This window comes from Python bivittatus, unplaced genomic scaffold, assembly GCF_059951505.1.
Source record: "Python bivittatus isolate LINGU-HERP-01145 unplaced genomic scaffold, Pbiv_v1 ctg000410_np1212, whole genome shotgun sequence".
Classification (NCBI taxonomy): domain Eukaryota; kingdom Metazoa; phylum Chordata; class Lepidosauria; order Squamata; family Pythonidae; genus Python; species Python bivittatus.
In genome coordinates, this window is record NW_028277067.1 from 2,233,552 (window position 1) to 2,351,108 (window position 117,557).

General features: G+C 39.3%; 3 protein-coding genes across 4 annotated transcripts; 1 reads left to right on the forward strand and 2 right to left on the reverse strand.

Annotated features, from left to right (window-relative positions):
- Nucleotides 1-11,173: 11,173 nt before the first annotated feature.
- DCAKD (dephospho-CoA kinase domain containing) lies at nt 11,174-23,045 on the reverse strand. Its single transcript, XM_007437035.4, has 5 exons — nt 22,913-23,045; nt 21,332-21,449; nt 19,788-19,991; nt 14,052-14,139; nt 11,174-12,113 (listed from the first exon to the last, which is right to left on the reverse strand). Exons 2-5 carry the CDS (start codon nt 21,441-21,443, stop codon nt 11,831-11,833), a joined length of 687 nt encoding a protein of 228 aa, XP_007437097.1. The 5' UTR covers nt 21,444-21,449; nt 22,913-23,045; the 3' UTR covers nt 11,174-11,830.
- A 3,145-nt stretch (nt 23,046-26,190) lies between these two features.
- Nucleotides 26,191-53,273, forward strand: NMT1 (N-myristoyltransferase 1). Of its 2 annotated transcripts, XM_007437034.4 has the most exons (12): nt 26,192-26,343; nt 38,394-38,502; nt 38,958-39,102; nt 39,520-39,638; nt 40,466-40,557; nt 42,231-42,347; nt 42,857-43,027; nt 43,926-44,034; nt 45,348-45,518; nt 46,578-46,745; nt 46,997-47,134; nt 49,023-53,273. In XM_007437034.4, exons 1-12 carry the CDS (start codon nt 26,237-26,239, stop codon nt 49,041-49,043), a joined length of 1,467 nt encoding a protein of 488 aa, XP_007437096.1. In that variant the 5' UTR covers nt 26,192-26,236; the 3' UTR covers nt 49,044-53,273. The 2 variants fall into 2 exon arrangements, with proteins under 2 accessions (XP_025028178.1, XP_007437096.1); XM_025172410.2 differs by lacking the exon at nt 45,348-45,518 and having other exon boundaries at nt 26,191-26,343.
- Nucleotides 53,274-55,707: 2,434 nt separating this feature from the next.
- On the reverse strand, nt 55,708-113,951 carry PLCD3 (phospholipase C delta 3). The gene is made up of 16 exons (XM_088143358.1): nt 113,689-113,951; nt 86,202-86,363; nt 80,223-80,451; nt 79,203-79,332; nt 76,414-76,645; nt 71,551-71,752; nt 70,208-70,352; nt 66,010-66,162; nt 65,263-65,379; nt 63,714-63,749; nt 62,444-62,603; nt 60,958-61,074; nt 59,741-59,919; nt 58,431-58,566; nt 57,275-57,424; nt 55,708-56,700 (listed from the first exon to the last, which is right to left on the reverse strand). Exons 1-16 carry the CDS (start codon nt 113,813-113,815, stop codon nt 56,612-56,614), a joined length of 2,364 nt encoding a protein of 787 aa, XP_087999484.1. The 5' UTR covers nt 113,816-113,951; the 3' UTR covers nt 55,708-56,611.
- Between the last annotated feature and the right edge of the window lie 3,606 nt (nt 113,952-117,557).

Sequence of the window (117,557 nt, forward strand, 5' to 3'; positions counted from 1 at the left end):
ACATAGTTTACAAGATCTTAAATATGAGCTAACTAATTACTCAAGTTTAGATCATTTCCTCATTGGTGATTTGAAGGGCCATCCAACTATCGCTATGCCAATGTAACACTAATGGATGGATTTTATATCACCACAGCGATGGCTGGGTGATGCTCTAAGACACTATAAATCAGTGTTGAAGAAATGGCTTTTGTTCAGATCCTTTCTAATCAAAGTAATCTGCCTGCAAGTGAACTGTAGTAATTTCATCAGACAGGGCAGATCTAAGCTTCTCTGTTTCTTCTGCAATTCATTAAATCTGAGGTCTGGAACTACTCAGGTTTAGTACAAGTTCTAATCAACTCCTTTCCTAGCAAATTCAGAAACACAGCAAGAAAGGTAGAATAGGCATACTAAACCTGGGAGTCCACAATTCCAGACAAACACCAAATGCAGCAAAGTGATACAGAAAATGCTACCTCTTTGCTGCCATCTGTAGTCATCTGGGGTTTTGCAGCCCAGATGACAACTATGAGATAAGCCTCATTTTGACCAGCTTGGTCTTTAAGGAAGACATGTTGACTAGGATTATGAACGCTGAAGTTTGAAGAAGGTGATATCAAACAGAATGAAGGCAAAATTGGGAAGTCCGATCTCAAAGCAAGTAGAACAAGGAGTCAAGCTAGTTTTGAGATCTAGATTCTGACTACACAAACTTTGGGGAGCTGCTTGCAACAAGACAAAATACTGTAATTTCAGGATGACAAGAGGAACAGGAAACCTCTTTCTGTAGAAATTTCCCCTTATTTTAAAATGAATAAATTACTCAGGTCCTGTTGCATTGCAGTCACGAACTAACCAAAGTGATAAATGCACAAGGACACAAGACCTATTTTTCTCCAACTTTGAAAGCCTGGGGAGAGAGGGAAAGTTCCTGGCAGACACTGGTCTGCACGCAAAGAATTAGCAAAGAAGGACTTTTCTTCATTGAAAATCTCATCTTAGCTTGGGTGATAGATTGCTGAGCCTGATGAAAAACGTGCTTGCAAAGAGAGCATCAGATCAGGGATGGGGATGGGGGACTTGTATGCTATAAGATGCTGATACCTGAGCCCAAAGGGATGCGATAGCCAGGGGAGAAAGTGACACTTGTCAAATCAACGAGTAATTGATCCGAAGTGCCAATTTGCAGCAACTAAATATTTGGTTTGTGTTTTCAGGATGTTCTCAAACAAACTTCAATTAAGGAAGCAAGAGGAGGCAGGAAGAGACAAGGGACCACTGCTAACACTGCCACATATTCTTAGATCCAGAGACAGCCGATCGATCTGGAAGGATTTTAAAGAGATGCTCCAGCGTTCCCATTGCTGTCACTCCAGTGAACAAGAGCCCAGTGTTTAGCATTCCAAAAGAGGTCAATCTTTGGTTAAGAAACATTCACCCAGTCTCTAAACGCACCCACTTCCACTTAATCCCTACAGGGTTCATCAGAGCAAAACAAGGAAAGTTCCATCTGTATTTTTCAAACTGAATTCTCACCAGGCTCTGATATGGTAGAGGACCCAATATGGCCCTCATTCTGCATGCAGTCCCAAGTCTGGTGTTTGTGCACCCTCTAGATCAGTGTTTCTCAACCTTGGCAACTTTGAGATGTCTGGACTTCAACTCCCAGAATTCCCTAGCCAGCATGCATCTTAAAGACATCTTAAAGTTGCTAAGGTTGAGAAACACTACTCTAGATCACCACAGAATTTGGGTGGCAAACCACCAGGGGCATCTGCAGGGAGGTCAAAAAGTAAAGAGGACAGCCACATCCATGCAATCAAAGCCCCACAACCATGTTAAAAAGGGTGGGACTTTGATCACATAGTTTGAGTTAAGGAGGTACTGACAGTGTACCCTGCCCACCCCAAACTACTTTGCCACATCCTGTTGCCTCCTGTTTAATTCACATGTGTCTTTTCCTGGGTTCACAAGTTAACCATGTGAGCCCAGGAAAAGTTGCAGCTTCTTTTAGGAAATGTCAACAGGTGAAGCGCACATGTCCATACCTACTCCAAGGCACTTTTCACTTTTCAGTCTGAAGCTCTACACCCTTGCTTTACCACGACAGCCGATTTTATCACAAATTTTTGTCATCTCATTCAGTGTCTGCATGGCAAAAATCAATTCATTTGTTATAAATGTATTCTGAATCTGGTATGTGAAAAAGGAAAGATGTATCATGCACTACTGCAGTTTGCATTTATTAGAAGAACCAATGACTCCTGAGTCCTAAAAGCATATAGTTCAAAACTGGAATGGATTCAGTGCAGAGCAGATAATGGCATCATCCCCCGCCACCGAACTATTTTGGCACAAGCATCCAGTGAGTTTTAATTCCTTCCCCACAAGCACAAATGCAGTAACAACAAATATAACATTTTCCTCCCTTCCAATAGAAAAGAATATATGTAGCTCAGGGATGAACTGTGGAATCCTTGGTGCTCTCTGAGCTTGGTTGTTTGCTTGCAGACGTTTCATTATCCGACTAGGTAACACCATCAGTGCTAGTGAGTGTGGGATTGCACCCACACTCATTAGCACGGATGATATTACCTAATTGGGTAATGAAACGTCTGCAAGCAAACAACCAAGCTCAGAGAGCACCAAGGATTCCACATTTTCCTCCCTTTTCACAGCTCCCGAATCTGCTGCCTGAAACAGCCACTAATTCAGTCTAATGGCTTGCTTGAATGCCATGGACATTTCCAGAGGAATGTTTGACACCACTTTGGGATTGGCTCCAGATCCAACTCTCATAACTTTGGGGAGCTGAGCCAATTTGTTTCAGATTCTGCTCTGATTGGAAACCTCAGCAAACCTGTTTCTGGGCAACCTTTTCCTTTAGACTGCAGTTTCTAAGAAGTTTCTGCTGTGGCTGTGCAGTGCTATTTGGATCCATTTCCCATTAGAAATTATTCTTGCCTCCATGAAACCATACTAAAATGTTTTGGGGGGAAAAACACTTCTTTGAGCATGAGTTTGACAGTGGAACCAATTATCCAAAAAGGTGGTGGGCTTCCTGCCACTGCATGTGTTCATGTGGAAATTTGACAGCCATCTGTCTGGGATGTTTTAATGTGGATTCCAGCACTAAGCAGGGAGTTCCCTGGGTGACCTAAATGGTCCTCCCAATTCATAATTCTAGGAGGCTAAGTTAGCTATCACATAGCAGCTGCAGCTGTCTTGCCCATCTGAGAGGTGGAACTTGTCTCTTCATTTATGCATTGTTTAAAAGTTACTTGTCCCATAGTCACAGCTCCTGGGAAAAGTGTGCTGCTGCAAAACAGCTGGGATAATATCATACCAATCAACACAAAGCTGGGATCCCACGTAACACTAAGCCATAAACCAAATATCTAAACCACAATAACTAACTTAATACATTTCACCAAGCCAAAACCAAACAAATCCCATCATACCTTAGCCTTAATTTCTTCATAACAAGAAGAAAGATCTATTTCTGATCTCCTAATAGCGGTCTCAATATCACAGACAATCAAGGTCCCAAGAGCAATGATAGATCAAAATATTGTGCAAGAAATGCTCATATCCATCTTAGGCTACTAAAAGGAAGTTTTGTACAATCTGAATTACTCAACCAAGCCAGGTAGCCCCCATCTGGAAATCAGTTCCTTTACCAAACTGCAATATGGCACGGATCAGCACTGAGAATGCCTTTGAAAGTCCTTGAAGCAACTATCACCAAACCTAAGCTAAATTGCTGCAAGAAGACAATAGTTTCGTTTGCCAACAAACCAAGCAGAAAATAACAGGGAGGGGAGAACCAAGTAGACAGGCAAACAATAGCTTTCAAGCAGACTTCCACCCTTTAGCAACTTGATTAAGTGGTTCTTAGTCGGATGCTTCAGATGAAAATATTAGGGAAATGCTAATATTGAAGGGAATGCTCCAAATGAGATCATTATTACTATATCTGCCCCCATAAACCCTTTCCTTAATGCACCTCCCTACATTGCTTTTCATTGATCCTGATATTAACCTGGAGAGCAAGACTGGTCCATAATTGATGGAGCCAAAGTCTCTTGTCTAATTATAAATAATGCTCGTAATGATGAGAACTTCGAGCATTGCTCAGTCAATTGTACTTCATGTCACAGTGCTGAAAAGAGATTTGGTAATGGGGGGAAATGATACACATGTGTGTGAGAGTGAAAAGTCATAATGAAACCTCCTTCTGCTGTTAATCAAAAAGGCATGGAAAAAAATGCAGGGGAGGGTAATTCCAGGGGCCATTGCATAATTCGCTGGGTGCTGTGAAAAAGAAAGGGAATCTCCTTGCACAGGAAAGCCCATGAATAATAAGGAGGCTTTCAAAAGTCAGAGAATGAGAAAAATAACTAGAGCCACGATGCATCTTACCCACTGATGGGGTGCCAATTTGATACTAGCACCTTAAAATGTAGCACTCCTTTGCTGCATGTTGTTTGCACTTCTAATGAACAGCCAAAAGTTCCAACTCATCTGGCTGAAAATCTTCTATTAAACCTCACTGGTTGGGTTCACACACTGAGCTAAGCCATGGTTTGGCTTAATCATGTTTTTAAACAAGCCGCAATGGGCTCAAACCTTCTCACATTGCACCAAGCCATAATCTGTATTGTTTGGTTTGGGCTTAGAATGTTTTGTGAAACTAGCCATTGTGATTTGGGAATTATGGTTTCAGGCTTTGCATGTTGCATAAACCTAATTAATATTACTTTAATCAATAAATCATGGATCAGTGAGCTACTGCTTAATATGTTGCATGAATGCAAACAATGTGTTTTACAAACAAACAATGAGAACACAGCATTGCTAAGTTCAAAGGAATTTCTTTCAAGTAATTATCCATTAAGATGGTAGCCATGCTGCCCCTTTTCATAATGAGGACTGCCTTTTGTCATGGCTAGAAGATTTAGGCTGCAAAAATCCAGATGCCCAGTAGATGGTAGCTAAGGGATAGAGAAAACACATTCTTTGCTCCAATTTAATGTTATGCAGATTTTTGCAACCCAGATCTGATAGCCCTATCATGCCCAGTAAACTTAATCAGAAGGTTTTTTATTACTGGGTTCTTTGCTTGCTTGCTTTTGAATATTGTTTTATGATGAAATTTATAATACTTCAGAGTATACATAATAGAAAAACTGTATCCTACGTGCATAATTAGGGATTTTCTTTGCAACCCATCATAAGTTCCAGCACTTCAAAATCAACCACGATACCGCTGAGGAACGAAATGCTACACCTTACCAAGATCATAAATGTTTTTGTCACATCCAAGGGAGCTTTCATATGCCATCAACGATCAGTCTGCTGTGTTATTCTCATGCACTGTTTTACAACTCTTTGATGCCAGGCCATCTTTTTTAGTGAATCCTGCAATACGCTCTTTCTTCACAAAACTATTCTGGGAGGAATTGTTTGAAAATGTTGCAACTGCTCCGGAGCTTATGACGTGGTGTAAATATTTTGTCATCACACAACTCCAAGATGTAAAATCAGCTGTTTGCAAAACAAAGGAAGCAATTAATTGTACACTATCTAGAGAATTTGGTTCTGGAGTGACCTAGTAAATTCATTAAACTAAACTATCTAAATAATTTTATTATAAATCTGAAAAATCGCTCCTGCTCAACAGACGCCATACTTCCTACGCTTCTATAAAATGCTATTTACTGTGTTGCTAAAAGTTATACAACAGATGTATATACTGTATGTAGTAGACACAGCTCAATATTGTATCTCAATTTTGTTAAATGGCCCTGTTCCCTGCAAGGATTCCTACAGTCTCCTACATTTAATGGCAGATAAAAATCAAGAACAAAAGGGCAAGGCCACTCTTAGATTTCTTAATAAAATATCCAGAACTCAAGGACTATGACAATAATAAACTTGACTGTATCCCAGCAAGATACATTGTCAGTTTGTCCAAACTTGGCCACTTTAAGATGAGTGGACTTGGCTGGGGAATTCTGGGAGTGGACATGGCTGGCTGGGGAATTCTGGGAGTTGAAGTCCACTCATCGTAAAGTGGCCAAGTTTGGACAACACTGCATTATGTTGATAGCAAATTCTTTATCCTATTGAGATCTATTGGAAGTGCAGGGGAGCTTCTTTTATGGTCCAGCATACAATATTTTACTGTTTGGAACATCATTTTAAACCAGCGGAGCACAACCTGAGCCACTGGATCCATATGAAGCCCCCAAAAGCCTTGGGTGGGGCCTCTTGGTACCTCTAAAAGTTACCAAGTTGTAATTTTAATGGGGCAGAAGGAACAAATTATAGTACTAAACACCTGACTGGAGAGTAATTGTAAATGTTAATACTACCATGAATCTAAAGATTCAGCAGCATATAAATGTAACAAACATATATATAAATGACATTAACCATTTTTGTCCTGGTTCTATCCTCTACTTTTTGAATTGTGGCCTTGGCCTCCTAACTTTGGGGAACCTGTTCTATCAGTATGATTTTTTTTCTTTCACTGTTGCCTACTTTGGACCTCTCCTAGAAAACTTGTTCTTATATCTAGACATACTATAGGTGAAAAGTCTCATCCTGGTACCCTCTGGATGTATTAGCAATGCAGCCCACAGAAAACTCTTTGGCCATGCTGGTTGAGAAATCTGGAAGCTATAGTTTCAAACTTCTGCAATGTACCAGATTGGGGAAGTTCGGGATAAAGGAAAAACCCTGCCCATCCCTAAATTGGTCCTCAATTATAGATCTGTTTGACAATTGTCACCTTCATTTCCATGACTTCCATGGCTTTAATATCTATTATCAGACATATTTTGGGAGATACGGAATTTTGAAAATGACATATATTATTTCTTGCAACTCAGGCTCATTGGGGGACTTTTGGGAGAACAATTTGCCAGCCAATAGTAGGGGTTTTTTTATCTAAAGGGAAGAAGTCATCTAGCTGGTAGACTACTATCTTTCATGGTTAGTCCTTGGAGGAATCTGGCTGGAAAATCTTGGGTCTGAACCAGACAATTGCTATGTTACAGCTGAAGCATAAAAATAGTTTTTTATCCTAAATATATTATAATTACCTTTGTAAATCTTACCAAATAATCCAAGTCTGACTATGGTTTACAAAGAATTCTGCTATGTACAGAGAGAGAGGATCATGTCTACTCCATCATTTTATTAATAGATCGTGAGTTCTTCGTACACATTCCAGGATGTGCAAATTATAATATTTCTAGTAGTCCATAGAAAAATATACACAAATAGGTACAATTCAGTACCACCATCATCAAAAAAATGGAAAACAGTGGATTTCCTTTGCACAAAGTCTTCATATGTCTGACAAACCTTTTGTATACAAATGGGAGATTCAGCTACTCTGAAACCAGCAAAGCTAGAGTTTTATTCTCTTCTGTACTTTTCTTTATCTTGCTGTATCCATGCTTTGGAATTACATTTTAATGATTATTTTACTTTTTAATGATTATATAAGAGGGTTATTAATTACATAAATAAAACACTTGACTACTGTGTCCTGGGAAAATACCCTTTCTGGGGTGGGGGTGGAGAATTCTCATCTCAGATCAAAAAATTTAAAAGCTTTTACAGCAATCAGGAGGCCTCACTGGGTGACTGCTGTTTAAAAGGTCTGTTTCCTGATCCAGATGGTCATTCAATAGCTTTCCCCAATGTGGCATCTCCTAGAATTTGCATTTTATCCAAGTTGGCTGGGAATTCCAAGAGCTACAGTGCAATGCCTCTGAAGAACACCAAGTTAGAGAAGCTTGAAATGTTTTCATGAGCCCATCTACTCCATGCAATTCCTCCCTAATTGCTTCTCTCCTTCACTTCTGTGTCCCTTTCCTATTTCCCACCTTCTTCAATATTTTATGCATTTCAACTTCTCAGACTCTTCTCAGTTTGGCCTTTAATGTAAACAGCTGCATTATGAAAGTAGCAGCAGTCCAGTGGATTAGTTACTGATGGCAAAAGCAAGAATTAAGCCAAGAGGGAGAGGTAGCAAAGCCAATTAATGTCAAATGACTTAACCTAATTTTTACCCACCATTTTCCTTATTTGGTCACTTCCCCAAAGCAAAGGTCAAGCTAAAGTGCTGACTACAGGGCTTCTCTGCTTCATTTATCCAGAGAAAATTTATAATATAGAGATCACAGTCTTTTTTACATGTTCTATGGGAGAACACAGGTTCTATAGATTGGTTATGCAGAAATACAAAATATAAAATAGTTCTGCTCTTGGAACAGTCTACCCAGCTAGAGTGAAATTAGGCCACCACTGCCCTCTCCTGGATATGCAAAATGCTGCCTGCCTGTACTTTCACATGTGTTCCACTGCTTTATTATTAAAGCCTGTAGCTAAATAGTTGGCTGATTAGTTCAAAATAATAATGTGGAATTCTGTGTGCCATACAATGCCTTCTAGCTATCTTAGATGGGCCACAATGCCGCACTAACTGTAAAAGCTACAATTCTCAGAATTTCCTTTTTCAGGACAAAGGCCTTATCAGTCTAGTACAATATCATCCATCCTGATGATTTCCCCATGTGTTGGATTTTTTTTTTTTAATCTGCACTCAATCGTTACCAAGTCTGCAGTGACTGCTTTTTTTGGACGAGTCCTTTTTTTTTGCAGTTTTCAAGGCAAGGTGTTTCGGAAGTGGTTTGCCAGAGCCTCCTTCCTAGAGCAGAGCCCAGCTGGTGAGCGCAGGAGGCGGGGTTTCTGTTGCTTCGCGCCTTTTTCAGGTGAGCACGGCTTCCGCACTACCAGCAACTGCTCCCGACTCCTTTTTGCAAGGCGCCGCCAGCATTTTTCCTCCCACCGGAGTGACAATACCCATTTATCTACTCACGTTAGTTTTCAAACTGTTGGGTTGACCGAAACTAGGGGAGGAAGCAGGAGCTCACTCTGCTACGCGAAGGCTTGGCTCGAACCGCTGAAGTGTCAATCATTTCTGGCTGGCAACTTTCAGCGTCATTAAGCCGCTGCGCCACCGCGTCCCATGTGTTGGATTACAACTCCTATAAGCCAGTGTGAAGTCCAACACATCAGGAAGGCTCCAATGTGAAGATGGAGGTTTACAATCTTATGCTCCCTGGGTCTGCACTCTCCAACCCTGCAATCAGAGCACCCACAGGGTAGGTTACATGGGAATGGTTAAACAAAAATTAAGATAGTGGATGCAACCCTGCAACCAAAGCCCCATTCCCTTACACGTTGCACATGCATTGCATGTAAAGAGGGACAGGGCTTCAATCATACAGTTGCATCCACTATCTTAATTTTTTTGTTACCCCTTATAGCAAAGTCAGGGTTTCCCTTGACTTGGAGTCAATAATAAAACAACTCCCCCACTTTATTCTTCTTTCCCATCTAGCCCTAAGCATTTAATATCTAAGTTTAAACCACGTGTGGAACATTTAAGAACCACATGCAACCCCAACACCCCACTGGGGCCTCCGTATAGAGCTGAAATATTTGGAACCATTTTTTCAGTCAAGGTTGGGGACACTTTAAACTTCATTTTGTCATATAACACCCTCATGCCCCAAGTGAAAATAAACAGGGTAGTATCTTAAGTCTTGCTTTGCTCTTTAACCACCCCCAAATGAAAAAAAAGGAAACATGGTCTGTATAACATGAACCCCATGGCGGAATTTAGGCCCCACTCACTCCAAGGATGCCCCTCTCCAGTCATGTCACTTATGGCTTCCAGACTGGGTAGAAAAAGGAAGCGCCCATTTTAAGCACAATTTCCTCCGTCGTCTTCTTGCAAGAGTTCCCAGTCTCTTTTGCTCTTTTCCTCATTTTTCTGCTTTCCTTCGTACAGGTTCCCTCTTTCTCAATCCGTGATTCATTCTCCATCTTTTCCTAGGTCTCCTTGTTGTCTGCCCTTTAGCTTCCCTGTGTCTTAGGAAATCCTCCAAACCCTGTGCAAGATTTTTGTCCCAACTGCTACCCACCCCTTCCCTCAGCATTTACATTGACGGGGATGCAGAAAATGAGTGCTACAAATAGCATACGCCTGAAGCACCCATTTGAAAATGCTGTGTGGTCAAAAGAAGGGACATACCAGTATGTAAACATTCCATACATATACTCTTGAGGAAACCAGAATTGTTCTTGGCTCCTGCCAACATGGCAAACTCAGGTTGTTATTTGTGGGAAAAAAATGTGACCACGCCAATGCATTCTCCCTAGTCCAGCATTTTGAGTCCTGTGTGCAGCGCTCTTCAAATCTCACATTTCCCAGCTTTAAAAGAGAGTCCGGTTACCTGACCATTTCATATTTATGGATGCAGCTGTGAAACTCCACTTGTATCAAAGAGGAATAACTGGGAGCGTGTAAGAGAGTAAGCCCGAATTTACAAATGAATTTACTACATTTATTGCTTTCAAGAATATGAGTCAAGCATTTCTCTACACTAATACCTGTTTTCACAGAGCCATACAGTCCTGAAATACAAGTGACTGCCTTTGAATTTATTGAGCATATTGCCTGCAAGCCATTATTAATTTCCTGATGCTATCTGGATACTGTTTACAGTTCTGGAATGAGGACATTCTAGACTAGTTTGCCCTAGAATGCAAAACTGGACTTGCTGGGAGCTGAGCCCAACTACAACTTTACTCTCTTCCACTATTTATATACATTTCCACTGGGCTATTACAAAATAACGAATTTCTTACTGTGACCTATAATTTCTTTATACATCAGCAACAGCTAGCAACTTTACATGAGCAACAATCTGATTGCAGCCAGTTACTTGGCCATCATTGTTGGCTTTTTCACCCAATGCGCAGTTACAAGAGTATCTTAGGTATGTTCCAAGGTTCTCTAACTATATGTGCAGGATTATATGAGTATGTATCAGCCTGGTTTTTGTTTTAAAAGTACACTCTGGAAATTTCTCTGCATTTATTTTATTTATTTATTTATCATATTTATATAGCCACCCATCTCATACAAGGTGACTCTAGGCAGCTAATACTTATGGAAATCTTGCTGCTCTGTCACAAAACCTTTGCAGACACGCCACATGATAAAGATTCTCTAACTACAGGAAGTTTAAAAAATACCTGAACTGCATTACATTTCCTTATATCCATCTTATAATGTTAAATAAAAGGACTGTATTGTCAGATATGCTGGTTATATAACACTGGGTTACATTAGTCTTTTTAATAAAATGACATTAAACAATATGAAGCAGCACAATGTCCTACTGAAAGTCTACAGGTTTGATTCCTCATTTCCTTGTAGGTGGTGTTTTGGTACCATGTGCTTCTCACCCATTCTGGTAGAATTAGTATTTTATGCTGACTACATCCTTGAAGAAGCCACCAAAGTAAACATTTCTAAGAGATGGTCAGTAGATGTCATCCATCTGAAGGATAAGGTTCCCCCCCCCCCAAAAAAAGCACTGTTGTAGCTATTCTCATGCCAAAAATTAATATGAGAAGAGCACTTTGATACTTCGCTTGTTCAATTCATTTAGCTCCCCAATCACTGCCTCTCAACCTAGCAGGCCAAAAGTTCTGCCTCCACTTACTAATCCAAGTCCCCACCCAAATTCCATCTTCACTCATAATCAATCTTTTGTGCAAGCACTTTGAAAGAGGGGGAAAAAGGCAAAGAATCACTTCAGATTCAGCCTCTTTCCACTGAGATTTTTAGAGAAAAAAATCAGAAAGGCTTTAACGAGACTGTTGCTTGAATTTTTGAGTGTTTTGCATTCAGATAGCAAAGCCAATTAAAGGTCTAGATTTCCTCTGTCCTCTTTGATAAAGAAAGGACACTCTCTCACACAAGCTTCTGTATCAGAAAGTACACCAAGCCTCCAACTCCTGCTGTTGCTGCAACAGCCAATAAGCGCACTATAAGGAAGTCCAAGGAGTCCTCCAAAGCTGCATGCAATTCCAGGACCTGTCTCTTGGTGGCCTCAGCGTCTCCTGAGTTGTCAATGACATGGTCAGCCAGCTTGACCTTCTGAGCAAGGGGCATCTGGGCAGCAATGCGTGCTTCTGCCTCTGTCTGAGTCAGCCCATTCCTGTGCATCAGGCGAGACAGCTGAGCTTGTGGGTCACTGACAGAAGAAAGGAAAAGGAATTCCGTTAAAATCAAACTCTCTTCAAAGTGTATCTATAATAGGCATCCATGACGTAGACCAGGATCACTGGGAGAAGAAAAGATTTCACCTTGTTTCTCTCCCTCCAGTGATTTCACTGCAGGCAAGACAAATGCTTCCTCAATGTTATTAGTGAACAGGAAGCAACAACCCTGATTAGGTTTGTCACTGTCAATGGTAGTAGCAGTGAAAGCTTTAACTATGACTCTCCCCACTTCCCAGCGGTAACAGCTGATCACCAGAAGAAATTAACCATTGTTCCTTGGGCCATTGGACTGCCCACCAGTGATCTAAATAAACAGTTTCCAATATTCTCTATCTTGCCCTCACTTCACTATGACCAAGATTTACATCTCTCCAAGCTATAACGTGATTGGCTTGATTTTGGCTTGGTGTGATGTAACCTACCTACTGTGTTTTGTTAACCATGGTTTATAACTTAGCATGTCACACAAATCCAGTCACACAAGACATGGAAGACAGGTTTCTTTGACAGATGAAAGCTCCTTTGCGAAGGCTCCAGCTGAGTTCTCTGTTATGAAAGAAATTAATGGTGCTCCTTCTCCCACCCTCTTTCCCAAAGAAATCCCCAAACACCATGGTTTATTTTCTCCCATGTAACTGAATGTTTTGCACTAGTGAAAAGTATAAAGTATTGCAATCAGAGGCATAACTGTTATGGGAATAACTTTGGCTTCCATTTACATCTAAGATAAGTTAAGAACTATTTCCAGGAAATGAACTACATATGCTTGCATTTACACACTGTATGCAATATTCTTAAGCAATCATTCGGGCGCAGAGAAAGAGAAGGAGCTGATAGTGGAAGGGCAACAATGTGTATGACAAGCATAATAGGAAGAAAGAATTAAGGCGTTACTCCCAACACCCATGAGTCTCAAATGTCTTGGTCCTTGGTCTCATAATGCACATAAAAGCCAGTATATGCAGGTACAAAGGCAGTGACTACTAAGAGAATGTACCACTCAGAAAGTGTGATGCTTCAGTCACCTGGTCCTACTCAGTTTCAATGCACCATTCTCTTGAAGGCTGAACTTTCAGAAAGCTCAGCACATCCACGAGATGCAGGATAGCAGTATGAGACATACTGCCTCTCTCCAAACACAGCTGAAGTAATTTTGTCAATGGGCTTCCCTGTGCTTCGCCTCCTTGGATATCAGGAGGTGGTCTTGCAGAAAGAAGCTGAACTACATTACAGCAGATATGTGCCTTCCCTGAGACTATCTGTAGCGTGATGGGGCTTACCAGAAGGAAGAACATTATACAACTTGTTGACACTGGGATGTAGCAATAATAGTAGTAGCAATACTAATAGCTAGAAGGGGAAGAAGAATACACATTCCTTCCAAACCACCTACAGGAATACACAGAATGATCCAAGTGGCCACTAGAACGTATACATTCATTATGAGTAGCTGCACACACAAAGTAGTAGCTGCAGTATGCATCTAGTATGCTACACTGAAAGACACTGCCTTTGTAAATAGACTGAGATTCTAATGCCAGATCCAAAAGCCTCACAGATAAAGGCTTGTCATTCAGAAAACTACTGAAATGCAGAAAACTGGATGAAGAGAGCTCAAGTCATATGGCTTTATTCTAAAAGTTGCAGTTCTGTGGGAGGGACCCCAAACCACTCCACTCCATTTCAATGGCCCTTCAACTCATAAGGACAATTCCATTACCTTTAGCCTTTTCAGCTCTAACTTGGGTTAAATATTCTTTTAATGGTTACCTGAAAATACCTTTTATTCCTACCTCCATTTGGGGAAAACAATACATTACATAGCCCATTCTCCGTCTTTCATTCCATCTAAATGATCAGCACTAATAGTCTTTAACATTATACAATATTTCACCCAGTACTCTCCTTACCAATACACAACAACTGTGTGCTTCATAAACTTGCTCAGCATTTTGGTTTCGAAGAGGAGAGGGATATCCAGAATCACATATCGGTAGCCTGGAAAAATACAGTGAAAGTTTTACTAGAAACATTTTTTTTCAAATGGCAGTAAACTTTGTATAATGTTGCAAATATGTACAGATAGTCCTCGGGTTATGACCACTTGTTCAAAGTTATGACAGCGTTCAACAAGGGGGACTTACAACCAGTCTGCAAAATTGCGGCTGTTCCAGTATCCCCATGGTCACATGATCACAATTCAGGCACTTGGCAATTGGCTCACGATTATGACAGTTGCAGTGTCCCACGGTCACGTGATTGCCATTTGCGACCTTCCCTGCTGGCTTCCCACAAGCAAAGTCAAAGGGAAAGCTGTCAGGAGGTTGCAAGTCACTCCTGATGTTGCCGCTTTTTCTCACAAGGAGCCCCTAGGCAGCATGGGGATCTCATACTCTGTAGCACTCGACCACCTATACTCCATATCACCCTCCACAGCACCCACCCATCCACCCATAGTCCGTAGTGCCCTCTGGCCTGCTTGCCTGGGACATAGTTTCAGTGCCTCTTCCCATGTCACAGTCACATGAGGTCCTCACTTAACAATCCACACAGTCCTTGCTTAACAACGGCAATGGGGACTGCCTGGTTTGCTGTCACTAAGTGATGTGGTCATGAGATGTTTCACTTTATGAACACATAGCTTAGCAATGGAAATTCCAGTCCCAATTGCCATCGTAATCCGAGGACTACCTGTATTTGGCTACAATGCAATCAGTGACTAAATAATATCAATTAGACTTTGTGGACAACCCTTTAATATGACAATCATTCAAATTTATGCTCCAACCACCAAAGCAGAATAAGAAGAGGTTGATGGGTTTTATGATCAAGTTCAATTTGACATCAACAGAACATGCAAGCAAGATGTGCTGCTTGTGACTGAAGAGTGGAATGCCAAAGCTGGAAACATGAAAGAGGAATATATAGTTGGATTATATGGATTAGGAAACCAAAATGAAGCAGGAAATCGACATACTAATTTCTGCCAGTCCAATGATTTCTTCATAGCTAATACTGCCTTCAAACAACCAAAACACCACTCTACATGGACATCACCAGATGGAGTATATAGAAATCAAATTGATTATATTGCTACTCAAAGGAGGTGGAGGAACTCAATTATAGCATCAAAGACATTGTCAGGTGCTAAATGTGGAAGAGATCACAAACTGTTCATATGCAAGTTCCAAGTTAAGCTAAAGAATATGAATATATACCTACCATTTTCAAAGAGAACATCAGGAATCACTCTTAAGTCCTAAAACTCACTGATAGAGAACCAGAAGAATTATGGAATGAAATTAAAGAAGTTGTTAAGGATGAGTGTGAAAAGAGCCTGTCAGAAATTAAGAAACTAGAGAAAGCAAACTAGATGACAGAACAAACCATGGAAATTGCTGAGAAGAGAAGCCAAAGCCAAGAAAGACAAAAATCTTAGAAAGAAACTTAACAAAGAGTTTCAGAGAGCTGTTAGAATACAAGAAGCAGTATTACAACAACATCTGTAAAGACAATGAAGATGGAAACAGAGATGGAAAAACAAGGAAATCTTTCAAAAGATCTCTGAACTCAGAAGGACGTTCCAACCTACAATTTGTATGCTAAGGATGCCAATGAACAGATAGTAACCGATTCAAAAGAGATCAAAGGAAGATGGAAGGAATATACTGAAATACTATACAGTAGAGATGTCAACATCCAAGATACCCTAGAAGATATTCCCTACTTATAGGAACCTCTAATACAAGATGAACTTAGATCAGCACTCCAATCATTACCACAGAAATATGGCATGCAACAGAAGAAGAATCAGTAAAGGTTCTAACCAAGCTATGACAGCAAATCTGGAGAACGACACAGTGGCCAACAGATTGGAAGAGGTCAGTCTACCTTCCAATGCCAAAAAAAGGAGACTTAACAGAGTGTGCAAACTATTGTACAATACCGTTAATTTCACATATTAGCAAAATAATGCTTAGGATCATCCAACATCCAACATCATCCATTTTCCAAATGGAAAAAGAGATGCCAGATGTTCAAGCTGGTTTTAGAAAAGGCCGAGGAACATGAGACATTATTGCTGATGCATGCTGGATAATCGGGAAAGCCAACAAATACCAAAAAGAAGTCACTATGTGCTTCATTGATTATAGAAAGGCCTTCAGTTGTGTTGATCATGTCAAGCTGTAGAATGTGCTCTGAAAAATGGGAATCCCAGAACACCTCACTGTCCTCATGAGAAATTTATATACAGGTGAGGAAGCCACAGTATGGCGAGAACATGGCAAAACAGACTGGCTCCAGATTGGTTAAGGAGTGTGACAAGGCTATATACTATCCCCTTATTTATTCAGCCTATATGCTGAATGTATATATAGGAAAGCTGGATTGGAAGAAGATGACTATGATTTTAAAACTAGAGGAAGAAACATCAATAACCTGCACTATGCTGATGACACTAATCTGATAGCCGAAAATGCAAAGGATCTGTAAGCTCTAGTAATAAAAGTCAAGGAGCACAGTGAAAAAATGGGACTAAAATTAAATATAAAGACCAAAATAATGACAACAGGTAAAACAACCAGCCTTAGAAATGACAATGAAGATATCAAATTGGTGGATAGCTTCTGCCTTTTAGGTTTAACCATCAACAACGAAGGAACAAGCAGTCAAGAAATATGCTGCAGGCTAGCACTGTGCAGATCAGCCATGAAGGTCTTGGAAAAGATATTCAAATGCTGTGATGTATCTATACCTACAAAGATCAGAATTGTGCAAGCCAAGGTATTTCCTTTGACACTCTATGGAAGCAAAAGTTGAACTTTGAAGAAACATAATAGGAAGAGTATTGATGCTTTTGAATTTTGATGTTGGAGAAGACTCTTGAGAATACCATGGACAGCCAAGAAACCAAACAAATGGATCATCGAACAAATCAACCCAGAGTTCTCACTCAAGGCACAAATGACCAGGCTCAAATTATCCTACTTCGGATATATTATGCAGAGACCTAGCTCTCTGAAGAAGTCTCTGATACTGGGAAGGGTGAAAGGAAAGAAAAGAAGAGGACAACCAGCAGCAAAGTGGATTGGCCCAATGGTGATGAGTGCACTGTTGGAAGACCTGAAAGACCAAGTTAGGGACAGATCATCATGGAGAAAATCTATCTATGTGGTCACTAAGAGTCGGCAATGACTTGGTGGCACATAATCAATCAATCAATTCAAGAAGAAAAAATAAAAACTCCTGCAAATAAAATGGGTTTTCAAACTTGGACTGAGTCAGTTTTCCTGAATTCTTAGTACAGAAGATGGCATGCCAGTCTCTGCAAGAAATACCCTTACACATTTCAAAAGTGTAGTTCTGTTTATACAGACTGGTATGAAATACAGTGAAACCTCAAGTTAATGGAACTTAACTTGGGAAGGGATATCTATTAAAGCCAAATGTCAATTTTTCCAAAGATGGAAAAAGAGAAAAATATAAGGGGCAAGGGAGAAAGAGAGAGAGGACCATGATTCTTGAAAGGGGATGGAGGGAAAAGGAGCCCAATAGCATGCACTGGAGAATGCATGGAGAAGGTTTGGCTTTTGGAAAGTTGCAAGGAGATGAAGAGTGTGCACATATCAAGGAGATGCTTGGCTCAGAATGATTTATTTCTCTTCAACAAGGCAGAAGCAGGGCAGGAGGGGACAGGGAGGGCAGTAGGCAAATGAGCAGAAATAGTGCCCAAAGATCCCAATGATGATGGGTGAGGAATGAGAAGCTGCCTTTGGAAATTGGAACAGAAGAGACAGAGGGTGCAAGCATGGTGAGGAGATGTGAAGGGGACACTCAGCTTGGGGTCTCTTCTATGTTCTAGTGGGTGGAAGCAAGGCAGGAGGGAAAGGGAGAGCAACAACAGAGCAGAAACCAGTGTCCAAGGGTCCTGGCGCAACTAATGAGGAACTTTTGGGAAAGTGTCTCAGAAAAGATGGAGAGTTTGCATGTGCTGAGGAGATGTGAAGAACCCTCTTTGCTTGGGATCTCTTTTCTCCCTCCTTATTCAAGAGGAAGAAGGCGGGCAGCAATGCAGAGCTAGACAAAAGAAAGCATGCTCATGCATAGACAGAACTAACAACTGCCCAGACAGACTTTTGAAACAGTGGGCTTGTCTGTTATTTGGGGGGTGAAGTTCACATTCAAATTTGGTCGATTTTTCATTGCATTAGAAACCTGTTAAACAGGGGTTCTACTAAGTCAAGATTTCACTGAACATCCTGCAGCAGCTCCTCCCTCACTCTCCACTTCCCAAAGTTCACCACTATATTTCCCACCTTAATATAGCAGATGTGGTTGGCCTGGATTTAGTCCTGGACTCCTCTTTCCACAGGATGAAAAAATATGATAGCCTATGTAAATATTCTTGTTTTCTCTAGCTACTGAAGCCTCTAATGCATCTAAACATAGCTTCCTCATCTGCTGACACTGCTTTAACTCAGAGTTTTTTTAATATGTTTCACACACACTGTGCCTTTATGTGATATTTCAGATACATAAACAAAACTATTATAGTCTCATGCCAACCTGTTTTGCCCTCTAATAGCTATACAGGCTACACATTTTAACAGAGCCCACTGCTGCCTCTAAAGTCCTTCCCTAACATCCCTTCCCTTACCCTCAAATCTGCATCCCAGAAGGCCTTTGGGTTCATCCTTGTTCCCACTTATAGCTATACTTAATACGAGCAACTGTATTTGCTGATGCTTCCGGGTGACCTTTCTGTTTTCTAGTAAGCTTTGTTGACATCTACAGATTTGGGGGGTTAGACCTATCTATTTCTTTCCTTAAGAAATTCTTTATAAAGCACTATAGACTCTGATTACTACTGCTTTGAACAAGGAGGCCTGAATTACTCCAAAGAATTTTCATAAATGAATTTACTCAGTAAAAAAAATTAGGGGTTTTGAAAAATGGAAGTCTGAAGACAGTGAATTTGCTTCCCTTTTCTCACATGCTTCCATTTCATAATTTTATAGGCCTTAGAAACTGTAGGGCACAGGCTCACTATTTCCCCATTTCCCTATCTGCCCTTAATACACTTCAGCTCCTTTTTGTACAGACACCCCCTTTTCTGTCCCAATACCCCAAAGCAGCCAGTGATATTATTGGGTACTGGATCAGACAGGTTTGATGGCTTTATTTTTCACAGTTATCAAAAAGTAAATGGGAAAATATAAAGACATTGCAGAAATCCCAGCAGTCAAGCCATTATTTTATCTTATCAAGTTCAAAGGGTGCTTTTAGAAGAGCACCAGGGAGAACGGGGGTACTGGAGAAATGCCTGAGCATTTCAGGAGCCATGACACTATGCACAATGCTACCCAAAGATTCTTTTGTGTGTGCTCTTTAAAACCACATTAAGGGACTAAAAATGCAAAGGGCAAGTATAAAGAAGAGAGAATTGTCAAGATGTAAGCAGTAAAAGGGTGATTGCAAACAATATGTCACAAAGGGAGCCAGCAAAGGTGCCTTTCCAGCCCTTCCTTCTCTTGCCATATAAAAAGAAAATGAACACATGGCCAACAGAGATGTTATCATTTTTCTCAGCATGATGGATGCCCCAAGGATTCTACAAAGTAAAATCAACCTCTCCAGCAGCTTACCCAACACAAAGTATTTCAAGATCTGTTTTAACATCTCCTTCTGGATCTCAGGATGAGTGATGGAGTTTAGCAGCTTACGTTTTTCTGGCTGGGAAAAAATTATACTTCCTAGAGCTTCACGGTTGATCTCACCATTCTCCAAGAGAATTTCTGGACCAAAGGAATGCACAATACGTTGATATGCCTGGAAGCATGGCTGGACCACTGAGGAAAAGGAAACATTATAGCAAGAAGAGCTATAATTCCAAAAAATTTTCACCAAAAATTCCTTAAAGATTCAGTATTCAGCTGGTTCACATATTTTGCAAAGGCTTTCAGCTGACAAGAAGGGAGGCAAGGAAAAAATATGACTTCATTTATTTATTAAATCAATTTATATGGCCTCTTATCTCATGAATGTGACTTCATGCTTAGAAACAGACAAACCTCTCTCCCAAATGTCACATTAGTCCTCCTGCACCTCCAGCAACAATTCACCGACCAACGTAATTTGCACAAAAAATTGCACAAAAAATGGTCTGATGGGACTGGACAATCATAAATCTAAATTGGCCTTTTTTTCCTTGCAGAAATACTTATCCAAGGCAATATGGCTGTATTCTTCTCATCATCAACCATTTGGAGTTGAGTGGCCAGAGATGCATTTCTTGCTATCAAGGCTACATCTGAAATCTAGCTTTGAAAAGTCTCTAATGCCAACACATATCACAATATCTTGTGGCAATGAATTCTGTAGATTAAGACTCATGGTATGTAGCATTTTTTCTTTTTTATATTAGATTCTCAAACGATTACAAATACTATCATAAATCATACATATAACTGAAGAGCTGTGGGATGGGCAAGTGGAAATAAGAAAATAAACACAGAGGAATAATTTCTGATAGTTTTTTCCTGATGCCTCAACTATGGTCACACAAAATAAGTCCCCCCCATCTTTCCCCAGCCCCCAAAGGACCTTAAAGGATCCTGAAGGCTAAACTTTACCCTAATTAAGGAGTTAAACAAGTGAAATTCCCAGCATGATTTTGTTCTTCAAACAGTGGTATGTCTGGCAGTAGGCATTAACTGAGTAAGGGCCTTGTTAACAGGGAAAGGGTTTTTATAACCCTTAACCTCCACAAGCAATTCTCCATCATTAATTTTCTCCCCTTCCCACAGCAATAAACAGAGAGGGTAATTTTCATACCTATATATTACTTGTCCATGGTTAGCATGTGTTTTGTGTGTGTGTGTGTGTGTGTGTGTGTGTAAATAAATAAAACACATGGTTAGAAAATTTCCAGATGAAATTCAATACAGGGGCAAAAATATACCAACTACCCCCACAGACCTGATGAAAACCAGAGGCTTTTTTAAGAGGAAAATGTAACGTGTACATTAGCTCCAAAGCATGTGAAATGTCATATTTAAAAGCAAGCAACATGAAACCATTCCCAATAATCTCTCCATTTGAGATTCTGTAGGATTGCTAGATAGTGGTTCTCTGGTAAATCACAGTCAATCTGCAAGCAAAAAACTCAGGCTGGTTATAGAAAACTCACCTTGACGAGCTATAACATCAGCATCAATAACAACACAGCCCAATTCCTGCAACAGAGCTGCTACTGTACTTTTCCCTGATGCAATGCCACCTGACAATCCCACCAAAAACATCTTGCCCTGGAAAAGAAAGAGAAAACTAAATCTGAGATAATTTGTAAACTTTTTAAAAACAGAAGAAAAACATGAGTTTAGAGATATATTCATTCTCATTCTTACCTAATTTGACATCTACCCTTCTATCTTACATTCAAATACAAAGCCAGCACAAAAAGCACTTTTAAAGGTCTGAATTCCTATTATTAAAAAAATTACAAACCATTGGCCAAAAAATTGCTTTGAAACTTTTAAATCCATTTGTGAAATATAGTTCCGCTCACTTATCTTCCTTTGGGAGCTTCCTTGGTCCTTAAAATTACTTTGGCATCCAAAGAAATGTCTTGTGATAAACATCTCAGAACTCCTATCTCTCTTCTTTTTTCCTTCTTTGAACTACACAGCCCTCCTGCCTGTAAACTTTATTAAGTTGCATAAGAAAAAGATTTTTCTTTTGCCAAGTTTCACCCACCCACAGAAGCAATGGGATGTCACCCATCCACAGTGAAAGCTGGACCGCACACTTTAGAAATGCTGTTCTATTCCCCAAGCTGTTAACTGCTTTGTAATGGAAATCACAGACATTTTACAGTTCTCCCCATAAAATAGCTGGTGGCTTTTCCCCACCTTTTTTTTTTTCCAGAGAAACAAACTATTTGTTCAGAGCTCCTAAATCAGATCAGAGTACTCAGGTGCAGCAAAAATGTCATTTGTCTTCTTCAATACCATTAAGATAATTGCAAATTAATTTTATTATTCCCAAATCATTACTGCATCTATTAAGCATGGAAAATAAATCTGAAGTCCTTCAAGTTTGGTTGTGAAACAGTTTCTCAACTTGAGTACCACGAAGAGTTTCTGGAAGCACTACTCAAAATATGCTAATAATGTCCCCACCTCAGGGACGTCGTATTTCAAATTACAGTATTACTATGAATATTATGTTTTGCTTCAAGGTTTGGATTTGTTAAATAAACCACTTCTACCCCACCCCACCCCACCCCCACCCCCACCTCCCTCCCCCGCGCTCCTTTTAGAGGAATATTCCCTACGGATGGTACCGCTTAGCAAAACTTGGCTGACTTTTCGCCTGGGAATTAAATCGAAAGGATACCCCGGAAGAAGGCAATGGCAAACCATTCCCATACTATGTCCAATAATACAAACGTGCACGGGCTTCTGTATCTTTATCCCGATCTATTACTGGCGTTCTTCAGTCAAATAATACTGAAAGACCCAGCAATACTTTCCTCAAATGCAACAAAGGAACCCAAACGCAATCTTATGGGAACTCATACCACTTGCACCTTAACTTCTGTAAAAAGAAGGGGCGGGCTGGGTTTAAATTCGCTACGCAATCTGATATCCCTTTCATATAAACGGAGATTTGAGAGGGCTGGCTGCTACGGTTGCTCAACACCGACCGGGCGAGAGAGGAGAGAAACGAAACTCTGCCCATGTTCAGAATAATCTTGCCCATGCCTCACCAGAACCTGGAAGAAAACTTATTCTCCCATGCAAGAGAAGAAGGAATACTGTGGCAGCCCTTCCAGCCCGCGTTCGATGCCCTGAAGTCTCATTCGAGCACTTCCCCTATTTCGAAACGCTGCTACGGCTTTCCTCTTGGGCTTCACGCACGTCTCACTTTTCGGATTCCTTATTGGCTGAAAGACATGACGCTAGGAATTCATCCAATCCCTGCTACTCAAATTGGGCTTGACTTCTCCAGGCGTGAAGCCAAGCAAAGAAAAGACATGAAGAGCTGCCGGGGATACCGAGGTTGAGATATGCTTTCTGATATCAAAATTGCTTTAAGGAGGATTATATTTACAAGAGATAGAAACTGAGTTTCTTATTGAGTCAATAGAAGCACTGCTTGGTTACTGGTGGAAGTAATTCCTCTTCCCAATTAGATTGGCCAGTTCTAGAAATAATTATGAGAGAAGACTGGGGGTCAGAGTACTTGTCGAGCAGCCTTTTAGAAGTTTGGGATTAACATTTTCAGAATTCCTAACCTGCACGGTCAACACATCTCCAAGGAGCTTGTTGGAAAAGGCTTTCCTTGAGGTGCAACCGAATAATTTCAGATCGGTTCTGAAGCAGAGTCCAGTACAAAATCTGTCTTGTCCTTTGGTGTATACAATAAAGTCTATTCAGGGGAAAAGACACTTCGTTTGGCAATTGAGTTGAAACTAAAAAACAAGCAAAACCAGTTGTTTTCTCATAGATTGAAAATATGTTGTTAGATTTTAACTCTGATTGGAATGACCCTGACTTAAATACCTGCTAAGTCATTAAACTCATAGTGACTTTTGACCAGCCAAATCTTAGGGAACTACTGAGATGGTAACATTTGAGAGGATAACCATGTATAATTCCCTAAGCTCTATGAAGAGAGTTAGAAAAACACAATTAATTCACTGGCATATTCAGTTTAAAAATAGATAAGAGATCTGGAAAACTTCTGAAAGCCTTGGAGAATTTCAGCCAGTCAGATGATACACAGCACTGAGTTAAAAAGGGGCCAAAGGTGTTGTGTAATGTAATGTAAGTCACGATCATATATTCATAACTGATATTTTGTTTGCACTTGCCAAATTACTCATAAAACAAAACTGATTTCAGAAAGGACATGTTTAAGATTATTAAAAATAATTTTTTTCACTACAAAATGAGTAGGCAATCACGAGGGTGCAGTTCTGTGCCCATCTACAGGTAATTTGTCCTTTGAGTCAAGCTTGGGATACATAACAGGGATACATCCATACAGTTTTCTTGGCAATGTTACGGAAGTAGTTTGCCTCTCCTTCTTCCAGGATAATTTTTGGACTTCCTAGGTTTCCCATCTAAGGAATAATAAGCTCAACCTTACTCAGATTCTGAATGAAGATCAGCTTGTCCATGTGCTGCCACCTGTTGAGGTGAAATGCTCATACATCTGGGAATAAACCCCATTTATAATTGCGGACCATCCTTCTGAGTAAATATATTTAAGATTGCACTATTAGAATGAATCAGATTTATAAGCAATATAAAGACATTGATGTATTCATTTTTAAAAACCTTGACTGATTGATCCAGGAAAAATAATTATATGCAATTCCCTGTATAAATTTCCTCAAACTCACATCTTCTAGATGCATTGGTTACAACTCCCTGGTGCAATCTTTTGCTGATAAACACATGTACTGGGAATTACATAAATTGTAATCCATCACTTTTGGAAGACAATAGCATAATTTGTGCATTTTATGTACAGGAGATATCCTCTGTTAGTAAGGACAATGTAGACTGCCCTCTTTTCGATTCATATTCGTATATATTAGGAACAAAAACGTATGTTTATGCGCAACTGTGGTGTCTACGGCTTAGCTGTGATTGAGTATACAAGGAACTTTATCCATAGTTGGCCTATTCCCTAATCCCAAATAGCTGAGAATGTTTTATCAAACCCAGATTATTTTTGTGGAGTTGGAAATGAACTACATGTGCCCAGAAACATCAGAATCACTTTTACTTTTCTACAAGAATATGAGGAATGAGCCCAGGCATAAAAGCAATTTCTGAGTTGAAACTACTGTATGCCTTTTCCACAGTTTAAATTAATTGGGCACAGTTGTCAAGACAAATTTTCATTAGAGCCCATTTACTTGGAAAGTGGTTGTTATCAGTGATGCTCAGTGTAAAATTTATACCTGCCATCTATTCAGATATAAGTCCCACTGACTCAGTGAACTTCCTTCTAGGAAAATTATAAGACTGTAGCCTAAATCCCAAAATAACAGAGGGGAAAAAAATATTTATTAGAACCAAGCAGATGAACACAAAGGTTCAAATGTGGCTTCAGTTCTGCTGAGTATTTTGGCTTTTAGATTTTTTCCCCTGTTGATCAGTAATAACATAACAATCCTGATGGATCAGACCAAAACCCATCTTAATCCAACATTTTGTTTCTCGCAGTGGCCAACCCGATGGCTCTGCAGTGCTCTGACGCACTGGATAAAAAACGACCAATTTCAGGAGAAAAATGGCAGGAAAGGTATGATGGGGTATATCACCTGCAGTTCAAATAATTTGACCAAATCTAACGAAATACAGTAATTACAGTAAAACAGTCAAGTAAATACAACAGAGAGCTAACAAGCCAAAAAACAATATAGACAGATAAATTTTAATCTGTCCCTGAAAAGACTGTTCCATATCTAAAGAGTTCCAAACTTAGAACATCTCTATATGGAAGAAAGTTTGCCCCTAGAGGCCCAATCTGCCCCCTTCTGCTGAGTTTTAGGAAAGCAGTTAAGTTGGTTCTGTTCTGCCCAGCATTTAGGAAATGGTGTTTGTGTGGTTTTATGTTGAGTTTCTGAGTGTTGATTTTAATGTTACATTGATTATTTGCCTGGTTTAATTAGTAGGTTTAATTAACTAAAATTAGTTAATTTTAAGGGACAATTTTTAATGTGTTTTCTTTGCTATAAACTGCTCAAAGTTTTGGGTTACAATTTTTTTTATAATAAACAATAAACTAAGTAAGACTCCCGTCTTTCCTGTCATTTAGAGTAACTGCTAGCAAGGTAGCTAGAGGAGAGCCTTAACTGCAGATCTTAAAAGAAGGTTAGCTTAGTATTGGGAACCTTTCTTCCACAAAGGCTCATGGGTATTTTAGTCCCACGCCCTCTATTGCTTAAATAAGGGGTTTCTTAATTATACCGTTGCCTACAAATCCCACGGCGCACTGCAGTTGAGCGTCCAATCGCGATTTGGCTTTGGGCACTGCGCAAGCGCGGCAGCCGACGAGGCTTCCCTTTACCAAGATGGCGGACGACAGTGAGACAGCGGTGAAGGGGACGGCAGGCGAGGAGAATGACCACCAACATTGCAGCGATTGTGAGAACGAGGACGAGCACAGTTACAACCAAAGGCAAGCGGGTGCTGGCTCTCACGGACCAAAATGTCCCCCGAGGGGAGCCGCCGTAGTTCTATTGGAGAAGGGAGGGAGGAAAGGGAGAACGTGGACGAGGCCTTGCCCACTTTCCTTTGCGTAGCACTTGATTGGGTGGGGGGCTAGATGTTGTGTGCTGAATGGTTGGTTGCTTTGCCTGTTCTCAAAGAAGCGCCAATGGTTACCTAGCACAGTTGCCGACAGCAGCATGACTGGAAAAACTCAGCAGTTGTCGGGCCTGACGCGTGTCCCAGGACCGTAAGGGGAGCTTAGTTTAGGACTGAGATATTTGGTGAATTGGGCTAAAAGAGCGTATTGGGTATGGCCAGGGAAGGCTCGTGGTGCTTTCTTTCTTTATGGAGGCAAAAAGTTCCATCTTGTCAGCTCAGACTTTACCCATTTAGTTCAGTTTTATCTGCTTTGGCAGTGACTCTTCAGAGTCTCATACAGACATGTTTCCCTGTTCATCTCTTACTACATGCTTTTAGCCGGTCATGCCAAGAGCTACCAAGAGGATTGTGACCAGAGCTGCCTGGATTATAAGTTTCCTTGTCCTGGCTCAGCTTCAGAGCAGTCAAGTGCAAAATGAAAAGAAAACCCAAACTATTGTATCTAAGTATTGGAAAATTAAGCTTCTATTTTAATAAGGACAAAAACACACTGCATTGGGGGTCTCTGACACTAGGTGAGTGTGTTGATGTGATGACACAGAATATTCACAGGATGGCTGCCGGAGTGTTTATAGAAGAAGAGGAAGTTGTCCATTTCCCTACAATTAAAACCTCAAACAGATCCTAGAAACAATAATTTTCAAGGCATGAACGTTAAGACAGGAATTTCAGTGAGTAGAGACCAAGAGCATAATATATACAGAGTCAAGCTAGTGGAAAGAATGGGACAAAGCAAATGATGGATTGGTTGGGGTACACAAAATGCCAAGCTAAAATGTATTTGGCTAAATATATTTTTTGAATCCAGCTGGAATTATTAATTTATATCACAATAGGTTTCATGAGCCCAGACAATTGTGCTAATTCAGTAACCCATGGTTAAATCAGCCATTTATTAGCATGTTGTGCAAGCCTAGCCACTGAACATAAGTGATCTTATAGTGTTAAAGGGTACTGTATGCCCATAAACTTTATGAATTGCATAGGATGTAGAAGGCTGAGATAGTTGGCAACCCTGCATAGAACTGTTTGCTTTGCAATGTAACATTCTTCTCATCTAATACATAAACAAGGTCAAACTGCCTTGCAAGTAGCAATCTTCATGACATAAAGATCCACATTCTTTACAGTACTATGTAACATCCTCCCTGTATCTAAAGGAAGCTTTGAAATGTATTTCAGATGTCCTCTGGTTGTACTGGTTTATTGAAGGATAGAGATAATAAATTTATTCAGGCTTTCCTATGTTTAGCAAAGAAGAGTCACACTGTTACACAGTAACAAGAAGGGGTAATGTGCAGGGTATCTGTGTCTTTGATAAGTTAATGTCTAAGTGTTGTGATCTCTCCCAGACAAGCAGGCACCCCCACTTCCAAAGATGTCACCCTCTACTTTCTTATCTTGTTGATTGTATACCAATTACTCAATCAGCCTGTGCTTCTTGCCAAACTGGCTTTTTATTCTAGAGTTCTGTTACTATAACATATGTAAATAAATAGATTTTACCATTATGTTTTACTGCTTTGCATCATAATATTTTATTATCTGGAAGGAGCTCCTACATCTTTAACAATTTTATGACTATCCAGAAATCAGCTATGGCACTTCCTGCCCCTACCTACTCTTGCACGGAAGTGCAGTTATGACAGGAGCTGCATTGTTGAATATTTGCCTATCATATTGCTGTTAGAGTGGGGAGAGGAAGAGACAAATATATTAACTCCCGGTCCATTCTCAAAAGATACTTATGAATATGTGGTCTGTTGAAATTAATCTACTACTTCTGAGATTCAGTCATCTTAGAAAATGATATTGTTTCTCTCATCACAAAGAAAATAGTGGTAATATATCCTCTGTGGTGGTATGCTTGACACCTTTGTTTGGACAAAAGTACAGAATTCTTTTCAGCTGGCAAGTCAGTTTTATTACTGCTAGACTCTGAATTAATAATTAAGTCTTGGTGATGTGTGTAATATATACTTTCCCTTGCAGAATGTGGCCTGGATATTTTTTTGTAATCTGGGACATGTAGAAGCAACACACCCACTCTTTGTTTATGGCACATTAAGAACCAGGCTAAAAGGAATAGAGTTTATAGGTGGCTTATTTTATCATATAGATTGGCTAAAACTGATTTTAAAAATCTGATTCCATCATGGAACTCAAGGCAGTGTTTAACATTACGCTGACCCAGATGTGCTTAGCTTCAGTACAGCAATGGCATAATGTGATTTTGGGGGATTCAAAGGAACCAAATCAGCACAAGTACTATGATTCTACTCTTCCTCTCTGGCTATATAATCTTGTATTACATATATTCATTAAAAAAACCTTGTTATTCCAGTTCTACCTGAAAAGTTACATAAAGCAACTCAGAAATCAGTAAAATATAGGCAATAATAAAACAAACAGCAATTAAAAATGGATTATTTTCCATGTGAAATGGAAGAGGAAAACAGGATATCATATTCATGATGTTTTATCTCAGATTTCCTGATGAATCTTGTACATCCTTATAGTTGTTAATTACCATTTGGGCAAGATGAAACTTTGTGACATTTCAAAAAGCAGTTAGTTACGGTGGAGCAAAATCCTTCAGCATCAGTTTTCTGGAATCTGCTTCCTAGATGCAGGCAGAACCACTACGTCTCTTAACTTAGATTAGACTCCATCCAGAACAATACAAGTGCTTGATGGTGTTAAAAGTTATTGAGAGTTCAAGACAAATCAGCAATAAATGTGTGTGCCTAGTAACCATAATCTCCTAATTGGCCTTGAAAGAATGTATACAAAGACAGTGAGCAAAAGCTTCCTCTTGTTAGTTTTTTGCATTGGAGTAGGAGGAGCAAAAGTGAAACAGAAAACAGCAATCTCTGTAAGGGTGAATAGTTCAGTGTGTTAGTCCATGTGTTTATATTCTTAGACTTAACCACTGAAGTCACTTACAGGAGGTTGTGGTCAAAAGAAGTATAAATAAAATTTGTAAAGCATACTTTAGCACAAGTTACTTCATATTATTTAGAAACTATCTGAACTACTATTTGGAAAACTAATTAGTGAACTTCTAATTAGGTATATGGATAATTTATATGCACTATAATTGATATAAATTATAGTTGCTTTGAGATAAATAAGTTCACCCTGCCAGAAGTTGACTAAATGGCTTCTCAGTCAGACTAGCTATATAGAGGATTTCATTACTGTATACAATGCAGTGCATTAATCAGTTTTTATGACGGTTTGAGAGTGGGGAATCTCCATTCAGATTTTGCTTTTTGCATTCAGCAAGAATTCTCAGGAGCATCAGAAAAACAAGTATGAGTATTATATTCACAGCTTTTATGTATGGCTTTAACATAGGGGCAGATACAGTTTAGCATTTTTTGAAATATGTGTGTATTCCTCAGCCATTTAGGAAAACAATTTGCCTCCTCTAGTTATATTTTGCTAATTGATTTAGTCTTACACCAAAGACTGTGTAAAAGTTAAGTTTGGAAAGATAATAAGCAACCATCAGCTAGTTTTCAAGACAAGAACTTCTACACATAGCCAGGTTAAGATTAATCAAGGGCACAGTGTGATCTAAACAAAGAGTAGAACTGATTAAAGTAGTATTAAGGGAAACATCAAATAGCTCTGACCACCCTTTTTTCAGAGATAACGTTCTTTCAGCAGAAAAATGTTTACTTTCATAATGCACATTATTTAGATTATGAAACTAAGGTCAGTGGACATTTTTTATTACACTGATCATTATCAGATGCTCTTGGAATCTTTTCTAGAAGAAAATTCAATTAAGAATTTCCTTCAAATGAATCATTAAGTTGGACCTCAGAGAAGCTCATTCCTTATGTACAAGTACCCAAGTATTACAAGTGGTGTAGTAGTCAAGATGCTGGCCTGGAATAGTCAGCCTTCAGCACAGAGACTCACCAGGTGACTTAATGGAACCTACAGAGGCCAGATGTGTCTCTTAATGCAACCTACTTTACGGGTTGTTGTGGAAAAACAAAATTGGATGATGGATGTGTGGAAGAAGCTTTTTTAAAAAGTCATTAATATAAACCTCCAATAATGCTGGGACAAAGAACTTGATGTACGTCTCAGTGAGATAACAATCTAGACTGGGAACTTTTTCTGTATTCATAGGTTTAATAATATCTATTATTTATTGAAGAGAGAAATATTAAGTAGGCAGGTGATTGTGAATAAACTTAAAAAGAGCTATATTAAAAATGTTTTCTCAATTACATTTGCTTCAGTATTATACAATCAAGATTAAAAATGAAAAAAATGTTGATTTATTGAGTCAGAATATTGTATAATTAATCCAGGTGCCCTTAATAGTAGAGATAATAAGAGATTATTGCAATTTTTTCAACCAATAGGCTAATAATTTATTAGGTCTTCTCATCTCTCTCCCATGTTTTATATGATTCAATTAATATTCTTACTAATTGAGGAAATTAAGTTTTGAAATCTTTTAATGTTACTGGAGTAGGTCTTGGGTATATGCTTGAAAGCCCATTAACCTTTTTCCCCCTGAATTTTCATTTAACTTTCTGATTTTCTTTTTTCCATGAAACATAAGCAGAAGTATGACTGCATGCATATTCCTTAAATGTGTCCCAAACAACTAATACGTTTATAAAATGTCGATAAGAAAGAAAACTCTTCTTGCATCTGTTTTATAAAAAATGGATCCTTCAATAAAGTTATGTATTTTTCCTTTTATTATACTGTTATAAATTGTGATACAATATATTGTTTTAATACAATGATATTTGTTCACTATTAATTAAAATTATTAACATGTTATTGTTTAGATGACTTGGAGTATTGGAAATAAAAAAGGGAAAGTTATTTTATCAATATTAATTACAATTTAGGATATCTATATTACAAGCATGAAATTATTTCGCTTTTTCATGCAAAATTCAGTATAACATTAGAAAGAAAGAAATTGGTGCAGATAACATCGATAATAAAGTTGTATTTAAGTATTATCTAGAAAGTATGGGGCAACCCCTGCTTGTACTATGTTACCAAAATACTGTACCAGAAAGTAATCTCATGAAGAACAAGTCTGATGTGAAGCTGAAAAAAAAAGTGTATTCTTGTTGAAAAGGGTTTAACCCCCCCCCCCATTTCTCGATTAAGCTTTTGCCTATAAACTTGCAGTACTTTCCATGGATGAAAATTAGATTTAGATGAAATAATGCTGTGATCTAATGAGGGATCTAAAACTTGATTAAAATCTCCATAATTATCTGATTCACAGCCCAGCTAAAAAGATGTTTAAAACACATGTAATATAATTGGAAAATATTTAGCAGGACTATAATAATAAATTCAGTACATTTATTCAAACTTTGGTTTAAAAATATTTTTCTAGATCACTTATTTCTTGATCTATTCCAAATTTTGAACATTTGTTAGAATTACTATACCACTAGCAGTATTTGAATTTCTGCTCATTCTTTTGGAAGAATATGAGTTGTAAAAAGCAAAACAAAAACACACCTTCAAGTTTAGGTTGCCCAGTTTGGGAAGTGTCTCCATCCTTTTTATTCCATAAAACTAAAAGAGACATCATATGCTGTAGGATTGAAAGTCAAAGAAAAAAATGACATATGCAGAGGCTGTTATATTTTGGGTTAAGGAAAAAATGATTTGGATCTTTTGGGGTAAGGGAAAAAATATTTGGAGTTTGTGAGTTAAAGAAAAATGATTTGGAGCTAGCCAGTTTTGAAAAACTAATCTAAAATAAAATAAAATACATAAAATTTAAAACTAAAAGAACCCTTAAGTCCCCACTCCAAAATCTACTGCTCTGACTTCTGGATGCACTGTGCAAAAATCACAGTGCAGGAATTCCCTCCAAGTCAAACCAGCCTATTCCACTCTAAAAAACTGAAAAATTTGGGGGGGGCCCCCCAAATCCCCCAATCCTACTGTTCTTTTAACTCAGATCATCTTGTAACAATCTCTTAGCAGCAGCTGGTTCAAAAAACTTTTTTACATGTGTATCAAGAGATAAATTAAACATTGCAGGAAAAAGAAAACAGATTTGAACCTGTTTGGTTTAGCTTGCAAACAAACTTTACTGAATAGCTTTTCCTTCTGAATTATTGTGGAGGAAGATCTGGAAAAAAAAATGTCATCTTTGTTTCCTATTCAAGGGCTCCTGTTAGCTGTGAAAATGTTGAGTATAGTCATATCATTAACCACAGGAATCTCAGAACAATGGGACTAGGTTTTTGAGCTGAATGAAAATGAAAGCAGATGATAAGCAACATGAATTTCAAGTTTATATTCTGGCTGCAATGATAAAATCATATAAAGAAATAGGGAGGTCTTGCTCATCATTTTAGAGAATATTTAGAAAATGTAAATGATTTCTGCAGCGAAGATCTTATAAGGAGGTCACTTCATCCTGAAGATCTTTGTTTTCTTTCAAAGCTAACCACATCTGTTGCAAGTTATTTATGAGAGTTTTCCTGCTAAGTCATTCTTATTTCATGTGACTTAATCACCAGAATCAGCTATCCCATTTTTCATCACATCTCTCACTTGGATCTTGAATTTTTGATTGAAATGATCCAGAATGGTTTTTATCTGCGTAAATCCAGTAATTCTGAACATTTAAGTGTATAAAGAGAGAGCATTCAAGGTAGTCAAAAGCTCAGTTTAGGTTTTTTTTTTCTTTTGGGTGCAGACTAATTCAGCTGAAGCTTCCTCTGGTCTGTTGTCAGCATAGCAAGCTGTTCTTTCCTGCTGTGTGGCTTAACATTAAACTGGTTTCCTGGCTCAGCAGATCTGAGGTGGTGCTTCATGAAAATCTTCTGTATTAATAGGGCTGAGTCAACTCTCATATTGACTCATGTTCCATCTTGTACTCTTTTAGTGCAACTTGGCTTGTATAATCCAAAATAATGGTCTCCTTTATAGAAAGAAAAATCTAGAACTGTGGGAATCCAAGTGGACTACTGAACAGATTTAATGTTCCTGAAAGGGAACCATTTCTAGAATATGAGTTAGAGATTATTCCATCTTAATGAAAACAGTTTTATAGGTAGTCCTCACTTAACAACCATATTTGGGACCTGCAACCCTGTTGCTAAGCAATGCAGCCATCAAACAAGACATCATATGACTGCAACAGACTTATGATCTCACTTCTGCAGTCGTTAAGCGAATCACCCACAGTCATTGAGCGTGACATCATGTGACTGCAACTTGCAATTTTATTGCTGGCTTCTCCATTGACTGTCGAAAGCCAGCTGTGAAGCACACAAATGGCAATCACATGACTGAGGGACACTGCAAGAGTTGTAAATGCCTGCTGATTGCAAAGTGCTTGAATCTCAATCACATGACCGCAGGGACCTGCAACAGTTGTAAGTGTGAGGACTGGTCGTAAAGTTACTTTTTAGTGTCGTAACTATGAACAGTTGCTAAACAGGGCAGTCATTAAGCAAGGATTACTGTTACTAATCAAATTAGTGAACAGTATTAATGAAGAAAAAGTGTGTGTGGGCATGTATCTTCATTATATATGCAAAACAATATTTTATTGAAATGTTTACAATATTCCCTATATTATAAATTGTAGTTTGGAGAAAACTTGTTTGCCTCAGTCCATTGAGAGATGATTAACAGTCCAATCTCAAAAAATTGCCTAGTATGTGGGTTTATGAGTTCTTTTCATGAACTGTATTGTTTAGAGACCCTGAGTTGCAGTATGTTATGGTTTTTGCCTCTACTGCATGTGTATTGACTTGTTTCAGTCTTTTGGAGCCATTGATACATGCAGTCGGTGGGGCATTTTGCTTGCTTTTGCTCTCAGCGTGTAGCAACCTCATTTTGAGGTTTAATAGGTTCCCATTGACAGAGCTGTATTTTTTCCACTTAGGGCTGCTTTTGCCTCATCTTTCTGACCTAGAATGTAAGACTTACACTACACTGCAACTGTATTTTTCTAATGTTTTTTTTGGTTCTATTGGGAAAAGACTAATCGTGTTTTTTTGTTTTCTACTTAAATACCCCAGGTGTGTTCAGTGGTTGAGTTTATGCAGTAATAAGCCGTAACTGGGTGTATTTTCCCTCTTTAGTGGACACTAGAAAGTATATGTTCATGTATAGTTTTCCTTTGCTATATTAAGAAACATAATATTTATATTGCCATTTTGATAGGTGATCTTGCTCCAGAATAAAAAACCAAAAACCAAAACAAAACCCACAACGACTGCACAGGATTTTTGAGAATGGAACACTGTGAAGCATATTTTAGCAATTATGTCAGTTATGTGGAGAGCATTTTATTCTTTTCTATGGAACTATGGTTAATCTGTGCTACAGAGTTTTATATTGTTTCATCATAGCTTAGTTCTCTTTGTTGGTTTGATTTCACCACAGTACATCATCCACAGCATACTGAGATTCCTTTTCACCTTAGTATTTTGCCCAGACTTGTTTTGCTATCCCTTTGGGTTTAGGAAAGGTTATTTGCTCGAAGTATAGTAGCTGATTAACTGTGTATTTACCAAGTAGAATTTATGCTGGCATCTACATTTGAGATAACATGATTCAACAGACAATATGAGATATTAGAACAAAGGTGAGGAGCAGTATTTTTAAATTTCAGGAAGTTCAATTTAAGCTTTGTGTTGGAAGGAATGTTCTAATCACCAGTGAAGCAAGTTATTTGAGAAGCTCTGGATAGCCTTCTTTAAGGTTTTTATAGCAGAAGCTAGTGATAATAATGTTCTTTTACATCAAGAATGAACCACATTACAGACTTCCCCCTGAGAAACAGCAGCCTGTCTCACTTCACAATATGCTAGCATAAGCAGTGATAAGAGATTATGAGAATTGTAGGCCAAAACAACTGAGGGCACCAGGTTGGCAACTCCTGCCATGTGCAGCTACAAACAAGATTTTCATGCAGAGCGGTCACAGGGCCTGATCAGTGCCCTATGAAAATCGTGAACTCCAGAACAAGGATTGGCCAGAATACTGTTGGTTGATCCCAAGTGATTTCCAGCAAGGAATTCCAACTCTTAATTATTTTGAAACAGCAACAACATTGATCACTTATTCTACCTAAACTAAGCCATTGAAATTGAGAAACCATGGAGTCAATTTGGAACATTTCTGTGGGCAAGCTCCAATTCTGGTACAGAAAAATAATTTCTGAACTGAATGTTCATACCATTGCGCTTGGCTCCAGTGTTGAGGGTTGTGATAAAAAAAAAAAATCCTTGCAAAATTCCTTGGCAGTCACATTTATATGATTTTTTTTTAACTAGAAAGGAAGAAATGTTCAGAAAAACTGACAGAGATACTTTTATTAAGGTGGTTGGAACAATTTTGAAGTGGAGTTTCATGAGACATATCAGGCATTCCTCAGGTGGAGTAGAAAGTATACTGTAGTACTTGTCTACCATGATTGCTATTCTGCAGTGTTGCAGAAGACCATGTACCTTTGGAAAACGATTCACAATAGTTCATAATTTAAAAGCATAGTTCAAAGGACAGACAAAAGCTTGTGTTAGATATGATGCCTTCAAACTCTTTTTGTAACATCTCTCTCCCCTCATTATGCCATTGAATACAGGTCATATCACCAAAACATCCCGTGTTGCCTTGGCAACCAAAGTTTTATTTAAAAAGTGAAATTTCCAGCACAAAAAGATTGCCCACTCTGTGCAAGATTATTATTTTATTGCTTTATAAATTATTATCTGCTATATTGTTATTAAAGCAATAATTATTAAGATTATTACTATACAAATAGTTGGGTTTTTTATCTTAATGCTAAGCAGAATAATGCTAAGTTCGGCAGTAACAGTGTGCTCTATGTTGATTGTACAGAACTGTAGATTGCTGTATTTTGAAGTTTTTTACATTATTGTCATGGCTTCTGACTCAAAAAATTAATGAAGTATCATTAAGAAAGGAAAATGTGCTAAGGCAGAGTAGCAGCCAAGCAAGTAGCTCTACATTCCTCATGAAAGCAAGTCATATCACATGCTGTGATCAACCTTTTTCATTTCCTCACAAACCCAGAACACAAATTACAACCTTCTTGCACATCAAAGGAAGCTCTACTAATTGTATAAAACATGCAGATTAATTCCATTCATTCCACCTTCCTTATGGGACAAGGAGCCAATCCATCAATTTCCTTTGATCTCTCCTAGTCTTTTCTCACAAGACTTTGACTATGTGTGTCCATAAACACAATATCTATGTATTACACAGAGATAGAAATAATAGGATTGTGAGTGGTGGTATGGTACACATGTATGGGTGAGTTCATGATATATTTGATACTTTATGGAAACTGCCTTAAGAATCCATAGTTGAGGGTAGAGCACTAACTACACTATTTTTTCCTAAAATATTAATGTGATAAAATAAGAACTTACATGCTTTGTGTTTAAGCAGCTCTGCCCTCAACTATGGATTGGTATCATGATTCCTAAAAGCAATGATAGAGACTATGATTGGTCTAATTAAGAGCAAGGGAGATACAGTGGAGAATATGTAACATGTTATCTTAAGAAGCATTTTTTGGTTGTTACATGCAGCCTTTCAGACCAATACAAACTGATATTCTGATTAGAAAGCCAATGAAGTGTAGTTGGTATTTGCATTAGCATGTTAGTAAGCCATTTAAGGATATTATGGATAGTATGACAATTGAAAGGATGTATAGCTGGCTTAACAACCTTTGGAGAATACTTACCTAAGGTTTGTCTTCAACTGGAATAGGACATCACAGGATTCACTCTTGAGCATTGCATGTGGAGGTGGAGGGAATGCTGCTCAGACTTGTAGATGACCTAAACTTGAATGGGATAGCTACATTTAGAAAGATCTTGATAAATTAGAAAAAAGGGCTGAAAATAACAGATATTTACTTAGGAAACAGAAATAAAATGCATAAGCATGGTGTGGGGAGTGGGGGAGTTGGCTTGGCAAGAGAATGAATGAAAATGTTCTTGGAATAGAGTTGATTGCAAACTGACTGTGACTCAACAGTATAAAATGGCTGCAAAAAGGCAAATGGAATTTTAGGCCATATTAAGTATAGTTAATATGCTTAACTTGAATGTATAGTTTCTAAACCATAGAAGTAATACTTCCACGTTATTCTGCATTGGCTGAACTCCCTTCTGAATATTTTGTCCAATCCTAGCAATCACAGGATTCAGACAAACTGAAACACATTCAGGAAAGGGCAATGAGGATGATCATGGAACTAGAAAGAATGAAAAAACATTGACGGATGTGGGAATGCTTGCTTCGGTTAAGAAGAGAAGACTGGGACTTGCAATATAATGAACATCAAAAGGATGTCCAGTTCTGTTCCCTGTCATCCCAGAGGGCAGGACATTGAACAAAGAATTTATGTTATGAGAAGGAAAATTCCAGTTGAGTATTAGGAAAACGTCCCTATCAGTAAGAACAGTTTTACAGTGGAAGCAGTTACCCAGAAAGGGCTGGGCTGCCATTCACAGAGGCTGAACAGCCATGTGCCTTGGGTGCTTTAATCTGGATTCCTGCAAGGAGCAGGTTTAAGACTTGGTGACCTAAATGGCTCCTTCAAGTTCTGATTCTGTGTTTGAAAAAGTACTAGGATAATATCGGAAAAAAATAATACATGAAAGCCAGCATGGTTTAGTTCTTAGCAATGGTTTCTCTGAGGAGCTTGAATCTCCCCCAAGATGTGCAGTGAACAACTTAAGAAAACGAACTCTTGAATCTTCTCCTCTCCCCCTGCAATCTCAAAATCCTGTTCTTAGCAATGAATCTTTTAAGTTTGCTCCTTATGTTCCCTTTGTTCTTCAGTGGCTTAAGCCCAGCAGATGACAGCGTGGGTAAAAAGAAGAAAAAGAAACAGAAGCGGAAGAAAGAAAAGGGGGAACAATTTGATCTGGTCCAAGATCAATCAGCAAAGGTAAAAAGCCTTTTTCAATAGGTTAGTATGTTGAACTCCTCCAAGCCTCCATGCACACACATGCACATAGTGGAGCTTAATGCATATTGCAGTATTTATTTTGGGGTCTATATGCAACTAGAAGTGCTAAGAATCCAAGCTGAAGTTGCTTCTTTTGGCTGGAGTGGTCCTTTATCTGTCTTGCCATGGCCTACCAACAGTGATATAAGTTAGCACCTCTTTCCAGAGGGTTCTTGGGAGACTATGTGATTGAATGTGCTACATTTCTTGCTCTTCTGTTCAACACAGGTAGATGTGGAAAGGGAGAACATATACATTTTATGTAGTCTTTAGGGGAGAAAAGAAGCAGGATATCGTCTCCCCCCCAAAAAAGTTTAAACTTCCTTAAAGGAGGAAAGGACAAATAATTGGGGCTGATGGGTCTATTAATTTTTCTGCATTTGGTTCACATGCAGGTGAATTCATTGCCAGCAGAAAGGATGCAGGAGATTCAAAAAGCCATCGAGCTCTTCTCTGTAGGACAAGGGCCTGCCAAGACCATGGAAGAAGCCACCAAACGCAGCTATCAGTTCTGGGATACACAGCCAGTGCCCAAGTTAGGTGTGTAGGAAAAGAGTATCTTTTTCTTTTTCCCTTCTTTCTGTTTTAAAGAAAAATGAAGCATATGTAAACTGTGCATCTCATGCCTTTCATTGCCACCTGGACACTGCGTACTACATTGAGAGACAGGAGAGGAATCATTAAACGAGAAGGGATACTGATCCAAGACAGGAACTGATTAGAAGTAGGCTGAAAACAAGAATGAAATATGAGCTAGTGGGGACAAGGCTGTCTGTTTTAGCCACAATACTATAGGAATTAGAAGCATGGCAATTGGAGTTGCCCAGGCTAAATGTAACAAAGCAGTTTGTGAGTCTGGAAGCAAGGACTGACTAGGCAAGGCTAGGAATGTTCCTTGGACAGTGAATTCTCACGCACGGAGGCAGCTTGCTCTCATTCTTCTTTCCCTTCTCTCAGGTGAGGTAGTAAACACCCATGGACCTGTTGAGCCAGACAAGGACAACATCCGTCAGGAGCCCTATACCTTGCCTCAGGGCTTTATGTGGGATGCCCTGGACTTGGGGGATCGAGGTGTGGTGAGTAGGGATGAGGCAGAACTAACCATCCTAAAAGTTTCTTTTCAAAAGTATCTCCTCTCCCCACCCCTCTTTCTGCTATTATCGTGTTTCATCACTTCCTCTAGCATCAGCTTCAGAGTCCTGGTTTTTTTAATTGAACTCTCCAGCACTTTATTCATGATCCTATATTCCTTTTCTCCTTGTCTGCACTAGACATAAGCAGTTGACATTACTGCTTCTGCACCCGCTCTCTCCTTTGTTTTGCTTAGCTATAATTCCTTCCCCAAACACCTTCAGAATTCTTCCTAAAAACCAGTTTCTTTTGTAGAGTTTGTGAGAGCATATTTTGCAGAGTTGTTTTGCAATTTCATCTCATAATGTTTAGATTGGCTTGCTTGCTTGATTCTGCTGTATCTTGCTATCTCTGTCCTTCTCTTCATATTGTACTCATTTGTGCCACAGTTTATCTCGCAGTTTCATGTGTTGAGAATGTGAAATATCTCCTTACCTTAGAGCCAATGTTGATTTATCTTTTTACAGTTTAAAAACTGGTCCTTTCAGGACTGGTTTAAAACTTCATGCAAAAACTGTGCTGTAAACCCTTAGGTTTTATTGCTCCTCTAATAGGAATTGAGTCTGATAATAATGATTTGCTAAAACCCATTGACAGAAGCAAAATTGTATTTTCCCACAACCATATCTACCCCCACCTTAGTGTGTTGGTTGTTTTTCCCACAGTGAAGCTCTAATAATCAGCAGATGACCTGTTGGAAGTTACTGTTCTTTTAATAGAGAAAACTTTGCTTCCTTAAGCAGATTATGTTTCTCCTTTTTGCTTTCTTTAGCTGAAGGAACTGTATACTCTCCTGAATGAAAACTATGTGGAAGATGATGACAACATGTTTAGGTTTGATTATTCCCCTGAATTTCTCCTGTGGTGAGTTATAGTTTTTCCTGAATATCTCAGAGGTGTCTGTCATTTTTCTTTCTTCTTGTACAGGAGCCCATTAAAGTACTTTCTTTTAACAAATACAACACAGAACTTTTCTCCAAGTGCTGGGGAATGGATTCACTGGGTTCATCTTGACATGCTTGGATTGCTGCTCCCTACTCCTTAAAATCCTTTTTTGTGAAAAAACTGAAAGCCATTTTTGTAGGAGATAGGATGATCTTTCTTATCTGCATTAGGCAAGCCTCTTTTTACCTTCCTGAACAGTTAGCATATAAGAGGGAATTCTGCACTTACAGATTCACGGGCTGCAATGCTACTTCTAGTGAAGTAATTTAGTTCAATGTGCTACACATGCATAATTTGAAAGGAAAACATTGGAAAAATAAGGAACAGACAATTCATAGTATTTCAAATAAAGATCTGAAAACCATGATGGGATCCTGCCTTGGGAATCCTTGCATACAGTGTACGAGGGGCTAAGTTTCTTCTAAGTAAACATTTGACAGCTCACTCATTTCCTTCTTTTGCATGACAAAGAGCCCAGTGAGAAGAACTGGTCAAATTAATTTCTTAGCTAGGAATAGATTTCCCTTCCTCTTTAATTTAAATTGACTTGGTGGGAAAAGACGTTTCAAGGTTTAAGTGATAGCATCAGATCCTGCCAATAAGCTGGTCCTTCTTTAGACAGGGATATCCTAAGCTTATTATTGTCAGTACATGTAATTCAGAGTTGGTCAGAAGTAAAATAAAAGTAATTGTAAGCTTTTTTATTGCTCAAAGAGATACTTCTCTCAGACAGGGTAACCCATATTGGCAGCTTTTTTAGGACTCTATGGATCTCTTGCCTGCTATGGATACATGAGCTCGGGTGGGTCTCATTGAATTGGAAAGACATTGAATCAAAATAGCTATTGAAGAAGATCTTATGTTAGTACAGCATTTTCTGTCTCATCTGGGCATTCTTGGCATTTAATAATTTGGGATTTTCTCCAGCCAAGTTGAATGAACTAGTGAAGGAGAAGTAAAACAGCTTGTCCTTCTTACTCCAGTTCACTCAACTTTATTATTGGCTGTGGAGGAAGAAAAGTCCTTTTCTCAGCTGCAGCCTGTACAGCAAGCTAGGAAAGCAAGGGGGACTCTCCCGCCTTTCTTTCACCAGCCTCCTCGGCTTTCATGTTAGGCCCTTGAGCAAGAGGCTGCCCTGTCCTTCGTCACTGTGGAAACTGAGTTGGTTTCCCCTGAAGAAAAAGCAGTCTTCTGTTTGTCTTTTGCGAGTGCCATGCCATGCAATTTTAGTCATTTTATACGCTTGCTTTTAATTCATGCAAGGAATCCTTTGAATGAAAGGCAGGCAAGCGAAACGCTTTGCTGACAGGGAAGTTTGTAATGTGGTTTTTTAAATACCTAAATGTTCTCTTTCTTATGAGATTCACACTCATTAAATTTCATCCATCCATCCATCAATTTATATAGCCGCCCATCTCACACAAGCTGACTCTGGGCAGCATACAACAATTAATTGTAACAATTTGTCTCTCTTATGCTGGCATACATGGCTCCATCCTCTGGCCACTGCAAATGGCTTATGTTAAATGGTGACACACTGTAGGCCCTTGAATCAAAACATTTTATTTTACAAGATTGTGGATTTTCTCCAGGGCTTTGCGTCCTCCAGGCTGGCTTCCTCAATGGCACTGTGGCGTCAGGGTCATCTCAAGCAAAAAGTTGGTTGGCTTCATCAGTGCTATTCCAGCTGCTATCCACATATATGAAACGTAAGTCAAGTCACACTTTTCTGTTTAAGCCCTAAAGAGCTTGCTTTCCCCAACTTGCTTTCTTTTCTTTTTTTTTCTTTTTGGTACATGAGAGTTAATTTGAGCTTGGAGCTGAACAAAAAGCATAAACTCACATTGTATTCTTTCAAATCAGGAGCTCTGTGCGTATGTGGAGTGCTTTTTCAATTTCTTGTTGCAAGTTGCTATGTGGAATAAATAAGCAGGACTTTGTGGAAGGTTTGAATCCCAACTCTTCTCATTTTAAAAATCCTGTAAATGTTTGGTGACATAAACATCCTGAGGGGGAGAACGTAACTTCATTGTAGAGAGAGAAAGCACGTTTTAGTTTCTTAGGTGGAGAGAAGAAAAAGATATAGCCTTAGCAAATACAGAAATGAGAGTTAAAGCCTGGGCAGGCAAGCATCTTTTCTGCACTCCTCTGGTTTGCTTTCCAAACTGTGACAGACAGCAGTGAGCGGCAACAGCTGGTTTCCCCTTTTCCATTAAAGGGAAAAGAAGATGGTAGAAATAAACTTCCTTTGTGTGCACAAGAAACTGCGTTCCAAGAGGGTGGCACCTGTTCTGATCCGGGAGATCACCCGACGGGTCCACTTGGAAGGGATTTTCCAGGCAGTGTACACAGCTGGTGTAGTTCTACCAAAGCCTGTTGGGACATGCAGGTAGGTAACAGTTACTAGGGTTTCTTTCCTTTTCTTCTTTAGTTCCCTGTGTGTTTATTTTTGTTCAGTCTTAATAACCTTCTGCCACTTAAAAAAACCCCATCTGTTAGATGAACCCTTTACTTTAAACATGAGTGGAAAACTCGTCCTCAGACATGAAAAGGGAATTACTGAGCAAGAGATGACACTATTGAGCTGATGAATCCTTAAATACTGCAAGCAAACTGGAGTTGCACAACACTTTTTTTTTTTGAGAACTGAAGTAGAAAGTGGAGGTTCATGGCCTGGCAGGTTAACTAGTTATCTTAGCTGTGAGAACAGAGCAGAATGTATTTGGAAGCAATACAGAACAAATAAAACTGCAGTGATTCTCAGTTGCACGCCAGTTAATGAGGGTGAGGGTTAAAGTTTGCTTTGAAAAATTAAACACCAATTTTGGGCCTCGCTCAGTGAGTTAGGCATAGAGGTTCAGTCTTAATTCTCCCATCTTTACCAGTATGGACAGACAGATTCATCCTGAGAAAGAGAGGGGGGTACCAGGATTTCTGATACTGTATGTTTTGCAGTGATTGACACAGATACATGCTAGATGTATCAATATTGCTGAGAAAGTAGGTTTCACTTCTAAAGTCCTGAGTGAGTGGACAAAGAGAAATATGTGATGCTGGGAGGAAACATACTTTAGACTGACATGGGTAATGGCAAGGGTAATGACTGCTCATTGTCCTTGGAGATCATTGAGAAAATGTGTATTTTCCCTTCTGAACGTAAGAGTAAAATATATTTCCAATACTGAATTAAGCCTTGTTGATAGGTTTCAAATTACTAAGACCTCGCTTGAGGAAGAATAGCATATGAATGGGAGGAGTAACCTGGGGTGTTGCTTTTTTTTAAACAGGTATTGGCATCGGTCACTGAATCCACGCAAGCTGATTGAAGTCAAATTTTCCCACCTCAGTAGGAACATGACTATGCAACGCACCATGAAGCTTTATCGGCTTCCCGAGGTGTGTGATTATGGAGAGGGATGCCACCTCAGAGGGTCCTTTTTATAACAAAAGCTCAGGCAGGGATCAAGAAGTGTTCCATCTTGCTCTTTCTAAGTAAAGAGTCTCACTCAAGATTTTTAAAAAATCTAATTGTGGGGGATATTTCATGAGTATATTTATGCTGCACTTTCAGTGTTGAAAAACGTTTTGGCCCCATGTATTTCATGTCAGGATAGGCTTGTGCTTGTGTTCTCCTGCCTTGCTACATGTTCCGCACTCCACTTCTTCAGAAGTGTTCTCTATATCTCCATCAGATGTGACTAGATAATTTTAGTTACTCCCAGTGCAGAATCTTCTCAGATGTTACTGTTTAGTTCATGTCTGGATAAAATATTCTGTGCTTGAGGAGTCTGATTTTTACAAAAACTTAGGCATTTAGCTTCCTGGAACACAGGGAGCTCTCTTCCATTCCAGAAAATTTGCTTCTGCTTCTAATTCATGAAGAAAATGGCTGTCAGATGTTTTGGGAATGCTGATCAAGAAACAATATAAGGAGTGATGTGGAAATTATTCCCCCTCAAACTAACACTGGTGGTCATCTTTAGAATTTTTTTTCCTGTGTTAGATTGGACAGTAGCTTGGAATGGAAGGGGAAATGTTTTTTGTCCTCTTCTGCGGTATCTGGATCATTACCTTTGGAGACAACATTCACTCTGCTAATGATTGTACTGTGGTGTGAATTGTGCAACTTGGTTAGTTCCCACCTTAGACAGGTATTTAGATTTAAATGTTCTTTGACGTCCTCCTGATTCTTTGCTTCTAAAATCAATCAAGACATTGTAGGAGGAGACCCATGTTAATCTATGGTGGCCAAAAATCAGGAGGAACCTGGTAGCACCTTTTCTGACTAACAAATTTTATTAAAAGGCATAAGTTTTCATGACCTGTAGCTCATTTCATCAGATGCATAGAGTGGCTCAGCTGCAGCTTACTTTTGAAAGAAAATGTTAAGCAGAACAGGAAAGAGTTTTAGAATAGCTTACCAGCATAGTATTGAAGTTCAGTGGTAATTGTGGATTGAGTTCTGCTAATTCAATGTTGTCGCCTTGACAGGCAGCATATTTTTACTGTTTTTTGTAGAGTTGTCAGAGACTGACTGAACATAGGATCTTTTGCATGCAAAGCCGATGTAACATTGAGGAATAGTTTTTCATTGAGGGTCTTCCAAATGCAGTTTGAAAACTGGTTGGAACACTTGCCTTCATCCTCAACCAAGTGAATTAATTAATACATAGAGCGTTTCTAAGTGAATTAATGATCTCTCTTTCTAGGCTACAAAGACACCGGGGCTACGGCAAATGGAGCACAAAGATATCCCTGCTGTGCACAAACTTCTGGCAGAATATTTGAAACAATTCCATTTGTCCCCTATCATGAATCAGGAAGAAGTAGAGCATTGGTTTTTGCCCCAGCCCAACATCATTGACACATTTGTAGTTGAGGTGAGGGCCCTTTTTGTCACTCCACTCAGTCAGTTTCATAGTGAAAGGCAGGGAGAAGGCACTGTTCTCTGCATAGTCTGGTTCACCATCCTTTTGAGATACACCAGCAGAATGGTGTGTGGGTGTAAATAAATAAATAAATAAATAAATATATGTATATATATAAAAATAAATGGAAGGTTAGTTTATATTCTGGATGGTTGTCTTAATTCATTACTTCAATGCAGAATTTGGAAACATAACACATAACTGAAGCAAAGCCGAGTCCTTTCACAGTCTTGTGCACACGTGATATTGTGCATGGAAAGAGAATTCAATCCTTCTCTTAGTGTTCAAATACAGAAACAGTCCTGAAAATGCAAAACAGTCTTCCCTAACCTAACACTCTTCATATATGTGTTAGACAGCAACTTCCATAATGCCCAGCCAGTATGGCCAACAGACTGAGCACTATGAGAGTTGAAGACCAATTGATTTGGAAGACCTACATTTGGGGCAGGCTACTCCAAGAATTCAGAGTGTTACATAAATGGTGCTCTTGTGTGCTGCTATACTTAAAAGTTCAGATTTAAAGCAACTTTAGTAGAAACCTGCAGATACAAGTGAAATAAATGGTGGAATTCTGAGGCTATCAATTATATTTTACCATTTCAGAATCTGAATGCCATTTTTAAGGCTCTCTGATCCTAGAGAAATGTATTATTAAAAAATCCTAGCACTTGAGAGAAAAATTGTAATCCAGTCCTTTTCTTACTGTGCTAGCTTTTTGCTTGGGGGATGGGGGAGAGAAAGAGAACAGAATATTCAAATATTGCATTTTCACCACCTGCAGTCTGAAGTGGTACATAGAGCTCTTCTGCCTAATTTTCTATTCATTTTGTTTCATATCTTAAGCCAGAATTACATACAGAAAGGGAGGAAATGCCATACAAATTTCTTCGCTCTGCTAAACTATAGGGAACAGGCGTAATAGCTGGTGATGGTGCTAACATTACAATTGCTTTCCTCTAACTGAAGGCTGAAAAAAAGAATTAATTTTAAATGCAATTGTTTCACCAGAATACTGATGGGAAGGTGACAGATTTCCTGAGTTTCTACACACTGCCCTCCACCATTATGAACCATCCTACACACAAGAGTTTGAAGGCAGCCTATTCTTTCTACAATGTCCACACCAAAACACCCCTTCTTGACCTCATGAACGATGCCCTCATAATGGCCAAATTGGTGAGTTTCTCTTGTGGTTTGCTTCTAAATGCTGTAGCATTTAGGGAAAAAAAGTGTTAATGCAAGCAATTGCTCTGCCCTAGAGAGATGAAGAATAATGCAGTATGCTCAATACTTGATCTTTTTAATTGACATTAGCTCTGCTACAATTGAGCAAAACTTGTTTCTTCTTAATGCTGTGGAGCTACAAAGTGCTTCTATATACACACATATATACCCACCAAGTTTTCTTTAACCACCTCTTTTTACAGAAGGGCTTTGATGTTTTCAATGCACTGGATCTTATGGAAAACAAGACCTTCCTGGAGAAGCTGAAGTTTGGGATTGGTGATGGAAACTTGCAGTATTACTTCTACAATTGGAAATGCCCCAGCATGGGACCAGAAAAGGTAGGTCAAATCATGCCTCTTGGAAGAGTCTGCATAGGGTTAGACAAATGGCTTGAGAAGCTGTGCATAAGCCTTCCAAATTGTTATGCAGATTGAGACACCCCAGTGCAGGTATGTCTGCTACTGGAGAGAAGGGGCAGTGACAGCTGCAATGTAATCCCAAGGAGCTCAGTTTGCTGACCTGCTCTAATTACTCCAAAGGGAACAAAGGGCCAGGGGGGGTCTTACATTTGCTGGAAATACAGTAGTAAAGGAAGATGATGTCGAAAGCCAGCAGTTGTGTGGGAAATGCAAAGTATAAAAGTGAGTGACTAAAGCAGAGGCAGGAGAGGGCACTATCCCAACTGTTCTCTTGTTGCTGAGAATATGGTGGTAGTGGAAGTTCCTGTTGAAAGCAGGTGAATGAACACGAGCAAAAGGTGCAAATAGTGAAAGCGAGGGCAAAAAAGGAGGAGCAGGAAAACCCGCTTCATGTCTTCCATTGCAGGTGGAGGTGAGTATATTAGCTCTGCTCTCTTTTTCTATGCCACGTCCATATAGAGAGCCACCTCTATTGGTACAAGAGCTCTGAGAAAGCAGATCTCAGGTGGAGTCAGTGTGGATAAGAGATCTTCATGCCAGATGCTGGCTAGAAGGCCACAAGAGGAGAACGGGGTCAGCGCAGTGAATGAACACGACTGGAAGTGCTAAGCATCCTTGCCTGGCAGTGAGGGTCATGGATCTTGGGACTTGCTAGAGAATAAGCATGCATGGATTTCTTTGTGCTTGCATTCTGAGCACAAAAGCCCCCCACCCCCAGGAAGAAAGAGGCAGAAGAAAAAACAGCTCAAGAGACCAAAGATCTTTTCCCCAGTTTCCACCCAAATGTGTGCTGAGTAAGTTGCTTAAACAGAGCTATCCCCAGCATAGCAGCAGCCTTTGCATGTTACATGGGAGTAAGAGCCATAGAAATCAGTTAAATTACTACAGAGTAAACCTGCTTAAGTTTATGCTTGCTGAGCCCAATCCCACAAACAATTTCTCTTTCCCTGCATAAATGTGTATGAGTAAGAGAGAGAATGTTGTGTGGGAAAATGGTTTGTGTGTATATGCAGACTGGAGGATCAGTGGGAAGCCTTAGTTTACAGGCATTTAATGTGAATAATTCAATATGAATTTTTTTTTTTTATCCTGCCCCTGTCCTTTTTTGGTACAGCCTCACCAGTTCATATATAACATTCATGTACAAATTAGGGCTTTGCATTGATCTGGATTCAAAGAGGGAAAGGTGATTTGGAGAGTGCGTGAGCACTCACATTTCACCACTTGCCCGTTCCTGAAAGGACCCACTTTTCATAGGAAAAGTTATAGTTAATTTAAGGAACTGCCAACCAGTGCAACATGCATGCCCCAATCCAATCCTCCTTTGGATCTAGATCACTGACTAGAGATGTACACATGTGAATTTGGTTATCACGTGCACACATTTGCTGGGAGGAAAAACCTCCAGCAATGGCTTTAGTGAGGCTTAGGATGCCTTAATTGGCAGGGTGAGCAGGATTTCTGTGCCTGTTTTTTTACTCTGATCTTTCTTTAGGAAGGAGGGTACATCTCAAATTCAGAACTGACTTCCTCTGGAGTAAATCTGGAAAAACCTGCCAGCCTCCTTCCCCTCCCCTCCTCAGTTTCTAGCTGTTATGCTGAAATGAAATCTTAAAAAATAAAATCTGAAAAAGTATTAAAGGCCAGCACTGATTAGCGAGCCTCTGTTCAACACTCAAGAGACAACATGTTTTGAGTATTCAGCAGGAAGGGGCTCACCAGTCAGGTGAGTAGTGCATAGACCTGCTGAATTAAAAGTCCAAAAATACTTCCTAACCTTTCCCTTCATCTTGAATGTTTTCCATAGGTTGGCTTGGTGCTGCAATAGCCAGTTTTCTCTGAAGAAGGGCAGGCGGAGGCTGAAGTCTGGGGCCAATTGCCAGCATGGAACTACCAGTCCTCATGGTTCAGAGTTCCATGGAAGTGACTTTGTCCTGGGGAGGAACCGGTGCCCACTGCACTGGCCACGTGACCTGACATTTCTGATGATGGTATCATGTGCCACTGAGCACACCAGTGTGTCTCTGCCAGCTCTTGGCCCTTCCCCTCCCCCTGCCCCTCATACAACATGATCAAGGGAATGTAACTGCTGAGAACTAGCTCGCAATTGGCATATATTGGAGTTAACGGGTGAATAATAATAAAAATTATATTATATATTCTATATTTTAACAATGATTACTATTCATCTGAAGTGGAAACTGGGGTGGAACCATCAGGCAGTATAGCTTTTTAATCTTAGAATTATTGTTCAAAGAAATATTAATTGCCTGGTGGTTTATTATGATGATTTTTGCAAGAAGACCAAAAATTTGGTTCTTTGGATTTTCATCAGAAAAGTATAATACATTGTATTCCATCACACAAGTATATCCCCCCTTTTTGTGATGCAAAAGAGAATCTGAGCTGCAGTATGTGATTGGCCTAGATAAGGGTAGTTTTAAGGCCAGTTTTCAGTTTTTACACAGCACTATGGCCTATTTCACTCCGAACCCCTGTTGAGATAACTTTCTTTTAAAAACCAAAGGGCTATTTTAATGATGGATGATCTTTACTTCATGGTGGAGTAGGGTATGAATCCCAGCCATTGTTCCCTGGATGTGCACTAATAAAACTATAGTACAGTGTTTGAATTACCAAATGTACAGCTTGTGGCTTTTCGCTTATAAAATCCATACCTGTTTCTGTGGGTGCAGTTCTCCAGTTTCCTCCAAAAAATGTAATTATTGGAGGGAATGCAATATCATGAATGTTTCTAGCAATACTATCCAACACATCTATTGTTCTAAACTTTAGTTCTCTGACTTGCAATCAACTTACATTGTCTAGCTTTGAAAAGAACTGTTTGTGCTTTCCTTTCAATTCCATTGAATTTCCAATGAAAATCAGCTGATAAAATGAGAAGCTCTGCTGGCAATTTTGCTAGTGCTTGCATAAAACTCAGAAAATACCAGGCAAGCTAGAATGAAAATGGCAATCTATAATCAAAATGTATTCAATGTATTATATAGGATGTAAAACCTTTGTTGCTGGGATAAATGTTAGTTAGGCTGTAATCTTCTTTTTGAAATTGAAAAAGAGGTTCCTCTGTTTAGGGTCCCAGATTGGGGAAGGGGCCCAATTTAACTGTCCAGTTAAAACAACCCAAAAATGTTTGACTGATGGGGGTGAGTTCAGAAGCAAGCATGCTTAGGAAGATATACTTGGGTCTTTGTCAAGACTGGCTTTTGGATATAGTCTTAGCTTAGTTCGTATTAGTGAACTTGGATCTAGACCTTAGTACATGTAAAGAACTGGAGGCCTCCAAGTGTCACTGCACTACAGTTCCCTGCAGTCCCAGGCAGCAGGACCAACGGTGAGGAATGCTAAGACTTGCAGTTCAGTAACATCTGAAGGTCCTCTCCATTGCATTATTTCAGACTGTTGTGCCGCAATATGACAGCAAAAACTAAAAATTCTTCCGATATTTGATTAGTATGTCACTAAGAAGATTCTCATATTTTTGTTATCACCATCATCTTCTTCTCATCTCATTTTCTTCTCATCTCATTTTCTCAATGAAAGGATTGGATCATACAGTGTAAATCAAGATAAATTTAGCTTATCAAGATAAGTTTATTGGCATAATAAAGAGAACATGTCTGTGAGTATAGATTTTTCATGTCAGGGAAAATATGATAAAAGAGCACATTTCTAGCTATGTGACTTTTAGTCAACATCATCTATGTGATGGTTAGAACACAAAGGGCAATATAGCATAGAGTGCCTAATCCTAGAGTTTATATACTGCCCTGTGCTTGTTTTGGAGAAAAAAGGCATTTTGGAAAGTTAAAACAAATCTTGTGGAAAAATTTCTTTCTTTTTTTTTCAGAAAACTGCACATTTCTTGTGTCATTCCTTTCAATTAGTGAAAGAGATCTACATTGAAGAAAAATCCTTCTATTTGCACAGTTGGTTTAATGCTTGCAGTGGCAGGACTAGAAACAATGAAACTTCAATATGATCTCTCTGTCTTTGCTAACTTTGTCCAAGTTGCCTTTAATGTAGTATCGAAAATTCACTGTTAACCTTTTTGGGATGTAATTTTTCCCATATATGATGGGGTAGAAAAAAATGCCCTTGCTTTCATTTGAAATGAAAAATGCTTCTCATCTAGGCTTTGGAAGCTTCATTCTAATATTTGCTTATATTGCAGAAGTGCTGCTGAATCCAGATTCTGTACACACTTTAGAAAACGAAAATCTAGCATTTTTGTTTGGTATTTTAGTTTCATTTTCATTTCAGTTACAGTTTTGGTTGTGTACCATGTTGATAACTTTGGAGTCCCAGTCTCTTGTGCATGTTGTGGCCTCTTTGTAGCATTTGTTGAATATGAGAAATGTGAAACATCCCTTTTTAACCCCCTCCTATGCTTCATGAGGGGGATCTTGAGAACTTAATTTTCATTAAAGATCCAATTATTATCCATCTTTAAAATTTGCAAAATTAATGCATAAGCAAATGCCATAAAAAGTGTCTTCAACTAGCTTGTATTCTAAAAATAGAAGTAGCAAGTATAGCAATAATTGATTGTTAGGACAGGGCATAAATACAGGACAAGAAATAATGTGCTAGCTAAATATTAGTGCAAGTACAATCCCAGTGTATATGTTCTTATATGGATAGGATGCACATGAGATCTCTCCAATATGCTCAAGCATGAATTGGCATGAATTAATTGCCACGGAAAAACAGCAGACTATCATTCTTCCTTAGCATCATTCTATCCACATGCCTAAAAGTGCTTCCACACTTATTGTTCACTTTTTCAGATCCTGTATTGTAATCAGTGGTATTTTGCTTAGACCTTCTTCCAGCCAGCCTCTGCTGAATAGTTAAGGTTGTGTCAAGTATAACTGAATGATTCAATAATTTCAGTGATTTAGGAGAGTGACATTCTCATAAGTTACCATTTGCATCGTTGCATGACACATTTTTGGGATGGCCCTCCTGTGTCTTATAACTTGCAATTGAAAGTGACTTATGTGAAGAGTAGGGGGTCTATTGAGAATAGATAATTCTTATTCCTGTGAGGTGGTAAGAAGGCTATCTTCAAGAGAATGCTGTTTATTTGAGAAACAGGATGGAATAAAATTTGAACATTTTTATATAAGGAAGCAGGTTTTCCTAAAGTATATTGACTGACAGGGTTATGTAATTTAACTGATGTGTTAGTCTGTAAGAACCACAAGAACCATTGGGTTGAGCAAGCTCTTAGTTTAATGCTTGACTTCCTCCTTAACTAGCCAGGTATGGAGGATTACGCAGTAGAATCTTAAGTGCAATGTGTAGTTACTTTAATTTGTGACAAAATGCCACACCCATCTCAGATTGATACATCTTCCCTCTTCATTAAGAAATGACTATAAAATTACTTTTCTAAAGGACAGACATCATAGCAATCGGGGAAAAAAACACTATCATTCATCTGCTGGAAACTGTTAACATTTTTCCCTCTAGAATTTAGGTTTGCTTCTCAGTTTCTGTTAGGCAAAAAAACCCAGGCCTTTGGTCCAAGTGTTGCTGATATTGCCTTGGCATAAAGTTTTTAGAAACTGTTGCATGAATTTTGTGGCCAGAAGTTGACTTATGACTTCTCTGACTTAGGTACTTGCACATGAAAATGGGAGTGACTTTCTCCCTAAAATACATTTCAGCTATACTTGCATTACAAAGTACTTAGCATTTTTCATATATGTTTTACCATATGGGAAAAAAGCTTTTAGGTCTGCACAGCCCAAGGAAATCTGGATTTTAAGAGGAAATCTACACTTAACAGCTTATCTGACTTAAAAAACAAAACCTCATGGCTGCAGAAGAATAAGGAAAAAAACAAGTTTATCCCAATCAGTATTGCCCAGATATCACATATATTCAGGGAACTGATCACTCAGAATTCTGTTCCTAGTAGCAATAACAGCTTTACTCTTTTTTGTTGTTTGTGTGTTCCATGGAACTTGGATACTTCTCTGACACTAGATCATTTGTTAAAATAAAACATTTTATTCTACTTATTCAATACATTGCAAACAACAGTCTCTTTAATATATAGACAGTTACTGAATCAAATTCTAGAAGGTGCTTAAACCCCATTTTTCCCTTGGAGAGGAGAGAGGGGTAGAAAGATGAACACATGTCAGTGCTTCTTAGAAACTTCTGTGTATGGAGATGCCAAATCTGGATTTGTAAACTGCATTCAGTTGAAGTAGGCTCCAGCAAAAAAGTGCTAAACTCAAAAGTGAACTGAAAATTGTCTAGTGGTAAATATCACAGAACATACAGAATTAAATATATAATGGGCTTCATCATGTCATATACTTTCAACTGTCTAAATCCATTTCTGAGAATTAGCCCTTTAATCACTTTGTCACAATCTATTGTGGAAGAAATTCTAGAAATGTCCTGAGAAACATACTCTTTATTAATTTCTACACTTACGATCCATTTTCCTCTGAAAAGCTCAAGAAACATGGATTGTTTACTTTTTCTCCACCCACATTTGAATCTTTCTTGTCTCCAAGGAAGGTAAGCTGAGATAGAGTGTTTGGCCAAGTTACACAGTCAGTGTTACAGTGAAGTTGGGATTTGACTCAAGGCCAATCCCCAACTGCTGCTTGGATAGGAAGCCAATTTAGAACAATTTTTGAAAACTGGAATAATAGTACAGGCTATGTGTAGCTGCCATTCAGACCCCCCTGCCCTATGTCATCCTGTAATGCTGCCAAGCAAAGAGACTGAAATGCATATTGCATGATCAAACATTACCACTGGTTGGTTATCTTTCCTTCCCTCTGTTCCATAAGGTAAGGACAAGCCAGTTTTTTATTTTAACAGATATTATTGGAGAAAAATGTGGAAACTTGAGCTTCACACTTCTGATAGCAGCCCAAAGTACACCCATAAAGGAAATTTGAACCTGTCTGCCTAATAATAGGCCTGGGCCAGTTGGGACTGAGAACCCAGAATTTCTAGCCCAAGTTAAAAAGAGAACCCCTATCTCCCTATGGAAGTACAGATCCAAAGTGCTGCAGTAAATTCTCCTGTCTAGAAGCAGCAACTGTAACCTACAAGAGAGAAAAAGGCTGCTGCTTCATGAGGTGGGCCTAGTTGTAACTAGGAATATGGGTAGGAAGCACAAAATAGCCATAGCTTGGAAAACTGCCTAGAAAAATCTGAAGGGAGATGAGTCCAAAGAAGAATCCTCTGAGCCAGAAGTGAAAGAGGAGCAGCAGCATGAGAAACAGCCAGACCTCTGGATAGTATCTGATGGCTTTGGCAAAAGCTTGGGGGTGGTCAGTGAGAATAATTATTAAAGGATTTTACCTTGAAGCCTCATTGGAAATGTTTGTAAGTAGTGCTAAAATCATTACATACCCTTCTTTCTATGTAACTTGTAGCTCAAACTCAACTCTCAGATTCAGTTGGCTTCTTTTTGTACGCTTGGGAAATACTTGCCCCCTATTTGTGTTAAGACTGAATGGTCAAAAAATAAGAATTAGACTGTATGATAAAAGCAGCTACTAAATGTTCAGAACTTGCTTAGTCACTAAAATACAAATGGTGAACCAGCTCTTTCAAGAAACTATTGCAAGTTAAAAATAGGCCATATTACAAGATGCCCTATTCAAAATGCTTTGAAAAAACACAGCAAACGAGTCCTTACTGCTTCTTTTTATGGTATCTTAATATCTGCTGTGAAGCCATGGTCCATAGCCCAAGCAAAGGGTACATACTGTATATTTCCAATGGATTTATTTTCCATCTAATCCCAGCTACAGTAAGTGATGAAAATTAAAAAGCTCAATTAAGGTTATACCCTTGTAACTGCTTGCTAAATTATTATATGCTGTATTGTTATAACCTGCCTTTCCTCTAGCAACTCAAAGCAGCACATGTGGGGGGTCTTCCCACACTTTACAATCATGTGAAAGGTAGTGTTGAGAGGCAGTGATTAACTCAATGGCTCCCAGTAGGAGTAGGATCATGTAGGATTGTAGCGTAAAGTCCTTTGAGATGCATTGTGAGTGATAGTTTAACTAGCAATAGCCAAAACAGCCACTAGCTGCCAACAGCTGCTTTTAATTTGTACTGAAAGATTAAATGCTGTAAAGCTATATATTGTTGTTTCAAATTGACTAGGAGAAACACTATAGCAAAAATAATCCAATTTCATCCTTACAGTCTAGTGATTTTTTTACAGCTCACAATGAAAAGTTCTACAGGAAGAATAACACAGTGTTTGGAATCTAGTTTCTAAAAGTACATTTCTACCACAAATGGTCTGAGAATGTGTAAGAGTACACATATTTTCCTCATACCAATCTATCTGATACATCTAAATTATCTAAAAATAATTACTAGGGTTTACCCGGAAAAAATAAATAAATACATATGCTTTGAAAAACTAGTTAATACTAATTTTGCAAAGCTCCTTCAGGAGAATTAGTATTCAAATTTCATTAAAATTGTTTCGGAGCTGTCAGGAGAAGCTAACTGAGTACCCAAAGTGGGGTGCAAGACTGTCATATGTATGATACTCCTGGGCTTGTGATTAAAATCTACAATCCTCTGTCTTAAAGTTTCCATCTATTGTTCATTATCTGAAACATGATCTTTGAAACTGTTTAAATTATGTGCTAGACAAAATAGCTTGATTGTTTCCTAAATAAATAAAGATCCAGTTTCGTGCCCAGTCACCATACCAGCCTGTCAAAGTGCATATATTCAATCAGATTCTAAATCAGTTTTGCTACAATTGGGCTAGCTCAAATTCTTCAGTTCAATTTGTGGGTCGTGTTTCCATGTTCTTAGGCCCTTACTACAAAGTCACACCACCTTCACTCACTAGTCTTGGTCATAAGTCCATCTGTCCCCTTTTCACATTCTTTCTTAGATTTCGGTGGATGTATCCAAGTGTGCAAAATAATACATCTTTTCATTGGACTTCTTGTGTAGTGACTATCAAACAAATAGAACAAGAAGATTCCTATTCCCAGTGTGTTCCTTTTGCAGGCCTCTGCAAAGAAGAGAATGACGTGGAACATTTATCAAACTTAAAATCCTGGCTAGGAAAGCATTCTAGGAGTCTGTACATTACTTAGCTTTTAGCTTCAACTGCACAAAGAATCTTAACATTTGACCCTTATGCAACAACTTGAATATTCATCAGGCTCCTGTCTCAGCCTGGATCTTCTGGCTATGACATTCTGGTTCTTCTGTATGACTCCAACCTTATCTGATGTAGCAGCAGGTGGCACCCAGAATTAGCACAGCTACTCATCCATTCTTCTGAGGGCTGACTGGAAATTCTCATTAATCCACTTTCACATTTTCCAAACTCAACCTTTATTACAGCTTTCACATCTTCCTGCATCTGATGTGTACAAAAAGTGTAGCTGGAGATAGGGATGTACCATCCCTGGAAAGCAGGTGGATATGCCGGTAGCCTGAGGAAAAAGTGACAGGAAGGTCTACTCTGAGAAAGGGTGGATGGGTTTCCACAGTGCTCACTAACCAGCATGTATTTCTTCTACATGGCCTTTTCTGTTATATAAGCTCATGGATTGTTTTACCATCACCCAGCCCATAGCTACTTCTGAGATAATATAGATCACACAATGATCTAAATAAACCTACAATCTGATGACCTCTGCAAGTCATACCCCAGGTGTTGCAATTTGCAAATTCTGCAGCCTGTAGTCCTAAAACATGAAAGGCAATTGCTGGAACAGTTTAAAATTAAACATCCCTTTGAGACATCTGGATGTGTGCCATTATTTAAGTTCACTTCAGGAACTTACTCTACAGGAAAATTTCTGCTTTCTATGTGGAGCCCCTCGAGGCTGGTAGCACTTTAGGGTGGTGGATCTATTGAACAGGTGCAGAAATCTACAGAATCAGAACTAAGATAAAACACTGTTCAGAATTCCTGTTATTTCTAGGCAGACTAGCACCAGGCTGTTCTAGAGACTGTGCAACAGCCCACTTGAGCTCTCTTGATTCTGGGAGAGAAACACTCACCTTCCCTGAGGCTGGGCAATGGCAGTGTAAACTGTCCTACAAAATCGTTGGAGGAAGTTGTGTCATAATCCTCTACTACAAAGCGCACCAGCGCCAGGTCTGGAACCTGTACCTGAAACATCAACGTCTCATCCCAGCATGGATTGAATCCTGCAGGGGTTAAAATCCAAGAAGTAGAAATTCAGGAGAAAAATATTGTGGAGATACTTTGTTAAAGCAAGATTCCAATGTAACCTTTATTGGCTAAGAATTTCTTTAGCGAATTTTCAGAAAGTTGTTTTTCAGACTTTTGATTTTGACCTTTTTTCTCTGCTATACAGCCTTATTTACAAGTTTACAAGTTCAAATACAATTTGTTTTTGACAAAATGAATATGTTTGCATTCAACAGATTACTTGATTTTTATAAATGCAAATACTACATTGGTTGGATATAAGGTGTTGCCTTATCCTGTACCTGATTATAGGTTCACCTGGAACTACCTTCACCCAATTCTGTTGAAAGGAAATCAGGTTGGAAAAGGATAAACCAAATGAACCGATAGTCTGAAAGATCATCTACTCAGCTTTGTTATGCCAGTACAACGATGCTCTATCTACTCCTTGCTGAGGATGTGTCTTCACAATACTATCATATTGTCAGCCCACTACTACAACAATCTGAAGACAGCTTTAAGTTTTCCTGTGTAGAAGTGGTGTTTTCCATGTTAGGTCAGCGCAAGATATTCCATGCAGATAACCTAGGGTGCCCAGAGGAGGCATGATAGGAGGAAAGCATGGCAAAAGCATCTGTATGGATGAGCCCAGACTCAGAATAAGCCAATTTCTTATATCAATTTATAACAGTGGTTGTAAGTCATTTCACTGATTGAAGTCCAATGTAAAAAGCATCTCCAGAGGACTTCCTCAGACTTACTACTTGTGTTTCCTTTTTACGTGGAAATATTAAAAACCAACCCTGGATTTTCTTCAGATTGTAGCTCAGTCCTCCCTCTAGTCCAATAGCATGGTTCATCAAGATGCTTGTGAACTAAGCATCCAGAATTCATGATATTGGTCATGCTGGGTGGATCCAGTACAACCAATAATATTTGGAGGCCCATAGGTTCTCTACCCCTGCTTCTCCTTATTCCCTTCATTCCTAGGCTATGCCTCACCATTATTTAACCGGTATTCAGTTTGTTTCTTGCAGCAATCTGCAGGAATTCCATGAATCTCAATCCGTACAAAAGGGTCGACAATGGAAGAACTCTTCTCTTTATTTAGCTTGGGAAGTTGCTGAGCTGTAATCACCTGAAAGGAAAAAAAAAAAAAAGATAATCATTTCTGCATCCTCTTGCCACTCTTAAAAACCAGAAAACAACATACACAAAATACAGTTGAAATACTGGCTGAATATTAATTAGCACCATACTGAAATCAGAATTAATTTCCATCAATTGAATTATGGCTAGAATGGCCAAATGCAAACAAACAGAAAAAGGATAGGGCTTCTACACTTTTAATTGTTCAGTAGAAAAGAGAACTTTGGTAGAAGGGGCTTGCAAAACTACATATCTGCCCAAGTGCCCTCTTCAATACAGCTATTGAAAGTGCAGAAGCCCCATCCTCTTTTGAACTTGACACCCCTAATCAGAGCTATTTACACACTGCTATCATCAAATTAAAATTTTGCACCCAGGTATTAATGTCTTCCAAGAAAAATAAAGTTCCAGCGTCTTTGAAAATGATGCAAAGCTTACAAATTTCTGTAATTTAATATATAAATCTGGGCTGTGTTATATAATATATTCTGTCAGAAACATTGAAGTCTGACACCAACCACTGCAAAACTTACTTAGCCCCCTTTCCAGCATCTGAGATTTCAGTGGGTATTGGTTATACCAATTTGAACATAACTTTGCACCCAATAGAGCTAGAAGCCCAGGCTACTTGCAGCTCCCAGTGTGTAGCTATTCTGTCTTTTTCTTCTTAGCCAACTTTTGGAGGGAAGAAAAAACTCAGAATTAAGAGGGCTTTCAGCCAAACTGCCTCACAGAGTTGTGAGGTACAATGAGGGAAGCAGAGAGCCATGCATGCTGCTTTATGTTCCTGAAGGCAGGTCTATATACTAATTTAAAAAATAGGATAAATAAAGTAGAGGATAATTGTTGTAAGTAAAAGGTGGTATCATCTGGATGCTCTCGTCCAAAATTCTATTAACAAAGTAGGGCAACTTTACAATAAAAGGATCTTCTGGAAGCACTTTTATGCTTTGCTTTTCTTTTAAACAAAAAGGTCTGCATGTTTCAGGTTCTGCAGAACCTGGAAATGCCAATACATTTAATTATGGTCATGACAGTAAATCCAAGCAAGACTGTGCAATAATGTTTCTTGTTAAGTCTACTGTTCATTTGCATTTATATGCACCTAAATACATATAACAGGCCATACAAAGAATATGTGGGCATCCTACACTCAACTATACCTTGATGGTGAGGGTAATGGGGTGCTGGCCACTCCTATGAATGGGGACCTTGGGGTCAAAGGTACTCTGGTTATTGCGTAAGAAAGCAGGTTTCAGCACATAGCCACAGCGGCCATTCACCAAAAAGCGCCCATCATTCAAATCCATCTCAGCACCTGGTGTCTGGACATTCAGTGCCACTGAAATGCGACCACAGAAAGGAAAGAGATTAAATAGGTCATAGAACTGGAATATTGTCATGGTGCAGTTTTATCAAACTTCGTATCTGTGCTTTTTGCACATTCAAAAAGAACTTGAGCAGTACATAATAAGGAATAAAATAGGAGCAGGTCTGGGAAGAACAAAGGCAAAGATATCCATGGCCAGTACACTACCTCCTATTAATGCATATGCAAAACCATATTAATTTGCTCTAAGAAATACATGTTACATTTATTTCAAAGTGTATCTAAGTTGCTGAAGGAAAATACTATAAAACAAACATTTTAATGCTTTGGCTTTGCACATTATTTTAAAACCCTGAGGAGAGGCCTGTAGCTCAGTAGCAGACCATCTACTTAAAATCCAAATGATCTCAGATTCAGTCCCTTCAACTGTGTAACCTCAAGCAACAAAATACTTTTTCCCCTGAGACCGAAGACAGCCATTGCCCATCCCATTCGGCTCAATGGACCGTGTTCTAACTTTGCATAAGACAACTTCTTCTGGGTGAATGAACGATAACATGAAAAGGTCTACACATTGCCAGATATACCACCAAGTGATCCTTTCATTGCTTGCTAGATGATGGGGTTCATTGCTTGGTCTCTGCTACACTGCAGTGCTGCTGCTGCAGACAGCCAGAGGGATTAGCTAACACAAGGGGCAGCCAATTTTCATAGCGAGGCCAGCTCTGGCCTACCTTCTTAGTCTGAGCAAGCTGCCACTCAATCAGGAACTGAGCTCCCTTTGGACTGTTCATCCTCAACTTCCTGTTTCTCTCCTAAGCCACTTTCATTTTTCAGGATAAAGCCAAAATGACTAGGATTGGAGATTCCAAGTTACTACGAAATACCCATCTCCTGCTCAGTTATTGGAATTGAGGTTATACTCCAATCTATGATTCACTTGTGAAATCAAAGCAAGTCCAAGAGTGAGAGCAACTGTGGGAGAGACCCCAGAAATGGCAACTGGGAATGAAGTGCATGGCATGGAGTGTGCCTTCTCCTTGCTCTTACCAATCTGGCAGCCTGCATTCCACATCTCTTGAGGGTTGTAGTTGGAGGAGTTCATCTTCAGACCCAGCGGGTAGATACGGCTGAGGTGCCGGGTGTTGTACCGGACAAAAAGGTTTCCTGCAGAGAGGAAAGAAGCTTCCAGTTTTAGACCAAAAGGAAGGAAAGAGGCAATGGTCCTGCTACCAATTTCTCTGCACCTGGCTAATCGGTGATGGAGTACCACAGGTAGTCCTCCCTTGCTGATGGTAGTTGGGACCAGGAATTCCATTGCTAAGCGATGTGGTTGTAAGGTGCAATGTCACGTGACCATGACGATTTACAACGACAGTCCCGGCAATCCCAGTTGTCATTTTTAAGTAATCCCGTGCAGTTGCAACATCCCGCGGTCATGTGATCTCCATTGGCAACCTCCTGCCAGCTTCCCCATTGACTTTGCTTGTCACAAATGAGGATCACATGACCACAGGACACTGCAATGTCATAATTGCAAGCCGGTTGCCAAGCACCCAAATTGCGATCATGTGACCACAGGGACACTACAATAGCCGCAACCACAAGGACCCACTGCAAGTACCCCTCGTTCAGTGCCGTCATAGCTTTGAATGGTTGCTGAATGAGTGGACGTTTAGTGAGGACTACCTCTATGCCAATTCCAACTGGGACAGGCTTGAAAACAAGGTCACGAACAAGCCAATACTTGTCCCATTTGATTAGCACATCCATGTTCTGCCAGACAGACCATTTTGGAGCACTTGTTATCTTGTTATCTGCAGACTATACTCTGGCACTCCTTCTCAGTCTCTAACATCTGGCTACACATAAGACCAGGCTAGAGATCAAGACTTTTTCAGCAAGTTCACCTATTTTATACAGCTTTTACAAAAAGTATGTGACCATACTCCTAACCACTACATTTAGGCCTGGTTCACAGATCATGTTATGGTAGGATTTTTTAACAAGGCATAGGAGCTTATGATCATATAATGCAAAGCCATAATAAATAACTTCACGTCATGCTATATCAAAAGCCACATTAATAACCACATTAAGATTTAGTATTATGTATGAACAAAGCTTTGATAATGAAGCTCAAGCTCAGATAATTTGGTCACCTAATGCAAAGAGAGGACTCTGGAAAAGACCCTGATGCTGGGAAAGATTGAAGGCAAAAGGAGAAAAGGACGGCAGAGGATGAGATGGTTAGATAGCATCACTGAGGCAATGATCATGAAACTGAGCAAACTCAGGGAGGCAGTGAAGGACAGGAAGGCCTGGCGCGATATGGTTCATGGGGTCACGAAGAGTCGGACACGACTTAACGACTGAACAACAACAATGAACAAAGCTATCATTCTCTCTAATTTTATCACAATCAATTATATACCTTAGGCAGCTGACTGAAAAAGATTTGAGCCAGAATAAGCCACAGAGCAAGCCAGCATATCACAGAGTCCTTGGCATCCCACAAGAGATCAATCCCCCATACCTGAATCTTTGATCAGCTTCCTGGCTTTCCGCTCACTGAATGATGACATCTCTTCAGGCTTCTGGTGGAGCAGGGCATCAGACAGGCTTTGGAATGGGACAGCCCGACAATATACAACCACATCAGAGAGTTCCCGGGAAATCTGCACTGCATCCCTTGCCTGGGGGCAGGGAAGAAATGCCACATGCAAACAATTAATAAACTCCATTTCAGATAACATATACTGCTTTGCAAATTAATTCATGCTTGCAAATAGCTACTAGTTTGGTACTGTTGAGCAGAGACTAGTAATACACTCCAGTCAATCAGAGACGAAAGCTTTGTAAGCCAGAAGGCAGAAGATCTTTTTCCCCCCTTCATTTAAGTCATTGCAAGGCCATACCATGGCTCCTGTAGGTGTCTTTCAGGGGTTGGGAGCATCTGTGGACTTGCTTACGTAGGTTTTCTTCAGCAGGTGGCAGTATCTAGCCAACACTGACTGATCTCAGAAGCCAAGCAGAGGTAGTCCCAGTTAGTACTTGGACAGGGGACTGTGTGGGAATTTCATGGCTACTGGTTAGACTGGGAGTCAGAAAATCCCAGAAGTGACAGCTTCTGTAAGACCAGCAAGAAAACTATATGGATGCAGACACCAAAAGTAAGGCTCAACATGAAAGCCTCTTCGCCTTTTTTTACATAAGGCTACATTATTAAATGACCATGTGAGGGAATATCTACTACAAGGATGAGCTCTTTTCAAGATATTACTTCTGGATCCAACACCAAGCTATCTGTAGTGATGACACTATAGCACAGCAGGGGATGAGCTGGCATCCCCTTTTTTTAGCACAAAGAATGAAGTTCCTGGGTCCTGAATTGGATGTTCAACCTCCCTCCCCAAACAAATCCTCTTGTAGTGGCATTTGATGAAATAATCATGAAAAGTAGCCAAAAGCAACTGTGGATATTATGCTTGTAGGTGGGCCTAGCACCCTGTGACAATAACACCTCTCTTTCCCTGGGATATTTTCTTTGAACCTGGTTATGTTATGTTCTTTACAAAACACCTAGCCCTCTGTGCTTGGAACAGCCATCAGCAAAGGCTTTCAAGGAAATAAAGAAGACAGTTTCCTTCCCTTGCTTTGTCACAATTTCTAATCACCAACCCAGATGAAGAGGACACCCTCAAATTTGGCTACATTTGAGTAGGGTAAGAGACAACTTTGCTTACTTGCTCATCACACTTAATCAGCCACTTTGGGGCCCCTTCCAAGAAGCAAGGAATACTCACCTGCAAAGGTTTGATTTCCTGGAGAGAAGATGTAGACTAGAAGAAAGAAGCAGAAAGAGAGATTAAAAGTTCTCTGTGTATACAAAATACATTTAGTAGTATTTTCCAAAAGAAGAATCTAAGAAAACATAAGCAGTCCTACTGGATTTTACTAAAGATCCAAGATCCCATTTTTACAATGGCTAACCAGATGCTTCTGGAAGACAACAAAAAGGCATGAAGGCAATACCATCTCCCCAGCTTTTGTTCCCAGGACATTTTATTAATAGGCCTTCAGCCTCTGACCTTGCTTCCATACAGCTATCATAATTTAATAGTCCCTTAATAGATTTATTCTCTATCTACTTGTCTAATAATCCTTTTTGCTCTCTGTTCAGCAACATCTTTGGCACCACATTCCAAAAATAAAGTATGCATTGTGTGGAAAAAAGACTGACTTTTGCCAATCAACTCATTATTATAAACATACATTATTTTTTTAGAAGTTTGCCCATCATGGGTACATATTGTTCTATACATACAAACACTCCAAAGAATCATAGGAATTATAGTTAAGTATAGGTGCTAAGCATTTGCTAGCAATCCCCAATTTGAAGCATTTAGCGTAGACCTTGCCCAAAATAAAATTGCTTACCATTTTCCCTACAGAATTTTAGGAAAGCAAGAACCTTTGAATTACTACAACCCCATAAGTGCAAGAATATTTTAAATATATAAAAGAAAATACACAGAGGCTAACTTCTGAGAGGCTGATGGTTGTGTTTTGGCTTGCAGCTGACCACTCTATTTTATATTCTGCTCTGACAATTTTAAAAGGAAGCTTCTACTGGCATAAGGGTATGGCTCCAATTTTCAGTTTTAATTCAGAGGAAAATATGCCCTCATTTGGTGGCATACCTCTTCCAAAGCAACAAGAGTGAAATTTACAAGTGGTTGTAGCGCTCTGTTAAGAACTCCAGTCTGATTTCTTCTGGGATACTCCATTCTATCCCACCTTTGAGTTTTCCATTCCTTCCCTATGTATGGCAATCACTCATCACTCTTTGGCCACGAAACATGCTTATTCTTCATTGGGCTATTTGTGGCGGGCGGGAGGAGGAAAAGATCTTTGTGAATTTCCACCCTAAGAATATTCAGTACTTCTGTAGTCTCCCTCTTCTTTCTCAATGGCATAAATACAGCAAATGCAGGAAGACAGTGACCTTAGAGCTATAGGCACAGGGGGCCTGTCAGGCTTCCCCGTGATGATCACTCCTTACCTTATGCGTTCAACACATCTGGCTACATGAGACAGGGCTACCATATCTGGCTTGCAAAAATCCAGATAACTGCCAGATGTAAGCAAAGAGACAGAGATAACTTTAATTCTTTTCCCAGCTGAGAAGTTTGTGTTGGGACCTAGGGAGCTCTACTTGCACCCCTGTTTTCAGTAGTCCTACTTCAGCTGCATTCTTGACATTGAACTATATTGGTTTGCTGTTAAGGAGAATCTACCTTAGATGTTTCCCTAATATTCTCTTAATCACCCCTTCAAGGATCTAAACCTCACCCTCTGGTCTTCTTCCTCCTGCATTTCCTCCTCAGGATTGGAGATCAAGCTCACTCTTGGATCAGTCTTGTCCTCTGGTAGTTTTTTCCCCTTCACTAATATCTTCCCCTTCAATTGCTGTAAGATTTGGGAAAGAGAAACCAATAAGCTTAGCTCTCCAATAAAACCCTCCTAATAATCTTAATTAGCTGATTGGGAAACTGTGATTTCCCACATCCTCAAACCAGCAAAGGTGTAGCACCACAGTGCCATTGTTCTTCATTTACTTCGGCAAACTTTAGGAAAGATTTTTGTGAAGTACAAATACTGTATGAAAAAAAATGTTTTATAATCTCCTTAAAACACCTTTTCAAGTGTGACATTGTAAGACAGTCAAGAACACAAAAGGTCATTTTGAGCACAAAAAAAAAAAGAACTAAAAAACATATGACATGAAAATTTAAAATAGTGCAGTTATTACAATAATAGAAATTGTATAATGTGCAATTCCTCATCCCACAAATTTCTGGGACGATGGTACTGCAAAAATGTAAATCTGGCACTGGGTGCAAAGCAATGCTGATTCGTTGAATACAAGCTTCTTGCCCTTAAGCCTAGAAAAGACCAGCCTTCTATTTATCAAATCAAATGTCCTTCATGATTCTCAACATGGTTTGCATAGCCTGCAAAATTCTAGGAAAGCTGTAGATCACCCACCTATGCAAAGCTGACCAATTAAATAATGAAAATAGAGGCAAGCTATATTACCTCTGGTGACGGCAGTTGCTTAGACAGGTCTCCATCCAGTGGTTGGATCAACAGCATGTCCCCTAGAATAGTCTTCATGTGATGGGCCATTATAGACTGCTGCTCCAGGCCACAATGGTTTTCCAGAGAGAGAATCACAGGATAGGAAGAGTGCTGGGGACATAAAGTGGGATTAGAAGGCATCATCTCTCCACAGCAGCCCTTTTCAAATACTATTCACAGCAACTTTTTTGTCTCTTAGGTTCAGAGGGGGCTTCTGGGTATAATTTTGTGCAGATCTGCCATTTTTTCATATGGGTTGTGGGTCTGTGGTTTTAAAAGCAATATAAAATACAAATAACAGCAAATAAAGCTTTCCTCATTATGTCTCCATAGTGGGAAAAACAAAATAGCTGCTGCTATTTGCTTGTTATGCAACTATTGGAGCCGATGTGATCTATGAAAATATACAGAATGACAACAACCAAATGTACTTGCCTATATATATCCATTTGCCAGCTTTGTCAGATTCATGTGACAATATGGGCACTATTCTAGGAGAATAAATCAGTGCATCTTCAAGAAGGCCCTAAAAGCAAAAAGTTTTGCTTTTATTAAGGGCCAGAGTAAATATGTGATGATATTCACACAACTAAACATTGTTGCCCAGATGCATTTTTGAGCTAAGCATTCAGAACACTTCACAACAATTCTGGTGTTGTGTTGATTTTTAAGGCCCTAAAAAGTTTGGACACAGGTTACCTGAAAAACCCATTCCACCATATGCAGACAGTTTATCAATCACAGAGGTTCTGCTTACAGATGAACAGTTGTACAATTAGGCTAGGGGGAATACAAGGCGAGAACTTTTCAGTGAAGGCTCCGTATTGTAAGAACTTGACAACAAATCTTATTGACTTTTAGGCCAAAAGGACTTTTTTTAAAAAAAATTCAATCTGTCTTTGAATAGCACAGGTTTTAATTTAATACTCTCTTACTTAACCACTTATTTTAGATATATTAAATATGTAATATTGTCAATTCTACGTTTGCTTTTGCTCAAACATGTGCAGCTGTAATCAGTTTATTTGGGAGTAAATCTCACAAATATGGTGGATTTATTTCTAAGGTACATATATATTGGAGTGCATTATTACTATATAAATATTTATCTTTGAGCATTTAGATTTGATGTAATACTTGTATTATCATTTTAAATAAATTATTTTGTTAGCATATCAACATGTAGAAAGTAAGTATAAACAAATAGAGACTTAAAAACAACAAAATAAAAAATAACTTCTATATTCCCCCCACTCCTTTGTTACATCTGTTACTTTTCTCGATTCTCATTTTTTTATCTTGCAATATACACAAATTAAATCCTTCCAAAATACATTGCTATTATGGAAAAGAATATAGTCATTTTCATATTAACTTTGATTTACCATAAGCTGCTTTTGGAAAGCACATAAACACTAATAAAATAAACTGCAAGAAATAAACACACATAGTACAGCTGCAGAGCCTCAGTCTATGTCAGTACCTGGCAAGGCACTGATGGGGAGCATCAAACCTTTGTCCAATATTGTCCTTCTGATCCTGTTTAGGTCTCTGTACAGTATGTGCTGCTGATCTTTCAAAAAGCCATTCACAAAACTACTAATTGTTGGAATGGCATTGGGCCTGGTTTAGTTTGGCCCTAGCATTGTTCCTCCTTATTTTTTCAATGATATGGAAAATCTTTCAGGTGCCAGGAAGGCATCCTCTGATGGGGAATTCTGGGAGTTGCAGTCCCAAAAATACAGACTCCCTTCCTGGGAATGGCTGCTGTAAAGAATCTGAAACATGCCTATTATCATTAGCAACCACTTCCTGTTGGAATAAAATGGGAATCTATTATACATGGAGAAGTGAGAGAACACCACAAAAGAATATGAATATTATCACACGCTCCTTTCTTTTCTAGTCAGTGAGAAGTTCCAGAGGCTGATTTAGCCGATCAGTTGCACTCAAGACTTTGCCATTTCTCTTTCTTTATAATGCAATGCACACATTTCCTGGGTGAAGAACTTAATTGGGCTGCTGTGTGCCATGCCAAGGATGGGTAAGGCCAGACCAAAACTAAATTTGCATTAAATTAAATTAGATTTATATTTAAATATAACTGATATGATTATCCCCCATGTATATAATAATTCTTCCCTATGATCATGTCCAAATAATTAGGATGCAATGGCAATTTTGGAGAGGCTTTGGGGTTGCACAAGGAATCCTGGGGCTTCCCATTAAGTCCTTCTATTTTACAAATAGAAAGGCTGATTAGATGGACACAAACAAGCAATGCTGCTCTGAGGATAACATTATTCCAACCTCCCAAAATTCTAAAAACTGTTTGGCATCAAGCTGCAACATGAAACTTGTGACTTCTGTACCTGGACAAATTGCAAAAATTGTTTCTTTAGTTTCCCAGCCAGGAAAATAGTAATTTGTACAAATTCCAGCCATGTGGATTAGTTCTCAGCTATCAATTTACTCAGAGTTTCATTGTCTCAATTCAAATGTTAGGGAGCAAGAACAATATTTTGTATAAAAGTTTGTTCATAATTATTGTGTAAGGACATCATGCTAAATCATCATTTACTACCGCCTGACTGTGGGAATTGACATTGTAATCCCAATTACCTGAAAAAAATTAGGCTGATGAAAGCTGGTATAGAGTGATGAGCATATCCTGAACTTGTGACGACTGCATACTGTCCAAATCTTAAACTGTGATTAATCTTTACTACAATTTCTGAAAAGAAACTAACTTTGGAAACGATGGTTTGAAGAATCAGCTGTTTTCATTCATCATATTTTGCTAGGTTTAGATTACATGGAAAGTTGAAAAGATGGTTTCTAAAATCATGGAAACAAATGTTTGAAACTTTTGTTTCACAGCCACATGGGAGGAACAAAATGGTCACCGAGACTTTTTCATCTAATTTCTAATTTAGGGGATATCTAAATCAGGCCATTATACTGCCCCACATAATGTAAACTATGATCATGTCATCTTCTAAGTGAGGGAAACATAAAAATTGCCATGTTTCTTGCAAAGGGAACTAATGAAAAGGTTCATCTATGAAACTAAGAAATTTTGCCTGAGAGTATAAAATAAGCCACATATTGTACTACTACCTTAGTAGAATTTACTATGTGATATCCACATGCATCAAGTAATCTTGCAGAACTTTTTTACGATGTTAAATTATTTCAAATATAAGGACTTACAAAGATAACAGGTAGCAAAGCACCATCTTAGAAGTACCATTCCTACTCTAGATGGATCTAGAGTAGAGTTTTATTTTGGAAACATCCTGACAATCTATTGGGAAAGAAGGATGAAACAGAGATACTAGAGCAGTGTTTCTCAACCTTAGCAACTTTAAGATGTGTGGACTTCAACTCCCAGAATTCCCTAGCCAGTGCATGCTGGCTGGGGAATTCTGGGACTTGAAGTCCACACATCTTAAAGTTGCCAAGGTTGAGGAACACTTTACTAAAGGCTACATCTATTAGATATGCGAAAATGCTGGCAAATTTTCAGCAGCTTTGATTTTTTTTTTTATTTTTTTATCCCACCTCTCTTATTTTTATAAATAACTCAAGGTGGCAAACATACCTAATACTCTTTCCTCTTCCTATTTTCCCCACAACAACCCTGTGAGGTGAGTTGGGCTGAGAGAGAGGGACTGGCCCAAAATCACCCAGCCGGCTTTCATGCCTAAGGCAGGACTAGAACTCACAATATTCTGCTTTCTAGCCTGGTGCCTTAACCACTAGACCAAACTGGCGCTCTTTTGGCAGTCTCATCCCAAAGATCTCATAAGCTTTCAGCCAATTTTTAATATTTTTTAAAATTTAATTCTGGAGCCCTGAACAACATGGGGAGTGTTGTGAATGCTGCACTGCCAATCCCTGAGCAATATAACGTCACTTGATAAGGAATGTTGAGAAGCCTCTATTGGAAACTCTTCTTGTTCCAACTCATTCCAACGAAGAATGCTTCTTCTAAGAAACTACCTAAGGCAAGCATCATTTATATATCAAGAATATTATTTACTTCAACTATTGCTTTAATCAATAACACTGCAGATGAATAATGATATCACTAAGATTCTAGTAAAAAAGAAGGTCTCAGATATCAAGCTTTGGGGATTGAAGTTTAGTCTACCTTGAAGGCATGGTCCCGGATGCTTTCAATTACGTCCCGGAAGAGGATCTTGGAGGTGAGGGTATGGCCGTGATAAATAATGGGTTCTCCATTAGAACCTTCCCAGCAGTCAAGCTCCACACATCGGCACCCATTCATCAATGCCCTGCCAATGGGAAAAAAAGGATAAGGAAATAGATTTTGCACTTCAGAAATGCTAACTGGGATGGATAGAGTTAAAGGATAGTAGATTTTACTGTTTTCATTCTGGCACTCAGATGTACAGTTTTGTAGGCAATCGAGATGCTTCCCTAAAGCTTCTGAAGCATGCTAAGATCTAGGATGTGTGAAAGCTTCTTTGTGCTACTGAAGTTCAGGAAACTCCCACATCTAAAATTATATAAATAGATACTTATAAGACAACCTAGAAAAACAATGGGCTATGCTAGCTAGCATAATCAAACCAGTGAATGTAGAAGTTGTACTGCCATCATGTTTACGTAACACTCATAAGGCAGAGGTTAGATTCCAAATCAGACAAATGAGGATCAAGCTCTAGAGTCAGGAAATGTAGTCAGGCTGGGCAGGTGATGCAAAACAAATGGTTAACTCTGTGTTATACATTGTGTGAGCAATTGGACTTTCTATAGCTACTAATATGTAGTCTGATTCTCCCATTGGTCTGGCCAAATTCAGGAGCTGCAATAGCTTTTCTGGCTGCTACAAGGAGTCAAATGCTTGGATCTGATGCCAGAATTCCCAAAGAGAGTTCCTGGGTATTTCCTATGATTCACAAGAAATGCAAATAATATCTGCTGACCATATCTGCTCTTCACTACATCCTACGCAGAATGGCCCACAAACCCATTCACCCAAGGGACAGTTGAGAATAATTTTTCACACCTTGAATGTGAATAATAGGTTGGAGTTTATGTGATACCTAATTAATGGAACCACCTGATCCTAGGAAAGTGAATAAACAGATGGAAAGGGCAAATCCTTCCCAGGTACCAGTCTAATTGTTCCTCTTCTGTTATCTTGCCTTGGCCTTGTTCACCTTGTTCTATTCAAAATGTACCCCCTCCCATTAACCAGCTATCCTCTCCTAATCCACGGCTCACCCAGTTCCCCTCAGTACCTTCCATGAATCATAGGCAAAAACTAACAACAGGTGGCCATCAACTCCCAGGATGTGCTAGGATTTCATCCCCACCTCTGCCCCCAAATATCTGGTCTGTTCTCAACTAGCTCTTTGTGGACTTCTGAGAATAACACCTACTCTGCTACCTCCCTCCCTATCAGGTTCTTCAATATGAGCCATATTGGCTACAGCTATTCATAGGTGGGTCATGAAAACCTCTTACCGGACATATGCCTCAGTGCTACTGGACCCTCCAATCTGATTGTCTGTTAGGTACGTATTATGGGAGGAGGAGATGAAATAATGGCACAGAGGCTGGCTCATGTCCTGATAGATCCCAGTGTGGGCCTGGTTGAGAATGTTTCCCGCTGAAGATAGTAGGTACATTGTGAAACCATCCAGCATCATGAGGTTATGTTGCCTGGCTGTGGAATAGAGACAATTGGTTAAGCAGGTTTGACTACAATCCATGAAACAAGTTGACTGGATACATTTCATAATATACAGTTCTATAGGTTCCAAATACCTGCAACTCATTCTTTCCATCTCCCTGCAATGAACAAAATACATAATGTGATGCCACCATTCTTTTTTTTTTTTTTCCTCCTCAGCCCTGCAGCATTTTGCTGGATACTTTTTGAAGGGTAAAGAGAAAGTGAAGGACCAAGAAACATAATAAATTCTTGTGTATGATTCCACCCCCAACACTTCTAACTTTTTCTATTCTTGATGTTTTTTGCTTTGTTTTGGTTGTTTTGTTTTTAATTTTAATATTTTTTTAAAAAATTGGATTGCTTTTATTGTAAGGTACTATGCTTTAATCACAGATAGACCCCAGTTTCATTCCCAAGGTCTGTTCTTAAGTCGAATTTGTATGTAAGCCGGAACAGTATTATTGTATAATACCGTATAAGTAGTAATGTGTAATTAACTCAAAGCATTGTGTATTTAACTCAAATCACTGTTTATTTAACTAAATTTTGCTACAATAGGCTCCATTCTTAACTACGGGTTGTCCTTAAACTGGGCGTTCTTAATCCGGGGATTACCTATATAATGCTATGATGAAACCAACAAAGAGTTCACTTTTAAAAAAGATAAGACAGCATCATCTCATGCGTCTTGTTCTGGGGATGAAGGAAGAAGATAATGTCTATGTTCATCAGCCACCATTCATAATAAGGCATCTTCTGAGGAATAAACATCTATTTTTGTGGCTGCACACAGATGATAGCTTTCCAAAGACTCAAGGGCCATATGACATTGTTATTTATACAATGCCATCTACATATATGGATCTTTACAAAGACCAGATTTAAATATCCCTCCCTGAAGAGGTTCAGTCTAATAATTGGTATACACAGATGAGTTAAAAGAGAAAGAGGAATGAGTGGAAGCAGCAGTAAACAAGAAAAGAACCTGCAATTATTTTAGTTACATGCACTTAGGCTTAGCCACAACAGTTTCTTTGGAGTCATGGAAAAAGTGGGTTAGAAGACAGAACTGTAGAGAAGGTGGTATCATTGGGGCAATATGAGAGACAAGAATAAAGGGCAGGAAGGAAGCAGATCTTCATGGCTGAGAGAGGTACAGCTTTACAACAATGGAGTGTAAAACAGAAAGGATATGGAAGCCTTGAAGATAAGACTGAGAAGCTTGTGCAGAACCTGGGGGTGAAAATCAGAGGTCAATGTTGAGGCTGAAGATTTGCAGTATAGGGTGAGAATATTGGCAAATGCATAGTTTTCTCAGCAGAATCCTAAGTTAATACCAACACACTGAGGTGAAACACAAGCAACCAGGAAAAGAAAAGCTGTGTTATGGATTCCTCTGATTTTGAGGAGAACCTGGTGAACTCTTAGTCTGTAGATGAAGAGGTCACAGGCGGTAAGCCTCCTGTGACTGGTGAGTCAGATTCAGCACAAGTGGCTGCTGATTCACACAGCAGAGTCAGAGCCTAGGAAGACTGCCAAGCTCTAAATCATGTAATGTTAAATCATGTTAAAGAGGGCTGAGAGCAAAGAACAGCTATATTTTTGTAATGTTTTGAAAGCTAAAGCATTGCCTGGCAATAGACTAAATGTCAAGGTCAAAATAAAGAGAGCAGAGTCAAGAAAAAAGTTTCAGGCCAACAAATTGGGGCAGGAAATGACACTGTCAAAAAATGACAAAGTGAGGAGGGCTTGGGAGAATATTAAAAATTTGGCCTCAAAGAACTTAAATTTCAAGACACAATGAATTAACCAATGGAAAAATCAGAGAGGCACCTGGGAATGCAACATGGAATGGAAGGAGAAAGTTCTAGGGTAGAGAGGTAGAAATAAGTATCATCAGCAAAGTCATGATACTGAGAAAGGGTTAGGGTTAGAATAGAGTGAAAGAAGAGCAGTTCCAAACAAACAGAAGAAGGAAAGCAAGGAAAGAAAAGGAGCTTATTACTGTACAGAGTTGTTCCTGACCCATTGTCCGTAATACAAGCATTCATTTCTGTGTATCCTACCACAATCACAACACTGGACATTGAATCACAATTTTAGAATCTTCCAAATTAGAACATGGAAAAGATAAAGTTAGTTCCAAAAATGTAACCCCCATGGCTGCAGTTACATATGTATTTTTGGTAGGGCTGCAAATGGGCCAAAAGTGAATGGAAAAAAATTAGTCACCTTAAAATGTCACAAAATTTTTCACTGTTCTGATTGCAACAGACTACTATATGGCTACAATATAGCCCTAAAATGGCTTTGAAAGTTTTTCTCTCCAAATTAGAACCTGAAGAAATAAATACATGAATACTGCGAGTTTTAAGATTGGAAAAGAGCAAAACTGGAATAGAAGAAGAGAAAGGATGAGCAAATGCAGGAAAGATGAGCTAGGCTTCTATGTAGAAGACAGAATTTGGCAACATGCACAAATCCCTGTTTAATACAGTGATTACAGGTCCAATTGTCCAGTTTTTCTTTGTTCCTGGTCAACTTGAAGAACAAAATCAGAATAAAGTCACACTCTCAAGAAAAGATGCCAGCTGGGGTTAAATATGAGTTCTAGGTCTATCTAAAAGCTGTTTCAGTTGACATTTTCACAAGAAGACACTCTTTAGTACATATTGGCAACCTCTTCTGCACTTACACGTGGGCACTGACTGTGTACTGCTGCCTATACAGGCAAACCTGAACTTGCTTGATTTATTATTATACGACCCAGAGTTCCAGAGAAAACCAGTCATGGGTGTAAATCAGCCTATAGACTATATATGTTATATAAGTTGGGACCTTGAGGCTTGAGTTAAGGAGCTGGGCAACAGTGTCTTCCATGCTGCCCCATTTCAAGGCTGCCTGGAATTTTCTAAGAGCTAAGAGGAAGCACTAAAGCTAACAAGCATATGTGAAATTATATCTGGGTCTCCTCTCCCCTCATTCTTTTCAGCATCTAGATAGCAGCATCTACTTGACTCTGATTGGATTTAAAATGAAGAAATAAACAGGTTCAGAGCTGATACGTACTACCTGGTATGACTGCAGGGAAATTCCAGGGCTGTAAACTATACTGGGATATTTTGTTTAAAAAAGAAAAATCCCAGAAGCTGGCAGTGGCAAAACTTTTCCCCACATTTACATGTAGCTATGAGGAGACAAGCTCAACTCACAGGTGACTCTACTTTTACTCTTATATAATTGAAACTGATTTTATTGTTAATTTTATTATGTTATACAGTGAAAATAAGTTATAAACAAGCTATGGCTAAATGTAGAAATGAGTCTGCTGTGTCTTCATTTCATCTGTTTTGGCCTCATATGAGCCACTGGATCTACTGGTTGAATTTATCTAAGTACGCTTGCCTAAATGACAGCAAAAATGCCATTTAGGCCACACTGCCACACCAGCACCAACCTTGTCTTTGCAATATAGAAAGTGGAAGGCAGCTTTGCCATATCCTAGGGTTTTTATTTTTGTTTTTGCTAGTATGATAAAATATATATCCTATCAAGTTTCTTTCTAAGCTTCTAGGCTGCTAAAGAAAATCAGGAGTAATTTACTAAACCATTTCCTGTATTTGGTCTGCACTATTTCCTTTCTATGTTACCTTATGCAATATTTAAGAAATCAAAGGAAATTATTAAAATTATTTATGCAATACTCCCAATTCCAGTACTCCCTGTATTTATTACAAACCTGCCAGTATTGGATTGACTACCTGTCCAGGAGTGGGAGCATGGAAGAGAACTTCGTGGTTTGTTCCACAGAAATACAGTGGTACCTCGGGTTACGAATTTAATCCGTTCCGTGACTCTGGTCGCAACCCGATTTGTTCGCAACCCGAAGCAAATTTTCCCATAAGGTTCAATGTAATTACCGTTAATCCATTCCGGCATCCGCGGACCATGCGTCAAGGGCGGAAAAACGGCCGCGGACCGCGCGGCAGGGCGGAAAAACGGCCACGGACCACGTGGCACGGGCGGAAAAACAGCCGCGGATCGCGCAGCAGGGTGGAAAAACAGCCGTGGACCACGTGGCACGGGCAGAAAAACGGCTGCGGACCACACGGCAGGGCAGAAAAACGGCTGCGGATCATGTGGCACGGGCGGAAAAACGGCCACGGACCGCGCAGCAGGGCGAAAAAACAGCCGCGGACTGTGCGGCAGGGCAGAAAAACGGCCGTGGACCACGTGGCACGGGCGGAAAAATGGCCGCGGACCATGTGGCACGGGCGGAAAATGGCCGCGGACCACGTGGCACGGCGGAAAATGGCCGCGGACCACGTGGCACGGCGGAAAATGGCCGCGGATCCGGTTCGTACCCTGAGGCGGAGTTCGCAAACCGAGGTAAATTTTTGCGGCCGGAGCTGGTCGCAACCCGAAAAGTTCGTAAGCAGAGGCGTTCGTAACCCGAGGTACCACTGTAATGGCCTTCATGCAACCTGTGTCAGGTTCCTGGTCAACGGGGACACCTAAGTAGCTCATTCTTTCTAGATGTTCTTGCAATACACCACCAAAACAAACAATGTTGCCTGCAGGATAAAATATCATAACTGGCTGGCTGGCAAATTCATTATCATATCATTGAGATACACGTGGCAGATTCATACCTCTCTCGTTGAGTTCATATGTCTGGATGATATGATGAGCTTGCTGCAAGCTTGCTTCTTCACCTTCACCCTGGTCATGCAGAAATTCCTGCAGTTCCTCAGCAGAAAGCACACAATCCTCGCCTGAGTATCGGTGGAAGATGTCTTCTAGCTCAGGCCGTTTCATTAGCCGTGTACAGAATTCTTCAATCTCATATTCCTCCAAGCGGTCATTATTTGATTTGTCACACTCCTGATAAAAGAGAGACAGCAGAATAAATAAACGGCAATGAAAACTGTATCAGAGGCACCTGATCAGCAACTGAGTGACTTACATGGGAAAAGGCAAGTTTTAGGACTTTCCCAGCCTGGTGACTTTTGGATGTACCGATACCATAATTCCCCGATGTCCCAGCTAATACGGTTGTCAGGAATTCTGGGAGTTGCAGTCCCAATGTATTTAAAGTATATCAGTTTGGGAAAGACTGCACTGTACTAAGAGCTATCTGCTTTTTCCCCTTTAAATTGCATTTAAAACCGGTAATAAAAACAAAGCAAATCTGCATAACTTATACATTGTTTGGTCTTGTCTTTGTAGCAACAGAAATGTGAAATTATGAAAAGCATTAAAAACTACATGGATTTGGAGTGAAATATGACCTGGGACCCAGATTCCATATTATTTGTTATCAAAAGTTGGATTAGTGAAGAACATAAAATCACCAAATAAAGAGACAATGCTGCCTTATCTCATGCCCATGGATTGCATGGAGACTTTTGAACAGAGACTTTTGTACAGAGCCCTGGAGTTAATAACCCAGCAAGACAGAGAGGCCTACAAATTCAAGTGTAATGAAAGGGAGACTAAGAGAAGTGGACTAGTATGTTCCATCTGTTCATTATGGCCCTAGGACTGACCAAGTACCATGTTCTGTGTGGGGATGCTCTCAAGGTGATTCAGAATCTTCATTTAGAGTAGAGCGGGTAACGTGTTGGACTAGACCAGAAGACCCAGGTTGAAGACCACCTTTAGCATGGAAACTCCTCCCTGGGTGACTTTGGGCCTCTCTTGCTCTCTCTCAACCTATAACCTTCCTCACAGCATTGCTGTTGTGGAGATAAAATACAGGGAGATCCCCAGGTAGACTTCATTGTGCTCTTGGAAGAAAACAACATGTTAGAGCAGGGATATTTTTTCCTGTTTCCCCTGACACCCATCAATTAAGCTACTCTGATCTTACCCTAGAAAGATCTGGGAAAAATTGATAAAAGAAGGAAGGAGCTAAGAAGGGACAGTGCCTGAATAGGCAGCAGACCACAGGAAGAACGGAGTGATCTAGCAAAACAAGAGCTTGACTAGAAGGCCAGAGAAGGAACCTGGGCAAAGAAGGAAACCAGAAAGACAGAAGTCCTGGATTCTATGGCTTAACACAGGCAATTTCATCAAGTACCTTATCCAGAGAAGATATGTACAAGTGGCATGCCACAACTTAGAGGAGATCACTCATATCTTCTTTGACTGCCAACTATATCTTCAGCTAGAGCACAGCATTTAATGTCACAAATTGACAGAAGAGCCCATTGGGACCCCATCAATAAGCTACCTTACTTCCTCCAAGATACAAACACAGGGAGAGTAATAAACACTGCCAACTTTATAGCTAAAGCTATTCAAGTGAAACTTTCCTATCTAGATCAGATTGGGGTCAATTGCCAAAGGGATGATCTTACCTGATTATTTCACTGGATATTTTTATATCCCAATCCGCTGTATTATTTTATCTCATTTTATTTGATATGGTAATTAGACTAATCAATAAACAATAAACAAACTAAGCTAAAGAGAGACTATTTAGAAAGGAAAGGCTAGGAAAAATGCACAAATTAATAATATTGGCCTGAAAGAATCAGCCACTATAATTTGTATAATTATTTTAGGTAACCTTTCAATCTATACTATTCGCAAAACATCAAGTACATCCATGGTAATAAATCAAAACAATTTAAGGTCTATCTAGATGGATAGTGCTCTCAATCAAAATGTATTGTGAAGTTCTCCCATCCATTCCTTTAACAGATTTTTCTAATTAAAGAAGAGAAACATGATCATGATAAAAACAGTTACAGACACATGTGGATCCTAGACAAAATTCTATGAATGAGTCTAGAAATAATCTCAGACAGCAGCTGGAAGGAAGGAAGGAAGGAAGGAAGGAAGGAAGGAAGGAAGGAAGGAAGGAAGGAAGGAAGGGAGGGAGGGAGGGAGGGAGGGAGGGAGGGAGGGAGGGAGGGAGGAAGGAAGGAAGGAAGGAAGGAAGGAAGGAAGGAAGGAAGGAAGGAAGGAAGGAAGGAAGGAAGGAAGGAAGGAAGGAAGGAAGGAAGGAAGATGCAAATCTCAGACTTCAAACTGTCTCATCTACAATTCCTCTGTTGTAGTTATTTAAAAATGGTATTTAGGGTCATTAGAGAGACACATTTCTCATGACCTTTTTTTTAAAAAAAATAAGGAAATAATAATTTTCCTCCAGAAACTCAAGGCAGGGGATCTCTCTTCATTTTACCCCAACAATAACCTTGTGATGTAGGTTGATCTATGAAAGAGTAGCCCAAAATCATCCAGAGAATTTCCATAGCTGATAATAGATATGAATCTCAGTCTTTGTCCAACACTTCAACTACTACAGGAACTATGGAATCTGCAAAGGTGCCAAAGCACCTTTTGTTCATCAGGAATATGAAACTATAGATGAGAATGCCACAAGATAGAACCCAAAAGGCCAGACAGAGAATAAAGTTTTGCCAGAAAGTACCTTGAAGAGCTGGTAGGCATAGATGTCATTCATATCTATGTTTACTATACGCAACATGTTTTTGATCTCTTTGAAACTCATCTTATTGTCTTTGTTCTTGTCAGCCTGGTGTAAGATGCCATGGATCCAGGTGGCGCTTGATGTAAGGAAAGTGCAAAAGAACTGGGAACCATCAGCCTTCAAATTTAATTTCACTCTCCTTCTGTCTTACATAGTTAATTCAAGAAAACAGTGAGGGCGGCTAAGAAGATGAGTCTTAAGACAGACTCTTATGAAACAAAAGAAGAGTTGGGGCATGTTTTACCTGGAGAGGACAGGGTTCAAAGGCTATATATCAGCCATCCACAAATATTTGATGGCATAAATTTCTATCTAGTTCCTGGACATATGATATAAAAACCCTTACTAAATTCAAGTTGTTAAAAAGAGAAATTCCTGGCAGTAAAAGCTGTTTCAGAAGAAAATAAACTGCTTCAAAAGTCAATGGATTCTTCTTTGTTAAGTAAGGGCTTTCAAACAGAGAATGGTTACACTTCAATGACATCACTGCCACAGATTCCTTCACTGATACAGGTTGGACTAGTTAGCCTTGGAGGCTTCTTTCAAACTTTTGGATTCTATGGCCATTTCCCCACTTATTGGGGTATCATAGCATCCCCCGTCATGGTTGGAAGTATATAAAGCCTGTCCTCATTTCCACTATTGGAACCAACGATGGTTGGATAACTCCAGAAGATGCTACGCTAGGGGGAAAATGCCGATTCTAATTCTAATTGCTTCTTTTATGCATCACCAGTGTGTAGCAATTCATGGAACCAAACTCCAAATCCAAAATGTGGCTCCAAATCCCATTTCAAATATGGTACTATATGTATTTTTTAAACTTAGATGTCTGGTACTTAACATTTGTAGTGATTCAGCAAGAGCCTCTTTCTCCTTTCTAAAATCTATACCTCAATTCTAAGAAAGAACAATACCACCACACTCCTAAGTCTTTGCAGGTATAGAAAGAAAGGATATTGCTCAAGCTTTTCTCGCTGGCTCATGGCTTCACATCTGGCCATCAGTTTTGTGAGTCCTCTCACCCACTGCTGGGCTTCAGTCCCAGTCCGGGCAGCCAGATCCAGGTTTTTCCGTTTCCCCCTGAAGACAATAGTGAAGCACTGCTCTTCCGCAAAAGAACCACCAAATTTCCGAAGCCCTTCAGACTGATAACCTTCACGTACACCTTCAACATGTAGGATGGAGACTGAAAGACAAGGCATCAAAGGGAGTCATTCATGGAGAGAGATCAAAATTAAATGACAAATTATATTAGGCATTCTGGGTATCTCAACTCACCAAATTCTTACCACTTTCCAGTGAAGAATTTTTCATTTGCTATAAGAAAGCTGAGAAAGGCTATGGTAAAGCATATGCTTAGCATGCAAAAGGTCCTAGGCTCAACCCAGAACACTTCAACATAGGGCTGGGAAAGCCAGCCCCTGAGACCCTGGAGACCTGCTGTCATAAGTGCCAATCAACCCTCCCTGATCTGATGCCTCTCAACATCTGATTCCAACTCCCATCATCCCAGATCAACAGAGAGAAGGTGAGTCTCAACTAGATGGAACAGTGGTTGGATATGATACAAGGCAGTTTTCTTTGTTTCATCTATTGGAGGAGTTACAGTGTCTGGAATTGTGATGGAATGGAATTATGAAGGCCACACTCAGGGAGGGAAACATCCTCTTTCATCTCCTGAAGGGCGGGAAAGAGATAAGAGGATGAGGCTGGCACCTCCCTGAGGAATTCACTCTGTGTTGACTGGCTGACCCTGGGAACTAGTTTCAGTCTGGGAAGATTGATGTCAGGCCTAGCCAAAGGAACTCCAGGAGACCATGCAGATTCAGCAATGTTTATTAGCTACAACCTCTAGCAAGAATCTTCCCAGACTGAAACTAGTTCCCAGGGTCAGCCAGTCAACACAGAGCGAATTCCTCAGGGAAGTGCCAGCCTCATCCTCTTATCTCTTCCCCGCCCTTCAAGGAGACGAAAGAGGATGCTTCCCTCCCTGAGTCTGGCCTTCATAATTCCATTCCATCGCAGGAATAAAGGTTTTATGATGCTAAGCCTAATGCCTGGGCAGGATGGGAATAATAATCTAGCAGTCCTAGAACAGGAGGCAGATCTCAGGCCAGGATGTGTTTTATTTAGGACTTTAACTTGTTCAAAGGTTTCTCATTTACCATTATACATTTTACATCAGAGGGAGTTCATCCCAGACTGGAAGTTTCCATGTGTCTGTCAGGTATCCACTAGAGGCCAGTTTACATTAGCCTCCTAATGTTCTTTTGGAAGTTCTTATAATTTGGAAAGTAGGAAACAGGAAGTTTTAAAAAAAATGAAGCAAGAAATGGAATCTGAAATTCCAGAAATTTTCAGCCCTCTTTTCTCCTGGAGAATGATTGAAGTGATTCCTTTTAAAGATTTAAAAATACATACATTCTCGTTGCCTGTAGTGCCCACAGATCCTCTCTCCCTCTTCCCCATTCCAAGTGATGCTATCTTGTGACAGTCTTATTCTGAGAGGAAAAGTTAATAAGAACTCATGCAAGAATTAAGTAAAAATGTAATTAGTTCTGCCACTAAAGTCACAGCCCAATGTGAAAAAAAAAGCAAGAAGAAAAAAAAGCCACCTTTGAAAGCAATAGCAAAAATGGTGAGAGTGGAGTCAGCACAATCCTGCCACTTCAGGGTAATATCTCTCCTGAAGTCACTGCCTCAGGTTAGTAATAGGCTTCCAGGCCCAATTCAGGAGCTGGTAATGACCTACAAGCCCTATACACCATAGCATCAGGCACTACCTTGCTAGAATTGAATCTGCCCATCCAGTCAAAACATCGTGGAAAGGCCTAGTAAGGTGAGGAGGACATGTATGAGACAAAAGGCATTCTCTGTGGTGACCCCCTTATTTTGGAACTCCTTACCCCTGAAGGTGCATTAAACCTCCCTCTCTCACAGCTTTTAGAATATTTTTAAAAACAGTTTTACTTTACCACTTTTCAACTCTAGCTAAGTCTTATTGGTGTCCATTGTGGGGGAGACTTATCACTGTTGATTTACTGCTACTGTTGCTTTTAGAATTTTGATTTATTTTATTGTTGGGTTTATACTTCTAACTTATCTCCACCCAGGGTCATTTGAGTTGGATGGGATATAAAAACTCTTAAATAAATAAATAATCTGCAGTATACTTATTACTCTATAATCTTTTGCATCTTATGTATCAGCATTTCAGTCCAAGTGAAACCAATCCTAGTTATATTGGCCAGTTTGCCCTACAACACTTCCCACTGCTTAAGAAATACCCTCACTTCTATTTGGCCATGTACATGAATCAGATTTGGAGGATTTGAATCTCAATGTGTTACATATCAACACAAAGAAGGAAAAGATATAGTAGTTGCATTATGTCTTTTAACTAGTCCTTGCAGATGCACTCTTACTCCGGGTGATGATTTCAGAAAGACAGCTCTTGGTGTTACACATCAAAAGCATTATGCAGTCTTCCATCATTTACTTCTTATCAAATTTTCTCTGGAAAGAAAACCAGTACAGTACAAGTAGTGGAAAAGAATGGGAGAAAAACTAATTAAAGGTAATCTCAACATTTTACACAAGACTATGAATGAGGCACCATGACTGGCTATACAGTAGAAGTACCTCTGGAAGGGAGGGAGGAAAGAAGGAAAGAAGGAAAGGAGATTGTTAAGATTGTTATCTTAACAATCATGAGCAAACTGCACCAAGCATACACATGACTTCTGCTTGAGAGTTTTACATGTGACATTCCATTAGCCACTGGATAGCTATGATGGAATGTGCAACGGACACTAAGAACATGACAGAAAGAGCAACATTGTTATTAGAGGGAGTTGGAACATTATAGAAAACATTCCTTAGTCCAGGGGAGGGGGGGAACATTAGAAAGTAACTCCACCTCAATTATGCCAGGTATAAATTAATCTGGAGAACTGCTTTGACAAACTTTCAAGATTCTGTTACAATGCCCCTCTAGCAATAAAGATATTTTCAGAAATCTCAGTGGTTCTTGTTTCCAGGTGAGGATCTATAGTGGACTAGACATCCCTGAAGGAGCAGGGACGGCATTGCAGCAGAGATTGGCCACCAAATGGCAAATTCTGGCCGGCTCTGTCTTTCCAGATAGAGATATCTTGAGATTGCCCACTTGCACTACAGATAGCTGCTCCTTGTGACTAAACTGCAGGAACTGAGGTTTTTGCAGTTGACTCATGAGTTGAGCAGCTGGGAGTCAAGGGATTTCAATAAGTTCACAGCCATGATACAGCCTATATGGACACAAGGTTCGCACAAGCCTCACTTTCTTAAACACTTTTGGATGTAATTAATTTACAACTAATAAGAGATTTTCTGAGCGGCAGGATAAGAGAATTCCACTTGGTGAGTCAACATTCTTTCTGGACTAAAAAGGAAAAAAAGGGGGGTTTAAAGATTTAAAAACTTTTGGCAAAAAGCTTAACAAGGAGTGGATGTAAGAAAGTTTAAAATGGATAATGGGGATAGATTTTCTTTTGAAAGATTATTTTTTGGGGTGAAAGTGCTTTGGAATAATATTGGAATTAAAATAGACAAATGAGCTGGACCTTTGTAGGAATGTTTTTTTGTTTACTATTAAAGAGCGCAGACAATTGTTGGAGTTTACAAAAACAAAAGATAAAAGTAATATGAGCCAGACTGTGATGCTGACTATAACTATGGAGTGCCATTTGAGACGAAAGTATTAAGGGCACAGGAAGACAAAACAATAAAAAATGGTGGGGAGGGGAGTTTGCCTTTTACTCTTTCCCTTGTTATTGAGACTTTTGGATTACAATATTACAATGGAAACCACCAGAAAAGCAGAAAAAATAGCAGAGGGGAGGTTAGGATCACTAGAGCAACCTGAAGAGAGAGAAATTATACCAGATTTACTTCAGAAAATGTTTGAGGAACTGGGCAATAAGTTAGCTGAATCACTTGATACTAAATTGGCAGCTTTTGACAAGTACACCTTTCCCAAAACATTTTTTTTTTTTGGAGCAACAGTTCCTCTCATCGTATGTTTTTAACTTGTCATTCTACCGAGGCACTCAAGATAGCCCCCATGGTTCTCCTTTTCCCCATTTTAAGCTTGCAAGGTAAATTAGACTGAGAGAGTGTGCCTGGCCCACTGAGTTACTCACTGAGTGTTATGGCATGACAAGAGCACCTGACTGACAGTTATCACCGGCAATTTCATGGTCACATGCCCAAGCAAGTTTGCATTTCTAAAAACTCTACACCCAAGCTCTTAAGTTTAGCAGTGAAGCAACAATTCAACATATTTAATCTCTGCGCAATTTTCCCTTGCCTCACCCTGTCCTAACAAAGTAGTTACCTTTCAAAATGCATTCCAGCAAAGCAGGAATACATAAATAAGAAATGTCCAAAGAAAACAAACACATGTCTTCCTACCTCACACCCTGTCCTAGAAGGAATCAACCTTGAATAACTCATACAGGGGTCAGGAGAGCATAAGCGTTTCCTGTTTCAAAGCAGCTAGTAGACAGAGGGTGGGAAGAGCTACTTTTATAAGTTAACAGACTAAGCTGTGAATCAGGAAGTCCTCAGCCACAAATCTTTTTATATATAATTGACCATTTATTCATCTCCTTCTCCTTCCATCTCCTCCCTACTTCTTTTTTAAGAACATTTTGCTTTCATTGTACAAAAAATAAGCCAGAAACAAAGAACTAAAACAGAACAAAATTAAAAATAAATAGGAAAACAAAAACAACAGTCATATCCATCATATAATAAAGACATTAATAAAATAACTCAGTCTTTAAACAACATATTCAACTCTGACCATGTGGAAAAATAGTTGTCCATTTCATAGTTTATAGGTGGAAAGTAAACACATATCATTAATCCAAGATTTAAAATCATCTATGGCAGAAACTTTGCATTTTCTTCATACAAAGTGGATTACCAGATCCATAGCTATTGTATAAAACACCCTAAAACTATGACAATAAAGGGAAAAATGGGGAGAGAAATACAACCCCCATATGAAATTAATTAAGGTTAAGATGGTTGCTATCATATGGTGCTTTATGTGGGACCTGGTAGACTAGAATGTGATGGGATTTCTTTAATTCTTTTACCTGGTATAACAAAGTCTATGTGTTATTCTATATCTACTGGAAATCATTAATCTTCTGTAAAATGATATAAAAGTAATTTTGCTGGGCTTTCAAACTCCATTTTTTCATATTTGAATATATATTTCATATTTGACATAAATGGGAATCTGAAACTGACAATTGGTGAGCACAAACAATAAAACCTTGTAGGAAAATGATCTGGTGCCAGTTTTATATTTAATTACTTTAATCCCAGGAAAGACAAAATCTAGCTGTGATTACCTGTGAGGAAAGAACACTGTGTAATGACAGAGCTAGGATTTTTCTAAGATGGTCAGGTTTATAGTTTTTCTGTCTTGTTACAGAACACTGATTGTGGCCCCCAATAAGCATCTAGAATGGACCTTTTAAATCACCACAGCTAACACCTTGTCACACAATGGTGGAAATCTCCAAAGCTATGGATCAGAAGTAAATCTGTAATGCTTGATCCATAATTAGGAAGATGATTGTCCAAATCTCTCTCTCTCCCCCCTTTTCTCTCTGTCACTGTAGTCCTCTTCCATGCCAAATTTCATCATCTTTTCTCATCAACACTAACCTTCCACCCTAATTTGGGCTCATCAACATTGGATTGTCAAAGACAGGAAGATGGCTGAATTCTTGATTCTGGAGTAGGCAACAGTATGATTTTCTAAGTGTTCAGCCCAAAAATACTGCCAATATTTCATACAAATTTAATTTAAACTGGTGGAATTAACAAGCTTAGTAAAATTGGGGGTAATACACTTGTAAATACTCTGAAACTTACAAATATGTTTGGAGTGAGCCTTTTTAAAACGAGTCTCAAACCAGATGGACATCCCATCTTCAAGAAGCCTGTACAGCCTTTGTTTCTGGGGCTGATAAGTCTTGACTTTCCAGAAGAAGGTCCCCTGCAGCATCACCTTAATATCTTCATCATCTGTCAAGCCTGGGCAGGATGAGACAGGAGGCAAATGTGAAACAAATTTAGTACTTAATGTGTATCTTGAAATAAAAGAGCAAGGAGGCACTGCTTTTCACCATGATTTAAAACTCAATTCCTGGATTTTTGCCTTCAGGGCAAACCTTGGAACCTGTAAAATACTAGGACAAATGAACTTTTCATTTAACCACAATCAGCCAACACTATCTAGAAGAACTTAAGAGACAAGAAAAGAACTACAGTTGCCATTTTCCTTTCTGCATAGACCTTGGTTTTAAAAAGTCTGTATCCTGACATTTCAGAAGAATTCATTTGGTGGTAAAGTTTAGAAACTCTTACTTTAAGATACAATTATCAATGTCCAACCTGCACATCTTCTGATTCCTTGTCAACGCCAATATGATTCAAGACAATAATACAATAAAAATGAGCCAGTACTCAATTTCCAGAGCAGGTAGATCCGAAAGATTAGAGGAAGACAAAGACAAAAAGGGGGTGATGGTCAGGTTCCAGATCCAAAAGACAAACAGCACAGGCAAGTACTCAAAGAGACAAGATATTTAGGTTGATGAATCAAATCAAGATCTACATTATACAGAGCAAGTCATGCCCTTACTGGGTCTTGAATCTATTGATCCAAACTGCATTACTGTATCTCCAATCAGAGTATAGTTCTGTTAATAGCAGAAATAGCCAGAAACTGTCATTTTCTAGAGCTGACCCTGAGGCACAGAGAGAACTGCGAACTTGGAAACTACAGCTGGCACAGAATGCAGCCACCCACCAGCTGACAATGGCCTACCCATTTCAGCAGAATAACAACTATTATGCAGGAATTGCACTAGTTCCCAGTAGGCTTCTGAGAGCAATTCAAGGTACTGGTAGTTTCCTATAAAGCCCTCCATATGACCTTTCGGAGGTTCTTCTCTAGAAAGAATCTGTCTGTCCTACACTTTGGTATGCTCCCTAGCCATGAGAGGATGCGCTAAGTGCCCAACCTGTGAAAATTTGTGGGGTCAGGACCCAGACAGCAAGCTTCTCCTCATTCTGGAGCAGCTGGCCTTCTGAGGTCACCCTCTTGTCCTTTAACAAACAGATGGAAAAGTTCTTTTCCACAGGGGATTCAGAGAAGAGGTTTAACTGAGGATGTAAGAACTGCGGTACTCAGTTCCCAACGAAAGCAACTCTCACTGAAATCAATGCTGGTTCAAAGAAAAGTTCATTTATTGAAAAGTAGTTAACAGCTCTAAAGCATAGCTGAAACTGAGTCCCGCACGCCAAAACTTAATTTTACCTCACTCCCATTTCAAACCCCCCCGCTTCAGCCTTGGAATCTGTCTTGTGCATGTCGAAGATGTCTTCAGGTTCTCATGTTGGTATGGCCTTGGGCATTCCTAAGAGCGAGATAACAGTTCATCTGTGCCTAACATTCACATCCCCATTCTTCCCCTCCTTCCTCCCTCTCTCTTTAATGGCAGAAACGATTAGCAGTATAAGTGATTGATTGTGAGGGTTCTGACAGAGGACAGCAACAAATATTTACAGTATTTTAATGTTTAGTTTGCATTTTATTGAGATTTTAATGCTTGAACGCCTGAGTCTTACAATTAGGAGGCATAAATTATTGTAATCAATCAATCCCTATACTACCTGAAATCAGCTAGGAAAACTAAGACCATGAACCATGTTTTGTATCCTATTGATAAGTAAGAACCCTTCCATATCAATAACGGGCTTATCAAATGGACAGCTCTACATAACTGGGAGGCAGAGGAATATTTAGTTTGATGAGTAAGGGGATGTGCAAGTCTGTTCAGAGTGGCAATTGTAAGTCATTCAGGGTTTGAACAGCTTCTGTGACTTGGATACACTGGACCATAATTCCTGTCAACCCCAGCCTTCACGGCTCAGAGGATGATTGGAATATGGAAAAACACTGAAGCACTGGCAAAATGCACATAAGTGAATTTGGGAGGCAGGGTTTTTTCAGTATTACTTTTCATTGTGGCTTAAGCTTTCTAGAAACAAAAGCAAAAAAGAGAGCAGTATTCTACTTGGAAATAAAAAATGGAAATACACACAAAAAAACCCTTTCTTGCAGGATGCGTATGACCAAATACATTCAGATGGACACTTTAATACATAGAGTGCAATGCTACTGCACCCTTTGTTATGGGGAAAAGACAACAACTATGGTTGATCCCTGACTACCAGTTCTGATATCCAAACAAAAGGACAAGAAGATGAGGATTATACTCAGTATTTAATCTCCAGGCACAGGGATTAATACCACATCAAAGGTTGCCTTTTCTGCTAGATTTAGAGATTATCTGGGCAATTGTGTTGAGGGATGTTTTATATTTCTAACTAAATTATTACCCTCCATTTTCCAATCACAGTTCAGTTTGCTGCTTACATAGTTTCAATGTTTGGATAACAGAAAAAAATATAAAACAAAAACATATACTATATTATTATATATTAGGTAATGCCAAACCCAGGGTGGGGCAGGCATTTTCCTCTGCCAGCCCTGGCCTGCTGCCCGTCCAGCAGAACGCTTCATAGCGTTTCCTGAAAACTATCAGCAGAAATAGTTCAGTTCCTCTAAATACATGCAGATGGAGGAGGAAAGTAATTGAAGCAGGCTCAAAAATGGATTCACTTAGATACCATTAAAAAAAAATAGAAGTAAAGCAGCAAAATCAATGTGCAAACAGACACAAAAAAGTGCACGTTACTGAAATCTGGATTATTCAAGATAGGTATGAAAATGTCTGAATAAATCTGGTTTTTTTTTTTAGAAAGGGAAATATGGTTTAGATGTAAGGAAAGACTAGCATAGAGTTGCACATAGTTTGGAAATATTACTACAATAATATATCTCAGCAGATAATGTAAATGAAATTTATTCGGGATTTGAAATGTTCTGTATACATTTACATATACAAACAAACATACACGCATATGTGGCTCAGGCAAGCAAGTGCAGCTATGGGATTTGTGGAAGTACAAGTATGAACTTCACCAATATGATGCACTGGGGGTTTGTGTGTGTGTGTGTGCCTTTGAGTCAGTGTTGATTCCTGGAGACTGCCTGGACTAGTCCCTGCAGTTTTCTTGGCATCATTTTCAGAAGTGGTTTGCCATTGCCTCCTTCCTAGGGCTGAGAGAGAGTGACTGGTCCAAAGTCACTCAGCTGGTTTTGTGCCTAACGTAAGACTAGAACTCACAGTCTCCCAGTTTCTAGCCTGATGACTAAACCGCTACACCAAACTGGCTCTATAATGCACTGTAAAAAGGGCATCAATTATTCAAGAACCTGGCAGTCAGCCAGACCGTCTTCCAAAATATTCCCTTGCATTCCCCCTCTGTTTCTTTTCCCCTACAGAAACTGAGAATATGCCTTGATGAAAGCAACTCCCTTGACATCATATTCTGGTTCTCTCCAAAATATGTTGCATTTATCCTGCTACCTTTTTCCTCAGGCTTCAGACCTTCTTGGAAGCACACTGCCACTTGAATTTCTGGACTGTGGTTAACTGACTCTGTCACACAGCTTTAAGAAAAGACGGCGCTCAAAGGGGCTCCCAATCTGGAATATCAACAGAGACTGGCATAGAATACAACTTGCTGCCTCCATCTGTTCTCATTTTCTATACCTGAGAGCAACAAATTGTTAACAGGCAACCTGTACTACAGAAGAATGAAATTAGAATCAGATTAGAACAGTTGCTGGAGTAAAGAGGCTTTCTGGGTTCAGGGCAGGGAAAGGTCAGGCCAATATTTTGTGGATTTTATTTTTATATCTAAAAGGTAACTCCAAGTGGTACATCTGGCCTAGCTAAGGGAGACAGGAGACCAGCCAGCTCATTCAGCAGTTCCTTGTGTTGCTTCTCCTGGAGTAAGAATGCCTAAAGTGGACACTTGCCTGAAGAACTGAGGGGTGCAGAAGACTCCCCCCCACCAACTTTTCAAGCAAGCAAAAGTCCTGTGTCTACTCTACACTAAGCCAATCCATTGAAATTACCACAGACTAGAATACCAAGACCCAAACATTTTGCCCAAACACAAGGTGGTATCCTCATGTCCATTGTCCTACTCCTGCAAAGAAATAGGTAGTTAACTGTAACTCCAACACAGCTAACAGATTAGCTCTCTCTACCAATCTGGGCAAGTTAAAGGATATACACACATCTTTCTTCTTTAATATCTCAACGCTACTGCCTCCTGGTTCAAGTTTTTCCCTAATGGAAGATCTGCACCACACATACTCACATAGGCATACAGTAGTTCAGCCAAAAATGATAACAGCAAGAACAACTGAGGAAGAAGTTGGTATTTAGTAAATGAGCAAAGCTGTATATTCCATCTATGGACTCTACCACCTACTGTATTGTGATGGTGAACGTTTCTCCAGTGAAGAAAATAGAAAGTGCCTCTCAGCTCAGAAGTAGACAGTCAAGACAGATCCTACAGCACAGAGTACCATGGACAAATAAAAGAGACTGAAGAATGGGGGGTAGGGGGCAAATGGCCAGTTCCTAAATCTGTAGTTGTCTCTCCTACCCCAAATCATCAAAACAAAGAATCAGAAATAAAGAGGACAATAGGTGACCATCTAGATCAGGATTTCTCAACCTCAGCAGGTTTACAGTATGTGGACTTCAACTCCCAGAATTCCCCAACCAGCATGCTGGGTAGCATGACAGGCAGCAAATGGGGAACCAGCATGCTGGCTGGGAAATTCTGGGAGTTGAAGTCCATACATCATGAAGCTACTGGTCCAGCTCATATTTCTGTTCATAATATCAAGCCCTTTCTGTGACTTTGGTACATGCCTTTCAGTTCTAAACCTAAAAGAGAGGTCAGAAATGGAGTTGTTTTCTGTACTTCAGGCAGGGTAATTTCTGTTTGATGGTGAGAAATGACCTCCTCCTGGTCTAGAAGACCCCACTTTAGGGTAAAGAAGTTAGTGTTATCTGTTCCAAAAAGGAACACAGAAGTGGTGCAATCTTTCTGGAAATCATGCAAAGCCATGGGGTGCTGGAATGCAATGGGGTGGAGGACAAAGGATTGGGAATGTTGTTGATAGAAAAATGGGCAAAGGTTCCTGTTTGCAATCCACTCGACTCCTCATAGAAAGAGCTGCAGTTGTGTTATTATCATCATCATTCTAGTACAGTAAACACAACCAAAGCTCCACCACATACAGTGTTATCACTTTTCCAGCTGTTTTGAAAAAGAACAGTCAGTGTCTTTTTTTCTAGCCTTTGACTGCAGCTAGAGATTTTACTGATCTTTTAACAAGGAACAATCACTGTGGTTTAAAAAAATATTTCTCCTGGCTCTGATGCTTAGCTACAACGCAGAGAGGACTGCAGAAGTTTTGATTTTGGCCAGATCAACTTTCTGTACTTTCCTTTATTCATCCCACCTCCTCCTCCCATCTGTGCTTTGAGGATTTTGTTTACAGCCAGCTAAGTGGCAGTAGGTCAAAAGGATGTGTATGACTAACTACAGGGTCAGCCATGGATTTAACAGACATGTTTAACACAGACTTATGTTTTCAACTAGCATGCTATCCCTTCTAGACTCCAACATTAAAAAGAAGCAAGCAGATATATCCTGTGTGAAATTCACATAGGCATAATAAGGCTGTGACAAAAACAGTATACTGCTTTCATAAAAAGGGGTGGATCTTATCAGCTTATAATGTGTGGGCAAGGGAGTCACTTCACCAACATTACATCCTTTTTCCTACCACACAGCAAGTCCATATTCCCACTTATCTATATTTAAAAACGCATTCACTTTCAAACCTGAATATATTTATGAGAAGAATCTTGGATCTTGCAGCAAGGAGGCTCATGCAGGAGTTGCACGTTTTATTTTATTTGTCACAGCACTCCATCACAACACCCCAAATGCAATTTTTCTAAACAGGGCAATTTTACAAGAGAAACAAATTAGGATAAAAAATAAGAGCAATGGGAGCTTATGAATTACCTGATAAATGCACAGTGAGGAAAAAGCAGTAATAGGCAAGAGCTACAAGAAAGTCGCCTTAGAGTAAAGATAAATTAGCCTTCAAACACCTTGATAATGCTTTGTTATCTATACTACTGGATAAGTTGGGAGCAGAGTTACACCAGAACCCTCCACAAAATTTCCACAATCAAGACTGAAACAAGGCAGGAGGATGACAGGGAAAAAAAAATTCTAAACTGCAGGGTTTTAGCAATGCTATCTGGACTTTTAGTTAAAAGCAACTGACTGTTCCAAACTAACAATCCTACACATGTCCACACAGAAGTAATCTTACAGAATTCAACAAACTGTACTCCAAAGTAAATGTTTATAGACCTAAATCCCACAAACCAAGGCTGCTGCTGCTTCATTCTTGGAATTGTACAGACTAGAGAAAGCATCAGCTGTTCTGGAGCTTTATTTTCCCACAAATGAGATAAAAAGATGGGGGACCCTGGAAGTGCTGATGCCCCAAGATTAGATCAGGTTTTCTTTTGGGGACAATCCAGTTCATTTCTCATAAATTGTGTTTTGTTACTTTTTCGGTGCCACTTATTTGATTGGTGTTTTTCAAAAAGTGGTAGATGTTCCATTGCTGCTACACAGAAGGTCTCTAAGTAAGACGTGATGTCCCTTCCTAAAGCAGCACCCAGGAAAGTTTAGGGATTGGTTGGAAAGCCAATGGAAGCCCAAGGAGAGAAGTGAGAGGGGGGAGACCAGAGAAGGGGCAGACCTGCCAGTATCCAAGTGTGTGTGTTGAGGTAGAAGAAACTAAGCATCTTGGCAAATGGAGCACGGGTGACTGCAGGGTGGGGTAAAAAAAATCAACGCTCATAAAAAACTAGTGGAGCTTTGGTCACACTATTTCAGCTGCTATCTTGACTCTTGTAACCATACCCTGCAGACGCTCCTGAAATGGAGAAGCTGATGGGATCTCCTCATTTTCTATGGGGGTACCTCTTCTCTTCATGGCAAAAAGCAAACATTCTCTTTCTATTGTCACCCTTTCTCCTGTCCCAATAATGCTCTTCATTTGAAACACCTGTCTGTTCCCCTTTCCCCGATACCAAAACTGAGGATGGGCATCATTCATTCTCCAACCTTTTCCACTGCCCTTCCCTCATTAGCTCTACTGGATTTCTTTTGTTTTCCTTGTAGGGGCTATTTTCTCAATGGCATTAATATCTTCCTTAATCATCACCATCACCATCATCTATTAAATGTATACACCGCCGCCGAATCCCAATGATTCTGGACAGCTTACAATTGTTAAAACATTTAAAAACAGAACAATAGAAAATACACACACACAACCCCAACAACACAAGACAGAACAATGACGATGACAACAAAAATAAACCCAGAAGGGAACAGAAAGAAAAAATGGGGCATCAGTCATCCTCTCCAAAAGCCTGGGTGAAGAGCCAGGTCTTTAAGATGCTTTGAAACACCAGCAGGGTGGGAGCCATTCAAATCTTGGGGAGAATTTCATTCCAGAGGGCAGGCACTGCTACAGAGAAGGCACACTTCTAGGGCCCCAATAGGTGGCATTGTTTAATCAATGGAACTGAAGCACGCCAATCCTGTCAGATCGAACCAGTTGGGCAGATACTATGTGGGACAGGCAGTCCCTCAAGTAACCAGGCCCTATACCCTATTCCTTCTTTATCCTAGGCTTAGAAAACCTCTTCCAATGTCTACAACCATGACTGCTGGCATCATTTCCAAAAATCTGCCCATTTAGGTGCCATGCACTCACTAGCGTTCATGTGACATGAGTGGTTTGGGGGTTTTGGCTCCCCCGGATTTGGGGATCCTCCATCTTTAACTCTTGATGGGGTAGCACTCCCCTAGACAGAGTTTATTCAAATTTTGGGGGTCCTCTTGAACTTGCAACTCCTGTTCATGGAGCAGATGGCACCTATGACTAGGCGGGCCTTTGCACAAATTCATCTTGTGCACCAATTGTGCCCATTCCTGGACTGGAAGGCCCTCCTCATGGTCATTCATGCCCTAGTTACTTCTTCTTTGAGCTACTGCAATGTACTCTACATGGAACTGCCCCTAAAGACCACCCAGAAACTTCAACTGGTCCAGAATGCAATGGTACATGTAGTTTTGGGCACTCTGCAGTCCATCAGTATTAAACCACTGCTGCGCAAGCTGTACTAGCTACCAGTTTCTTTCTAGGTGCAATTCAATGCGCCAGTTATCTCCTTTAAAGCCCTGTATGGCACGGGACCAGGTTATTTGAAGGATCATCTCTCCCTGAGAACATCTTCCCATCCCACCAGATTGGATAGGGTTGGCTCACTCCAGGTTCCCTCTATTAAATGTTGTCATCTGGCAGGGACTTAGAAAGCAAGCCTTTTCCGTAGCTGTGCCTACTCTATGGAATAACCTCCCCTCGAGATACGGAGGGCCCATACGCTTTTTGTCTTCTGGAAGGCTATTAAGACCTGGCATTTCCCTCAGACACTGTGGCGTGATGGGAGGTGAACCCAGCATTTTCTGTGCTTTTTGAGAGGGTACTGTTATGGCACTGATAGTGTGGTAGAGTTTTATATCTTAACCAGGAGCAATAATCAAATTAAATTCCTGCAGAAAATATAGCTCACACATATCAGGAAGGGAAGCTGAGGTAAACAGTAGGGCGACCAGATCTGGGCTGCAAAACTCTGCGTGACCATGAGATGGCAGCAGAAAAATATAGAATGATTCCTTGCCCCCAGATTTGGTAGCCATAAAAAATAGAAGAGTATTTTATTCTTTGTTGACAAAATAAAAAGGAGCAAATTACCATGTCCAGATGGTATCTCTGCCACAGTCTTTAAGCAAATGTAAAGGTGAAACTGCAACAAAAATATATAACATGTCCCTTGGATTAGCTTCAGTACCAGAGATTGCAAATGTATTGTTTATTTTAATCTGGAATCCAGAGGCAATCCAGTAAATTACAAACTGCCTAGCTTAACGTTGGTTGAGTTAACATGTTGGAAAGTATTATTAAAGATAAAATTATCAAGCACATAGTAGGATAAGGCTGAAGAAAAATCAACATGACTTCTGCAAAAGGTAAAGCCTGTTTGGTTAACCTTTTAAATGCTTCGCGCATTGAAACAAGCAAGGAGATCAAAGTGGTTAGAAAAACATTGTTCTCTTGCATTTGCCAGGGGATGGACATCAACATGGTGAATGCATTGCAACTCTTATGCACATTGAACCAAAAAAAAAAAAAGGGCAATTTCACCAAAAGATAACATTTTAATAGTACGACCTCTGTTTTAGGTTTGTTTCTTCTTCCTCTTAAGAAAATGAGACGTGCAAAACAGAATAATTGGGAAGGAAGTAATGGGAGGTAAAAATAGAAAGAGCATTTGTTATTAGTTGGGGTTAAGGTGAGTTAAAGAATGTCTTTGGTTCTGAAAATTTGAAGTTGAAAACTACATGTGCATCAGGGTTTAGCCACAGTGCAGGTAACTCCTATGCCTTCCACCAAATACTAGTACACAGTGGCAGAAATATGCACTATTTTGCCAGAATATAAGGCAAAACAGTTGGCAAGGTATAAATAGTGCTGAGAACAATGTCAGTGGAAACAAGATGACATATAAGTAGAATGTCTTGCAGAACTGTTTTTGACCTGGAGGGCTGGAAGACTTACATAAGGGCACCAGAGTTAAATATAGATACAAGGAATTTCTTCTGCAATATCCACTGGCAATTTCTATGACACAGTAGTGAGATGATTCAGATGCTATAGGAAGTGGAGAAGTGAGCTGGGCATTTCACACAAAGACTGGCGGAGTGCACAAGAATGTAATGCTACTACTGGTGTAGCTTGGCTCTTCCTTCTTGTGCTGTGAGACTTATTGAGCAGATGCTACTGTCTGAACCCATTGACCAAGATCAACACACCATGTGAAAAGTAACCCTATGGAAACTGCAAAAGCAGAAGGAGAATATTGCAAAAGAGAAAGTGGGCAACTAACTACTGATGCAGTCAAGCTCTTTCTCCACTCTTACTTGGGGTGAGGAAAATGCATTCTGTAACTGCACAGAGGCATTTTAGTAAATAGAATGATTTAACTTCATTTTTTAAAAATTTATTTTATGTGCAAAATCCCAACTGGGCAATAAGATTGCCAGAAGACCACATGTGTTTCCTGATCTTTTTGATCATGGGAGGTTTTCAATGAGAGACAGAGAGAGGGGAAAAAAGCTAAGAACAAAGTCTAAAAATGATGTTGTGGCTATGGTACCTGCAGTTTAAATTCAGTTTGAACATGTAGATGTGGACTGGATGAATTAGCCACCAATGTGTTTCAGGCATCAGATTGCACTGAACATCAGGTGCTAAACAACAGCTAACTTCCACTCCTTAACTTTTAAAGATGAAAGATCAAGACAAGCACTCTTGAATTTTGCCCTGAAAAAAAATACCCAGTGGTGACCTTTAAATCTGGGAGGATATGACTCACCTGGGGGTCCCAATTAAGTAACAGGTCCTGTTCTGAGCTAATTTAATTTGTTAATACAATGAGGTAGCTGCATATGTTAGCACCTTCCAACTGTGTAATTTATCCATGCTTTAGTAGCAAGATCAGTGTTTCTCTGAAAAAAACTATACCTTGTATATCAATAAAAGGCAGCTTGAGCTAGATGAACTTCACTGGAACTAATTATAGGGCAATTTACAACAATATAAAAGCAGAAATAGCAACATATAATATGCCTGAATAAAATAAATGGTTTTGTCTGACAAAATATACCAATTAGTTCCAGGCCGGTCTATGGGGTTTCCCTAACTGGAATAGCACCCCGAAGGATGATCTTTTAAGAAATGTAGTTAGTGAAATTTAATACATTGGCCAAGGGCAGACCTCTAAGCCTCTCAATCAGACCTCTCTAGGCCATGCCTTGTTGACTTTGCTCCATGTGGCTCCTGTAACCACAAAACTGAGAGAAGAAACCTTCCACAAGCTAGGTAAGGATGTTAAAAGGTTGCATCTTTTGTGTCTACCCTTACTCAGTAGTGGACCTTGTCAGATTTTGCCCATGGTGGCAAGGACCTGGACAAGGCCTGTTCTAGGAATGTTATTGAGTCCAAAAGAGGCTACCACCTATCTTGTCTGAACTTATTTTCATTTTACTGGTCCCTGTGTACCCCATTATTGACTTTAGACAATTATTCAAGAAGTTGTCACTCTAACCTTCTGATAGTATGGGGCTAATTATTTCTAAGTTAAAATTGGAGATATGCTTTATACAGTGCTCACATCCTACACTTTAGCAAGTTAGTAAACATAAGATTATCACCACTGCTCCCCCCACTTAGTCCAGTATTTCTACACACACGTTTTCCATCTACATGAGACAGCCTCAAAGCAACAAATTACACCAGTGTTTCTCAACCTTGGCAACATGAAGATGTGTGGACTTTAACACCCAGAATTCTGGGAGTTGAAGTCCACACATCTTCAAGTTGCCAAGATTGGGAAACACTGAGTTACACAACTTAAAGCCTACTTGGAGGGTGAGTGATTACCATGTGGCTCTTTTTGTCAGAAGAGATTGACGAGTCCAATCATACAATGCAGAAATTACTACAGAATTTCTTATTTTTGCAACCAAGAAAGCAAGAAGCAAGATTGGAAGAATAATTCATAATGAGGTGTAGCAAGAGCTACGTATCTGGGACTTCCAGGTGTCTTTAATTATTTAATGTATCACTTCCTGCATGCTAGCATCCTCATGAATACCCTATTTGGCTTAGGAACAATTAAGAGGCATGTTTTTGACATTCTCAATACGAGGCTGCGCCTTTTGCGGTTAAAAGAGGAAGAGGAACACTCCCTTAGGTCTGGAATCTTGTATATTCCTGGAATGTTGGTAAAGTCAGATCCATGAGCACACACCTGTACCCAAGTCAGCCAACTGTCAGGCTGAGCATTATGAATCTAAAAGAAAAGTTCTAATTCCAGGGTAGGAGGAAAGGACCCTCCAGGGGTAGGGGGAAAATCAGGAGAGCTTTCTCCTTTAGTAAGTCAATGATGCAAGCTTCTTACAGTGAGAATTCTGAAACAAGCCATAATAGGGAAAAATACGCATCTTCTGCTTTAATTTCTGTGGAACAAAACTCTCTACTCCAAAAGCATTTTAAATCTTGAGCTTCTGAAAGGAAGTACGTATTCTTAGAACGACTTGCTCCCAGAGAGAGCCAATGAAAACAACATTTCAGTACAGATTTAAATTAAGGACTGTAGGGCATCTAGGTTAGATTAATTAGATTAGAAGGACTGGGACAATAGGGTGCACAATCGGAGGGGCACAGAATCCCCACAAAGTTACCACAAAATTCTGTTTGTGAACTTCTTAAAAACACCTTGAAACAGGACATTAGATGAGATGAATCTTTGGTTTCATCTGGCAAGCTCTTGTTAGATAGAGGATCTTCAAATCTTAGTCCTAAAATACCCACCAGGGAGAACAAGGTATCTTTCTTGAGAGAACTTCAAAAAAGACGCAGGCAGGTCACTCACGAACAGGTAGAACAAGTTTTATTATTCCAAGCTCTCATCCTTGTAGGATGTTTTGAAATCTGGATGTTTGTAATTTGTAGATTAGGCATCCAGAAAAGAACATACTGCCTTTCCTGATCTTATCCTGCTCAGGGTGATGTAGGGTAGCTCATATGTAGTATTCCTCTTCTCCCTCAAATAGTGATTAAATTTTCCTAATCTGCTCCATTAAAAATGAAACTTCAGTTTTTCTCCTAGAAATTTAAGTCAGGATTCCTTTAGTTCTCTCTAAATTTGTTGTTCAGTCGTTGTGTCCGACTCTTCGTGACCCCATGAACCATATTGCGCCAGCCCTTCCTGTCCTTCACTGCCTCCCTGAGTTTGCTCAGTTTCATGCTCATTGCTTCAGTGATGCTATCTAACCATCTCATCCTCTGCCGTCCTCTTCTCCTTTTGCCTTCAAACTTTCCCAGCATCAGGGTCTTTTCCAAAGAGTCCTCTCTTCGCATTAGGTAACCAAAGTATCTGAGCTTGAGCTTCATTATCAATCCTTCCAATGAGCAGTCAGGGTTGATTTCCTTTAAGATTGACTGGTTTGACCTCCTAGCAGTCCAGGGGACTCTTAAAAGTCTTCTCCAGCACCACAGTTCAAAGGCATCAATTCTTCGGCGCTCAGCCTTCTTTATGGTCCAGCTCTCACAGCCATACATTACTACTGGAAAAACCATAGCTTTAACTATGCGGATCTTTGTCGGCAAGGTGACGTCTCTGCTTTTTAATATGCTATCTAGGTTTGCCATAGCTTTCCTCCCAAGGAGCAAGCATCTTTTAATTTCATGGCTGCAGTCTCTATCTGCGGTGATCTTGGAGCCCAAATAAATGAAGTCTGTTACTGCTTCCATTTCTACCCCTTCTATTTGCCAGGAATTGATGGGTCCAGATGCCATGATCTTAGTTTTTTTAATGTTGAGTTTCAAGCCAGCTTTCGCACTCTCCTCTTTCACCCTCATCAAGAGGCTCTTTAGTTCTTCTTCACTTTCTGCCATTAGGGTGGTATCATCTGCATATCTGAGGTTATTGATGATTCTCCCTGCAATCTTAATTCCGGCTTGTGATTCTTCCAGCCTGGCATTTCTCATGACGTACTCTGCATATAGGTTAAATAAGCAGGGTGACAGTATACAGCCTTGTCGTACTCCTTTCCCTATTTTGAACCAATCGGTTGTTCCGTGACCGGTTCTAACTGTTGCTTCTTGGCCTGCATACAGATTTCTCAGGAGACAGGTAAGATGGTCTGGTACCCCCATCTCTTTAAGAATTTGCCACAGTTTCTTGTGATCCACACAATCGAAGGCTTTTGCATAGTCAATGAAGCAGAAGTAGATGTTTTTCTGGAACTCTCGTGCTTTCTCCATGATCCAGTGAATGTTGGCAATTTGATCTCTAGTTCCTCTGCCTCTTCGAAACCCAGCTTGTACATCTGGTAGTTCTCGGTTCACATACTGCTGAAGCCTAGCTTGTAGGATTTTGAGCATAACCTTGCTAGCATGTGAAATGAGTGCAATTGTGCGATAGTTTGAGCATTCTTTGGCATTGCCCTTCTTTGGAATTGGAACGTAAACTGACCTTTTCCAATCCCATGGCCACTGTTGCGTTTTCCAAACTTGCTGGCATATTGAGTGCAGCACTTTAACAGCATCATCTTTTAGTATTTTAAATAACTCAGCTGGAATACTGTCATCTCCACTAGCTTTGTTGTTAGCAATGCTTCCTAAGGCCCACTTGACTTCACTCTCTAGGATGTCTGGCTCAAGGTCAGTGACCACACCAGCATGGACATCAGGGACATTAAGATCTTTCTTGTATAGTTCTTCTGTGTATTCTTGCCACCTCTTCTTAATCTCTTCTGCTTCTGTTAGGTCCCTGCCTTTTTTGTCCTTTATCATGCCCATCTTTGCACTAAACGTTCCTTTCATATCTCCAATTTTCTTGAAGAGATCTCTAGTCTTCCCCATTCTATTGTTTTCCTCAATTTCTTTGCATTGTTCATTTAAGAAGGCCTTCTTATCTCTCCTTGCTATTCTCTGGAAATCTGCATTCAGTTGCTTATATCTTTCCCTTTCACCCTTGCTTTTCACATTCCTTCTTTCCACAGCTATTTGTAAAGCCTCATCAGACAGCCATTTTGCTTTCTTGCATTTCTTTTTCCTTGGGATGGTTTTAGTTGCTGCCTCCTGGACAATGTTACAGACCTCCGTCCATAGTTCTTCAGGCACTCTGTCTACCAAATCTAATCCTCTAAATCTATTCATCACCTTCACTGTGTACTCACAAGGAATATGATCTAAGTCATACCTGAGTGGTCTAGTGGTTTTCCCTACATTCTTCAACTTAAGCCTAAATTTTGCAGTAAGAAGCTCATGATCTGAGCCACAGTTAGCTCCTGGTCTTGTTTTTGCTGTCTGTATAGAGTTTCTCCATCTTTGGCTGCAAAGTATGTAATCAATCTGGTTTCGGTATTGACCATCTGGTGATGTCCATGTGTAGAGTCGTCTCTTGTGTTGTTGGAAAAGAGTGTTTGCCATGACTAGCTTGTTCTCTTGACAGAACTCTATTAGCCTTTGCCCTGCTTCATTTTGTACTCCAAGGCCAAACTTGCCTGTTATTCCGATTACTCCTTGACTTCCTACTTTAGCATTCCAATCCCCTATGATGAAAAGGACATCTTTTTTTGGTGCTAGTTCTAGAAGGTGTTGTAGGTCTTCATAGAACCGGTCAACTTCAGCTTCTTCGGCATCAGTGGTTGGGGCATAGACTTGAATTACTGTGATGTTGAATGGATAAATTAGAAGAATTCAAGGGCAAAACACAAGCAAAGGAAAAAGAGGGGAGGAAGCAGATTTACGGATGAATAAAAGCAACAAAAAAGAAGCAGACCTCCTAGACAATCCTTGGAGTTGATGAGTTTGTGAAGCATAGGCACAAATCCACAAAGCACATAGGTCTGAAACCATCCCAGAAGTATGAATAGCTCTGCACATATTCAGAGGTACCTCCCCTTTGCTATTTTTTAGCCTAACACTGAAAATGCTTTATATGGCCAAGTCTTAGCAGGCCCAGAGTTAACACTGATTTTCCTTTAGCTCTTATTCAAATTATTTTTCAGTGTTTCCACGTTATTTGTGCTATCATTGGACCAAGCGGAATGCAAACCAACTGCACATAAAAAAATTTCTGTATATTCTGTAAGAGATTTCTTTAAAATGTGTTAGTTTGAGTAAATAGTTAGATTGCAGAATTGGGTTAGCTATAAACATCCATGTTATTTTATATCACAACTATTTTCCAATTATTTTATTTTGCACCTTTTATATTACTAAGAAACCAATTTAACAGCACTGAGTCCATAAAAAATAAGCCAATTCATAGAGAATACAAATACCCTGGCATTTGTTCAAGTTTCCATTCTTTTTTTACAGCTGGCTATGGACCTGAACACAGAAAAGAAAAATGAGAAGTATTCTCTTCCCTCCACTTTTCTAAATGCAGATTAATCTCAACTTTTCAGAGCTGAAAAATCTGACTCGCTTATCATCCACATGCTGTTGCCAAAGGTCATGTCCCCAATACTGCACATTTTAGAAGGCTCTTTCCTGTATTCTTGTATCCATTTGGCTTGAGTCTCAGACAATTCAAAATCACATTTAGAAACATGGCATAGCACATGTTTGAAAAGAGGCAGAGGCAGCTACTATAGTCTGGCTGCAGAGGAACAGAATAACTACTTTGGGGCACAATTCATCAGTAAAATCACAGAATCATGGAGTTTTAGCTGTTATTCCTTCTTAAAGTATAGACCCCAGAACTGGACTTGCTATTCAACATGGAAATCTGACCAAAACACAACAGATTGCAATTAGAACAATTCATTGCTACAAGATAAATGAGTGGTCTGCCTGGGTCCAGGCGCCACTGCTCTCATCCCAGAAGTCACATTCATTCAAGCTTTTGCTCTCAAAACAGACTCTCTTGTTAAATAGAAAAAGAGTGCTCTCCGTGACTCAGTTTAGCTATTTTTCTTTTTCTTTTCATTTTAATGAAGAAGCTGAAGTCTCAATTTGTGACCCCAAATGCAGAGCACAACTGCACTAGTGACATCCCATAAGATAATGTCCCTAAGATCATTTCACATCCAGGTGAGATAGTGGCATACCTTACCAGGCCCCATGAATTTTTAGCACAGCGTGAAGGAACAGATGCCATTTCTCTCTTAGTCTTTTTTGGCAGGATGCAAACAACTCTTTAAAAGCCAACCGGAAAGCTGCTGTTTGCTGAGCAAAAAAAGAGCTTTCTCCTGCAAATAACATGCTCCGTGGTGTCCACACTGGACACAAAGACTGGGCAGCCTTAGGAATACCAGGATACACTGCATACATGCACACCAGATTCACTTGGGGCCCTTTTCAGGTTTGTCATGTCCAGGTTCTGCAATCCCAATAGATTGGGAAACAGCAACATTTAAGTGGTCAATATTTAATAACTTTGTCAGGAAACTATCTTGTAAGACATAATTTGTTTATGTACCTCACTCACCCTTATAATCCAGCAGAACACACAAACTAGACTGCAGGACTTCCTTGAATATGTGTGTGTGTCTGTGTCTGTGCGTCTATGTATTTTTCAAGGAAGCCCTATAGTCAATACACACACACACTTAATAGAAAGTGTGGGCAATTAGTTACCCTTGCCATATTACATAGGGCAGCACTTCTGGATGTTAGTTAATCTCTAATAAAGAAGCTGGAAAACATACAAAATTCCTTCCTGGAGGGAAATGTTGAGCTTTGCTTTACTTTACTTTACTTTACTTTGCTTTAATCCAACTGAAGTGGGATGGCCCACCATTTCGCCAAAAACACAAGTTCAGTTTTAAATTATTATAACAGAATCTCAATGACCGCAGAGTCAAATCTGATTTTTAAAGCTTATCATTCTGATTTTAACAAGCAAAATTGAATTATTTCCTTGTAAAGCATTTGTTAGAGGGCTTGATTATGACATGGAAGACGTTCAACGTTTATCTAAACTCCAACTGAGGAAGTTGATATGTGATAGTTATCTTATATATATATCAATTATACAATCATCCAGATGAGGAGACAAAGGTACACTTGATCTTTTTGTGGGTGGAACCAAGACAAGAACTGAACAATCTGAATTTAACTTAATTAAATAATAATGCCACCCTCCTTGTATATAACAACTACTCACTTCTGTCACACTAAATATTGTCCTTTGGTGGTAAGCTTTGGAGAGTTCTGTCTTACTGTACATTCCTTATCAAGATACTCCAGGATCTGCCATCTTGTTAAGACAAACAACTGGAAATCTACATATTGAGTGAGATTACACTTAAACCTCCATAGGAACGGTTTTGCTCAATTCAGATTTAATGTTAAAATGTCTGCTTTCATAAAAGTTCAGCACAGTTGTCAAGCTGATCTCTAGTTCTATCTTATCTGTAAAACAGTAGGTGAATATGTCATCCAGGTTGTCACTAGACCCCCACCCCCCATACAAAGACACCTAAATAAAAATTGTGCTGGAATTTAATAACCCCAACAATGTTGTTAGTCCAAATGAATGTGTACGTTTTCTACTCTCAGATAATGGAAACTATGTGTTTTTCCACATTTCTCTATTTGTTTTACCAGCATGGAAGTGTAGGGCCAAACATATTGCTCAGTTACCATATTTGCTGTCATACCAAGACACCAAAACAAAAATACCCAGATTAGTTTTTATAAATACCTGCTATTGATAAATCAGTTTGATATGGAAGACTGAATGCAATAAGGAATTGGGGATTCCCATTTTGTGTAAACAACAGGAAATTGTCTCAAGGTCAGCATCAAGAATTTCAGTAGATCTTAGATTACTCAGCCATACATTTTAATTCCTAATAAACTAAGTGATACTCTCAAGGTATCATCCAATGCCTGGAGACTGTGAGGTCTGGATAGAAAGGAACAGGCTTAAGCTCAAGCTTGACTGGTTATGGGTTTATGACTTTTCCAGTATCAGGGATTTTCCTTCTTTAGTGCTAAATGAGGTTGTACTTCCCCAGATAGAATTGGTATACAATTTGGGGTTCTCCCTGGATTTACAGCTCCTGCTCAAAGAGCAGGCAGTAGCTGTGGCCAGGAGGGACTTTGTACAGTTTCATCTGGTATGCCAATTGCAGCCTTACCAAGTGTAATCTCATAGTCACTCACATCTTAGTCATGTCATGTATAGACTATTGCAATGCCTTTTATATGGGACTTCCCTTGAACAGCGTGCCTTCTCTGTTGTGGTGCCTGCCTTCTGGAAAAACATCTCCCAGAGGTTCAAAATAATTACATATATTAATTTAATTTGGCTTTGAAGCAAGGTTTAATGTTTGTGAGCACCCATATTCTTTTGTACTATGTACAGAATATGGTATTGATGGCTGAACAACAAAAATGAATTATTTGTGCCCTTTTTATTGCTGAAAGGCTACTCCTTGAACATTGGAAAGAAAAATGTATTGCCTCAGTTAATCCTCAGGTTGAAGATCTGATATTATTTGGAATTTATGAACAAATTGTTTGTAGACACAGAGTATGGATGGCTGATTACAATGAAATATGGTTATCCTTTATTGAAACTGTTGAATAAATTTCACATTAATATATCATGCATTAGAAGCCCTTTATATATACAAATTAAAAAAAATTGTGGTTGCTGCATTGCTTCCTTCCTTCCTTCCTTCCTTCCTTCCTTCCTTCCTTCCTTCCTTCCTTCCTTCCTTCCTTCCTTCCTTCCTTCTTTCTTTTGGTACTGTTTTAATTTTGCTCTCTTGGTTCTGTTTTATTAAAGAAATAAAGGCAAAAAAGAGAGAAAGAAACTGAAACTACAATATGGCATTTTGGTGATCAATAAACGTAAGTTGAGATTAATGCCATTACTGAGACTACACGAGCAAAAATGCACGTTCGCTTTTAGGAGACGTTTGCCTTCAAAATTGCAGCGGTAGCAGCATTGGCAGAAGCAGGGCACTCTGGGCTACTTGGCATTTTTGCTGTTGCTTGTGAACAACTTAAGATGTCCCCAGCTAGCAAAGCCAGTGCCCATGTGCAGGTTGAAATAAACTCTGGTTATAAATAAATGTGGCACATAGTGCACTTTCCATCTATCCATTAAGTGAATTTCCTAACATGACAACTCTTCTTAAAATGAGACAGCATGGAATTCAGCTTTGTGCAGCTCCATGACTGGAGAGACTCGAGACACCAATATAACATAGCTGTATAGCTGTAGGATGACTTAGTCCTAAAACTGGGATTGGTACAGTAACAGATGAAACAAGTTCAGGCTTGTCTTGTACTGGCAACAATAGATTTTTGGTCCCTTGGCGTATGAGAAGAGGTTTCCAAATAAACACCTGGGCCTAATGCCAACTAAACACAGCTATCAAACTTTTAGACCTAACTGGCATCATGTGAAACTTTTTTAATGTTTGGGTATACAGGTAGACCTATATGCACAAGCTGACCAGGTGCAAAGAAAGACCAAATATTACAAAAGAAGGTATTCCCTGGAATACAAAGCATGAACTAGAGGCCACAGCAAAGGAGAATGAATTCAGAAAACACAGTAGGTACAAAATCACTCAAAGAAAAAGTCTTAAAAGTGTATAACTACAGATCATGGAGAAGCAGGGGATGCAATGCTAAGTATGAGCACATAGACAGTATGAAACATACACACATCGTATCTTCTCTTTCTCTGCTCTTTCTTTTTTTTCTTAAGAACAATAGCTAAATTAAAATATGGTTTGTTCTGGGAAATGGAGCCCTTTTAAATAACATCTGTGTCTAGCCCCAGTTGTAGCCTAGTGGGGACAAGAAAAGGTTTTTCTCACTTGGTCTAATAAGGGCTGCCAGTGTGGGATATTGTTATTGAATAGCATAGGTTGCATCTCAACAGAATTTTGTTCAGAATGATACAGCTGTTTTCTTCCTGCAGTGGGAATGAGATTCACAAGTTTCCCAATTTAGATAGGTAAAAGTGTGTGTAGGGATTATCCTTCTCCTGTATAGCAAGTGGCTGGGTTCTAGATAAACCGAACTTCCTTACTACAGCTTAAAGGGTAACATACCAACAGCAGCCTTTTTTTAAAGACCATTTTAAGACCCAATCTATTGGCTTCCACATATGTTGCACTATAACTTCCATCACCGCCAGACAGCAGTCCATTTGCTGCTTGCTGCCTATAAACATTTTATTCCTGCACATTTGGAAGACATCAAGTTGGTTTAAGCTTCGAAAAGAGGATAATCTATTCTCAAATCTATCTGAAATAATTTGTTACTACAACTATTCCAGAATATTTACACTTTTAATAAACATCTCTTACTCTCCAAATACCTTGAGGTCTAGGCAAGGCTGAGAGAAAGTGACTTGCCTAAAGCCAGTGTATGTACTGTAAATTCATTTGCAAGCAGCACTTTGAATCTTGGAGGCACTGATTAGGCTATCATTGCGGTCCCAATCTTGGAATTTCATAAGCCCTGATGGTGTCATTTTTCATGTGTAGTCCACTCATCTTTTCTGTCAAGTTTTTTCATGCTTTCTCCTTCCACAAAACAAAACAAAATTGACCAGATATAGGATCTCTTTTGATTGGTAGCGATAAGTGTCTGATATCTGGACACACTTCCAGTGTTCACATTAGAATTGGACAATCTTTCACCAATTCCTAGGCTAACTTTGCACACTGAATACACATGATTTATTATAAACCAAAGAGCCATTAGATCAAGAACACTTATGGAGGATAATTTTTCTCTGTCCAACAGGCAACATTTTAGTGAAAGGTAAAGCTTGCAAGTAGAATCTACTGTCCAATCCTTCAGCTGCAAATTTCTATGGGAAACCTCAACTGTTGCGTGTAAGCAATCTTTGCTTGCTTGCTTTAAACAAAAGCCCTGGATGCTTATTATTCTGGCAAGCCTTGCATATAGTTTTCAGCTGCCATCCACTACCCATTCAAAAGGGCTTACCTCCCTGTAAAGAGGCACAAAGTTGTACTGTTAGTTATACATGAGAATGCTTCTATGTTTCTTCATGTTTATGCAGGACTGTCCTCTGCCTTTAAATTCTTTCCTGGTAGCAATGTGCAAAAGGTTTACGATCAAGACTTGTTGCTCCGACCTTTCTGACAGGGTTCCCATGGTTCTAACCATACCAAGAGTGTTCGGATCTTCTAATGGCTTGTGTTAGGCTTAAGGGGGTTGCCTCCAGTTTGGCAAGCTCAGAACAGCATGAAACATTTTGCATTCAAAATGTTTTGCATCCACTTCTTTCTTGAGTGGTCTATCTGGTTATATTTGGAAACAGACGGATGACAGACTAGAAGGACTTTGAGCTCTGTATATTTTGATATCCAGCAAGCATCTCACAATTCCTAGCAGTTTGACAAGAGACTAAGAAGCCACTGAATCTACTTGCTAAGTTGCAAACTGGGCTACTGAAGTGTCTTAGAGAGTCAAGCCTTGAAATCCAGCCACATAGAAGTGCTTTTAACATTAAAGAGAGAACCTTCACATGATCTCATCTAAGGACTTATGGAGAAGAGGAGTAAAGCAGAAAAAGTGATTTTGCATCAGTCTTCACCAGAACAAAAGAAAGCTCCACTAGAAATCGGAAAATGCAAATTTTCAGAATTTGCTCAAAACTTACTTCTTTTGATTCAGATTTGGCAATCTCAATAAGATTTGACATTAAATAAAGTAGCTTGTATCTAAAGATATATATTAATATTTTAATGCTATACAGAATATATATTATTGATAGAAAGCAACACTGAAATAGCACCATCACTTTCATTACCTGCTTCTGAACTTCCTGGATGAATCTGGTTTGGCACAGAATGCTGGACTAGAAAGGTTTGTTTTCTTTTACACAGATATAATTTTTTAACATATTACGTAGAGAACCAGTTTGGTGTAGTGGCCAAAGGCACTCACACAGTATAGTAACATACTATAGCCCCAATTCTAATATACTGGCAAGCACAATAAAGCCCGCAAATTCCAAAATAGTAGTTGAAAATGCACGTAGCTGTGTTACAATGTGCAGAAAGCAAAATGCACAATCTCATCTATTGACTCTAGTGCAAGTAGGGAGTGCATTCCATGTCACAATGGCTGCATATTACAATATATGCATCCTTTCATAGCCAGCCTTTCTAATGATTTCAAGTCCTGTAAGGGAAGGGTGCACAATTTCCGTTTGTTCAAGGGTCACCCCAAACTTTGTGCAACATGTCAGGAGCCTCTTTCAGAAGAGGGCAGAGCTAGGGCCCATTCTGCAAGCAGAGCTGAGCTTTACATTTTGCACCCATGGCGTAAGAGAATCTGCACATGGATTCTCATGTCATGTGTACAGATGAATAGTTTTGTTACAGATTATAACTCTTTCATTCTTTCTAACAGCGAAGTGAGGAGCTGTACCTGACAAGTCTTGACTGGCCTTGGACTCTAATAAGAGCTGGCCCTGCTTAATTCTTGAATGCAAGACCAAGACGGAAGACTAAAGTGGGAAGGTGAAAAACATCCCAGAAAAAGTCAATGACAAACCACTTTCATACAGAGGCCAAGCACTTGTCAGACTTCATCCAACAGACTAGAATGAATCACTTAGACAAGTTCACAAGAAATCCAGGAACTACAGATAAGTTGAAGGAAGTAGGAAGCCATAACCAAAGAATTTCAGCAATATAGCGATCCAAGAACAACCCCTACAGACAGAAACAATGTTCAGCCCCCTCCCCTTACATCTAATTTTTCTTCCTGCCCTCCATAACTGACCACTTGCTCCCCAATTTGGGGCGGGCTCTCCACTTGTCCTTTGTTTGTAGCCACCCAGCTCACAATCATGTTGTTTTTCCCTGACTGTGTGGGAACTCTGACAGCCCAAGGGTCCAATGTTGCCCAGTCCTGCCCTGGTGAGTAGGGCGATTCTGGGGGTTGGAGTCCACCCAACGTAAGTTGCTGAGGTTGAGAAACAGTGGATGGATGCAGACATGTGCTGCCATTTTATTAATAAGGGGGTCTCTGGTCAACAATGGGGTACAAGGGGGCACAAAAAGTCTTTATTTGGTGGTCCATAAAAACAGAGGAATCTTGTTTCTTATCTGGAAGCAATTCGTTGGGAGAGGTAAGATTCCACCAAGTAAAAATACAAGAGCCCATCCTCTTTCAAGTCTTCCTTAAGTGCTGTCCCATCCAGCCTCCCTTATACACGATTGAGCTGTGGCCCTTCCAGGGCATGCCTTATCACAACTAGGACACAATCAGCTAATCCCTCCTCAGTGCTCCCCCTTGCATTGTCTTGCTACCCTCTCTGGCCACAACATTAAATTTTATCATGCTAATTTTTTTAATAAAGTCTCTGATCATCCTCAAACATTTAACAAAGGGTTTCCACAGGCTCCATTCAACACATTCCTGCATATATGGGATATATTTCTCAAATCTAATTTTCTCCAGAACTATCCCATGTAATACAGCAAGATGCCCTCTATCTGAGTTCATACAGTATGATAAATAGTGGTTAGCAAAACATAATTCCATGATTATGTAAGATATTCTGATCACATAAGTAAACCTCATTACGATTTACATGATGACCTGGTTCACACAGCATGTTATGACAATGGATGGGTTTCTGCAGAACCACAAACTGCCAACCCCCTTTTTAGCTTAGCCTACTGTGTAGCATGAATATGTCTATATCAAAGGATTCAGGGAAAGTGCCTCCCATCTTGAATCTGAGCACAGCTGCATTATACAGAGCAGAGAGAATATTTCTTCATTCTAAATAGCTTGCTCTATTTTTACTGTTGGGGTGACGTTAAAAGTTCCAGACTTGGCACCAATGAATCAAGCTTTTGAAACCTATTACAACTTTATTGAGTCGTCCTGGAGTAACACACTACTTGTCTACAAAGTTTGCCATCTAAGACTTCACTCTGGGTTTCCTCTGATTATGTACGGAAAATGGCAACTAGAAAGAAAATGTTTCACGGTGTTTCTTTAGCTTTGGAATATTCCCTTTCCCCAGGGAAATTGTGTGGCAGCTCTGCTAGCATCATCTAAACAGCAGCTAATAAAGATGATGTTAAAACTCCAATAGTTTCGGGGGGGGGGGTTAGCTTGATTTTTGAGTAAATGTAAAACTTAATTTTCATCAGCTAAGCTAACAGTTTGCTGTTTATTCTACTGTTTATTTTATGTACTGTTATTTTTTAAATATGTTTTAGCATTTTTATAGTGTACTTCAGAGACCCGCTGCCAGCAGCTCATGTATCTGGTATGCAGGGAAAGCCTCCCCTCATGACCCACAACTTTTCCCAGGGAGGTGCCTTTGGCCACCACTCTTGCAATGATTTAGGAAAATGTGAAACCTTTATTTTCCATGAAGCCTTTAATCTTTAGTGGAACAGGTTTTTTTCAAAGAAATGTTTTAATGATACTGATTTTAAATTTGGCTTGACTTTATTCTGATGTTTTATCATTTTAACCACTGAAAATCACCGAGACTGTCAGATAGACACAAAGGTGGGATATAAATCTAATTAACAGAGTACTGAGTATATGTGCATGCATGCATATGTGTGTGTGTGTGTCTGTATGTATGTATCTATGTACGTGTGATGTGTGTGTGTGTGTGTATTCCTTCTTTTCCAACCTGCTGCCTTCCACAAGCGCTGGAACAGCAACTTCATTGGTATATACTCTATATTTTGCCTGGGAATTTTTTGGAACCACTTGTCCCAATTTACCTAAATGTATCAAGTTGGGAAAAGCTATAATAAAAGATGAAAGACTTTAATGTAAGAACCAATAAATCAATATTTAAAGCTACTTAATGCATTACTGATCCATATTTCATAGAAAGCAGCTTAAACTTTAAATGTCACATCTCTTTGTTTTTTGCTCTGGTGTATTATTACTATGGGAAGTTTTATAATAAATATTTTTAAAACCTTTAAAATATTTTAAAAACTAGAGCAGTGGCTTTATTATATTCATTTCACTACCTCCATTATCCTCAAAAGCACTATTTCTGAGAAAAAAAAATTCTAAATATTGTTCAGTGTTAAGTTTATTGTACATCATATTGAACATTTTTTTAAATGGATAGGTAATTCATAAGTGGATAAGTTAATCAGTCCCCACTTTGTCTGGCATAAAATACCTGCCTGTAGAAATCTGTTCTTGGTCCCTATAAGTTATGTTTGTTAACTTGGAGCTACAATGTTTATTGTTAGTGCACCCTTTTATTAAGGAGAGCTGTTAGGAAGAAAGAAAACTTTTCATTGCAAAATTATAAACCTGCATTAACTTATCATTTGATGTTTAATTTTATACACAAATATTTTCTGAAAGTGTCACAAGTCCTAAATCAACTAGAAATTACTGAAAGGACATTTGCAATCAACTTTTTCTATGATACTGTTTCCTAACAGATATTCCATAATTCAGTACCTAGCAAATTATAATTAGAATATATACACAGCTGCTCAGATAATGCATCATAAAAAAAGAACACTCCACTATTAATTATTTTCCATACTTTAAAGCTGAATTCCTGGAACAACAAATAGTTCCCAGAGTGGAGCTCTGACAGCAATTAATTTTAAATGGCACTGCCTTTCTGGAATAAGAACAAACTGATGCAGGGTGTATCTTTTCCTAGGAAATGTAAATATTTTCTTAACTAACATATTTGAGATTAATATCTCAAGATTTCCTGAGTAAAGATAATGAATCTACAAGTAAAACCTCCACTTCAGGAGTAGTCTACTATATACTTCTTGAAGGATCCTTAAAAAAATAAAGGCACAATTTATTCATTGTATCATACTCAGAATATATTGGAAGGATATAAAACTATGTAATAACAGAGCATGTTAAGGATCATACAAATATCAGAAATGTGTTTAAATGCATACATTATGGACAGATTCATTCTCCTTTAGTTTAAGGGGGTTGATCTCAGAATTAATTTACTAATTTAGCCTCAGCCTTTATACAGTTTCACTGCTAAATTAAAAAGTGAAGAGGTCAGAAGTTCTTTTACCCAACTGATAAAGCAAAACAACTATTCTCTTTTCATTTTATCTTCTCCTACTGGAGGAAAAAGACTGCTCTTAGTTCTTAGAATGCATTTTCTAGCTTTTGACTCCAAGATCAAATTGTTGCGCTTCTTTAATTTCAAGTTTTAAAACCGGAAAACCAAATCAAGTTATCCCCTTGTTGTCATTACAAGTTTCTTCTGATTCGCATATTTCCCTGAAGTCTCGAAAAACAGAATTTCTCATTTGTCTCGGAGAGACGCTATTATACAGACTACAGCTGTATAAATTTCTAGAAAAAAACGAAGTGTTCTTACGTCCCATGAAAGCAGATTTACACCATGATCTGCTACAGAAATGTACCAGCCCTTAGTCCGCTTGGACTCGGGAGTTACTCGGTTATCGGGGAAATGCATTCTGCAGCCGCTCAGAGTTGCTCTTCTATCTAAACTGACATACTGTGCTCCAGGGCTGAGCTTCGGCACTGAAAATATACCCGAGTTTAATCAGGACTGGATCTGAACCCAGTAAAATAGCTAGGAAAGGTCTCGGAAGGCGCGGCTCGCCTCTTCCTCGCTCCGGGGTAGCCCGGCCCGCCAGGCACTTCACTTACCCAGTTTTTTGAATGCGCGATGCCCCGAGGATTTGGCAGCTCCTCCGTGATGATGGGCAGAAAGCTGTTGCTGCTGGTGGTGGTGACAGCTTTCCAAGCGAGACTTTTTCCATTTTCCGCAAAACATGGCTGAGCTTACTAGCTCCCCCACCCCGCCCCCCGGGTTGGGGCTGAGGGGGCCCCTTTTATCGTCTTGTCGCCCCACTTAGCCCAGAAGTTCTGTTCGTCCAGCCTCCTTTGTGACTCGCCGCTGCCGCGCGCAGATTGGAGAAGCAGAGCTTGCTAGGAACTCTCAAATTACAGCTGAGGCGAGACGGTTTAACTCTTTCCCGCCCTTCGCTAGTCTGGCTGGAGGATCCGCGCGCCGACTCGCCGCCTTCCCTGGAGGCCGGGCAAGTCGGTGGCGCACGCCCCGACATCACCCCAAGAAGTACAGTAGCCCTCTTGAAACACGGAGAGCGGGCGGGCAGGTGGGTGGGGTAGCTGTGTGGAAGAAGAAATAAGGCATTGCTGGTAGATTTGCGCCCTCCTACAAACTGGCAATTTTTGCACTAAATTTAAAAATAGTTTAAAAGGATGACGTTGTTTACCATAATTTACCATAAAGAAAATATATAGTTCATGGAGTAAACTAATTTTTTTTTTTGGATCTGACACATTCGAACAAACTGGTGAAGCACATGGGCTGGATTCCCACAACACACTAGACCAGTGTTTTTCAAACTTAGCAATGCTGGCTGGGGAATTCTAGGAGTTGAAGTCCACATATCTTAAAGTTGCCAAGTTTGAAAAACAATGGTTAATTTATGATCCAATATGTTGGGCAACTGAGTAAAAATCAATAAATCATGGCTTACTTACTAGGCAGCATGAATCCAACTATCAGCAGGTACAGAGGAAAAGACAAGCAGAAGAGAACTGTCATGCTTGGCAACACCATGCAGGGTAGAAGAAACCAGCACCCCCAAATCAGAAGGAGCTATATACCCCTCCACCCAACACACATATGCACACATTCCTCTAACCTAACTTGGAGGAGACATCCTGCCCAGATTATTTCATCTTTTAAAGGGATAACAAATCCATGTCTCCCTGCACACCTCTTAATGAATATAATCAGAAGAGATTTCACCAGTTGTATACAAACTTCTATGCCCCCCACCCAACTAAAATGCAATACATGAGAGGATCCATTTTCAAGGTTGACTCTAAATACAGATGTTGAACCCCACTGAGTCTAGCACAAATTCAGCCACAGAGGTAAGATTTTCATTCATATACCTTGGCACATTGAATTTTAGAAATGGATTTTGTCCATACATGGAAGCAGCACCATCTTGAGGCCAAAGATATTTATCTTCCAGCTGTGATGTATATTTATCTGGATTTCAGAGCAATTTATCATAATAGTCACGGGAAAACAAAGGATGACAACCATGGACTATTAGAAGGATGCAAACAAGGGAGCACAAGCTTTCAATGTCAAGCAAGAAATGACAAGGCAAAATATCTCAAAAGTATGTCAACAAATAGAGGAAAATAATAAAATAAGGAGATATGTTTTCAAAAGATCAGAAAAATCACAGGAAAATGAAACTAAGATTATCCAAGAGAAATAATGTAAAGAGTTCTAAGAGAGGCAAGTGTTAGAAGAAAATAGAAAACTATCCCCAAACTCTTTGCAAGTAGAATTATAGAATCACAGAAACATTTGTAGAAAAAAGCATCAAGGCACCAGTTCCAAGAGAAAGAGAGGTACAAGAGGCAATAAATCAACTGCCATGTAGGAAAGCAGAGGGCACAGATGAAATATTACTGAATTGTTTAAAGCTTCACAAGAAGAAGCACTCAACAGGTTAAAAACTCTGTGTCAACAAACATGGAAGAAGACTGTTCATCTAAGAGGCTGGAAAAGAGCAGTATATATATATACAGGGTGTACCAAAAGTCAGGCCCCATAGGCTAATCACAGTAAGTTTTATTAATTTTATTTATTTCAGAGAAAATGATACTGTACTTAAGATTGTTCAGAGGTCATGAGTCAAATGAGTAAGGAAGTGTTTAGAAGAAGATGACAGCCAATTTGAAAATTGTCTATGAGACCTGATTTTTGGTACACCCTGTATATGCCAGTACCAAAGTAGGGAGATTTAAGAATATACCAAACCTTGCGCTATTTCCTCATACAATATACGGCATATATGTAAAGTGCAATGCCAAACGCACAATAAGCAGATTTCAGAAAAGTTTGAGAGGCACAAAATCAGACAGCTAATATACCTGTAGATGCTGAAAAGAGCAAGAGAAGAGAATTTGCTTTTTTGACTATGGCAAAGCCTTTGATTGTACAGATGATGCCACAATATGAAACATAATATGACTAATTGGTGTGCCAGAACATCTTTATAGCAGTCAATAAGCTACTGTATGGATAAATGAAGTGTTTCACAATAGGGAAGGGAATGAGACAACAATCCATATTGTCGATATTGCCTCTGTATTTAACTAGTATGATGAATATATTACAAGAATGGCAGGATTTGAAGAAATGACATCTAGAATCAAAATCAGAAGTCAAGATACTAATGATCAGGAATATGAAGACAATACCATGTTGTTCACTGAAAATAAAGACATAATAGAGCTTATTATGAAACTAAAAATGAAAAATGGGTTATTATTCAGTATTAAGAAGACAAACCTGTAAGATGCTGATGATCAAAGCTGATGATGAAGAAATAGAGATGGTAGATAATGTTGCTTGCTGGGCTTAAGAAGATAGACAAATAGCATGCTGAAGAAATAAAGAGGAGAAAACAGTGACAGGATTCATCTCCTTACCTTTCCAATGTATTTAGTCTCCCTTCATGTATCTGTTCTGCAATTTAGTCCTCATTCATTATCCCTGTATAACCAAACCAATATACTTTTTTTTATACTGATCAATGACTTTTGTATCCGATCAACACTCATTCAGCATCCATTCATTTTTTAACTAATTTAAAAAAATATATTGGCTGGCCCTGACCACAAGAAAGTTGTACAGCTCTAACAGATTTATATTTGAATCATTTGCCAGTGGAGGTGGTGCTGAGAATTTTTATTGCTTTCTGAGAAGCATTCCAATAGCATCTAATATGCTTGAGTCTTTAGAAAAATATTATTTAGATTGCATGAATATTTGTCTTTATGTAACAAAAAAATCATAGTTATGTATCATCTTTTGAAGAGGACTGAAGGTCTAAGGCTTGAAAAAATATGAAGAACAGCATAATAAATTGTAAGTGCTTGCAAAATAATAATGAAGAACAGGGAGCATGGTGAAAGAAAAATATTTTGCCCATCAGTTATTTATCATGCAGAGTTGGTGTTTTATTGGTTTGGATCGGACTTTTCTGCAAAATTAGCACAAAAAATAAAACACAGAGAAACATGTTTAAAATATTTAAAGGGAATTGCAGCTTCCTAGAATGTAATAAACTGAGTAAAATTGACCACATTTTAAGGTAAAGGTAGAAAATAAATAGGAGGAGGTCAATACATATAATAATTTGTAGACTGTTCTGAGACTTTGGAAATGAATCAGTATATAAACATTTGAATAAATAAATGGATGGTATTAGGTTGTTTTTTTTTAAGTGTTTTCAACATTCTGATAAATATTTCAGCTATGGTTAAATCACAGTTCTTTTCTAACTACACTCATTCTTTTCCCTGAGCCAGATCTCTGAGATTTCATCGTAAAGCAAAATCTTTAAAGTTTATGTCATGTCTGCCACTCTCAACAAATTTCTTATTATTAGGAATCATGATTTACTTTGCAGAAGAATAACCTCCCCCAAGTATGTATATTTAAAGTTTTCGGTATC

Coding starts and splice junctions, on each gene's coding strand:
- PLCD3 (XM_088143358.1), bottom strand. CDS start 113,815: ATGTTTTGCGGAAAATGGAAAAAGTCTCGCTTGGAAAGCTGTCACCAC. Junction 76,646..79,202: donor ATGCCTACCAGCTCTTCAAG/GTACTTTCTGGC, acceptor CTCTTTTATCAG/GAGTGTGACAAATCAAATAA. Junction 70,353..71,550: donor AGCACTGAGGCATATGTCCG/GTAAGAGGTTTT, acceptor TCCCATTGGCAG/GGCATTGATGAATGGGTGCC.
- DCAKD (XM_007437035.4), bottom strand. CDS start 21,443: ATGTTTTTGGTGGGATTGTCAGGTGGCATTGCATCAGGGAAAAGTACA. Junction 19,992..21,331: donor TGATGTTATAGCTCGTCAAG/GTGAGTTTTCTA, acceptor CCTTTTCCTCAG/TGGTCCAGCCATGCTTCCAG. Junction 12,114..14,051: donor CACACAGTTGTTGTGTATTG/GTAAGGAGAGTA, acceptor TTCTTCTGTCAG/TGACCCACAAGCTCAGCTGT.
- NMT1 (XM_007437034.4), top strand. CDS start 26,237: ATGGCGGACGACAGTGAGACAGCGGTGAAGGGGACGGCAGGCGAGGAG. Junction 40,558..42,230: donor TCCCCTGAATTTCTCCTGTG/GTGAGTTATAGT, acceptor GATTTTCTCCAG/GGCTTTGCGTCCTCCAGGCT. Junction 45,519..46,577: donor TTGACACATTTGTAGTTGAG/GTGAGGGCCCTT, acceptor TTGTTTCACCAG/AATACTGATGGGAAGGTGAC.